The sequence below is a fragment of the Thermobia domestica genome, chromosome 13 (assembly GCF_964235325.1).
Source record: "Thermobia domestica chromosome 13, izTheDome1.hap1.1, whole genome shotgun sequence".
Classification (NCBI taxonomy): domain Eukaryota; kingdom Metazoa; phylum Arthropoda; class Insecta; order Zygentoma; family Lepismatidae; genus Thermobia; species Thermobia domestica.
The window spans coordinates 159,631,882-159,753,777 of record NC_137466.1 but is presented as its reverse complement, the minus strand read 5'-3'; the positions used below and the strand labels follow the sequence as shown (position 1 = coordinate 159,753,777).

Sequence of the window (121,896 nt, the reverse complement as noted above, 5' to 3'; positions counted from 1 at the left end):
TTTGTTTGAGTTTAACGTCCCGTTCTGCAGCGAGGCTATATGAGACGTGGACCTACTGATTAACGTGGAATCCGAACCACATGTGCTCACGCCGGGAATTGAACCCGGGTCTCCTACGCCACAGGCGAGTACGCTAACCGCTTAGTCACGGATGAGCTCAAAGAGGGGTCCAAAGTATTTTTGAGGCGATATAATACGTCTGTATAATATTGAACCTGTCTTGTACTGCACCGGAAAAGACGATAAGTAATTGTTAATTACTACCATCTACAGTATATTTTTTTAAATGACAGAACTACTTTATTTTTATAAGAAAAAAGTACAAATGAGTCGTAAAATCAAATCTTTACCCTACATTAATCATTTCTCTGTTAAACCTGTATAGTTCTGTTAAGATAGTCTACAAATGTTAGTCGATTTCGAAATTTCGAGAGTCCGTACCGGTGAACCCCCTGTTTGCGTCCCTGGTCCCGAGCAATGTTTCTTCCAGACATGTTTTTTTTTTTGGGAGGGGGGCACTATTCCCCGGAGCTCTGAGAGTGCCCTTCCGGAGGAGACCAAAACAATACGTTTATAATACGTATAAACAGGGCCGGCGAGAGCGGTCGCGTTCTCCGGGGCTGAGCAATCCCGGGCCCCTTACACGTTCCTTTATAACCTTTTACGTACTTACCACTTTGGACGGAGGTAAACTAAAATGAACATTAAGTCTTATTTTGAACTCTTTATTAGACCATGAATGCGTTTAATTTACATGGTAAACAGTATTGCTATATCTCCAAATAAGTGAATAATAAGACCTCTGAACCTAGCCTATGTTCACTGTTCGCTGAAAACAGAACAAAACAACAACAACAACAAAAAACTCATTAATTTACTATTTATGATTTTGTTTAGACCCTATAGTTGTTGGTTCTAAGATTTTTAAAGGCTTCAAAACTAAAATGAATAAAAAAAATAATATACTTAATACAACGGTATCAAAATACAGAAAAAAGTAACTTATCTATTTGTAATAGCAAAAGTTCTCCCCCAGTGCTCAATCAAATGCTCAAAACAAATTTGTGAAGGAAATAGAAAAAGCACGTATTAAATAGTTAATAGAAGCTGAGAAAGTAAATGTTCTCAACCATCCAATCTACCCTGTACTATGAATGTCTTTGCACAAATTGTTGCTAGAAATAATTATATAGAAGTAAGCTATGCAGTTAGTCTTCCTTAATTAGAGACATGAGGCATTAGGCCTAATTTAGTTATTTCAATGAAATATTGCTCAAATTAACTATAGTGTGATTAATAATGTGATATTAGTAGTAATTGTCTGTAGGAGAAATTTATTATATGTGTTAATACTAGACAACTGTTACAGTTACAACGTACCCTTTTCTACGTGTAGTTACAACAAAATTCCCTTTCTGGCCTTTTTCAGGGCGAATTCATCAATAACAGCATCCAGGTTGGTACACTTGACAAGTTCTGGCTCCATTGCCAACACACTTAAGCTTAATAACCTGTCTTGACATACTGTAGAGTGTAAAACATTTTTTACTCTATTTAACAGAGAGAAAGAGCGCTCTGCACTAGCAACGCAACGGTAGCAGGGATTGTGGGGAATATACAAAGGACCACTGTCAGATTTGGAAATAAAGTTTCTAGATTCAAAGTTTTGATGTTATTTAGGAGATCCCATGGTGAAAGCGTTTTCTCACCAAAATTGGCCGAATATATCAATTTCTGGCTATGCAGTTCATCAGAAAGATCATCTCCTAAATCTTTTGGGCATCGCTGGACTAGTGCAGCTGCTTGTTCTTGCATCTGGTCACCTGTCATTTCTTTGCAAGACCACAGTACACAAAAAATTGTTACACATAGCGCACTGATTGGAAGCGAACTGAGCAAGAATATACAACATTTAGTAATTCTTTATCCTCGGCCGCCGGGCCCCCTTTTGGGCCCTGGGCCCCAGGGCTCTGGCCCCTCCTGCCCTCCTCTCTCGCCGGCCCTGCGTATAAAAATAAATAGAATAGTACCAGCAGTGTCCAACAGAATACTAACTGTTCCCCTCCCCCCCGGAACATTTTTTCTGAAAGAACGACTGGTCCCGAGTAGATGCGTTTACTTGCCTAGATTACATACTGTTCAACATCTCGGGGACAAATTTTAAACTTAAGGTTTTTATGATTCTTGAGAGGTGTTCTTCGAATTTTCTTCTTACTTCCCAAAATAAAGGTAATTTACTGAGAGATGAAAATTAAAATTTGAGATTTTCTCGTAACTGGCTCTAACGACTTTTTTTTTTTTTTAATATATATATTTCATAAATCAATGTTTTCTTCAACAACCTTGTAATATGATACAAGTCGTTTTTCTAGGAAAATCCAGAAGGAGTATTTTATTTTTGGTGGTTGGTTCTTTCTGGACGATTTTCTCAAAAACGAGTCATTTGATTTTGTTCATATTTCATAAATATATACGTAGATCCTATTTCATTAATAATAATACACTGTAGTATAAGTAATTTATCTTGTTAAAATCCACAAGGGATAATCTACTCTTGGGGGTGAGTCTTTTCTCTAGATTTTCTCAAAAGTGATTCATGCATTTTTTTCATAGTTCACAAATAAATGTTTAATTAATAATAACCTGATAAGATGGCTTGATATAAATAATTTGTTTTGAAAAAAATCCACAAGGTGCTGCTCACTCTTGGGAATGAAATTTTTCGGACGATTGTTTATATTTCATTAATGGACTCATAATATTTAATAAATTGCTTCTCAAGCAAATAGCCACAAGGAGTAGTTTATTTATTTATTATTTTGACAATTTTCTCAAATAGAACTCCCACGATTTTATTCATAATTCGTAAACATATATTCTATTACAAATAGTAATAAACTAATACAAAGAGTAATGAATAAATCCATAAATGATGGTTTACATTTGAGGCTAAGTTGTCTTTGAACTAAGATTTCCGAAAAATATAATTATCATCGTATTTCGTAAATAACTGTTTCAGTAGCAACTACAGCATAACATAATTTTGTTTAAGAAATTTGAGCAAAAAAAAAAAAAAAAAAAAAGTGTAGGGTAGTGGTTTAGTTTTCACTTGTAACATTAATCGATGTATAGCAAAAACGGTCATAGATAGCGGTAAATGTTTTTTTTTTGTGTGTGTGTGTGTGTGATCGATTAAACGTCTCAGAAATAGATTATATTTTCACACTGACCTCTTAATTAAACCCGGAAGTGGTAGAAATCTAATACAACTTCCGGTTTTAAGATTAATTTTTATAAATGCAGAAACAATAAGAGATAACGAGAAATGGCTTTGACAACAACGAGTGGCAAGGAGGAGGACGTGATGTATGTAGGGTTTACGAATGGGGGAACCAGAATTAAAGATTAGGTGCTCTAAAATATCAAACACACACTTTCTGTTTGGATTCTCTTCTTATAAACATTTCAGCCTGGGGAATCTACAGGTTCAGTTCATCACAAGAGCATGTAAGTAAATTGTACTGCAGTGTATTCTCTGGGTCCATGAAGGCCCAAAGACTATCTATAGATGTAAAGATTCTATACTTTCTTGAACTTACAGCAAGTACACATGGAAGAGATGCTGTCAACATTGCTCTCGAGCTCCTTTACTTTCCCAAATCGCTCCGTTGTTTGGGTGACACTTAGAAATGGGGCTACTACGAGAAGAAATTTCCGCTTCAGCGGGGTTCGAATAAAGGCCGCAATGTTTGCATTTAGGTGCTTTACTGGCTACACTATCGCGACTCTACTTCGCTCTATCAGATATAACTTTATACTATTCTTCAATCTTAATCCCTTGCCTGTCCAAAGAGCCTTTTTCAATATTGACAGTTTTTCAGAGAAATAATATCTGTAAAAAGGGAAGAAAAAATCATTTTAACTGTAGAAACTAAGTGAATTAGTGAACATCTTAGTTGCTACAACCTGTGTACAAGAATTGGTACACATTTTAAGTCTCTTCCCCTTTATTTGGTATCAACAAATGTTAATTTTTACCGATGTGACACCTCTCAGCAGCCACTACTGCAGTATATTCATTCAAGGAGACAAAGCTATTTTTTTTATTTTACTTTTAAAAGCAAAGGAGGATACTCTCTGATGTACATGATCCTCCAATCTTTACTTGATTCAACTTTTTTTGTCCTGTATTTAAGAGTCTAAGTTCCTGTCATGAAATGGAAAGGAAAGGAATCCATGTTTATATATTGAACAACAATCCATTCTATGGCATGACTATTTTTGCGAACATATGTTCAACTTTCATTTGGTCTATTAAAAGGTATATATATATATAACAGCCTGAAGTTAATAGGAAGAGAGACCCCCTTCGTACGTAGAAAGATGGCACTCCCAGAGTGCGTAATCATGGCGTGTTTTGTCCGTCAATATGATTGAGGAGGTTGTTTTATGTTGCAGGACAATCAGGTAGTTTGGTTTCGGCCTTCCTTGTTTTCCCCACTCTCTGTATACGGCGAACGAATAGCAAACGAGGTAGTCAATCATATGATGGAAAGAAAAACATGTTTTGGCATTCGCGATTGCAATCGGGACAACTCAAAAATGACTGCGAAACGAACAGACTGAGAAGTAGAAAGAATGAAGAGCGAATTTCTCTTGAAAGGGTGGAGAAGTTACTTTAATTTGATTGGAAAATAGCCCTCTGATTGCTTCGCTTTTTCCTACATCGTTTGCAATACAACTATAGATGCTTACCAAATATTAACGTAAATCATTTTCAGGAATTACCACCAAATGCTGCAAAATGAAGATTAAAGTACTTGTCACATCATAAAACGGTAATTTCACTCCTGAAAGTATACTACGAAATTCGGCAGGATTACGAAAGTACTTTAAAAAAAAAATATTCTCCTTTAGAAATAACTGAATTGCTTATTTAAAAACCCCTAGTCTTTCCTGCTATTCTAGCTCTTAATTTCTAATTTGGGGGAAAGGAATTTGCCACCATGTCTCTGCTATGGTCACCAAGTACTGTTGCTAGCAGCTTATCAACTTTTGCCCACCCTCATTTCCTGCCTCCAAACCTTACTAAATTACTACCTGTCCTTCTCCGACTACGACATTAATATCACACATTAAAATATAGATACGATCATTTTCTATCAATCTATGTTTTTCTACTTCCTCCTAGAATTCGTCTACTCCTCAAACTAGTGTACGAAGTATTTGCTGCACATGATTATATCAACACTAGATTTTTCATGTATTTAGTCTTACTACTATTTTCATATCATCTACAAATTTTACATAACCGCCTAAGTGAAACATTATTCTCCCTCTGTAATTTCCCATTTCCTTCCAACCTAACTCCAGAAGCCCCTACCAATTCTAGATTATATTGTTTTATTCATTCTCTCAGATTTTTATAATTTTCATGTCTGTAACATGCCAGTACTACCCTATCCTAATTATTTTACTTTGATTACTTTTCACTCTCTCGCTGTATATATTTTCATCCAATAACCTTTCCTAGGGCATATCAAAAATCCATTAAGGGGGAGGGGAATCTGAAAATCTTAAGAGAAGACACATGGGTGAAAATTACAATTTTACCACTACAAGCTAAAATTCTTGTATAGAAAGTTTACTTTCTATAGCTTCTTCCAAGAATATTTGTAAACACCAACTTGTATTTCTTATTTATAAACAAAACCACGTACTCTTTTACTACAACTACTACAAGAAGCATAAGACTAGAATCTTCGTCATCATTAGGTTATGTAATAGAGGAGCAACACTAGCCTCACCGCTGTCCAGAAGAGGGTATAAAACACTATGTAACGTCTCAATGGACAATAGTTTCTTCTGGTCAAACCCCCTTTCTTAGCTTGCCTGGAGCTCTGAGGTCTACCCACCAAGCTTGCCTGGAGCTCTGCAGGACACTAACCTCTCTTTGCTTGCCTGAAATACTGAGAGTCTCTAATTCACCTCCTCTTAGCTTGCCTGGAGCTCTGTGAGAATCCTTCCCTTGGCTGCTTGGGCCTAGGAACACCTTTTATCCAAACTACCTCTAGAGAATTTTATGTTGGTCTTAGGACCACATTTATAGTGACTTTGTGTTATATTGTATATAAGGAATTTTATAGTAAAAAGGTTGTAGGAGAAAACCTAATCCCGTGTGATAAATTGCTCTACTTACTACTTTTTCAATATAATTTTACAATAACTTTAGTGATGTCAACCGGCTCGGCTCGGCTCAGCTTGAGCTCCGGCTCGATTGGAATGAGCCATTGGCTCGGTTCGGCTCTGCATAAGTGAGCCATCGGCTCGAGCCGGCTAAGTTGGGGTGAGCTATCGGCTCGGCTCGGTTCGGCTCAACTGAGCCGAGGGCTCGAGCCGGCTTGGTTGGGTCGAGCTGCTGGCTCAGCTCACTTCTCGGTTCGGCTCGATAGTAATTAAGCCGTGAGCCGAGTCGCTCGAGCTATTAACAACACTAAATAACTTCCGACAGGATGTTATTGCTGTTCCTCCTTTACAAAAATGATCTTGAGTCAAACACAGAAAATGTTCAAACGTACTGTATTCATACGATACAAGCCTGTTGGTTACAGGAGAAAATGTAAAGGAACTAAAACATAACATGATAAATGTTCAAGAAAATATGAAGCAGTGGTTTGAAGTGAACGGCTTGATATTGAGTCAAAAAATACAATGTGAATTCTTCCAAATAGAACAATAAAGCCAAAGTAGTCTTAACACAACATAACACACTTCAAAATTTCATGTCAAAAGCTATTTGAAATTCGTGGGTTTGAAAATGAACGAAAACATAGATTGGTTGAACCATAACAACGCAAAAGATAAACGGTAAATTATATGCGCATAGAATTTTAAAAAGAAAGTTTAAAAATTACAGTCTAATTCAATCACTGTTAAGGTATGGGAAAGTGTACTGGGGTGATGATAATAACAGCATAATCATTTTCAGAAAACAGAAAGATGCCTTGGGTAATAATTACTGACACACACATATAAACAATTATTTAAAAAAAAAATACGGAATCCTCACTGTTCCATCACTGTACCAATACTACATAACACAACCACGACACAAGAAATTAAAAAAAATATATATATACTAAAACATAGCTTTAGCCGGCACACTTTAGTACACAAAGGTAAACAAAACATGGAAATCACTATTTATCACCTGTTTGGAGGTCACAAAGCTTCTATTAAATAAAGTGTATTGCATTGTTAAAAATATATGGACAATAAAATTATAAAAGTTTTTTTTCATGTATTAACAATTCTTCTTTACATTTAATGTGCTAATGACTAATTAATATATGCAACCTAATGTAATACATATGAACAACTAAGATATACTAAATAAGGAAAATTATTCTATGATCTATTGTAAAGGATTGCAAACACGTGGCCTCACTATGAATTCTGAACTGAACCTACGAACGCCAAGTAAACATCTTGGTTATGAGGAGTAAATAAATGAAATAAACATTTTTTTCCCCTCCGGAAGTGTATTTTGAGCAGAGAGATACCTGGTATCTTTCGTTTGTTTGCCTTCGTGTGGTTTTAGCAATGGAATACTCCAACCGTTAAAGTCATTTTATCTACACCTGAGATTAATATCAAAGTTGCGCTTTGATTTCTGGATTACTAGAATAATACCTTTTTTCAAGACGTTTTCATAAAGCTCTCTCATGGTTAGCGTACGGGCATTTGGCACATGGGTTCGATTCGCAGTAGAAGCTCAACGTAGTTCAAAACCCATGTTAAGGTAAAAGTTCATGTCTCACATAGTCTGGGTGCTGAAAGTGAAGCTAAACTACACTCCACCAAAACAAAGATGTTTTCGTTGTTCTGTTCCATAACAAACTCAGTACTTGGCGATCCTTGAAGTTGAATTCTACTGCCTATATAGCTCGAAACTTCACTGTAATATACCCACTCAACAAATGAAAGTGTCTTCGTAAAGGTAATGTCCATCACGAAGAAGAATGATATACGTATAATCATCATAATATCCGTACGTGTACTATGTTTCATTTTCTAAACATCTCAGTAAGCTTGGAGCAAATTCCATTCAGTAAAGTTTCAACAAGAAAATTTTTAGCATTTGATAATACAAAGAAGACTACATTCTGAATTGCTTGCTACAGGTAAGGCTAGTCATGTGCCAATCCCTTATAGCAACAAACATAAAAAGACAGATGATGAGCCGTCACTTTTCAATTGTTCTTTAGTGGCTGTGCAATAAGGATGGGCATTTCCTTATTGCCATAAGCAAAATGTATAACATTCATAAATGGCTTGGGCGCGCCACCAAGCAAGGTATAGCCAATTTCACAATGGTTAACCGAAGTTTACCAGAATACGCACGCTTCGCTTGACATTTTATATTATTACATATGTCAAGTTTGTGTATGTGTGTATTATGTATGATGCAACCGCTAGAAGGTAATTCCTAAAGTACTCAGCCACTCCTGGTTGGCGTCTAATAGTGGGGGACACATGAACTTAACTATATAGAAAGAAACAAGATATTTTTCAGAAAAAAAGGAAGGCTTTGTCACGAAGTGCATGGATGTTATCAGATGTGGAAGCTAATAATGGAGGCTAGTATTTCCAGTAAAAAGTAGCATCACTGGATCACGTGACGAATCCATTAGTTCCTGCATTAAATCGGTTTCAACAAGCAAAAGGTTAAAAGATGAGAGATTCGACAAGAAGTATAATACATTATTTTGGTGTTATACCATTGTTAAGAAGACTTCAGAAAAAAAATCAAGCCATTCTTAAAAGTGAGCAATTGCGTTTCAGTTTGAAATTAGGAATGAAGGATTTCTGCTTATGTCAATTGTAAAAGTGGCCACACTTAGTTAAATTTGTAATTGCGCTTTTTATACCAAGCTGAGGACGCGTAATGCAATGGAACTACATATTTTTAAAATATACGTTCATGTGGTCACGAGAAAAATGGCCTCAAGGTTGAGATATATCATCATCACCATCACCATCATCATCATAGGTATTCTGTCATTATTGGCAGGCTATTTGAAGCAACTGAGAAGCTTCAATGGTCGACGGTCTTCAGCTAACCTCATGGTCTTCGCGTAAGATTTTTCTGTTTTGATATCGTCCATTAATTGTAGCCTCTTTCGGGCTCTCCCTCTTTTTTTTTCCCACCAGAATACCCTTAGCACGTCTGACATAATACAATTCCTTCTCAGCCAGTGTCCCGATCAATTTCTCTTCCTCTTTTGAATTACATCTAAAATTGTTATTTCTTCCCATCTTTCGTTTTCCGCTCAACCCAGCTATTCCTCTCTATTCTTTTTCACACTCATATTTCGAAAGATTACAGTCTTAAAAAAAAATACTTTTGCGTAATGTCCATGTTTCTGTTCTATACAGTATAATGTTCGACACGGAGTATTTTATGCATCTTTCTCTCAACTTTTTATTCAAGGACCCGCAAAACCATCTTTTGTTTCTCCTAAATGCTTTCTTCGCCATCCTATTCTTGCTTCTATTTCACGTTCGCATTTCACATAATCATTAATAATGCTAACCAGATATTGAAAGCTAGCCACTTGTTCTATTTTCTCCCCTCTTACTTCTATATTTGACACCGACCGTTTTCATTATCTCGGCTTTTTTTTTTCACTACTTCTTCTAAATAGATATTAAATAAGGAACAATATCCATATAGAACTCCCATTCCAATCGCACTCTCTTTTGCCATTTCTTCTTCTATTCTAACACTTAGTTGTTGGTTCATAAATAAGATTCTTATGAGTTTTTGACCTTCTTCTTTGGAACTTCCAACAACAATTTCCTGCTCACGCGTACAGAATCCTTCACACACACACACACACACACACACACACATATATATATATATATATATATATATATATATATATATATATATATATATATATATATCAATAAATACAACTTAAACCTCTTTCCCTTTTTCTATGAATATTTCATTGCTTCCCTTAACAAGTCAATTGCATCTCCTATGCCTTTACCTCTACTAAAACTAAACTGTTCCTTCTAATTTCTTTATTTGTTCTTCCATACAATTTCCTGTTCAGTATTCAAAGCATAATTGGCGAGGTGGGTGTGTAAAGTGCGTTAAAGTCAAAAGTTAGTGTTTTAGACAAGTTGCATTTGAAAGTTCAAATATAAATCCAAAAACTCGGTTTTGGGTTTCAGACATAAATCCAAAGAAACAGATTTATTAACATGAAGAGCTACAACACCTAATCATTTTCCCAAAATCAGATTTTGGATTTATGCCTGAATTTGACATGCGCTTTGACTAGATTTAACTTAACTTCCAATCCTGTATGGAAGTTTCCAATCCTATACGGAAGTAGCCACTTTTGAAATGTACTTTGTACTATGTTTTAATATATATATTTTGATTTGCCTGGGTCGCCACCACGCGTTCTGACGTGGAAAAGTCTTCACAGAAGATTCAGGTAAGTGTGGAGATACTAAGTGTAACAGCAACCTGGAAACAATCACATCGCGCGGGCACTGAACACCGCGACTTCGCTATTTTCTGTGGATTATATATGTATTGATTTAATTAAACGTTTTTTTTTTTAAACATGGAATCAAATTTATGTTCTAATGGAATTACAATAGCTTCTTGTAGGTGAAACAATACACATAGAACTGAATAAGTTGAAGCAGCATAGACAAAATTACACATAACTGAATTTATATATATATCACATCATCCTGAACGCTATGATAATCCAACGTAGTAATTAGGTTAATTTTACAGAATCAATATTTATCTTCGGAAGGAATGGACTATGTGTAACGAAGTTAGCTTAATGACTCCTGGACATGACAGTTTACTTGTAGAATGTCGGCCATATAATGGATTTGTTCCTTATCTCTGGATTAGGCTACAACTTCATGCACAAGCACTAACTGATATGTATTTAGTGTTAAAGTTATTCTTCCTCAGCTTTAGATTCGCTTTCATACTAACCACATTGTAAGAATCCGACAGTCCGGCAGAAGACAACTGTATATATATTCCCTATATTAAACTTCATATTAAATACATTATTTCAATTACTCTTAACACATTTAATTGTATCATTCAATATCCTTATTATAATTATGTATTTTTATCTTAATAAACCTTCGCCTATGTCGTAATTACTCTTACTTTGCCGTAAATTATACAATGCATAACTTCATAACTTCGTAATGCTGCATTAACTGGCTAATCTTGAGTTACTCAACTCCTATAAATCATATTAGGTGCTGTGCTACTGAATACCATTATCGACATTTTTCATAAAATATTTGGCCATTAACATATTAGCTTCACTAACAATGAAGGTCACACCAATAGCATATATCATATCAGATTGTATATCCTTCCGAAGACATTCAATTTTAGAGAAATTGTCATTGCGAAATACTAAAATTTTGTTTGCTTTGTATTTGTTAAACCATATTTTAACTAAATCATATTTATCTGGTGCCACGGCGATACAGAAGAATAAGGGCCTAAGCCCCCAGAAGAGATTATTTAGCTACTCATGTTGGTTATTTTCAGGTCCACCATTATAAAATATCTTCAATATTCTAATAATTTATCTAATTTTCTGTTATTTCAAACATTAATAATTCTTCTTTTCTACATCATATATTTTTCTTCTTTTTTTAAACATTTTAAAGTACAAAATCTTTTTTTTCTTCTTCTTCTCGCAATATATACTTCACATTCACTAATTAGTGTATTAAATAGGTAAATAGTAATTTTGGTGCAGGTAAATAATAAAGTAGCCAATTAAATACAGTAGGAAATTATGACCTTAGAAAAATTAAACAAACGACAACTATTACGAATTGCATAACATAAACACATTAACTTATAAACTAAGTCTGTGAATAAAATAAACTAAGTTACAAGTAACAAATAAAAACAGAACTGTTAATGCCAGTAGTGGGGCATAACAGTTTTCCCCCCTGCCGACAAAAAAAAAAAAAAAAAAAAAAATTGGTCAATTTTTTTTTTTTTTTTTTTTTTTTACACTTCACATTCATTATTTTCCTATGATTCATGTGGATGTATCCTGTAAAACGACGAGGAACACCATTACTCCACAACTTTATAACTAAATAGGAACCAACTAAGTGTGAACATCTATATGTAATTTCAAACAAAATCAACTTCTTTATATTTTCATAGTCTTTTCTTCCTGATAGCAACTTTCTTCTTGTTCTTTTCAAACTATTAAAAGTTATTTAAATTTCACAATTAGATATCATAACAATTTAAATTAAATTTTGAAATAGCTTTTTTTTTAGAATTTTGTTCTTATATTGGAATGTGAGTATGTAGTTGACAATTTATTAAAAATAACAAACAATGGAACAATAATAACGAAAATGGAACAATAGTAACAAAGCAACAAGAAAACAAATATGAAACGTCATCTATATCTCACCGTTTTTTTCGCCTCTTTCTACGCCAACTGAATCTTACTTTGTATGTCTTCTGTCTTTCTTTCCTTCTCTTTCGATTTCTTCCAATTATGCCTTTCTTCACCTTTTGTTCTTTCCTCCTATGATGTTTCCACATCTTATTGTATTGTGCATTCTTTACTTTACTTTTTCGACTTTTCCACAGTTTTCTTCCTTCGGGACCTTTCCTTGTTTTCGTTTTGTTTGCACCGATCAAAATTGTCATAAATTTCAATTTTCTTCTCTTCCAATGCATTAACTTGCTCTTTCGGTTTCCTCGTTCCTTTCGTTTTATTTTTTTCTTTCTCCAAATCATATTCTTCTGATGATTAGTACTGCTATCTGTTTCTAGCGCATAAACCCCTTTCACATTCATTGCTCTCAATTTCATGCAAAATTTTAATTTTTTACTTCTCTTATATTTCTTCTTTCTTTTCCTCCAACTCCTATCTTTCCAAATTGTCATACCTCTTTTGTTGCACAACTGTCGAGATTTCGCTAAAGTCTTAAGGAATCTTTCAGGTTGCCCATTCGGAGTTCTCGCTCTTTTACATGCTAAAACTTCATCCTGTATTCTTTCATCAAATTTATCCGTATCTTTGATATCATTGGTTGTCCTCTCAGTAGTGTTCTTCATACTTTCTTCTTTCCGCTTGTGTATTCCTTTAATCTCTTTACTCACATCTTCAACGGCAGAATTTAAATCTTTCTTTATTTCTTCCTTTAATTCTTTTTTGAAATTTTCCATGCGATTAGATAGCGTGTTAATACTATTAATTATCTCAGACTTACATTCCGACAGTTGCTGGATTATCATTATTAACATTTGGTGATTCCTCAATTCGGTTGTTGTATTAGTTGATTCTTCGGAGTCACAAATTGCTACGGATTCCATTAACACACAAATACCCTTTTCCGTCTCCTTATCGGGACAGTCTTCTCTTAACGGTGAATCGTCTTCATGTATTTCAATTGTTTCTTCTTTTTTATCCTTTTCTTTCTTTTTATTTGCTTTTTTGGTTATCGTAATTAATTTATTCACCGTTTCCTTATTAGCCATTGCTATATCATTTCTCCAGGGACTAAGCACCTTTCCTCTTATCGCAGCACACCAAGTTCATAGCACTTCGATAAACAACTTACTGAAACACAATTATTCACAATTACTTAAAACAGTTTACATCCACAGACTAACTGATATTGGGTGCAATTATATCTTATTATCTCCAACATTAAAATCCTGGCTTGGTTACGCCAAATTTGACATGCGCTTTGACTAGATTTAACTTAACTTCCAATCCTGTATGGAAGTTTCCAATCCTATACGGAAGTAGCCACTTTTGAAATGTACTTTGTACTATGTTTTAATATATATATTTTGATTTGCCTGGGTCGCCACCACGCGTTCTGACGTGGAAAAGTCTTCACAGAAGATTCAGGTAAGTGTGGAGATACTAAGTGTAACAGCAACCTGGAAACAATCACATCGCGCAGGCACTGAACACCGCGACTTCGCTATTTTCTGTGGATTATATATGTATTGATTTAATTAAACGTTTTTTTTTTTTTTTTAAACATGGAATCAAATTTATGTTCTAATGGAATTACAATAGCTTCTTGTAGGTGAAACAATACACATAGAACTGAATAAGTTGAAGCAGCATAGACAAAATTACACATAACTGAATTTATATATATATCACATCATCCTGAACGCTATGATAATCCAACGTAGTAATTAGGTTAATTTTACAGAATCAATATTTATCTTCGGAAGGAATGGACTATGTGTAACGAAGTTAGCTTAATGACTCCTGGACATGACAGTTTACTTGTAGAATGTCGGCCATATAATGGATTTGTTCCTTATCTCTGGATTAGGCTACAACTTCATGCACAAGCACTAACTGATATGTATTTAGTGTTAAAGTTATTCTTCCTCAGCTTTAGATTCGCTTTCATACTAACCACATTGTAAGAATCCGACAGTCCGGCAGAAGACAACTGTATATATATTCCCTATATTAAACTTCATATTAAATACATTATTTCAATTACTCTTAACACATTTAATTGTATCATTCAATATCCTTATTATAATTATGTATTTTTATCTTAATAAACCTTCGCCTATGTCGTAATTACTCTTACTTTGCCGTAAATTATACAATGCATAACTTCATAACTTCGTAATGCTGCATTAACTGGCTAATCTTGAGTTACTCAACTCCTATAAATCATATTAGGTGCTGTGCTACTGAATACCATTATCGACATTTTTCATAAAATATTTGGCCATTAACATATTAGCTTCACTAACAATGAAGGTCACACCAATAGCATATATCATATCAGATTGTATATCCTTCCGAAGACATTCAATTTTAGAGAAATTGTCATTGCGAAATACTAAAATTTTGTTTGCTTTGTATTTGTTAAACCATATTTTAACTAAATCATATTTATCTGGTGCCACGGCGATACAGAAGAATAAGGGCCTAAGCCCCCAGAAGAGATTATTTAGCTACTCATGTTGGTTATTTTCAGGTCCACCATTATAAAATATCTTCAATATTCTAATAATTTATCTAATTTTCTGTTATTTCAAACATTAATAATTCTTCTTTTCTACATCATAGATTTCCAGATAGAATCAAGATGGCGGACGTTAAGTAGTTGCGTGCGTGAAGCTCCCAGTTAATATCAGTTTATGAAGCGCTCTTAGGAAAACTGACTGATTTTTTTAAACAAATAATAATCTTAAAGTAGTGAAGTGCTGTGTACTAAGTTTTTTTTGTTCTTGTTGTTATTAATACCTATTATTACGTACAAAATGCCACCTAAAGGCTCAACAACTCCACGCGATACAAAGGCGTCAAGTCCATCGAAAGAAGACTTTATGAAACAAATTTGTAGTGAAGTGAAGGCAGCAGTACAAACACCTGAAGTAACAAATGTGATTGTAGAAGCTATTATTGAGACAGTAACGAAAGTTGTGGTGCAGAAACTAAAAGACACTATCGATTTTAATACAGAAGTAGTAGAAGAAATGAAGGCCTCAGTGTCAGAGCTGAAATCCAAGTTGAAGGAAAAAGAAAATAGAATCGCTTCTCTGGAAGAAAGTGTAGTTGAACTTGAACAATACCAAAGGAGAAACAGTATAAGAATTTTCGGAGTGCCTGAAAAAGAACAAGAAAATACAGATAACGTTTCCTTGTCAGTTTTCGAGACTAAATTAGGAATTAAACTTGAGCCTACGGATATCTGCAGATCTCATAGAATTGGTCCTAAAGTTCGTGGCAAAACAAGGCCTATTATTGTTAAGTTCACGAGCTACAGAAGCAGAGCTTTGGTCTTCAGAAACAAAAGGAAACTAAAATCCAGCGGAATCACCATAAGAGAAGACCTGTGCCAGTCAAGATTACAACTCCTTAAGATGGCGACAACGAAATTCGGTACAAGGGACGTATATACACAGGATGGGAAAATCGTCATCATAAAAGACAAGGTAAAGCATTTCATAACCACAGCTAAGGAACTTCAGTCGGTGTAATTACACAGAAGAACAAAACTGGGAAGTGCTTTTATGTTTCTTTCTATTATTATTATATTTTTATTTCTTTTTTTTACCAATGGTTAGTGTCGTACTTCTTATAAAGTGCAAGGCAGCAGTACTACCTCTCTGTGTAAAAACTGACTCCCCCTTTGTACATTATCTCGTTTCGACTGCTTTTATTACCAGCAACTTTCTGTGCAAAATAACTTACTCTTTAATATTCATTATGTGTAGACAATCATGCTTAAAACATTATTACGATGATGTGTGCTCAAAAATGGACAATAAAGTGGAGCGTGTTTTATATATAGTGAATATCTTATACGTTGTGTGCTTATATTCTTTATTTAGTGAGTGTGTTGCATTGTATCTAAAATGCTATAGTGTTGTTGCTTGTGGTTTCCATGATCTGTGCCCCTTTTCTCAATCTAAGCCACCGATGGAAGCCCTTGTTTATTTGCAGCCTAACTGCAACTGTACTGTAGATACTCACAAAATGTCTCATTACTGCTTTTCACGTTCTTACTATGTAATATCGTTTTATTGTGTCTTAAGCTTACTAAGTATGAAATCTCGGGAAATTGTAAGGATTTCAAAATATCCTACAAATTTGTGTCTAATATCTGAGGTAAGTGCCAGGAGGATAATCACTGGGTTAGATATTATAATATACATAATACGTACCGTATGTCATAAATGTAACTATGAGTACGACTATGGGTAACTCTACTGGACATTCTCATATTCTTGACCTCTCTGTTATTAACAGAAACCGTGCTGTGGTATGCACAATACCTGCAGATGTCAAAAGAAAATTTACCGTTATGCATGCTAATGTTCGCTCACTTCTTCCGAAAATTGATGAAGTAAGATCTCTTATCGGTACGAATGAATGTGCTATATTTATTGTAACTGAATCATGGTTAGATAAATCTGTTAATACTGAACAAATTGATGTGCAAGGGTATTCCGTTTTACGACAAGACACGGGCAGGGGTGGGGGGATAGTAGTATATTATCTTAAAAACCTAGAACTTAGGACTTTTGCATCCAGCTCTGGTGACGGATTAGAGAGACCAAACATAGAATTTCTTAACTTTACTGTAAAAATAAACTCTTATTCAATAGGTTTTGCTGCATTATACAGATCACCCAATATATCGTATACTTCACTATCAATCATTGAAGATATTGTCATCGAGCTCTATCCACAGGTCGATTCTCTGTATTTAATTGGCGACCTGAACTGTGACCAAACTTGCATAAACAAACCTGAAACGGTATATTTAAACTCAATATTAAATAGATTAAATCTTATTCAAATAATTAATGAGCCTACTAGGATAACTGAAACAAGTGAATCTTTGTTAGATGTTATTGTTACTGATAACAGAGAGAGACTGGCGTTGCATGGTGTTAGCCCCCCTATTGGAAATTCTGATCACTGTGTTATATACATGGTTCTTGATATTAATAAACCACCTAGCCCGGAACCTGAAATTCTTAGCCGTCGAGATTATGGTAGTTTTGATGAAAATCTTTTCTTTAGCGATGCTCAATACATACACTGGGAAAACATTGAGTCATTTGAAACAATAGACGGTAAGGTTTCCTTTGTACAGGACGCATTAACACATATATTCGATGTGCATGCTCCTATTAAAAAGATCAAGCTTTCTAAAACTAAACTCCCATATCTCTCAAGTAATACCAAGCTATTAATGAAATTGCGTGATCGAGCACATCTCAAGTTCAAGCGTACCAAAACCCAACAAGATTGGGAAGAGTTTAAAAGGCTTAGGAACTTTACAACGTCAGTGGTTCGACAAGAAAAAATTGCTTACTTCTCTTATCGTATTAAAAACTGCACTGCAGTTAAAGACAAATGGAAAGTAATACAAGAGCTGGGTCTTTGTAACAGGAACAATGATGTAGCACTTTCCAGTGGAATCAATGATCCAGATATTATTAATGATCATTTCGTCAATCTTCCTGGTTTGCCTCCTATTAATTCTGAGAGAGTTGACAATCAAACTAAGAAATTTCTGTCTAAAAAACATCCACAGCTACAGACAACTTTTCTATTCAACCCAATAAATGAATCCGATGTGAGAAAGGCGGTACACAGCATAAAATCTAACTCAACTGGCCTTGATGCAATAAGCACTAAAATGATCAAATTAGCGTTGCCATTCATACTATCACCTCTAACAAAAATAATTAATTATTCACTAGTTAACGGCTGCTTTCCTACTGCCTGGAAAACAGCAAAAGTGGTACCGCTACCAAAGAAACCCCGAGTAACTTCCTTAAACGAGCTACGTCCAATTAGTATCTTACCAATAATGTCAAAGGTTGTAGAAAAATTAGTAAACCAGCAATTATATGACTATGTAAATCATAATAATATTATCCCTATTATTCAATCCGGTTTTCGTAAGCATCATAGTACTGTCAGTGCGATGCTCGAGGTAACAGATGGGATATTAAACGCAGTTGATAACTCTCAAGTTGCAATCATAGTCCTCTTAGACCTAACCAAGGCCTTCGATCTAGTTAATCATAACCTATTGTTGGCTAAACTAAAGTATTATAAATTTTCTGATACCGTCATAAACTGGATTGAAAGCTACTTACTAGGCAGGAAGCAACAAGTATATCTTAGGACAGCTCAAAATCCCTTATCTTCGTCACTCGTTATAAACAAAGGAGTACCTCAAGGATCAATCTTGGGTCCCCTTTTATTTTCTATTTACATTGCTGACCTCATAGATTCCATTAAATACTCTACTATGCATTGCTACGCGGATGACACACAACTGTGCATCATGTCATCACCACAAAATATTGAACAAACTGTAGAACTTGTTAATAGAGATTTGACCTCTGTATCTGAATGGTGTACCGATAACGGTCTTGTCATCAACCCAAGTAAGTGTACATTTACGATTATAGGAACCCCACAACAGTTGAGTAAAATCAAGGCAGCGGATCTAAAAATAAAAATTAATGACACTTATATCTCTTACTCTACCCATGTGAAAAGCTTAGGACTCATATTGGATAAGGAACTAAACTATAATAATCATATATCTACTCAGTGTAATAAAGCTATTACTTTATTACGTCGACTTTACAAAGCCAAAGACTTTCTATCTCAGTCTATGAAATTATATCTCATACAAGTTCTTGTTTTACCGTTATTAGACTACTGTGACGCTGTATATGGACCATCTCTCTCCGTTTACAATTCTAAAACTATACAGAAAATACAGAACTCGTGCATTAGGTTTGCCTTTAACTTAAAGAAATCGGAACATATCCTACCAGTGCTAAATAGAAACGACATTTTAACAATGTCGAGAAGAAGATACCTACGCTATAGTTGTCTGATATATAAAATCCTTAAAACTCAATCCCCACAATATTTATATTGTAAATTTACAAAGCGGTCGCAAATTCACTCTCACGTTACGCGTAACAGAGAGAAATTCAATGTACAAAGACTTAAACTGAAGATAGTGCAAGGATCATTTTCTAGAGCAGGTCCGAGAGTATGGAATGCGATACCAAAAGCTCTCACGGAAATAAAGTCATTTAATTCATTTCGAAATTCATTAAAATCACATTTGATGAAATCCCAGCGACTGGCCTCTGGCACTTACGACGTGTACACTTTTATGTAAGAACTTAGCTAAATCCAACAATATCGATACTTTTTATTGCATATGTCACTTGTTTATTTCCTGATTTATTCTTTTACTTGTATTTTTTTAAGTTTCTTTTTACTGTTCCTTTTGATGTGTAATGTTTTGTATTGTATTCTTTTGACAAGGGTTAGGTGGTAGAGCAGCCATGGCTGAACCTCGCCCGCTTCAATAAAGACATTTTCATTTCATTTCATTTCATATATTTTTCTTCTTTTTTTAAACATTTTAAAGTACAAAATCTTTTTTTCTTCTTCTTCTCGCAATATATACTTCACATTCACTAATTAGTGTATTAAATAGGTAAATAGTAATTTTGGTGCAGGTAAATAATAAAGTAGCCAATTAAATACAGTAGGAAATTATGACCTTAGAAAAATTAAACAAACGACAACTATTACGAATTGCATAACATAAACACATTAACTTATAAACTAAGTCTGTGAATAAAATAAACTAAGTTACAAGTAACAAATAAAAACAGAACTGTTAATGCCAGTAGTGGGGCATAACAAACTTTCAAATGCGATTTCTCTAAAACACTATTTTTTTTTTACTTAACGCACTTTACGCACCCACCCGCCAATTTTCGTGACTGTTAATTCTATTCTCCTTACATATCTCTGGGTTCGATTTTTTTTTTTTTTTTTTTAGCCAATGGTATTACAATATGATCATCTTCAGGAAACCTTTTGGCCACTCTGTTGTTTTCATATATTATTGCAGAGTCAGAACAATTCTTTCTTTCTGTTATCTCCTATATTCTTAATGAATTCGATTGGTATATTATCTATCCCAGTTGCTCTTCCTTCCTAAGAATATTCAAATCTTTATCATCCTCGCGTACTTCATTTTCTACTTCAGTTGCATGTAAGTCTTCAAATGACTTGCAAACTTAGAATTTTTGAAAATGTTTATTCAATAGATTTTTTTTTTTAAAGTTTTAAATAACAGTCGTGAACTACAATATGTGTTCCTTTGTGGAACAAGAATGCTGATATTTGAGATTGTAGAATACTTGTATCCGAAGATCACAGTAAAATCTTGATTTTCCTTCGAAAGGTTGTTATGTATTCTGAGGAAAAGAGATGAAGTGTTTGGGAGAAGATAGAATGGTTCAAATGAAGAATCGAAACATCTTAGTGAGATTTAGCAGGGGCGTAGCGTCTAATGAAACTGTGAAAAGTTTCCTTCCCCTGGGTAAACAGGATAAAGGATTAAAATAAGTAAGGCAATGATGATTAAAGAATGATACATTCTAGCTGTAAGTACTCGTCGTTACCATGTTTTAATTCAAAACATGGATAAAAGGAAAGGAAGTCCATTGATAGGTTATTTATCCTTTATTGTTATGCAAACCAGCACAACCAAAACGTAATTTGGGTTGCATCAGGCAAGACGTTCTTAAAAACCACGAGAAACATGCATACATTTTCTCATAATTACACTTTCCTCGATCCGACTCCCGACATCTGACGAAGATCTTTCTGTATACAAAATTCCATGGTTCTAGGTGGCTCGTCCTTACTATGCGAAAAGTTTATGAAGTTTATGACACACACACACACACACACACACACATAATTTTATTACTGTATTATTAAAGATTTAGAACAATGCGTTTAGATTACTGCATTAAAAGTAAGAACTTTTCCCAATAGAAAACCACTTGTGCTATGGAAAAAAAAAGAGAAATTTTCGAAAATAAGATGAAAGTTAAGACAAGAAGTACCTCTTTACTTTAAGATAAGACTAGAAACATGACAATTCTCGTCTCGAACACGAGACGATAATTGAGACGAGACGATAAACTTTTCTAGCATCGTGGACAACAGTAGTTTACCCAAGTCTTAGATCCCAAACTCGAACCAGAATTTTTCGGATTAAGCCCAATTCAGCCCAAATGTATCTTGATCAAGCCCGGCACTATAAGCAAACCTCCACTAAGCAACACGAACTTTGCAATAACTTGCAGTCCTCGTGCGTGCACACAGACTTCAACGTTTGCCTTTATTCCAATTATCGTTTAATGAAAGTAAATAATTATTGAAGAATTGAAGTTAATCGGGCCGAGCCCGGCTTAACCTGAAGAGAAAACAGTGTCTACTCGTCCAAGTTCGGCCCGTGCAGATTGCTAATTCATAGCATAAAAACTATAAATTGATAAGGTAATTCTACAAACATAACGAATAATATTTATCAATGTTTAAAGATACGCAAATCATTACACATTATACTGCAATAATAAATATAATATGAATAGTGTTATAACACACTCTTCGCGGACCTCCTGTGATGCGAAAGGATTCTGTATGAAATTAATAAAAACAGTTTATAAAATGATATGTGTGTGTTTATATAGAGTCAAAAATTTTCGAAAATCGAGACGAAAAAAACCTTATCTCTCATCTTGTCTCGTGTCATAGGCATCAGTAAAACCAAGCTACATCGCTAGATTCTACATACTACGTAAAATCTAAGCATTTGCTCCTGCAAAATGAAAAATTATATTGTTCCATCCTCTGCTTCCGGTTCCACCTCACTCTTTAGTGGTGGTAGGTAGCTTATAAGGAAGAGCAAACCTAGAAAAGTACTACAATTTAGATACTGTGTAGCTGGTACTTTCTAAAATCCAACAATCATATCTGTACTAATGCATTTATTTATGAATCACGCGTTTGTGTGTATATATGTATGCAAGACAAGAACATCTTTTCTGAAGAAGAATGAATCACATTAAATACCGAAAGAACTTTTCCCTGCAGCAATAAAAAGTGCAATACTCCCCCCCTTATTATTATTTATGTATGTATGAGTCATATTGGCCAAGCTGTAAATTGTTATAGCTGGTAAGCTTGCGAGAAACAATGTTTTAAGTGGCGGCATTTTTCCTAATATTTTACGTTGGAAGTTCTTATTTTCTGTTATTTAGGCTGTGATCTTGTAAGCACTTGTACTGCAATTAACCTCTGATCCCGTTTTGACTTTTTTTTTTTAAATCTTCTTCTTTTCCTCCTTTCTACTGTTAGATTATGCGCATCATTCTTCTTCTTTACATTCGTTGGCGTTGTAATCGGTTCTAAGTGACAGCTGAAGTGTGTTTTGCTCTCGGCATAATTAAAAATATAATCTTCTCTCTGTTTTTTAACCTTCCGTCTAAAATGTTCTGCTTTTTAAAAACGCGATTGTTGGTTGTTTTTTTTTAAAAAAACTTTTTACATAGCATAAGCTGGTAGTTAGCGCTCTTGCTTCTCAACCGAGAGGTTCTATGTTTAATTCCGGTAACTGGCCAATCAAACTGATGCTTTTAGTTTTCTTTTTCAGTTTCAGTAGGTAAATATCGGATATAACCTTTAAGTATAGCTCCTTAAAAAAAATCTTTCAGTTTCTTTCAGATTGGGCTGGTAGCTCCGTCTGGAAGCTTATTAAATATATGAAGTGCTTCTTCTTTGACAGACTGCAACGATACGTAGCATCATCACCTTTTCCCTTGGATATAAAAAATTCGATTTCCTTAACAATTTTTTTTTTTAATTTTCGGATTTACGAGGAGATAAGTATTTCAAACTAAATGTAAGCATTCGTCTTTGTAGTATCTTAATTTCACCTGGATAAAAAGAGTAAGCATCTGTCTCGTTGACGACTCTTAATTGAGAACATTAATCAAAAGAGGGGGAAAATGTTTTTACTTCTTTCCTCGGTATTTATCCTCCCTGTTGTGCAAGCCTGCACAAACTTAACGTAATGCGGGCTGCATGGACGCAAGGCGTTCTTAGAAATTGAGAGAAATGTGCGTACCTTTTTGTATATATTTTCATCGAAATCCGACCGTTCCGAAGAAAAAAAAAAAAAAACATTGCACAGAATTAGATCTGGTGGTTCTAAGTTACTCCTTTCTACACGAAAATCTGATGATACATGCACACACACACAAACAAACTTACACACATATTATGCATATATAAGTATTGATTATGTCGATTTGAAGACTGGAACAAAAGTATATACAATTAAAAGGTAATAATATTGATGTATACATTTTCAAAGTTCTACATCTAATAGTTTCGGAGATCTTGATGCATCAGTGGATTCGTAACAGGAAGGGCAACAGAGTTATCTTCTAAGCATAGAAGGAAATTCATGAGATCTAGGAACCGAAGTTGATAAATCAGGAAATGAAAACTGACATGCTTTCCATATTCATTGGCGCATGAATGGAATCTAGGCTCAAAATAATCAATATCTTCTTTGCTCGACCTTGCTCTGACATTTCATTCTCGAGTTATGGCTCTTTTTACATTGTTTCCGACCAATTTTCGCCCTACTGTAGCTCCGAAATGCCCTCCCATGAATATCACCATATTTTTTTTTTCATGTTTTTGTGTGATGATACATTTCCCTAAGTTGTTTTTGTGTTGTTTCCAAACACCCTGCAGTACTAGGATTCTCGTTAATCCCTTGTTTGAGAGAGAAATGGAAAATGAGAATCTACGAGGAAACTATTAAAGGCGCTAAATTTTAAGGAATTACGTACTAACTTGTTGAAAGAGTTAAACCTCTCTACAAATAGATAGCTATCCAAATATCTATTGTCAACACAATAAGTTTTATTAATATTACAGGATTTTCTTCAATCTTTTACCTCAATCTAAACCTCTTGGTACAGAAACTGGAAATTTTTAAGCTGTTCATCTTGTAGTAATTGTTTTCAAGTTGAGGAAAGTGTGGTCCAACATTGTTGCTGGTCTCGTTGAGAAAAGTCTGCTTTTCTTGCATTCAAGTAGCTCCTGGATTATTCTCACAAGTCTAGGTGAACAATGAATTGCTAACACTATCTGGTTTCTCCATCTACGGCCAGACCAAACGCTTACATGAGCAATTGAATTAGAAATAGGGGATTTGCTTTGGCCCGATGAATGTAATAGAAGGGCTTTGCAGCGAGGACGTCTGACCTCGTAAGGGCTGTATGAATAATAGTGACTACGAAATGGTCAGACACGAGACCTCAGCGCATTTGATCGCGACTAGATTGTCGGGGCCAGGTGTATGGGCTACTCTATCTCTGAAGGCTTGTAGGCACTGGACTTTCCAATGTCCACCATAGCAAGGCTATATCGTAAATACATGGATTCGGGCAAAATCGCAGATGCCAGGATCAATTGTCTTTGATGACAGGTCGCGGTTGGCTAGCTCGGGTGATAACAGTGGATAAACGGAACACAGCGCAGCAAATCACTCGTCAATTTAATGCTGTACAACGGAATATAAGCATCCATTCCATCCACAATCATCTCCGCCATGAGAAAGAGAAACAAGTGTCCCACTAAATTGCCTCTACTTAACATCTATCACAAGGCAGAACGAGTCATATGGATAAAGGAATACCGGCATTGGACGCTCAAAGCATGGAAAAGGTCACCTGGCAAGGTGAGTTGAGGTACCAGTTGGTACACGCCGATGGAAGGGTACGAATGCGTCGTCAACCACATGAAACAATGGATCCTTCTTGGCAGCAGAATACCTTTTAGGGCGGTAGTAGTGATGTCGTCGTATGGGAGCTGTTCGTGTGGGATGAAATGGAACCCCTGGTACATCTGACATCGTTCCTCACCAGCGAACATTACATGAACCTGCTGACAGATCATTGATCACTTTATTAGCCTCCAGCACACTGCAGATAAACTGTGCTTATGCCAAAACAATGCTCCAGCTCATCATTCTCAAATTGTGGCTAACTGGTTCGATGAACACTCGCTGGTTGTGAAAATAGTTGCCTGGCCCCCAAGAAATCCTGATCTCAATCCCATTAGGCACATCTGGGATGCTGTCGAGAGGGGTGAACCTGCCCTAGACTCTTCTGTTCCCACCAATCTTCGTGTAGGCCTATATGTATTAATGTATGCATTGTAAGATGAAAAAACGCTACAATGATAATTACCTTCCAATTTCCTACCCTGATTTTTCTTGTGCGGTATTTGATTCATTGCCGCCAAACCATTAACCGGCAGGTGCTATTCAAATTGAAGAGGCGTTGTCTTGCATACGAAAAAGAAAAGAGATACACCGTTCCTGATAGAAAAAAAAAAGATTCGGCTTCAAGATGATGATAATGATGGTGATGATGATGAATATGAAGTGTAAGGGGAGTGGAGGAAAAATCAAAGTAAGAGAATAAAGATAGAATTGTAACAAACGACTACGCCTCAGTATTTTCAGATTCATCCACCTTCTTTGTGGACCGAAGAGTCTCTGATAACACAATGCCTCATTACCAATTACAGATGCCAACACATGCTGGTTCTTTTTGTTCACTTCTGGGAGTGGTGAACGAGGTGATGACACGAAACAATGTCCAGAACAGAAACAAAACAACCGCCAGAAATATAGCAAAATAATAATAATAAAAAAAGATGTTGATGTAAAACAATAACCAATTGTATAATAGATACCTTGGATGGTTGTATTGGGTTGCGTTATGTTACCATTGTGCGTATTCAAAAACTGTTAAAAAATTCACAATACATAGTCACAGCATTTTTATATACGTTGAAGCTAAATATTTGTTTGAATTGACCTGTTAGCATTCTCGTTATTCGTGCAGAATTGTGTACGATTTCCATTCGACGAGCTCCCTCTTGGCTAAGCGGTTAGCGTGAGCGTTTTTGGCGTGGGAGTATCAGATTCGATTCCCGGCGGAAACTCATGTGGTTCGGATCGCACGTTATGCTGTAGGTCCACGTCTCATATAGCCCCGCTGCTGAAAGGGATACTAAACTCAAAATCACATTAAATCAAATCAGATCGGATCTGATATTAAAATTTAATGGTCTCAGTGTTCAAAAGGGGCATGCAATCTCATAGACATTTTTTGTTGAAGAGTGCAAAATTGAAAGATTGAAGGTGGTCCGTATCGTGTGGATCCCCTGTAAATGCGCCACTGGTGCAGACAAACAAAATTGTTACGAAGTTGAGAGGAGGTATCCGGAATCGGTGGACTTCCTCTGGGTGTTCCTTTGGGCAGTTATACACCAAAGATACAAGCAAAAATTGAATTAATGATGCTAATTTTTTTGCAGGTTAGTAGCAGTGTAAAATAGATCATCTATGATCTATGACCCCAGATGATTTTTTTTAGAAGAGTGGCTGATTCATGTTTGTTCTAATCCTATCTAGGCGAACACAATAAAACACATTTATGAGCAAAATATGCACACGTTAATCTAACACTTAATTTTCGCCTTAAAAATCAATCGTTATACAACCAAATAAATGACAAAAATCACAAGATAGTACGACCATACACGATCGATGAAGTTATCGGGTCTTGACCAAATTTGGCTTTGTGGTACACTTCCGTAATTTTTATATGTGAATGAATTACTGTGGTATGTACACCTTTGGTTTCCAAGTTACTATCTATCAAATTTGCGGTTAGAACTTATTTGAGTAAATATTCTAATACTCAAGTTTATTAGCTAATAACTCAAGAAATAACGGTTTTCATACCATAGTATTCCATATTCAAAGTAAGCTTACTAAGGTCTATAACCATGACGAATTTGGTCAGTACGAAATTACTTGGTTCTTGAGCTATTGGAAGACTTACTATAATTTCAGAATACCGATCCCGGAATATTTTAGAAAGGACTGGAGATTGGATTTGGATAAGTAAAAAAAAAAAAAAAAAAAACTAAATTTAAAATTCCCAAAAGGTTTTTACTCATTTTCTTTACATAAAATACATTCTTTACAATTACCTTAATTATTTTCTGATTAACAATTTATTTTTAAGATGAACGTATTTTTTCGAGGAATATCTTGCCACTCTTGATATTTTCATTAAAATCCACACAAGTCAGCTTTGCAAGCCAACCTTTTGACCAAACAGAGCGAGATTTCCCTGTCTTCCATTGACTGTCCGGGCTATCACGGAAAATCACGTACTGTCCGGGCTTATCTCGGATGTATGGTGATCCCAGTTATTGCGCATCAAACATGGGGATTGAATTTATTTTAAACTAAGTTTAAATCCAAACTTTGATGGCTAATAACTTGGAAACAAAGAGTAGGCCCTATGCACTCAATATTATTTCATAGAAAAAAATATACCTACCACCATTCCAGATTTGATTGCGATCGAGTGAGTTTCATTGATTGTGTAAAATCAATAACGAACGAAATTGTAGGGAAATAAGTCTAGCCTAAAGTCTACTGAAGATTGATCCGTCTATATCTGTCCGATTTTGACGTCTCACCTATTAAAAAAAAAAAAAAAATACCGCCAACGGTTCCCCTCGATGTGAGCACTATATGTCTTGGCAATAGCATCTCTGTCACGCATTGACAACGAGTGTACGCATTTTAAAACGAACAGCATGTTTCTATCTGTTACCAGTCCTAAGAAATAACTTGGAGGCGTTATACGTAACATGAATACACCTCGTTAATGAGTAAATAATCAATTTGAACAGAATAACAATTAACTGCATCAGGTTGGAACCGCTGTGACTCAGTGGTAGAGCTTTCATCTCTGGTGCATGGGGTCCCGGGTTCAAATCCTGCTTCCACCAAGTGAACTTTGTGGTGGACAAATACCATGGGTTTCCTCGGGATTCTCGCACTTTCTTTATTCCAGAGCTTTTTCATCAACATCACATAGCTCATTAAGTATAATATTAGGAGTAAAACCCATGAATATTGTAGCTCTGCAGAGGGCAGCGAACTATTGGTTAAGAAAAGGAAATCTAGACAAAATCAGGAATACATTTGATAAAGAACTAAATACCGAAAAAGAAATTGAAGATCATATGATAGCAATTTGGAATGAAGATTGGCAACGGTATGAAGGAGCTCACAGAGTACATCAGATATTTCCAAACATAAAAGATAGACTACAAATAAAACATTTAAATCCCACTTACGGAATAATTCATTTCCTAACAGGACATGGACCGTATGAAGATTACTTGTATAAAATAAAATCCAAACGAACACCAAGCTGTGAATGTGGAGAGATTGGCACACCAGAACACCACATTATGTGGTGCCCAACAATGGAAGATGACGTGATACTAAGAAGGGATATTCGAAACAAGACTTTACAAGAAATATTAACTAGTAAGGAAGATTGTGAGAAATTGAAAAAAATAACTAATGAATACTCAGATATAAGAAGAAATATGTACAGAAGAAATTTAAACAATGGAGAGAATTAAAGTGATGAGTGAAAGAAAATGAACGAATGTGAGACTTGTTCCTGGACCGGAGAAAAGACTCCAGGAGAGGAAACACAGGAAATCCGTGTCTCCCACCGGGAACAAATTGAATGAATGTATGCACCTCCAGCCAAGGGACTGGAAGAGGAATTCCGGTGCAAGAGTGTGTGAAGAAGAGTGCGTGAAGTGGAGAGTGGTGGTGGGTTCACGGGAGGGAATAGGGTAATGGCAAGAAAGGACAAAATGGAAAACACCACATTTACCGTTTCGGGCGCCAGGTGAAGTTGGTGAGGATAGCACTGGGATACAACGGACCGGGGTCCACACTAAGTGCTCCGAGTGGACCCCGGACCCAGTCTATAAGAACCAGCCAAGATACCAAGGAACGCAAAATGAGCGGTTAAAAGAAATAAATAAATAATGAATACAGTATTAGAGTTAAATGAAAAGATAAATTTTTAGTATGTGGAAGAGAGAAAGTAGACAATAAATGGAAAAACATACAGGCTGAAAAACTAAAAGCTTAAGTTAAGCCAGAAATTTGTGTGGTGCAAGGTGAAGTTAAATATATATATATATATATATATATATATATATATATATATATATATATATATATACGAGTATATATAAATAGAAAGTCATATAGGTGAAAAATAAGTGTCAGTGATTATTAGTGTTAGTGACAGCAAAAGCATACAGTGTAGTGTAGTGTTAAGAATATTAGTTTTGGTGCACAAGTGTTAGTGTGGAAACACAGGTGAAAACCGTTAGTGCAGTGAAAGAAATAGGTGAATACCAAAGAAATATATATATATATATATATATATATATATATATATATATATATATATATATATATATATATATATATATATATATATATATATATAACATATGGGTGAAAAAACCTAATCATACAGGGAAAACCTGCAAGAAACAAGAAGAAGCCTAAGGTAAAAACAAGAAGACCAATAGGTAAAAACATAAATACGCAGAGAACACAGATACCAAACACACACACAGAAATACACAAAAAACAAGCAATCTAGATTCAAACTTATTTGTTAAATTCTTAGTTTTTTTTTTGTTTGTTTTTTGTTTGTTTTTCGCTTTTGTAAATTTTCCCTTTTTTTGGTCTCTTTTCCTTCCCTATCCTTTCCCTCCCAAATTTTCCTATTTTTTTTCTTTTTTCACTTATGGAAATAAAGAAAAAAACAAAACTACTATAGAAATCATTCGCAATGATGATAACTCGTCGGTTTTCGAATGCTCTAGGTAACCGACTAAGAGTAACGCGACTGAGCGAATGTAAAAAAAAAAAATCCACCATTTCATTCATTTCTTATCATCACCGTCTCCTTTAGCATAACTGTGGGACGTAAAACTAAAAAAACTACATCAGGTTGGCAACATAAAACACACTCTCTCTTTAATGGCATAAAAGTTAGTTTTTTTTTTCAGTTTTCGGAAACTACGCATAAGAGTTTGTAGTCAAGCATATCATTTTGTCCAGGTCGATGTGGTCTATCAACTGATACATACCTTACCTTTAAACAATATTTTGTTTTGACAGAACTTAAAAGTTAATGATAATTTTGGGCTTTATTTCATTGACCACCCACGCTTCCTACTGTTGTCTTGCTTAATGTCATAGTGATGAGGGTGATGAAGTTATAATGATGAAGGCGGTGGCTCAGTGGTAGAGCATTCACCTCTGGTGCTTGGGGTCCCTGGTTCGATCCCAGCTCGCACCGTGTGGACTTTGTAGTGGACAAACAACATGCTCTTGGGTTTTCTCGGGGTTGTCCCGTTTCCTCCCACTTTCTTCATTTCACCATTTCACTCATCTCTCATCATCATCATCTCTTTTAGCCTAACCGGCATAAGCGTGGGACGTAAAACTTAAAGATTTCATTTCATTTTCCCATAGCGTAAAGAGCAAAATCGTGGGACGGTAAACTGAAAATATTTTACATTGTAGTCACAAAGGATTAGGAAAGTCATCCCTTAACATTTTACCTCCATTTTACTGACAATGGCAAGCAATCACGAATACTTTCTTAATAATCTATGCTGCCGACTTTTTAACAATCTAAAATTCCAAAAATTTCCAAGTATGAAAGTTTTACTTTTAGTAAATAAACAACTAGCTCATATATAACGGCCTTAATAATTTGGTCATCTGTTATATTGTCATTAGAAGCTGCTAATTCTAACACACACTAGATGATGCTATAAATCTAATAATGACTCCTCTGCAGTCAACCTTAAAAAGATGACAAAATAATTTGAAATGGAATGGAAAAATATTATTAAACTTACTTTTAGTGCCCGTTTTTTTTATATAAATTCATTTTGCAATTAAGATTAATTTAAATATATTATTTTCTCCTCAATTCTTACAAGCAAATTATATTTCTGTAGGAATCAAATATTAAGTCTGCTTGTTTCTTATACACAAAAAATAAACTTATCAATCACAATGTGGAGCATTGAGATTGTACTAGTATGAAGCAAGATTTCTCACCCATTCGAAATTTTACCAGAGTTGCCAGATCTACTGATTTTGCAGGAGATCTCCTGCTTTTTCTGCGTTCTACTGATCTACTGCGAAAGAAAACGAAAAGTGAACAATCTCCTGCTTTTCCGTTACTTCGAGAAGCTGAAGATTATTAATATTGAATTTTCAATGTTTCCTCACATAAAAAGATGAAATTTCTCTGTTATAATACACAAAGCTCTGAAGAGCATATAGTTATAGAGCTGTACTGTATATAATATGAATGCAAAGAATTCAACTGTACGTCATCTTCTATGATTCGTCTATATTCTGACTTTCTGTAAGATTTACAAGTAAGTGTTGTTTAGATTGGGACTTGGGTTGCAAGAGTGGCTTAGATCATTTCTCCACGATCGTCAGCAAGAAATCGTCTTACGCTACGATCACGTGTGACTGTACCATATAGCTACGTTATCGCTACTTGGATAAAAAGACATTTTCCCACTCCATTTTGCTCTTTCACTACGTTTTACTTCACACACGTGTGTAGCAAATAATGTTAATATAAATCGGGACTTTCCCTTTTATTTGCTCAACGTAGTTCATCGGTAATTAATTCTGAACTGCTTGTTTTGACTACTGCCCCCTTAATAATGGCAAATTTTATTCCCCACCCCCGCGGATTTACATTCAAACGCCACCACTGTATGTCTCTACTGCTTTCTCCTGTTTTTTAACTTCGAATCTCCTGCTTTTCCAACTGATTCATCTGGCAACACTGAATTTTACTTTTATAGTAGAATCATATTATTATAAAATATCATGTTACTATAAAACTGCAGGTATATGCGCCAGTGCAGCTAAATACGCCAAATGTTCAGTATTGGAACGTTTCCGACGAAATCTGCTAGAATGCGCCTTCAATATATGCCACGGGCTTCGACAAGTCCGATTTGACTAATACTCTGGGACACAGCGCTGAGATCTGCCGCCGTGCAGTGTTGATTGCTTCGGGAAGGTTCCGTAGTAGGACGTTATTATTTCAATAGGAGTAAGAATACGTTATTAATACCATACTAATTCAGAACATTGACGATTGTTTATAGCAATGTACGCTTTATCTCATGTCCATCTAGAATCATTTTATTTTGTAAGTGTAACTTCAGTATTTGTGATTCCATGCCTACTAAATCAATACCAAGCATGATTCAGCGTAATACGCCAGGACTTGTGCAGAACTGACTGCAGGAGACAATTTCATTTGTCCCACATGTTCCATGTAATATCGGTGCAGGTTTTTTTTTTTTTTTTTTTTTTTACAGGTCACAGTACAGTGACACTATTTGTTTATCTTCGTATTGACTAAAACTTTTCAGTGTGGGACTTCATTTCAACTTTGGAAATTGGCGTTTTTACATTTTATCTTTTTACCTTCATCTTGCACTTTGGGTATTCTATTTTTTTTTCTTCAACCATGCTGTGTAGTAATATTTGAGTTCATATAATACAGTCAATGTAAGGAGTTGCAAGATTTATTAGGGGTTCTTAATATCCTAGACTTGGCGTAATTACCTGCACGTATTCGTAAATACGCCAGTTTGTAACACTTTTTTTTTTTTTACTTTATCTTGGGTACAAAACAAAAGTAGATGGCATCATGCCATATTTTTGTTATACGCGGAAAAGGCTACTCTCCACACGCACATGTGTTGTTCTTTGTGTTTCATGAAAATTAAGGCCTTAAAAGATCCAACATTCTTAACATGGCGTATTTACCTGCATCTACCTTATAATTGATTAAAACAAAGTATTTCTCAGCCTCGGGAGGAGGGAATTGTCTCTTCAGCCATCCCTAAATGACGTATCTGGCTATTGATGGGTGGCGATGTCTCAATTACTGTGCCGTTCAAGACGGAATCCGGGGAATATTAGTGCACAAACCATCACACACACACACACAATGTGAACAGTGGCCTTTCTCCAAGCTAGAGGAAAGTGCGGCACTGCTGATGAAGAAAAGAACCTGAAAGTGTACAATCTGCTGCTTGAAGAACAAGGCTTGCCTAGGGAATATTAATACACTTGATTAACCCCGCCATGGCCGGTCCCAAGCCCGTGCTGAGAAAGGGGGAAGAACCCCCAATGACCCTATGCCTGTGGCATGCATCGTGGCCACAGTGTGCCATGGGGGAGATTGGTTCGGGTGGGAGCTTGGAGACAAACTTCCATTCGAGTGTCCTGTGCAGACTTACACTTCTCCTTGTGAAGCTGTATGTAAAGCAGGCAACAACCTACCGGTGGAGGGGAACCTTCGGGTATCCACCGAAATGGGCGACTAACTCGTGCCATTGGATCTGCGAGAGTACGTGTGGCCCCATCACGTTTGCAGTGAGGTAGGCAGCTTCGGCTGCTGTACCTACCGGCGGGGGTGAGCCCTCGGGCATCCTCCGAAATGGGCAATTAGGCCGTGCCCTTGGGTCCGGGAGATAAGGCTGCGTGGTACCCCAACACGCTAAAAAGAGTGGGTAGCTGGTGTATCCAAGAGTGTGGGCGGTACGGTGTACCTCTACCGTAATTAGAGGTAGTTCCGTATTGCTTGAACGGCCCTACCGAGGAAGGGTGTGGGTGTCCCTTCTAATGGTGGCCTACACGTACCGTTGGGTTTCTGACAAGTAGCTTTGCTACAACGTGTACGTGGTCCTAAACACGTTAAAGATAGGTAGCCCCGTATTCTTTGAGCGCGCCTACCAAGGAAGATACGGCTCCCTGGGGCTTGGGGAGACACGGCTCCCAAATGACAATGTCTGCCTTGAGCAGACGGTCTACATCAGTTATTGGCTCTGGTAATGTACGGTGTACTTCTACCGTAACTAGAGGAAGTCCCGTATTGTTCGGACGACCCTACCGGGGAAGAGTGTCGGATTCCAGCCTGTGGTGAGACCAAACGGAGGTGGGGGAGGGACCAATCCCAGGAATCTGGGCAACGGTTCTGAACCTGCTAAAGGGAGGAAACTCTGTGGGATATGGGCCGGCACCAAACTCAAATGGTGACTTAACACGTACCATTGGGTCCTGGATGAGATACGGGAGTACCTCGACGTGTGCGTGGTACCTCTACACGACAAGGCGGTTGCCAGTTGAACGATAGAGGTAGGCAGGGCCGGGAATGAACAAGCCCACTCGGGCATCGCCTGGGGCCCCGGATTTCGGTTGGACTCTGCCGGACTGTGGTCATACCGTGGGATTCGGTATCATTCGGGAGCTAATATCAGGAATCTGGGCAACGATGAGCGTATGGGGGAGGTGAGCTTGCCTTGAAACGCTCGGGCGCCATGCCTGCAGAGCATGGTAGGACTGACTCGCTAGCAGTCTGCCTCAACCAGTAGGTTAACTGGTAGGCACTCAGGATTTGGGTATGGCCGCGCAGTGAGCGTATCCCACTTCCTCAGAGAATGGGGGTTACATCGCTTCGGCGAGTCAGAATTAGGGGACAAATTCTGATGGTGCACTTCGTGCACGAGCAATCAATAGCGTATATTGAGGAACTACGGGTGGGGTGCATTACATTCTTGCGGAACCCGTCCATTAAATAGACCGAACGGTCGCGGCCATGCTCTCCATGCATGCAATTAAGCGTGGCGTAGTAGACCACTAGCGAACAATGTACATGTATACTAACAAGAACTTACCTGTCAACCCTAAATAACAGATAAATAATTCGTAACCAGCAAGCATTGACTATAACCCGTTTCCAGTGCTTGGGAAACAATTCTACTTCCTATAATATAGTAGACCCAAGTCCGATTAATCTGAAATTACCAGCAATATTTGAATTTCTGCCCTTCGCTGTTCGGTCTTCAGCTAGTAATCGAAGTTTTAGCAGAAATTAGAATGTAGACGTGGGATGGTTTTCTCAAGCTTGCTAAATTTTATCCATTCACAACTTTCCAACTTTACTAATGTTATTAGTAATCATTTCTTCGTCTTTTTCTTCCAGAACTTTGTTAGATAACCTCATGCGAATGATAAGAACTAGGAACTAACATTCCATGATCTTGCATATTCCTAGTAGATTAAGTGCATGTGGAACTTTGGAGCTACATATAGGTGAGGTCTGTACCTACAGCTGAGTGCCGTGGGGTAGTGCCCAAAAATACCTTCTGTTTCTGTTTCTGCTGAGAAGAAGAAACTTACACTGTAAACCTATTAATGCTCTTTTAAAATATTCTTTAATGTTTAAATATAATCTATATATATAAAAGAGAACGTACAAATCCTTTGTTCCCTCATCACGCTAATACGGCTGAACCAATTTCTTTCATTTTTGGGGGGTTATTAGGATTTGGACCCTAGATGGTTTTTATCATATCACTTTAATTTTTAATTACCAGTGTCTTGAGATAATTGACCATTCAAGTGTCCATAACGTACAAATCCTTTGTTAGTTCATCATAGGTAAAAATAAACGTATTTATATGCAACCCGCATGACCGTGTCACTCGGCGGGTTAACATAAATGACAGGCGATATAATGTTAACATTTACTGCAATCTACTATGGTTTTTATCATATCACTTGAAAGCGAAAAAGTAAAAATTATCTAAGTAACAACGTTTATTGCGTTCCGGGGTGACCGCAGCGAAGCGGGGCGGGTTAACATAAATGACAGGCGATATAATGTTAACATTTACTGCAATCTTCTATGGTTTTTATCATATCACTTGAAAGCGAAAAAGTAAAAATTATCTAAGTAACAAAGTTTATTGCGTTCCGGGGTGACCGCAGCGAAGCGGGGTGAACGCTGCTAGTCTTATATATAAAAGAGAACGCACAAATCCTTTGTTCCCTCATCACGCTAATACGGCTGAACCAATTTCTTTCATTTTTGGGGGGTTATTAGGATTTGGACCCTAGATGGTTTTTATCATATCACTTTAATTTTTAATTACCAGTGTCTTGAGATAATTGACCATTCAAGTGTCCATAACGTACAAATCCTTTGTTAGTTCATCATAGGTAAAAATAAACGTATTTATATGCAACCCGCATGACCGTGTCACTCGGCGGGTTAACATAAATGACAGGCGATATAATGTTAACATTTACTGCAATCTTCTATGGTTTTTATCATATCACTTGAAAGCGAAAAAGTAAAAATTATCTAAGTAACAAAGTTTATTGCGTTCCGGGGTGACCGCAGCGAAGCGGGGTGAACGCTGCTAGTATTTCATATAACAAAGTTAAGTTAGCAGCCTTTTAGGTGCTTACATCCTAAATGTTTACATATGCTGGTCAATACAACATAAAATTTGTAACCGATTGCTCACATACAAATGTGCATCGTTATCTTTAAAAAAAATACTTATCCATATGCCAGATATCATGCGTAAAAGAGTACATGTGACAACTCAAAGAAATTGTTAGCAAAGAAATTGGTTCATAATCTTGCAGTTGGTACACATATATAAGAGGCGAATGCACCCATTCGTTCATAGGGCCGTTTTAAAGCTATTGAGAGCGAAGTCTTGTGCGATGGGGACAAAGAAATTCTCTAAGAAACAAACATCTAACAAAAAGGAATGGATAGGAACGTGAAGAACAACATCACTACCCGAAATCTGCCTTGAATGGACACAACAGGATCATTTTCAAGCCTAGAAGAATTAAAACATACATATAAAAAAGAATATAGTGGCCATCTTCACCCATGTCATTTCCGGAGTTCCTCAACATACATCAATTGAAGATATCTGGAAGAATCTCCAAAATTACAATTTAACATCAAGGATAGTTTCTTCTAAGGGCCTCTCTAAACAAACGAGGCAGCAAGAAATCCACAGCAAGCAATTTACCTCATTCTACAAGACGTCACCATCAACGAAAAGCATACCAAGGCACACAAAACCAGAAACTCACCGCCTCGTTCTGCTGGAACTATCCCTACTAGGTGTGATTCGCCAATGGTAGTTGGAATAGCTATCGATGTGGGAAAACACTTTATGTTCTCTGTCAGAAACGGAAACAAGAAGGTTTGATCGGGCATTACCTTTCAAATCTCACAGCACTCGATCCTGCTAAAAGACTTCAGTCTGGTTTGCAGAGTCCACATACAGTTATTCTACAAGGGAACACGTAAAGTTATTCGATAAGTTAGTTCCCGGATCCTAATAATCGCGAGAGGCTATCTACCAGGGTTCTGGAAGCAATTATAAAGAACCAGTGACTAATAGTATTAGAAAGAGAGAGGGGGGAAGACTGTAAATTAGTAAAACTCAACAAACTGAGGAAACCACCCCCGTCTAGATTTTAATACTTGGGTAAAACTGCGATGCTCAAGGCCAGACATCAAACAGCACAATACCACATGTCCTACTGCTTGTAATCAGGTTGCTCTGAGTTGAGTCCACTATAGGAGAGAAAACCAGACCAGTAGAAGTGGGTTAGAGTCTAAATTGTGTCCTTCTAAAAGGTCATGGTTAGAAGGGTGAAACTAAGTTAGAGGGATCTACATTATGTGAATGCATATTTAATTATTATTCAGGCAACCTTTATCGTTGTAACAGCAGAATGTTCACTTTCAAGGTGATCTGTCCGTCAACACGGCCACCACTGGCTTCAAGCGTTAGGGTGAAAGCCACGGCCTAACAGAGTGTATGCTCTTATGTCGACTAACATCTTTTAGGTTCCCACCCGCAAATAATTGGCTCCTTGCAAATCCTCCGTCAGCATATTTTTGCACATCAGACCGCATCCCATCTCATCCTCGTCCCCATCCTGTCACTGATCGGTTAGTGTCCACCAAATAATCAGCTGAAGATCACAGCGTTCCTCCCATCTTCTGTTTCTTCTGGTCTTCAGAGAAGGAGAATGGGGTGAGGAAAAACACTGTTGTAGGCTTATATTCTCGAGTAGTCAGCACAAAACCTATCATGAACCACCGTCATCATTACTTCAATTCGCAGCTTTTATTTTCGTTGCTGCTGACTGACTCGTTTTGAAGTCTGTGAGTCGTGGCTGTCCAACTAATTAACAAGTTTGTTGCGAACCACAAATAATTTACAGTGATCCTTGTTAAATGTTAGATCGCTTCTATAGCGCCCTTACAATTTGCTATAGGGCTTTCTCGCTGCAGACTTTAGTTACAAAAATCAATGTCTACAACACTCTGTTAGTGAGTGGAGCAAATTTTGTACAAAACAGTCTCTTTCCAGAGACTCAAGACGGGTTTGGCCTGGCTATGGCGGTGTTTGTATTCCTTCTCAACAGACTGTATAGCAACAATTTCTGCGCGACCTGCAGAACCACTGGTCATTCTACAGACGTGACCAACTCTTCCCTGCGACTGCTTCGATATACAGTAGAGTTCCTGTTAACCGATCACCATAGGACTTGGATCTGGTCGGATAACAAAAATGGTCGGTTAAAACGAAAATAACCGTTTCATAGCTCCTAAATTATAACGTTTCTGTAATGGTTAAAAATAGGTTTACAGTGTTATAATTCAATAATAAATTTATCATATCAAAATCAGGAGATTCGACAAGAAGTTGCTCCAGTAAAATTCAGTTGAACAACGAAATATGGTACATTGAATAAAGCACACTAAGTTATTATACAAACCACACGCTTAGTTGCGGTGTATGTGTATTGATTGAACAAAAACATAGAAATGAAAAAAAATACGATTGAGACTATAATAATGAATGAAGTACAGTTTTGTATTTTATAAACAAATTTACTAATCAAAGAAAACTGAAGATGTAATCTTTTAGTTTAATGTTCCACGTTTATACCATTTAGGCTAAATGAAACGAATGATTAAGGCAAGTGAATGATGATGAAAGCATTGGTGGAATGAAAATGTGGGAGGGAACGGAAGTACCTCGAAAAAGCTACAATGTTGTCTACCGCAAATTTACTTACTATAGATATGCTACATTGACTTGATCCCTAGTCTTCCGTTGCAAGCGCTGCTATCGTCTGAAGGAATTCTACCCACTTTCTCTCGCTTAGCAACAGCTGAATCCTTATTGGCTCAACGCGTGGGTGTGTGAGGGTGTGAGCTTTAGTTCGCATTTTTGCCACGGCTCAAGACATTTTGGCAGCACAATAAACAAAGAAAAAAATTTATTGTTATGGAGCATCGAGGGCACCTAATAACGAAAAATTACTTTTTTCTTGGCAGATGAGTCGCTAAGCTGACAGTTAGCTAAATAGAGGGCGATAAAGACCTCTGTAACAATTCACGGAATTATACATATTCACTAAAGAAGATGTTGAAGCAAATCTCCTGACTCGAGGTGGTCCTACAGAGTATCATGGATTTTAAATTGTGAATAAATTAACCAAAGAACATCAATGAAACATTGGACAAAAAGCTATGCTAGAATAGCTGCACAACAAGATAGCCAAAAATGAACAACTGTCTATAAATAATCAAGAAATATCGCAAGGAACATACAAATATCTCAGTGAAAAAGTCGCCAAATAACCCCAAAACATCGTCAAAATATCCAAAGAGATCAAACATGGACAATAGCTGTGTTAACTTCATAACTCCAAAACTAGATAACTATGATTTTGCAGAGCTATCTCATGTAATCGGAATAGATTCTGCTAACTCAAATTCCATATTCTTAATACTACAAATGTTGACATATTCGTTACATAGAACAAAACAAGCAATTCGACAATCTGAAAGAGAGAGAAGGTAAATCATCAGAAGTAGTTAAGAAATCCATCATCGTTGAGAGTCTCTGGACACAGGAGATATAAAATATAGCACCATTTTCCCATTTTTTGTCTGGAATACAAAGATTTCTTCTCAGCCTACGATAGAATTAACTTAATACTGCATGTACGAAGGAGTGAGCATTGCTAAACGTCCTCCCTCTGGTTAGGAGAGTAAATTTAATAATTTTATTTATGTATGTATGTACGCTGTTAACAGATTCATCATTGGAACGTCAGAAGGTGCGAAAGTAATAGAGAGATGGAAAGAAAGAAATGATCTAAGAGTAGGTGCGAAGGCTATAGAGAGAGAAGGTTTTAAAAGAAAACTAACCAGAGGAACACATCAATTTATACTCAGTGCAACTTAACAAGGAATGCACCTTACATTGTTCAATTTAAGATGTTTGCAATTCACAGATAACATTGCTATACTTACTGTTAGTTAGTACAACGTCGTACTTCGACGAGGAACTGAAACTATAAGATTGCAAGTGACAACTAAAGATACAATAAAATAATAGTGTCAGTGTAGTTAAACGTGGTGAAGGTGGAAACAAATGAAAAGAATATGTTTATTGAGGTAGCTGTTAATGTATGATTAGAAGAAGCCAAAAGTAATAGTTTACAACTTTTATTTAAGGATAGTAGCTAACAAGGATAACATTAATAGAAAGAACAAAGACAACGGAAATTTGATAAAATATTCAAACTTTTTATTTATTTTTTTTTAGGGGGGAACAAATATTCCGGCAGGGATGCTTCAATAAGATTCCTTGGGGTGGATCAAAATGTGATGGAGCAGAAATATCACCCGCATACCTATAGTAATTCATACATTGCTTCCCTCCTCAGTTTCCAGAAACACACAAATTTGATTGTACTTGACCTTTATGTTCGGTAGTGCGCATCAAATGTGAAGAAATTTTCTCAACATTCCAACATATGTCCAACGAGATCCAAGTAAACAAATATTCATCTAACCTCTGTTCTGAGAATTGCTAATGCTAGTAGTATGCCTTCAGACATCTGAAAGCTTGCTGCAGAAAAGAAGTGCCAAGTGTAGGGAATGAAGCAATAAGTATCCATGTACTAGTCTGATTTCCTTATATTCCTTCTAGCTTTTAAAAAGAACTAGAGTATTGGATAAGATATTATGTTATTTACTCGCTTTTTAAATCATTAAGAATGAAATTATTATTATTATTATTATTATTATTATTATTATTATTATTATTATTATTATTATTATTATTATTATTATTATTATTATTATTATTATTATTATTAACTAACTCTATGGTCTACGGAACCCGGAGGTTCAATGACGCGTTCACGAAAGCTCTCTACTGACTTCTATCCTTAGCCAATTGGATCTAGTTTCTACTTTGTATCCCTATCTCTGCGAGATCCATCTTAATATTGTCCTCCCATCTGCGCCTAGGTCTTCCTACTGGTCGTTTTCCAATTGGTCTTCCAGTCTAGACTTTAAAAGCGTTTCTACTTTCTTCCATTCTAGCTACATGACCCGCCCACCTAAGCCTCCTAGACTTGACGACCCTAACAATGTTTGGTAAATAGTATAAATTATGTAGTTCCTCGTTATGAAGTTTCCGCCATTCCCCATTCCCGTTCCTCTTGGGTCCGAATATTCGTCTCAGGATCTTGTTCTCAAATACTTTCAGTCTATGTTCTTCCCTCAGTGTAAGTGACCATGTTTCGCAGCCATACAGAACAACAGGCATGATTATCGTTTTATATATTTTAAGCTTCAAATTCCTCGACAGAATTCGCGACGACAAGAGATTTTGAACCGAATAGTAACACGAATTCCCTGCTCTTAGTCGACATTTAATTTCTTCATGAATATGATTTTCGTCTGTTAATATTGATCCTATATATTTGAAAGTATTCACTTTATCAAAAGTATTATTTAATATTTTAATGCATCCTCAATTTGCTGTATTCCGGTCCCGACGCACTTCCATGTATTATTATTATTATTATTATTATTATTATTATTATTATTATTATTATTATTATTATTATTATTATTATTGTGGCCTTATCATTGTAGATTGATGACTATATATCCCACTTAAGATATTGAGTTTGGCATGGCTGGATTAGAGTATAATTGCATAGCTAGCACTGAGACTATATAAGATAAAAATCTATTGCTTAAAATTGGATCTGAATCATTATTCGGGTTTTTATCCAATGCTACCTACACCCACTGAGGACTGAATCTGTGAACACACGCTCAGAAACTACTAATCTTATCCATTTAGCTATGAAAGGGGTACGCGGCCTACATTAATTCTACAGTAAGAATAAAGTAAAGAAATAACAAGAGCAAACGACAGGCTATAAAATGATATTACTTATATATTTTTAGTATCACATAATCTGTTTCGAGACTCTCGAGGCAAGACCGGGACGAAATCGAGACTTGGCCTTCAAGATCGAGATCGAGACAACAATTTTCGATACGAGACGGCAATTTTCGACTCGAGAAGGCGATTTTTGACTCGAGATAGATCGAGACAACGTTTTTTTTTTATTCGAAACTGAGATTTTCGACACGAGATGAGCTCGAGACGGCAATATTCGACTCCAGACGAGATCGGGGCGGCAATTTTTGATCCGAGACGAGACCAAGTACGCTTCATATCAACCAAGACGAGGCTTAGATTGTATGAAGTCCTCTCTCGTCCCATCTCGATATTCCTAATTGTAACCAAATAATGCATTTATCTACAGGATACTCCTTCCGACTTAGAAAAAAAAATAAATAAAAACCTTATATTGACTTATAAATAGGACAACAAAATGTTGAAATAAAAGTCAATAACTTCCCTCATTATATCTCCGGAAGAAAGGTGATTTTTATCTTCATCATCTGATTTCGCTACAACCGCCGCTGTGTGAAAAAATGGAGAAGTTTGTTCTTTAAGTTCCTTCCTTATGGTCCTCTGCGTGTGAGCTGCGTAGCAAGAATAATAAAAAAGATACATATATACGCACACTACACACAGAAACATATGTTCTATATGTCAGTCGTCTGACAGTGGGACAATATTACTTCCGTAAAGCCGAGACCGAACTGACGATTTTTTTTTCAACAGGCGCTCTGCAAACTGCCTCATAAATCATCATCAACATTATCAAGGTATGTTCACGCTAACTGCTTATTTTACGAGGTCATTATAAACCGAGGAAATAAAAAAAACTAAGTGACACATGGCAACTCGTTGAATATGATAGCTAACCGGAATTAAACCTGAATAGTTATATCCGATTAAATACAGTATCATAATTTAGATAAGTGGAAAGAGCAATGCGTCAGATAAGGTAAGTGTGCATTAATGTGTATAAACCATGAAATTAGATCCGATTTGGGGAGCATTTCGGGATATGAATATTACTTTTGGCCAATTAACCGCATATCACGGTTGAAGTGATCATCATTTAATGTTAGATACTGTTAATGATCAATGAGAAAATGGATTGCATCTCTAAAAATCTCAAGAAGGGAGGACATTTGGAGAATTCGTTCTAGATAGTGAAAGGCATTGTATGTAAAAAGATGAATCTCGTGTTTATTGTTAATTTTCATTGTATCTTGTTTACATAAAACAACCTTACGGGGCAGACTACTAAAAATGATGCAAACACTAACCATTTTTCTTTTGCCGGTTTTTCGTGAATGAAAAGAGATAATGAAATGTAGCTTACCACAATAATAGATCATGTTATTCTACACCCGAAAATAAGAATCGGAAGAATTTTTAGAGTTGCCATCCATAGAAATTACAGTGTGACCAGAATATGAATTACCCGAAAATCTAGATTAAAACAGCCACTAGAAAAATGAACTCAACGGTAATTGATGACTCATTTTGTCTTTGCTCCTTAACTACTTTTTAAATAATATTTGTATTTATTTTGTAATAAATCCGTGTAATGTGGGTTCCAGTCACCACGGCATGGCGCGTCCCTAGGTTGCGGATCAAGGACAAGGCTTCTAAATATAGAGGTTAGCTCCGAATATACTGAATAAGCAGTCGCGGACAGACGACAAGGAGTGGTCCTCCAGCATGGGGGTTTAGGTGATGTTAACAACCTCATCCTGAAAAAAAAAAAAAAAAAAAAAAACTTGTTCAGAAACATTCACAGAAGCCTCAAACTAGGACTGATAACTTGGCACGATCTCAGCAAAAGAAAATGGACATGAGATTTGGAACATGGAATATTAGAAGTCTTTATAGGACAGGCGCGTTAAAATCCGTAACGAATGAGTTAGAGAAATATAGGATGGAACCTAGTAGGATTTCAGGAAGTTAGGAAGGAAGGAAATGGAACTGTGAATTCCGGAAAGCTTACGTTCTTTTAAGGAAAAGGAAATAAAAAAATCACCAATTAGGAACAGGTTTTTTCGTTCACAAACGAATAGAATCAGCAATTAAGCGGGTTGAATTTGTTAATGATGGACTTTCTTTTATTACTCTTAAGGGTCGGTGGTGTGACATTATTGTTTTAAATGTACATGTCCCAACTGAAGATAAGGATGACGATATAAAAGACGGTTTTTACGAAGAAGTGGAACGGATATTTGACCAACTCCCGCGATACCATATGAAAATTCTATTAGGGGATTTCAATGGGAAGGTAGGACGAGAGGATATTTTCAAACCGATTATAGGGAACGAAAGTCTGCATGGGAAAAGTAATGATAAGGGTGTTAGACTCGTGAACTTCGCAACATTCAAAAACCTTATCGTGAAGAGTACAAAATTTCCACATCGCATTCATAAATATACTTGGACCTCACCAGACGAAAAAAAAGAAAAAAAAAAGAGAACATAATCAAATCGATCACGTTTTACTAGATAGAAGAAGGCAATCTAGCATAATTGATGTCCGGTCGTTTAGAGGGGTTGATTGTGACACTGATCACTACCTGGTAGTAGCGATAATACGAGAGAGATTATAGTTGAATGAAGGAAATATTCAATGTCTGAAAACGAATAATTTAAAGAATTTGAGAGATTTAATTTAAAGAAATTAAAAGAGAGCCAGGTAATAGAGGAATTCCAAATTGAAGTTTCGAATAGATTCTCGGTTTTAGAAGATTAAGAATGCACTAGTGTTGACGATAGCATGAGAGATAGCATTAAAATTTCAGCAAAAGAAAAATTAGGATACGCGGAAATACGTAGGAGCAAACCATGGTTCGACCAGGAATGCATTCAACTAGAGAAAACACGCAAAATTGCGTTGGCTACAAATTCCAAATGAAGTAACTACACAAAATTTCGTAGAAATCAGGCGGGAAACTTACAAAACATTTAGAACAAAGACACGCGATTTTTTGAAAGCTAAAATTAAGGAACTTGAAGATAATAGTAAAAATAAAAACATTCGGGACAAATATAAGGAGATCAACGAATTTAAGAAAGCCTATCAACCTCATGGTTTATATTAAAGAAAGCTGACGAAACAGCTATCACTGACACGGATAGCATCTTAATTAGAAGGAAAGATTTCTTTGACGAGTTGCACCCAAAAACTAATGTGCGTGCAGAAAAGGATATACACACCGCAGAACCGTATATTCCAGAACCTAACCGAATAGAAGTAGAAATCACTATAAAGAAATTAAAGAAACACAAATCTCCGGGTGTGGACGAAATTCCGGCTGAGTTAATTTTAGCTGGAGGCGAAAAATTGTGGAACAAGATACACGAACTCATTCTCCTTATCTGGAACAAGGAAGAATGCCAAAGAGTGGAAAGAATCAATCATTGCTCCAATTCACAAGAAAAGGCGACAAAACTTACTAATAATTATCGAGGCATTTCTCTTCTGTCAACGTCCTATAAAATCCTCTCAAACATTCTATTAGCAAGATTGATCCCATACGCAGATGAAATTATTGGAGATTATCAGTGCGGATTCAGACGAAATCGATCAACTACCGACCAAATATTACTATTCGACAGACACTCTAAAAGAAGTGGGAATACTATACCCCGGTACATCAACTATTTATTGATTTTAGAAAGGCTTAGACTTGGTTAGGAGAGAAGCATTTTACAACATTCTTACAGAATTTGGAATACCGAAAAAGCTAATTAGATTAAAATATGTTTAAATAAATCCCAAAGTAAAGTCCGGGTAATACAATTTTTGTCCAAGAGTTTTCACGTCGAGAGTGGCCTGGAACAAGGAGAGGCTTTATCGCCATTATTATTCAACTTTGTTCCGGAATACGCTATAAGGAAAATCAAAGATAGCAACCAGGGCCTAGAGTTGAATGGGGTTCACAAGGTTGTGGCATATGCTGATGATGTAAATTTAATACGGGATGATAGGAGAACAATAGAAATGCAGAGGTCTCATTAAACGCTTGCAGGAACATGTGTTTAGAAGTAAATGCAAAGAAAACTAAATACATGGAAGTTTATCGGAATCATAATACGGCAAATTATGGATGCGTTAAAATATTAAATAATACTTTTGATAAAGTGGATAGTTTCAAATATCTAGGATCAATATAAACAGAGGAAAATCATATTCACGGAGAAATTAAATGTCGACTAAAAGCAGGAAATTCGTGTTACTATTCGGTTCAAAATCTCTTGTCGTCTCGTATTCTGTCAAGGAATTTGAAGCTTAAAATATATAAAACGATAATCATGCCTGTTGTTCTGTATGGTTGCGAAACATGGTCGCTTACTCTGAGAGAAGAACATAGACTGAAAGTATTTGAGAACAAGATCCTGAGACGAATATTCGGACCCAAGAGGAATAGGAATAGGGAATAGCGGAAACTTCATAACGAGGAACTACATAATTTATACTATTTACCAAACATTGTTAGGGTCCTCAAGTCTAGGTGGTTCAGGTGGGCAGGTCATGGAGCCAGAATGGGAGAAAGTAGGAACTCTTTCATATTCTTAACTGGAAGACCAATCGGAAAACGACCATTAAGAAGATCTAGGCGCACATGGGAGGACAATATAAAGATGGATTTCGCAGAAATAGGAATACAAAATAGAAACTGGATCCAGTTGGCTACGGATAGAAGTCAGTGGAGAGCTTTTGTGAACGCGGCATTGAACCTCCGGGTTCCATAGACCATAGAGTGAGTTAGTTTGTTTGTTTGTAATAAACAGAAAGTTATTACAATTATACTTAAAATCTTTAATAGACGCCAGAACAACACAAATCCAATATAATACATAGGACTAAATATTTTGTCTTAAAATTATGTAGGAATCACTCATATTTTCCAGTCTGTATGGTGACCGGGCTTTTGACATTCACCGTGCTGCCCCCTCCCCAAATAAACCTTCAGGATCCGCTAGTGGCTAGGGATGTTCGGATTCCAGATCTTCGGAACTGCGTAATTTCGGAATTTCGAGATTTAATGATTCCGAAATTTACGGCTAGAGTTCGAAGATTTTTAAATTATGAGATTCCAGGGTCCCGAAACTCCAAAATTTCTTTCCAATTCTAGAATGAAGATATTCCCTTCTGAATTATTCCAAAATGCGTATTCTGAATTAATTATTTTTCATAAGCAGTTTCCACTGTTAAGTATGCATCAAATTTTATGTTGCCAAATAAACTAATAGCACAATAACGTCATGTCTAAATAAAGAATACAAAAAGATAGAAAAAAATATATCTACCTATAACGCCTTCCTTATTTCGTGATTATAGCGATAATTGAAATTCAGGAAGTGATTATGTCACTCCCAGCTAAGAAATCTGTAACAGTGGCATCTTCCACGCAAATTGGTAGTTTGGTTAGGTGGGTTAGGAGTGTGAAGGCGTAGTGGGAGGCTCTGTGTATGATGGGAAGAGAATTACACAAGAGGAAGGGAGATGGAGGAGGATATTTGGAGCACTTATTTTGTAACCGGAAGGAACAGATGAAGAAAAATCCAAGAGTCCGCTCCGCACGCGCCAAGCCGCTACCATTTCTCCACCTACAGCTATAGCACTGTAGTAGCTGAAGCCGATTGTCGCTTTCACCAGTCCAACACCTTTGGTCTGCTGTGAAGCAGCGTTGCCATCTGGTCTGAAAGAAATTTTATGAAATCTCCTATTAACGAGACAATCTGTAACATGTCTTTTAATGTTTTCGTTTTTAAGAGATCGTTGTGGTTTTCTGGTACGGTGCTCATTTCTGTGGTGTAAACGGTTGCGGGTTCGACCTCAAGCCTCTTGTAGTTGTGGTGGTACACAATATGCTCGTGGTTCATCATGGGTTTCTCTTCTTTTCTCTTCTATTTTATTACAATTTCCACAAGTGTATTCATCCCAATTTATTCATCGAGTGTTTCCTTTAATTTGCAAGGCTTAACCGCTAAATAATTAAACTAAATATTTCTTTTATTTATTTAACAAATTTCAAATACATTAAAAAAGAAGGAAAGAATATTAGAATTAACAACAAGCAGTGTTGAAAGGAAATATAAGAAAGGTGACCAACAGTGGCGTATTTAAGGGGCTATCGGGTACAAGTTCCCCCCCCCCCCGAAATAAATTTGTTATATGCACAACTTCATTAAAATTTGTCATCACACAAAAGGAAAAAATATAAATGCTTATTCACGTGTTGTGCTTAGCGCCCCTTGAAACGAAATCCTAAATACGCCATTGTCGACTAGGATCTATATAGTTAAAGATGCCATCTCGGTATTTGCCTGGTGAGACTGAAGAAAAATTCCTGATAGATAAACTCCAGTCAAGATGATGGCCAGCTAGTGAATTCGAACCTGTGAAAACTCCCGAATCTTGGATTAAGAACACTTAGGTATTGCAAGTCTTATGTTGGTATCTTTGATTTTACTTCAATGCAAACACTATTGATCTTACAATAATAGGAATATTTTTTATCACTTATTTCAACTTAAGCTCTTTTACAGAAAATTCATAAAATCGATAGGCTTGAATATGACTATATTCTTCTGTTACAATCATCATGTGGCACTGCTAGAGTGATTTGCTGGAGAGAACAGATTGTCAAATAGTAGGCCTAACTCTAATCCCACTTTGTATAGTTATTGCTGTCTCATATAGCTTAACTGCTGAAAAGGAACTTTAAACTTCCAATTAATTCGTCAATTTTTTTCTTTTAATCCCTATCTATATTTTAGAAGCTATATTCTTGTAACCATACGTAGTAAATTATAATACTTATGATTTATAATAAAGATCACAGTTGACCAATGACGGTACATATTTGTATGCTGTACTTCAATTTAAAGATACGGATATAACATTTCTCAAAGAAAAATGTGTAGCTAGTTTTCTATCTTTCTTTGGAACAGCAATAAACACCTAAATATAGTTTAACTATAGCAAAGCTTTTGTAAAATTAAGCCAGTAGAATACTAAAACGGAGAACTCAGATGTTAATAATAAAAGGTTAGCTGAGGATCGTTAGACATAGAAATTTCCCAATTTGCAGCATGTGACCTGCCCTAGTAATAGCTGAATACTTACTTACGATGAATATGATAATGATGATGATTAGGTATCGATGCTGCAACGAGTTGTAAGGGTTACGTGCTAGTATAAAATTCCATCCACGTGTACTCCTTCAAGGGAGTCGATATTGTTCTTTTGCATAAACGGCGAAGATAATAATCATTCAAGTATTTGAGAGTATTATCTTCTCTATTTTCAATTTGGGGGGTATAGTGGCTCAGTGGCAGGGCGCTTACCTCTGGTGCGTAGAATCCGTGGTTCAAACCCTGGCGAAGTAAGTTTGTGGTGGACAACATAGTGCACGCGAGTTTTCTCGGAATACTCCCGTTTCCTCCGACAATCTCATTTCACTAATTGTTCCATCACCATTCACTTAACTTAATTACCTATTTACCTTAGTCTAAAAAGCATAAACGTGGGACGTTCTTTTTCAATTCCATTTCGTTTTTTTATGGATGCATATGGAATGCACATACTCGTGTGAATAGGAATAAAGGGGACAATCTCCCCCTAATGCTTAGGCATACTGTGAAAATTCGTTTAAAAATATATAATTTTAAATCGTTAGAACACGTTTTCCTATATAGTAAGATGGCTCTATTATAAGAGTTTTTATTTCTTCCTCCGTTATTCGAAGACATCCAAAATATACAGTGACTTCCCTTGGACGCTCAAGGAACGCTAATGTGGAGATAACATGATCACAGTAATGATTTCAGAACGCTTCGTCCGAGGGGAGGAGAATTTCAATATACTGAGGGTGAAAGTAGCATTGCGAATTCACATTAAGTACGATAGGAAACATTGCTCCAGATAATCCTGCGGATTTACATATCTTTAAACTTTCTGTTACGAACCTGAATGTCCCGGGACATGTATGAGACCTCCGGGGTTATCCAAAGAACATTCTGTGGACATGTACTAGGTGGGTTATGGGAATTTTTCCTTATCATGTAACTGGAGATATTCTTCCAGTATCATATCTTCTAATATCACAATATCATAATAGTACTTGTAATCCTTAAATGTGTCTACTATAATTTAGATTAAACTCTATTAATGCTACGCTATATTCCAACATTTGTCCATAGAAAAGCAAAATAGATTAATTAGTTTGTTGAAATAAGACGTTAGACTGCAAAACCAACCAATTTATTTTGTTTGTCTCTTGCCAATAATTTACTAAAAAGAAAACCCAGGATTTTTTTTCTATGCATTGCTGCAACTCACCTTAATTACTTATTCTGTGGGTTAGCTAAGAACTCAGGATAAAAAAAATGTGAATGAATGCTACATGAATAGCCACCATTACCCGTGAAACTGTTAAGAAATTGAGTCTATCAACGAACTCGGTCAATACAGAGTGCTCCAAAAGTATTGTGGAGCCCTGAGCAGCCCTGTATTGATCAAGTATGACATTTTAGGTTACTAAGATGAGTTTATTTTCTTCAACCTATTCCAAGTTCAATTTATGAGTTAAAAGAAATTAAAAACAAATAATAAACTAAACTTGTATGGATAGCAATAAGTAAATTATATAAAACGCCATGAGCCGATCAATATGGGACTGTATACCAACTTTGTATAATCGCTTCAGCTGTCAATTCAATAAAAGATCACTTTCGTTTAAGAGTTATCGTGGGGATTAACTGGGCCTAATCACTGCGAAATTAAAATACCTCTAATTTTACAGTAATTATGTGATATCTTCAAATAGATAAGAGATAATCAAAATATGGAACAAAAGCGCGCTAGACAATATTATTTTGCATGATTCGTCGTTCTCACGAGTTACCTAGTAGCTTTCCGTTTGCAGCCATTTAAAAGCGCGAAAATAAATGCCGATTTTCTAAATGGCTAGAAATCGAATTCAGATAAGTGAGTCGTGATAACCGTATCACATGTAAAATAATGTTGTCTAGTGAGCTCTTGTTCCACTTTTCGATTATCTTTTATCTATTTAAAGATATCACATACTTATTGTAAAATTAGCGGTATTTTAATTTCGCCGTGATGGGGTCTCTTAAACGACAGACGGAAATACTAACATTATAATATTATAAGATCCATTAGTATGATCCTAAAGAAGCACTATGGTTTAGTGGAATAGCGTTTATCTGTGGTGCGTATGGTCCCTAGTTCTATCCCCGGACAAGCAAGTTTGTTCTGGAGAACATCGTGTCCGTGGGTTTTCTCAGGGTACTCCCGTTTCCTCCAACACTCTCATTCCACCGATTATTCCATCATCATTCACTTGTCTTCATCATCTGTCTCCAGTATAATTGCAGGACGTTAAACTGATAGATCTCATTTCATTTCCATTTTAGTGTTATTCTATTATAATAAACGAAAAGAAAAGAAGAACGTGATGAAGAAGAAAGAAAATAAATAAATTACTCTTTTGTTTTAAACGAAGCAAAAGATACAATATTCTTGTAAGTGTTGGCAACCCTGTTTACCGAACAGGATTGGATGTTTTCCTTGGATGTTACTTTTGCGAAACCGTACATTACGCACGGACTCACTTGCCCTAAATCTGTCTCTTTTTTGAAGCAGTTTTTTTCCCTCTCCCCTTCGCCCCCCCCCCCCCTGAATCTGTTACATAGAGACCTGCCCTGAAGATTTTTATCGTAGCAGCTTTCATTACAAAGAACTTTCTCATCTGCTTCTCCATTGAAGTATAAAAAGAATTAGGGAGTGGCAGAGAAGAAGCTATTATGTATTGTGTATATGTAACACAACACATTTTTAGGCATGGAAAAAAAAAACTTGCCTATTCGTGGAACTAGTAATCATATAGTTTCTCTCGTTACAACGCTATTATTCTACACGTGTTTCATTCATTTTCGAAAAGAAAATAAACAGATAATTAAAATCCTACACAAATATTAGTTTGGATTGAGATATGTACATACATTATGTGGCAATTTTCTTACAAAGATGAACAATTATTGGGATTTAAATCTGTGAATCACTATGGCAGTTTATGTACTGGCTGTTTTTACATACCAATGATTCAATGATAGTGGGTTCACTTCATGAAAATTTTCTGCTTTACAAACTTTAGATTTCAGGGCAGCTAGATGCTCTTTCCTTATTTGTATTGTTCCTGTAATACACCTGATTTTATTTGTCCACCTCAAATTTTATCGTTCCTTATTTCTGGAAGGCCAATGCAGCGTCTTTGTCGTTCATCTTTCATTTGTTAGTCTAGCAATGTAATACAATCATCTTCGCCTTTTCTCTTCTTATTTTTTTCTAAACCTTGATTACATGTAAGTGAAAATGAAACGAAATATGTAGTTTCACGTCCCACGATTATACCCTGTTGACTAAAGGGGCCGAGTGATTAATGAAAACGAATGATTACATAATAATTGGTAGAATTAAATTGATCGAGAAATTAAGAGACTCCTAGAAAAAGCCGGCATTGTCCACCACATACTTATATGGTCTGGGATCGAAATAGGGATCCCTTACATCAGAGGTGAGCCCTTTACCTCTGAGCCACTGTTTCCCCTTAACCTTGATTGCATCTTCTACTTCATTTAGTTGGGAACGAATCCAATTGTATTTTTATTATTTCTTCCAGTAATTGTTCGCTCGCACCTTTCCAATGCCCCTTGTAACTTCCCTTATCTTCGAGTCGTCTGCGTATTAAAAGTTCACTTTTCACATTCACGCAGTAGCACTGGTAGAATTCAATTATCGCATACATTACTTTCAAGGTGTGTTCGTAACTTGCTTGTAAAGATATAACAATTCTATATTTCAAACTAACTCCATGCAATTTTACACTGCCTATTTAGCTACTTCCTACAGAAATAGCTAAATAGGTAGTAGGTTTGTTTCGTCTTTGAGCACGTTGACTAGCAGACTTCTGGTGCCTTACTTTAATCTACACGTAAGGTCCTGTTGTGGCAAATTCTACCCAGCCACAAGCCACTTACAACATTGCACGACTTCTCGCTTATTGTGTTCTGAGTGGTGCTTCAGCACAGTATATGTGTTTTCTCGTACTATAAAATGTTTAAAATAAAGGCAAATGCCTTAAATACATCTATTTTCTGTATTTAAGAAGACGTACTAAAGGAAGCTAATAAAGGACTACAGATCATGAACATAATAGAACAAGAAGAAACAGCATGCTTGGTCATCTTATGCGGAACTCCGATTGGATCATCCTGTTGATAAAGAAAGAGGCAGCTGGCGGAAGGAAAACCAGGAAGATGAAGACTATGGATAGAAAATCTAGATACAGTTACGAAGAAGAGACTTTATTAAAGTATAAAGCAGCTCTCCCAAAGGACATAAACGTAATAAAATTTCCATGTTGCCCTCCAACCTATAGTTGAGGAGGAAAAAAAGTAGATTTATTTCCTCATTTGTCTTGTTGAGATATTTATTAATTAATTTATCTTTGTATGTCTTTACGTCTTCCTTCACCTCATGCTAGTTGCAAATTAATTTTGTTCTTCTATTTTTTACTCCATATTTTCATACTTTCATCTCGTTTGTAGTTCTTCTGGACTACAAAGGCTCGTCTCGTCAATAAGCCCTGCTTGTCGTATAACTTCTACTTTTTTAATTGTTTCTAATAATTTTTACGTATATATTAGCCATAAATACTACAGTAAAAATTATGTTGATTTTTCTTGCAGTAATTGAGCTGTATGACTAGTTAAAGAGAACTTAATTTTAAATACTGGGCTTTCGGCATTTGTGGTTATGTTAAGCCGTCACGTATGAGGGGTGACAAACCTCGGTGATTACACCATCGACTAAGAAAGGAGTAGGAAAGAAAGGAAGCTGCCTGGGACCATTATGTTAGGTACCATCCCGGCATTTACTTGGTGCAAATAAGGAAAACTCAGGATGGCTGGACTGAAAAAAACTTTTACACTTTTTCGACCAAGTGTCCCCTATTTTAAATATACTGTTATGTTTATTTGTCTTTCTATTTTGAAAAATAATACAGTCGTTTTTGAACACAGACTGAACACAAAGATTTAACAAAATACTATTCGAGCCCAGTTGCATCTTTTCTATTCTATGACAAGTTTTATTAGTTCGCCTCATTAGACTTCGACAATCCTTCATAATAAAAACGTGTACCTTTCCTCTATGATTTTTAGACGTTTGTATTCTGATAAACCTTGTAGTTATCTTTCACTGTAATGCTGTGACACACGCAAACAACCAACGAGAAAGAAAATGATATATTTAGTGAGACGACAGAAAGAGAGAAGAGTTAGGATTACACTAGCAGCCTTACACATACTTCCTACGTATATTACGATGTTTCCTCGTCTTCGAGTCATACCGAGTCTGTCCGGGTCACTCCGGGTCATAGGTCTGCTCGAGTCACCGGGTCTTGGTATTTCATGGGTCTGACTGCCTCTGGATCCTGTGACAATGGTAACGGATCCGAACTTAGAGAGAGAGAGCTTCTACGTGGCTAAGCGGTTAGAGTACGCGGGAGACCCGGGTTCGATTCCAGGCGGGAGCTCATGTGGTTCGGATTCCACGTTAATCAGTAGGTCCACGTCTCATATAGAATCGCTGCTGAAAGGGTCGTTAACTCAAAATCAATTCAACCGAACTTAGAGAGGTTGAATGAATTGATTTGAAAATTAAATCTTTGAGTTTTACGTCCCATGATTATGCCGGTTAGGCTAAAGGAGACGGCGATGATGAGAAATGAATGAAATAGTGGAATGAATATAGTAGGAGGAAACGGGAGAACCCAGAGAAGAGAGAAAACCCACGAGCACGGTGTTTGTCCACCACAAAGTCTACATGGCGCGAGCTGGGATCGAATCAGGGACCGGAGGTGAACGCTCTACCACTGAGCAACCCCCCCTTATGAATTGATTTGAAAAGAGAGCGCTCTCTCTACATATACCATAATGGAAGCCTTACATTGATTCAAAGGTTAGTGCACGTAAGATAATACATTCCCTTTGTTACAGAAAGATATGGGCCAAATGAACTCTCAAGCAATTTAGAAAGAATATAATGGTTTCAAAAATTTCAGAACTTTCTAGAGATATTGTGAATTACAAAGATGACTCCTTTAATGGTGTTGTTACAGTAAACAAAGAAAAGTATTGTAAAACAGTACACAAACTAAACAAAGTGGTGAAAAATACAGAAAGGTTCCAACACACCACGGTAATGTCAGACTTCACATTGATCATCTCATACAGATCAAAATTGTGAACTCGGGTTGACAATTATACCTCACCCACCATATAGTCCGAATGTAGCCCCGTCTATTTTTTTAAAGCCTTAATAGGTATCTTCGGGGAAAGCAATTCAGATCAGCTCCTGAACTCAAAATAACAGTAAAAAATTGACTTTACTTCCAAGGTGACGATTCTTGTTTTAGGGTGCATTTCTGATCTATGGAAAAGGTGGAAAAGTGTCTTCAAAACTAAGGTAGATACATCGAGTAATCACGGCCTAGAGACAAATCTCTGAACTACCTATATGTGTAAGAAAAAAATCCTAGATACCACTAGTATTACGCGTTTTATTTCACAACAAGCATTCCTTATTGACTGACCTTTGTATCGACAGCCAATTTAAGATGATTAAGGTATTCATATATATATATATATATATATATATATATATATATATATATATATATATATATATATATATATATATATATATATATAACCGATGATTCCCAGTTCAAATTCTTAAAATTTCTTCCAGCACTGAAGATAATATTATTTGAGAAATTGCGAATCTTTATCTTACTCATTATCCAAAATTGGATCTTTCACTTCTTTGGTGCGCTCAAATTACGAATGTAATATTCGAAGATATAGGATGGTTCAAAAGTGCGTAAACACCAAAATAAAATTACGGTGTATATTGGAATGATGTAAAAAATGTTAAATCAAAGTCTGTATTTTTAAGAGGAAGGGGAAGAAGACGATCACTACAGGGTACGTGAGCAGAGACATACGCATGGGGTTGGTCTTGGGTGGTCTAAACACCTCCCGATACTCCATTTTTTTTTTGAAAATTTAGTCTAATTTTGTGTACATTGGTATAACTAGAATCTTTTGCTAGAGGAGGCACAGCCCATTTCTTCTAAGAATTGAAAGAACGTTAACTGTGGTCCAACGGTATTTTAGGGGGTCAACACCGTCTCGTCTCTAGTTACGTCTACGTTTCTGAACTATGTCTTTTATGGGTACAATGGATTTAATCTTGGTGTTCTATCTACTACATACTAAAATCTAAATCCAATGTTCATTTTTATCTTATATTTCTATTCCTTATTGTTGCTAATTTCATCAATTAGATTAGCTTTTCCTTTGATAAGAATTTTCTTTACCAATTTTGTGTTTGGTATAAGTTTGCACCTTGTCATTCTGTAGTTGCACAGGGTTTGGAAATGGTTCAGAACTAAATTTTGAATGATAAATTTACTGTTTTGTTTCAGGGAAATATTCACTACACTTTGATTATTTAAAATGTCAACTTTAATTGATTATTTTTCTTTCTAAGTTATAGAATCCTGTACTTAAACAGTTGAATGAGTTTGAGATGGCGGGCCAATTTATATTTAATAGACAAATATCCAAGGTTCACTAGTTAGAACATACATTATTTTGTGCTACCTATTTTTTAAATTTATTGAACACTATAAGTTTCCCAATCATAGAGTTCAGAATGTATTTTGCTATATCTATTTCACATTATTAAAGTATTCTATCCTGTTAGAATTTTGAGTATCTATTATTAAAGTAATTTATCCCGTTACAGTTTACTTTAGAATATAAATTATACTATATTGTTAGAGTACTATTTGTAACCAGTATTATAGACTTTGTCCAGAGACATACTTCAAGTAATGTTAGTGTATTTAGATTGAATATTGGTTCTAAAAGGAGTTAGAGATTTTCGTAAATCTGTAAAGATGAACTTTGGAGCTGAATATCTCCAAAAAAGCTCCAGTCTTAGAGCTCAGACTTGATATTCCTGTTTGAAACCTCCCCAGCCAAGTCTATCCAAAAATGAGCTCTGTGGTGGCTATATGTTTAGTCGTACATGCCTTTGACATCACGAGAGTCCCAGGTTCGATTCCCAGGGTGAGCTCATGTGGTTTGGATTTCACACTAAGCTGTAGGTCCATGTCTCATATAGCGTTGTTGTTTAATAGGATACTGAACTCAAATCTAACCAATTTTTCAAAAATGATTCTCGAGTCATTCAATGGCAGCCGCGTAAATATTTTTTTTAAAAAAAAAAAGAGATTTCTGGTGAATTTTGAGAAGTAAATGTGAATGAAAGTGAGCGTGGATGAATCGAGTAGGTATCAAGAAATGAGTTGTGGTAAGTTGTGGTTTGTGATAAGTTGTTACTTCAAATATTTTAGTGATAGTGGAGTATTTATGGACGAGTAAAAGTTTGTGTGGTTACACAATTCCAAAGAGAACTGCATTAAATTGCAAGAAGCAATTGAAGAAAAACCATTCCTCAATTAAATTATGATTAATTGTGAAATCTAAGCGTTTTTACAGTGAAAATTACGCCAGTAAAAGCCGAAATGCAATACATGAACTTGCAGAGGAAAACAGGGGAGCTATGAGATTCAGTGATCATTTTTGATGTGTAAAACTCCAAAAACGTAAAATGCTAGATCGTTCTATGTAAATATTGTGCAGAAAAACACCGCATGGGAGAGTTTGATTGCAGCTCTCCTTTTTCCTTTCCCATTATGTTACTACCATTCATTTTCTTTCATTCACCATCGCCTAAGAGTATACAGGGTGCTACAAAAATTTTGTCACAATATTTTGGGATTAGATTTCTCACATCAAAATAATAAGAAAAAAGTTCATATGGACCTGTGGTCGGAAGTGCATAGTTTCGTAGTTATAAAGTGCCAAAAACGTGAAAAAAAAATTAACTTTAAGGGTCCATAGTTCCACTACTATAGGACCGATCGTACTTAGGTCAAGACAGCACTAAGAAACTAGTATGTGAACTATCCAAATATCCATCTTTCAGAACCTTCGGTACTTGCACTATCATTTTTAGAGAGGCTGTTTGGGAGTACTTGATCACTATCCACCTACCTCTCTAAAAATTGGTGTGCAAGTATTGGAGCATTTCTAAACATGGATATTTGGATAGTTCACATACCAGTTCCTCAGTAATGTCTTGACCCGAGTACGATAGGTCTCATAGTAATGGAGCTATGAACTTCTAAAGTTCACTTGTTATAGGGTGTTTTTTGCACCCTATAACTCCGAAACTCTCCACTTTTGAGCACAGGTTCATATGAACATTTTTTCTTATTTTGCTGCGAGAAATCTGTTCCCAAAATATTGACACATTTTTGAAACCCTGTATGCGTGAAACGTTAAATAAGTGTTTTCTGCAAATACTGTGTTGGGAGTGAAGCGATACTTCCCCAAAGTATAATGAACCCTCTCAAATTTTTATTTTACTATTGGATCTGAAATATCTGAATTTTCTTTTAGATTTGTAGCTCACGACTGTAAAAGAGAATTCACTTCGAAAAAGATTAATTTCTTGCATTACCTTTCAACTTTACACATGATTTACCTAAAAGGTAGGAATAAAAATAATCATCAGGTTCTCAAATTACAGTTATAAACAATTAACAGACTAGGGTTTTCACTAGGCACTTTCTGGTGTGCATTAAACTATGGTAATAGCAAGAAGGACTCTCTGACCTGAAGTGGGCCTTGTAATTAATTTATTTTAAAATTTAAGTTGGTTAGGTTGGTTAGCTACAACATCAATCATCAGTATTTCGACTGGGAAATTATTCATTTTCTTGCTTGCCGAACATTGAAAATCACAGAGGGGCGGCTCGTGTAGTGTTTGCCGAACACGCCAGTGGAAACGCGACACTCCCTAGGTGGGAAGAGGAATAGTTTATAATGATGAATCGTAAGTTATTAAAGGCGGTGCTCCTTTGGAAAAAGTGGAGAAAGCAAAAGCTAAGATCACTTTATATTCCAGTGTTTTTTTGTTTTTTTTATGTCCTCCAGCTCCAGCAAGACGATGCTCCATGCAGAGCTATTGAAGAACCCCACCTCAGGATCCAAGTCAAATAAGGTATACTACACAAAACGCACTCACAGCACAACAAAACCAATGTTATCCATTATAAACTCTCCGGATTTCCGTCCTGGTTACGTCACAGACTGGAGAGAAAAACGAAGAAAAAAGAAGAAACAGCAAACTACATTAATGGTTCAAATCAAAAAGAAAAGAAAAAGAGCCACATTTGTGGTAGTTGACCCAAATAACTTCATCGCCCTTATGTACACCACGCCAATGCAATGGTGTGTGTTCTTTTAGAATTAGCAACGACGACAATGCAGTGTATATAGTCCGTCGAAAGTACAGCAAGAAGTGTGAGAATGCGTTGCTTTGCTTTTTTGGTGGTCACACCTGATCGGCTTTGCCTCCAATCTCCGTAGAAAAGAAGAAGAATGACAGAGAAAAGAAGAAATAAAGGAAGAAAAAAACTTCTTTTTACGTCTTCTAAACATCCGTCCAAAAGATCTAGCACGTACTCCTATGTATGTATCTTTGTTACATAACCCCCAAGTGGGTAAAAATCAGTGAAGTGTCATGAGGAGATATCGGGAATAACATACCGTACAATTGACTCATTCTACTACGTTCGTATACTTATTTTTTTTTTCTTTTTCATTTTCAGTCTTCTTTGGTTAATCTTGTTATTGCTCTGTCCTTCTCAAACACCTTTCCGTCTTCTCCTTTGACAGCTTCCTCCTAGTTGGAGAAAGTTCTTCAATACGAAGAGTGAAAGGAAAAATGTGTCCATGGGCATCGCCCTTAGATGGAATCTTCTATCATTTTTTTTACTTCTCAAAGTAAGTATGTCCTTTCTTTTTTTTTAACTCTTAAGGGTAAAAAAAAAAAAAAAACTATTTATGTTGTTTATTACTTTGACCATAAGGAAAAAATAGGCTTCAAAGTGTTCTTGTGAACTAGTAACTAATTCAGTCTTGAAAATAAAATACAAGTATCTAGCTTAACGTCCCACCTTTAGGTTAAGAGAGAGACGAATGATTAAAGTAAATTATTATGAAAGCATTATTAAAATGAGAATGTAGGAGGAAACAGGCACGTAGCCAGCCTAAAAATGTAGGGGGGCCGGTAGAAGTTAGGGGAGCCCGATCCAACCATATTATAGTTCATTTGTAAGCCTACAGTGAAAATTTTACGGGGGCAGTAAAAATTTTGGAAGGCCCGGCCTCCTAGCTCCCTGTGGATACAGGCCTGGGAGCAAACGGGAGAACCCTGGGAAAACCAACGGACACGCATCATTTTAGTTTTTGCCAAGAGGAAAGGTGAGAGGCAACATCTTCCACCGACATAAGAGTTTCAGTTGTTTATTAGCATATTAGTTGAGCTGATTTTTAAGTTTAACGCCCCTTTCAGCAGCTAGGCTATATTAGACGGGACCTACTGATTGACGTGGAATCCGAACCACATGAGATCTCACCGGAAATCGAACCCAGGTCTTCTACGCCAAAGGCGCGTGCGCTAACCTCTTAACCACAAAGGAGCTCTATTAGCATATTAGTATACATATTATTAAAAAGTTCTTGTGTCTCAAATTCAGGGGGCAAACACGCTCTGCCTTCTCTAAGTGACTTCTCTGATAACGCTCTTAACCAAGAAAATCTCTTTAATGGGATGAGACCATGGATTTCTTACAACAGAGGTGAGGGCTGTAATGGCAGAGGAGAAGTCACACTGGTCCTGTAACCTCAATCTTCAAGTTCGTAGGTAGAAACTGATTCCTGGTAGGGTCTTAAACCTGTATAACATATAATAGCTTGATTTACTAGTAGATATCAGCAACGAAGCTATATAAATAAATGCTTTTTTCTTCTTTTTTTTAAAAAAGATAAACATACAGAAAAGTTAACTTTCTCCCTGAGTACATTTATTCGGAAATAAACTTCACACACAATATACAAACTATAACAAGTTGCAATGGTAAGAATTTTGCACTCTCATACTCAGAGATCTTGTGTCTATAATATCAGTCAGTGGCGTCTCTTGAGGGAAATTACGTTGTTTAAAAAAAATCAAATATTATCGCTAAAGCTATAGAAAGGAAGCATATCAAACGTAGTGATTCTTGTAAACAGATTTCTGAAGCTGTATAAAGCTTTGTTCCTTAGCATGTAACTATAAAGGTAACCAAGTTCTATCACTTTCCCAACCACCACCTTCGAACATCGATTCATCTACGACATACCTGGGAGATAAAAAATAGTCCTCATCAGCATCGACGACCTTCTGCCAACATTCTGGAAGGACATGCATTCAATCGCAGTAGAACTTGGTGGGCAGTGAAGCGAAGAAGGTATCAAGTGCATTTTGCACCTCAATTAGGGATTTGAACTGACGTGCTCTAAGGTGATTGTCCAAGAAATGGAACAAGTGATAATGTCCGGGAGTATGGCGGATGCAATAATGTTTCCCATCCAAGGCGCAGAATGGTGTCCCGACTCATCCTAGCCACGTGGGGCTATGTGTTGTCCGGTAACAGGACCCCTTTGCGATTCAGAAATGCTGGCTCCAGAGTTCTGAGTTTTTCTTGAACACGGCTCAACTACTGACAGTACACAGTTACATTGATTCTCTGATCAGCTGGTAGCAGTTCGATGTCACAAGCAGTCCACCAAACACACAGAAGAACCTTCTTCTGGTGCAGTACTGGTTTCGGGTGTTTTGGAACCGGTTCACGGGATGCTAACCAATGATGGCGGTACTGTCGAGCTTCGTACAGGACCCACTTTTCATCACATGTTAACACCCTGTCCAGAAACGGATTCTTCCTCAGACGAGACAGCAAAGAAACACAGGTTTCTGCTCGCGTTGCCTTCTGACCCTGAATCAAATCATATGGGACTCATCGACCCAACTTGTAGTGCTTCCCAAGTAGATGGATGTGCTGCCGAGTGGTTTCTCCACTCATACTAAATTGTAGTCCCAGTTCCTTACATGTCAGCTTTGTGGTGGACAAACACCGTGCTCGTGGGTTTTCTCGGGGTTCTCCCGTTTCCTCCCACTTTCTTCATTCCACAATTTCATTCATTTCTTATCATCACCGTATCCTTTAGCCTAATCGGCATAATCGTAGGACGTAAAACTAAAAGATTTCATTTTATTTTTTTCTCACATGTATGGCCACTGTTCGCCTCAATTGCTGCCTGAAGATCTTCATTTTGTACACGTGTTGATCTTCCGGGAAAAAAAGCAGAGATGGTATCACAGTGGCGGATGTAGGTGAACACTGGGGAGGGGGGACAGCCAGAACCCAGACTATGACAGATATATCATGAATTTACTATAAACTTTCAAAAATCTATAAATAATATCTTAAATTAATTTTGTTACTTAAATAACTGGGGGGCATAGGTCCCCCGGCCCCGGACTAGATCCACCTCTGTCAAATAGACCGTTTTGCGCTGATGCTCCTTTAAACTTTTCACACCTGACTGCCACGCAGTTTGCCAGACCTTGCTGAAGCCCTGTCTTAGTGGTCGGTAATTTCAGTTTCATAACAAAGTTTTATTGCGTTACATTGTCCTTCTTTGGCACTACATCTGAAATACTTAAATTTTGATGCAGTCGTAAGAAACAGGTTGTTCAATTCAAAGTATTCTCGCTACTGAATAGTACTCATGCTACTGATCACCTTCATCGAGGATTTCTGCAATGTATGCAATGCAGCGTTATAGATGGTAGAATTGAGAGCATATTAAACAATTACATATTCCATCATTCAGCGCCCGGATTTCTCTCCCTTCTCACCCAACATTTATTTACTAACAAATCAGAGTATAAGTCTTTTCTGAAAATTGTTGAATTAATAGTAACTATCCACATCTTATAAACAACATTCACATTATAATTTAATGAAACTTCTTGGAAATGGACAACAATTATCTCCTCTGCTCTATCTATCTTTCCTTTTCCAAATTGTTATTATTGTTTTCCTGCGCCTGGCATTTATGCAGTAACATTAATTTTGTAATTATTTCATGTTTCCAATTAGCTACATGCATACCATATATCACCTTTTTGATATTATTATCTTTGCTAAATCCTATATCTCGCTTGTTTTCAGTTTACTTCTTTTGTGTGTGTATTACTTACTTTAAAAATAATAAATTAAAACAGAAAAATCCCTTAGACCAATTACAAAAAATGAAATCTTTGAGTTTTACGTCCCACGGTTATGACGGTTAGGCTAAAGGAGACGGTGATGATGAGTAATGAATGAAATGGTAGAATGAAGAAAATGGGAGGAAACGGGAGAACAACGAGGAAACCCACGCACACGGTGTTTGTCCACCACGAAGTTCACTTGGCGGGATCGATTCCCGCGTTTCATTCACATTCTTTGTGGCCCCTGGCGCCGCCACTGTTTCCCCATCACTTATGCATAATTGAATTCTTCGGGTGGGGTTTCCTTTGATATCTTTTGACCCGACATTGCTATTTCTCTCCGTTACAATGATACTATATCCCTACATTCCGCCTAACATAGTGTTTCTACAGAGTAGCCAAATAATTCTCCGAAGAGAGACAACCCTTTAAACGGCTAGACAAGATAAAAAAAATCTACTTTATGCATTGATATGTTGCCACTGTGATTCTTTACTCCAATATTGAAGATATATATCATATGGCCGAAAAGTCTGAAGGCAGTGATATCCTCATGAATTGTAATTAGTAAGTTGCCTATGTAGTTGTATATAAGATAGGAAAACCAACATGATTCCGATCTTACAGGACCTAGGTACGACATTGATTAAATACCTCGCTTTTATATAAGCTCACATTTTACACACATTTTATAACTAATTTAAATATTTAAATTATTTGTTATCGAATCCTCTTCTAAAATTATAAAATGCACTTCGTATCAAGAACTTTCTCCGTATGTCATGTTTACTGAAGTTCTTATGCTTAATATTCATTTGAATAATTCAACCTACTGTAGATATGTGTTCATAGGCCAATAGATACAAAAGGGGGAGGGGCGAGGGAGTTAGGACTTTTCTGAAATTTTTTTGAGCCTACGTATCTGTATTAAACTTCTTATTGATGTCTTGTTAGATGAAATCGACAAACCTGAATGGGAAGCCCCAAAAATTATACATAAATTGGCGCCATTGCATAGGCTATTACGATTTAAATAGGGGAAATTGCTGATTAACGATAAAAACCATGCTTTGAAAAGTTAAACAATTGTAGTGTCAGTAATACGTCTGCAAATGAAGTGACATTCATTCATTTAAATCAAGAAGTTTCCTCAGAGTGGAATATATTCTCCTAATTCTGTGTTTGATTAAAAATCCTCAGAAGTCTATATTTAAACTGCCACAATGTTTAGAGACTAGAAAAAAACAAAAATTGAGATCAGCACTTTCAGAGTTTCCAATCATGTGCTTTTTGGCGTCGTCGACAATCTACTATGAAGGTTTTGACTGTATTTCGAAGACAAACAAACACAAACAAAGTTATTGAAAAACGAACTTAAGAGCGAACATCCACGAAGTTACCAGTGTTATGACCTATCTGTTTTTGGTATCGCAAAGAATCTATTGTGTGCATTTAGAGAATAAACAAAGTTATCGAAAAATGGAATACACATTTTCGAAGTTCTTAATTGGCATGATCTATCTGTTTCTGGTGTCGCCAAGATTCTATTATGAGGAGGCTTTGACTGTATTTCGAGTTAAAAAAAAAAAAAGATACCGGAAAACGAACTTCAATACGTTCGATTTAGTTGGCCGTTTTCAATGTCATTAACTATCTCAGTGGCAATGGCTGGGATCTATTTTGGAGGCTTTGACTAGAGACGTCCTGTCTTAGACGATTGCCAGGAAGGAAGTGTACATCTCAATCGAAATTACGCCTTCTGACTCGTAAGCAGACTTATGTAACTTTACCTACAATAAATAATAATAATAACATTTAAACATATATATATATATATATATATTGAGTTGAGTTGATTTTAGTTTAGCGTCCCTTTCAGCAGCGAGGCTATATGAGACGTGGACCTACTGATTAACGTGGAATCCGAACCACATGAGCTCCCGCCGGGAATATATATATATATATATATATATATATAGGCACGTACACGGTAATTTATTTCGGCAGGGGTCCAAATTCAATATGATGATAAATTACATTAAAATTTGAAAATCATCCCCAAAATTAGATCAAATTTTCAGAAAAATCGGGATTTCAGGGGTGAGCAGATCTCCAGGTAACACCTTCTGAATGTATATACGTCTGTATATATATATATATATATATATATATATATATATATATAGGGTGTTTCAAAACAACAACGGAAACGTTTGGGAGGTGATTCCTGATACCAAGATAAGACAAAAAGTATAGACCAATCTGGGTGCACAAGTGCTTTCTGTTGGAGTTATTAGCTGCCGAAAACATGAAAAAAATAAACTTTAAAAGTTCATAGCTCCAAAACTATGGAACCTACTGCAGTTGGGTCAAGACTTCACTTAGAAACCAATAAGTGCCTTATCCAAATATCCTTGTTTCAGAATCCTCCAATACTTACGCAACAATTTTTACAGAGGTAGTTGGTGAGCACTTCAAGTTATTTGTCCGTAGTCAAATTCCCTCTATAAACAAATTGTTGCGGGAGTACCTTAGGATTCTGAGACATGGATTTTTGGGTAAGGCACATATTAGTTCCTAAGTGAAATCTTGATCCGACTACGGTAGGTCCCATAGTTTTTGAGCTATGAACCTTTAAAGTTCATTTTTTCATGTTTTCGGCAGCTTATAACTCTAAAAGGAAGCATTTGTGCCCTCACGTTGGTCTATACTTTTCGCCTTATCTTGGTGTCAGGAATCACCTCCCAAACGGTGTTGTTTTGAAACACCCTATATATATATATATATATATATATATATATATATATATATATATATATATATAATTTTATAAATGAATGGTGCGATTTTAATAATTAATAATAAATGTATACAATAAGCAGCAATTGCAACTGTCCAATCTCTAATGCATTAACCATAATCCTTCAATATGTGCGCCTTTGGTCACCGCACACATTTACACGGTTATAAAATATTTCCCATACTCGGTGTAGATTGTCCGCCGTGATGGGCTGCAGTGTATGCGTTATCTGATCGCAAACTTTCTCAAGGGACACGGGCATTGGCACTACATAACTCTGTCTTTAACGAATAAAAAAGAAAGAAATCATATTGTGTATCTGGCGAACGGGGTGGCCAGGGCAGAAGATTGATGTCTTCTGTTGCAGCACGTACAATCCAGCGGTGGAGAAGAACACGATTAAGGAGCTCTCGTATATCCCTGTGAAAATGGGGCCGAATACCGTACAGTTGCAAAATGTAATAATCATAATTGGTGTTTAGCTGGGGTAATAACTAGGTTTTTAGCATGTCTAGAAATGAGTCACCCGACACAATTTGTTGTTCGAAGAAAAAATGGGCTGTACACTTTCTCGCACAGAAAACGTTCACTTTTGGAGAGTCACGTTGATTGTCTATATATGTAGTTCGTCGCTTCCCCAAATACAGACATTGTGTTTGTTTACCTTGCCACTTACATGAAAAGTGTCTGCATTGCAGAAGATGGGTCTTTCTACAAAACCATCTTTCTTCGTTTTCCTCCATCCTCCTGTTGCGACGCCATCTTGGAAACTGACGCCGCGGCCTCGCTGTAAACATGACAAAATAAGCAGCATGACAAGCAAACATCAGGTAGCGCATCAAAAACTTTGACAGTTGTCACTGCTTATGGTATTAGGTTTTACCCGTGTAAGGTAATAATCCAACCCAAGTTTCGAGAAGCTTCATTTATTATAAAAGAAATGTGAGTTGCAAATTTGAAATGTCGAATATAACACAAGATCTTTAACCATTGCTAACAATAAGTAAAGCATACTACTTGACATATACTATACTCTCTTCTTATCTCCATATATAAGGTGGATCACTAGGTGTTCTCGGTGCTATGCTAAACGCTGCTTGAATAGTGCGGCGTTGCCAGGTCGTGTCGAGTGTTTACTGGTGTCAGATAATAAAGGAAGTAATCATGGAATTCTGCGTGGATATTTACTGGAGAAACTAGTTTTTGACCCTTACTGCAATTCACAGCTAACTTCTGCTTCTCGAACTGCAACGCTAGAATCCAGGAATTAAACGTACAAATTTGGCAACAACGCATTATGGAGTTCTGCGCAAGTTTCTTCTCAAAAGCTATTTCCTTAAATATGAATTAATATTTAAATAAAACGTTAAACATAACACGAAAAACGGTCAAACAATATATCTATTTCGTAATAAGATCGTTACTTTTAAAGTACTTTACATATTCAAATAAACATTTTATAAAATTGATCACTTCTAGTAAGATCTAACATCAAGTGCCATCTTGTGTGCTCATTGTAAAACGAATAAAATATTTTCTTCTATTTGTTACCTTTTTCAAATATCAGAAGACACAACCAAATGAATCAGTATCTTGTGTTGTAGCTGAAACATAACTTTATCTTATAATACAATATTTATAATATACAATGCTTCACTGCGCAGTAGTTAAGGGAATAAGCTAAAATATGTACTGACTTCCGGGTGGTGATCCACCTTAACATAATTAATGTTTGAATTTTCGATTATAATCTGGATAACGCGCAGTTCTAGCTAATGTTTGTCATTCATTGCTGCAACCAGTCTCTAAATTTGGACATGAGATGGTCCATGATGGCAGAAACGCCCGTGTGTAAGACATTGTTTAAACGAATGAGAAGTGATAAATAAAAATGATGCGAGTACTGTCTGTCAGCATAATACGTTCATTGATAAATGTAAACTAAATTCCAATCTTCAGCATTGTGTTCTAGGTGTGAACACACATCATCGCAATTAAGTTTTTGAAACACATCCAAATGCAAGAAAGATAGAAAGAAAGAGAAAAATAAGGCTCTATGCCTAACCCACACATTGAGGCTTAAGTATAGCTCTTCATGTTACACTTTCTATTGTCTTCTAATTCACAGACTCGCCCACAGGTGGCGTTGTCGGTTGAAGCAGATTAGCGAAAGAAAAAGAATATACCCAGTTGCTTGCTAAATGGGAAGTGAAAGTGTTTTTTTTTCGGGTTCACTGGCGAAGAGAGCAGATGCGTGTGGGTGATCTTGTTCCAGGCATCGTCACCAGGTGGTGTGCTTCGACGTTGATTTTGATGTTTGGAGAATATTGGGTGTGGATCTGGAGCAGGTTCTCACCCACAGCGTTGCCAGGTTATACTAACTACCAGTTTCGATTTTTTTTTCTAGTTCGTCAGATCAGCGTAGTTTTTATGAGAATGCAGGCCATAGAATTGTAGACTTCAAGCCTCTTCGTGAAATTAAATGAAATCTTTCAGTTTTATGTCCCACGATTATGTCCAGTAGGCTAAGTAAACGATTATGAAAGGGATTGATGGACTGGAAACGTGGGAATTCACCATAAAAACTCACATGACTGTGATCGATCTTAGGATTTAGGATTTAGATTTCTGGGCTTTTGGCATCTATGGCCATGTTATACCCGTTACGTTGGAGAGAAGACGTCCCTCGGCGAGCACACTATCCGGGGAAAGGGAAAGAAGAAAGAATTGGGAAAGGAAGGAAGCGGTCTGGGGCCTATGTTAGGCACCATCCCGGCATTTGCCTGGTGTAAATGAGAAAACCCAGGAAAACATAATTCAGGATGACTGGCCTGAAAAAAACTTTTTACACTTTTTGGACTAAGCGCCCCCACCGAGAATCGAACCCGGAACCGCTCATACTGAAGGCGAGAGCGTTAGCGAATGACTGTGATCGTACTAAGGGTCCCTCGCACTAGAGGTGAACGCTCTACTACTGTGACGCCAAGCTTTTTTGTGTCTGTGCAACAACGAAAAGAAAAAAAAAGTTACTTTTTGAGGGCTTGGTCGTGAGTTCGACTCCTTCTGGCACATGTTCAGAGTTCGATGACAAGATCAAATCTAACCAATTAAACAAAGAGATAGAATCAGTAATTGTCATAATCAAGATATCAGCTCTAGTCAAATAATATTTTATAACGTCCAAACAAGTCGCTTTTAGGAAGCAATAGTACTCGAAAAAAAAATTACATTTATAAAGAGATATTGAGCTCGTTCGTGGCTAAGCGGTTAGCGTACGCGCCTTTGGTGTGATTTGATTCTCGGCAGGAGCTCATGTGGTTCGTATTCCATGTTAATCAGTAGGTCCACGTCTCATATAGCCTTGCTGCTAAACGGAACGTTAAAGTAAAAATCACCTCACTTTATAAGGGGTTATTTGGGATCCAAACTCAGCGCTTAAGAGACTATATTCCCTTGAACAGTTTAGAAAGAAAAATTAAAACTCTCGAGTAGAACGGCGGGTAATAAGATTGCTACTAGATCATTTAAAATGCAAAAGCAAACCCTCCTCTAACACAGAGTTGTTCACAAAGAGTGATCCGATTTCTGAGTCTATATTTCATTAAGGAAAAGTACTTCAAACTTTCAACCAAGTCATAATATTCTACTGGCAAATCAAGCTTTATCTCCTGTTCTTTGCAAGTATTGAATGTGGGCAGTGGGCACCACTTGTAGCACGAACAAAATCAAGACAATATCAGAGTTTACAGTAGTTACAGAATATCACGATCCACCGAGTTGGTCGCTTCGCTGTTATCAGAGATGAAATGGGTCAGTGAGTCGGTGGGTCAGTAGATCAAATGGGTCAAGTTTTCTGAGTGGGTCAGTGGGTCGTGAGTGAATAGCATGTGACCCACCGCCCACCGTGACCTACCGACTCATTCTGCTCACTGCATTGTAGAGAGTATCTTCTGAACACTCAGGGGCGTAAATAAGGGCCCCGCAGATCCCGCATTGCGGGGGAGCCTCCAGCCATCAGAGGCCCCCAAATCGTGAAGTTGGACATGGATAAGGGGCCCCACTCCACGCTATCTGCGAGGAGGCCCCCAAACCTTTAGTTATGCCACTGTGAACACTGGTAAATTTGTCTGCGTTTTACTTTCAAGGCCTCCATTTTCCTTCCTTTTCCATTTGTTTCTGTCTACTTACCTGAGATGAGTATACATAAGTGAAAAAAAACTTCAGGCACTTTTGGATATTGATATTTGTAATTGTAATGATAGCAATAGGACTTATACTACTACTTGGTTTTCGAGGCTCACAGCCTATAATTTTTTAGAGGAGCTAACTACTGAAAAAAATACATTTTTGAATCACTATAATATATAAATTGTTATATAAAAAATGAATGTAACTATGTGTGCCTGATTATCCCGGCCAAACTGCGAAGTCAAATGAAATGACTTTTGGTATATACAGTAATTAGGCCTTAATCCAAACTGGGATGTTATCGTATCGCTTTTATTATAATACGGTACATATCCTAAAGGGGTAGTGGGGATCCGAATTTTTGCAAAAAAAAAAAAAAAAAAAAAAAAGAGTATCTAGCAAGCCGTTAAACTTACGGAGCTGAAATTCAGTATATTAACTATTTATTGAAAATAAATAGAATGTGTCCTATCATTTTTAAAATTCTCCTTTATTGGAAGGGGGGGGGGAGGGAACTTTCTATATATGGAAAATTGGTAGTGGATTGGTTTGAAAAAAATGATCGAAAGCGATCGATATTAGTTGAGAAAAAATTCAGAAACGATTATTAATACAGAAACAAAAAATACAGTGCTTCGCTTTATATACCCATTGCTTTCTACTATAATAATTGCTGAAGCTTTTGTTTATTATATGGAGCGCTTAGAGCACAGGGCAATCAACCCACAAAGTTGTGAGAAAAATAGACATAAAGTTTGTATTGCAAGCTTAATTAAACGGAAATTTTAAGTTTGGACTGTAGGAATAATTATATGGAAAATTTTACACTTTTTTTTTCCTGTACGTTGGTCTACTTACCTTGATTTGGGAGTTTCAAATTTCATCCTTTTGTCACTGAAAAGTATCGATAATTCAACAAGGAAATAATTATACTATGATAATTTAATTGAAATTCATCGTAATTTGGCCCATGACAAACACTTTACCATCTTATATCGTAAAGGTCAGATCCACCGTTATTGTAAGAGTGGTAGTTGAGCGATTAAGCGTAGAAATTGAAACTCCGATTAGTGATAATTTCACAGCCTTGTTTTATTACAAGTGTAAACTGTACTTAGTGGAGAGGAGGCCGTGGATCATTTGTCCGAGTTGATGATGAATTTTGGTGGGTGAGAGTGGTTCATGGTGTATAGTGGGTCAGAGTGGGTCACGGTGGTCGTGGGTCAAGTTTTCATTGACCTACGCCAACTCTGGGTGAAACTGTCAAAACCACCATCGAATGGTCTTGGAAGAAGTGAAGAGTATTGTTGAATTGCTTTCGCAAAGCACACTGCACCGTGATAACCGAACCGTTTTTTCTCGAACTCGAGAACGAAGAACGTCTTTTGCTGATAGCGTAATCAAGCAACTGAGTGTTTAGGAGTAACGATGTATTCAGAGCGTGACAGAACGCCCTTCTGGCAACTATTTTAAAATTAGAATCCTACTCTTTCAAATGTCATTTTTAAGATGTTGAGGACTACGAAATAGGGTTTCGAAATCAGTTCATTATTTTCAAATAACCCTGTATATATTATTTTTATATTACTGTATCAATGTGATTGAAATATCTGTTTCCGCATATAACAGAATAAAACCCTTCAGACCAGAGTAAAATGAAATCTTTCAGTTTAACGTCCCACGTAAATGTCCTTTAGGCTAAGGAAGACGATGATTAAGGCAAGTAAATGATGATGGATAAATTGGTGGAAGAGAATGTAAAAGGAAACGAGAGTGCTCAAGAAAACACCACAAACTACCAGGAACTTACTTGGCCGGGGTTCGAACTAAAGACTACGTACCAGAGAGGCAAGCGCTCTACTGTGGCAGAAAGTGCGAAACTGTGGCAGAGAGATGGCATGAGTAATGTATAACTTTAGAGGAGAAACTACTTTGGGAACCCAGCACTATTCCTAAACGGCACAAGACCTAAAAATCATTTCGCGGCACGAGTCCTAAACGGCACTAGTCCTAAACAGCATAATACCTAAACGGCACAAGACCTAAAAATCATTTCGCGGCACAAGTCCTAAACGTCACTGGACCTAAAAATCTCTTGTGGCGCTACCATCGCGTTCGTGCCAAGAATACAGATAATGTTTTAGTCAAAGTTTTAGATAGGCCCTATACTGTTCATATTACAGAACCAGATTCTAGCTTAGTTCTTACACGTAATTTGTATAAATACATATTCTATCGTTCTGAAATAAAAAAAATAAATAAAGCCTATTTTCTTTTTCTTGCTGTTTGCATGATAGCATTTATGTGATGACATAATATTAACTACCTATTAAATGTGATTCCCAGATCTTTCATAATGTCCATTTTCTATTCTTACACCATTGAACTCGTATTAGTAACATAATGTTGTGTTTTAGTTATATACGTCATAAACTTTGCTTTCTTTGTGCTAATTTGAAGTAAATCATTTTTACACATATATTTAGTATACTCAACTCTTTCCGTAGAAATAACACCGTGTGCGTGCGTTTTCTCGGGGTTCTCCCGTTTCCTCCCACTTTCTTCATTCCACCATTTCATTCATTACTCATCATCACCGTCTCCTTTAGCCTAACCGGCATAACCGTGGGACGTAAAACTTAAAGATTTCATTTTCTTTCCGTAGCAAATAGTTGTCATACTCGTAACTAACTACTCTTTAATCGTTACCATTATTAACAATAGTTTTCATATTACTAAAATTGCTGTTACAGTTGGAATTTATATTATTATTATTATTATTAATAATAATAATAATAATAATAATAATAATAATAATAATAATAATAATAATAATAATAATAATAATAAATTTCAGATATGCTGCATTTTGAGACTTGAGCCTTGATTGTACGTGAAGTTAAAATCAAAGGTTATGTCAAGGACGGCAAATGATGGCTTAACACCCAAAACATACTCTTGGCTCCTCAAGTGGGGTTTACTCTGTGTTTAATAATTACAGCAAATTAATAATGTTTATAATAGAATGTGAAGCACTTTTTAAAAAATTAAACTAAGTCAACATGTTGAAATAATTAAAAGAACCTAATTAATCATCCACTTTGTACTCAAATTTGCTTAACTGGACGAACCCAGACCTAAAAGGAAAAGAGTTTTCTGCCCAAATCTCATAAGCAGTGGCAAATTTTAATGCTATAGAAATTGACCCTCTTCCCTCTCAGAAATGTAATTTTCAATACGCTGAAGCATATATTTTTATTACTTTTAGTTAAAAGTTGAAATACCGAATTTCACGCATCCAGCTTAAGCAAATCCTTCTTTACTTTATAAATATTTTCTGAATAAGTAATGGGGAACATTAAAGAAAGTGCACCCTTTGTTCTTTCCCTTTTAGGAGTTGAATTTTTAGTTAGTTAGTTTGTTTGTTTGTTTGTTTTACAATGGAAAGTTTATATGAAAAGTTTCATTTTACTAGCTTCAGAGATTTACGAGATACACTACGTACTCTTAAAAAAAAAAAAAAAAAAATCTTACCCCAGCCTTTTACGATACGTATTTCCAAAAAAATTTTCTTATATCTTGCTTTCATGAGAAAATGATATTTTAAAATTAACATTTAACGACTCTACCTGTAGTAGTATGCCTAGAAAGTCACTTATCTGAACTCTTTTATATAAGAGTACAGAAGATAAACACAGTCAAACTCATGGACTTTCATGAACAATTTCTGATTTCTTTTTACTTAACTGACACGTGCATTCCTCACAAGCTGTAGTTTTAAATTCTCGCACTGTCAAGGCCCAGGTTTCAGAAAGGTAACAAACTGAAAGTATAATAATAATAATATATGTATTTATATACGTGTGTAATATGTATATATTTATTGTCTTATTGAAGGTTTCGTAATTTGGAAATATACTTTTGGTTTGCTTTTAATATGAAAAAAGCCTGCTCCCCTGGAAAAGTTTGCAGGCTACACCACTAAATAACTATGTATTGGTTTCTTCAAACGCATTATGTTGCGTATTACATTAGTAATTTAGCGTTATTTGTTGATTTTTTTTTTCTTATACATATCAACTCTATCAAAACACACTGTGAAATATAGTATCACTTGTGAAATATCTAGTGGGCTTTTGTCCTAATTAAGCAAACTTTGGTGGGTTTTTATCCTACCTTTGGAAAGTTAGAGTTTGGTTTTGTCTTACTCTGAATAAAATACACTCCACAGAGTATACATATTGCAATTCTGAATACTTGCTTGGTTTCAGAAAAGTCTGGTAAAATATGCTGTTTAAACATTTTTATTGAATATTTTTTTTAGAAATTTGTTATGGGATTCTTGTATCTCCATTTGAAAGAAATGAATTTCTTAACCAATTATATAATTAATTCTTAGAATGAAATAGGTTATATAATGTAATTCATGTATAACTGCAGAACAGATAATGATAATAATAATTTTAGTAGCACAAATATAGCTGTTACCGTTGGAATTAGCTACGTTCGTAGCATTATTGCCAACTAGTTACTGCATCGTCGCAATTTCGTGTGGTGGTGACGAATTTCAGAACTAAAGCAGTTGAATGAAAAAGGCACAAGACCTAAACTTCACAAGTCCTAAACGGCATAAGACTTAAACGGCACAAGACCTAAAAATCATTTCGCGGTACTAGTCCTAAACTTCAGAAGACCTAAAGTCTATTGCCTATATTTTTAGATCTTATGCCGTTTGTCTTGTGCCGTTTAAGACTTATGAATGTTACCCACTATTTTGACTTTATAGAAACATTTATCGTTATAAATGACATGGAAAGAACGAGAACATAACTCGAACAATTTTTTAAAAAAAATCATTAAATGTATGTGTTCAGATAAAGAAAAAAAAAGACAAACTAATTTTAATATATATATATATATATATATATATATATATATATATATATATATATATATATATATATATATATATATATATATATATATTAGAATTTATTGATTATATTTTCATAATTTACACTTAACAACTGTGAGTGAGATTTTAAGAGGTACATATAATTTAAATTTATTTCGTTGATCAGTGGTGGCAATAGCAAGGTATACATAACAGATACAAAAAATGTTCCGAAAGTTGAGAGAATTTTGTTTCAAATTTTAAATTGCATTAACTTTCGTCTATATTATACACTAGCTTTCAAAAATAATTTCTATTCAATTGTATACACTTCTCCCAAAACGAAATTAAAACTTTCACGAAATCATCAAACTTTATTTATTTACTGTTTGGAGTCACTTTTATCCACTGGTCTCAGCGTATTTTATGTCACTTAGGTCTTGAAATTACACACAACGCAGATTTCTTCATAGTTACTGGAAAGACTTGATAGCTAGATCAGACGAATACGATGAATGTGAAAGTAATTCTAAATACGGTACTTTTTAAACTTCCTACGTAGGACCAGCATTCTGTAGTCTTACATAATCATGCTGCAGCAATGGTCGGTTGTGGAGTTTTACAGTCCGGTATTTCATTAACCCATGTCGCAGTGGATTGCACAAAATGTTAGAATACGATAATACGCATTATGCTTTAATTGTGACTCCCTTTGGTAGGTATCTAAGTTCATCCCACCATAGTCCGAAAACACTGTAATCACCACATATTTAGTTGTAAGATTTAAATAAAATAATTTAGCACTATGTTAAAACGTGATCCTTTTTCTACTGGAAATCTTCAAACAGTTTTAATGGCTATTAATGACTAAATATTAAAATAAAAGTAAGATGCAGTAATTAAGCTTGCAGACACCATAAAAGTAGGCTATTCCTTGTAAATAATAGGGTTTCTATGTTTGAATGAGTTATACAAGTAATCTGTGTTTCATATTGTGAATCTACTGTAAACTTGCAAACTTTAGGGTTTTAATATTCTAATCTGGTTTATCCGGTTTCAGTAGGCAGATAAGGGCCAGTGGCGGTTGTTGAGGGAAGTAACATTGATAAAATGTTATCGTTGCAAGCTAAGAGAAAATAGCATCGAATACCTTTGTAAATATGATTACAAGAATTAGTAACTTAGATAAGCTTCTTTCCTTTAGAATGTAGCCATAAAATTTATATTTTTACTCATGTAAATACTATCAAAATCCACCACTAATAAGGGGGAAGGCGGAACCTACTATGGAACGCTGAAACTCCTTTAAAAAAAACTCTGTATCTGACCGTTTTTGTTCTATGAGAAAACAGCCGTAAAAATCGGAAGCGACACAGTTCTGCAACTTGTTTTGTTAAAGTAGAAGAGAAGAATATGGATCAAATTTTTGGAACGCTGAATCGATTTTTTAAAAAGTTTCTTCCTATCTCTTACTATTTTTTCTCTGATACCTGTCAACAGACAGACAGACGAACGGACAGACGGACGGATATAACTGTTCCACAAGACGTCCCATGCTTATGCATGCATACATAGAATAGTTTAAGAGTTTAAAAAGGAAGAAGAGAAAATTGAATCCATATTGAAATTTCTCATATACTAATATGAAAAGTAATTTCAGTTAAAGACTAATAGCGTTTTTTTTTAAAACTACTTAATTGTGTTTTGATTCACAAGACTCATTGAAACTAATGGACACATATAATGCAATTAATAATTAGTCCTGAAATGTTAAGGGATTATGTGCATATCTACAACACCAACCAAATACCACATATATGATGCAACCATTTAAACACTTCTTCGTACACGGAATTTGCTAATACGAGCATTCCATGCGAGTCATCTAAAGCTTCCTAACTTTCTCTCGGGGCATTTCTTCTTTATTTAGGTTACCTCTCAATATCTGAAGTGTACATTCCAAATATAGTTAACACTTCTTTTTTTGTTCTCTGTGTGTTTTAACTCACACCCACCGAAATTATTATGTTCGTATGTTGTACTTTGGTTGTAGAGTACAATAACTTAGTAAGTAGAGCATGTTCTCTGTCTTTCATTACAAATCAAACTTATTTTCTCCTTCGAACATTTATGCATTCGATGTGAGATCAAATTTGTAAATGAGTGACAAAAGGGGTTCAAATTCAATTTTGCAATCTTTTGATCAAAAACAAACAATAAAATTAAGAAAACCAAAAATGGGTCAAAAGATTGCGTTCTGGCCAATAATTAGTTTATGGATCAGGGGCTACAAAATTTTAAACGGCCCCTAAATCAAGTTTTCGTATTTTCTACGGAATAAGTACATCATACTGAGTTAACTGATAGTTTGAGTTTGGCTACACTATATATACACAGAGTGATTCTTTTAAAACTCACAGATTTCATTTGGGTCTAGAATTTCTAACTGAGGTCCGATTTTCATGCGGTTTGTGGCAAATTGTCAAGTAAGGAAAACTGGCGCTGAAAATGCAATCTGTGAATTTTATACCTCTTACTTCCCCTTCCGCTGCTATTCATGTGTCCCGTTTTTGCAAGTAAACACTGAAACCAAAAATGACAGATCAATTACATTCAGTTTCAATTGATCCTCCTCCTAGGTTCGGAGAGGGAAGTTGTTCTTGAAACGCAGTATCCGTATCATAAAGTGTTTTTAGCTATCCCTTACAAATTTCGCTCTATGGAAACCGATGCTGAAACTGGAACTTGGGGTTGATTTTTAGTAATTCAAGTTTCCACTAGAAGAATAAGAGTCCTAACATACACACTCACTGCTCTTCATCCTAGGTTCAAGACAGCAACACCGATAACATTATTATTATTATTATTATTATTATTATTATTATTATTATTATTATTATTATTATTATTATTATTATTATTATTATTATTATTATTATTGCGTTCTTCAGGTCCTGGGACTAATGAGGACTTTTTTTTAAATTTGGGCCTGGAAATGTTTCTTCCACTTTCCTCGATCTTTAGCTTCCTCTTTTAATTCCCAATATTTTCTCCTATCTTTCAAATCATCCAGCTGTGTTCTTCTTCTTCCTATTCCTCGCTTCCCTTCCATCTTTCCTTCTATGGTGGTATGAAGAAAACAATTTCTTCGCAAGAAGTGTCCAATCCAATTGGCCTTTCTACAAAGGATGGTAGCTAGAAGTGTCCTCTTCTCCCCTATCCGTTTTAAAACATCTTCGTTTGTTGCTCTCTCTGTCCATTTGATCTTCCCCATCTTCTTCCAGCACCACATTTCGAAGCTCTCCAAATATTTCTTGCCTAACCGTAATGCCCAAGTCTCTGAACCATACAGTCCAACGCTCCATACATAGCACTTGACCAACTTCTTCTTAAGCTCAATATTGAGCCTGCTAGTTAAAAGTGATTTTTTTCTTGTTGAATGCTTCTTTAGCTATGGCAATTCTTGACCTGATCTCTTTGGTGCAGTAAGCGTCTTTCGTCAAAATACTTCCCAGATACTTGAAATTATCGACCTCTTCAAGTTCTCTTTGTTCTACTCTGATCCGTAAGGGCGTGTTTCCACGGGATATCTAATGATTTTCGACTTTTCGATGCAAATTTCCATTCCATACAGTTTGCAGTGTCAACTTTTTTGTCAATCATCTTCTGTAGTCGTCCTTCGGTTTTAGCTATTATAACCTTATCATCTGCATACCTGATCTTGTTAATGATCTGTCCTCCAATCTTGAAGTCTCCAGTTCCCATTAATGCTTCCTTCATTAAACATTCGCTGTAAATGTTGAATAATTGGGGCGACAAACTACATCCTTGTCTAACTCCTCTTCCAATCTCCACACTATTGGTTTCTCCTTCTTTCAAGAGTAACTTCACTCGTTGTCCTAAGTACAGGTTTTGAATGAGTCGTCGATCGCTACAGTTAACTCTGATTTCTTCGAATATTTTCAAAAGTTTTATGCAATTGACTCGGTCGAAAGCTTTTCGCCAGTCGATGAAGCACAAACACAACTCTTCCTTTACACCAAGAATTCTTTCTGATAATATTCTCATCAATCCAATAGCATCTCTGGTGCCTTTTCCTTTCCGGAATCCAAATTGATCTTCTTCTAACCTCTCATCTATCTTACTTTCCAGCCGCCTGTTAAGTACGCGTGCAATGATCTTTCCAGTGTGAGAAATCAGGCTAATGGTTCTGTGATCGCTGCACTTCTTTGCTTGCTTTTTCTTGGCCAATGCAATCATTGTAACATCAAGAAAATCCTTTGGCCATTCTCCACTCAGGTAGATCTTGTTAATAAGTGAAGTCAATACTTTCATTGCTTTGTCTCCTAATCCCTTGTGCAAATCTACTGGTATGTCGTCTTCTCCAGTGGCCTTTCTCCTTCGAATGTCTTTGATTGCTTGTACTACTTCACTTTTCAATATACTGGGTCCTTTTTCATCATCATCCACCTCTTCATCTCTTTCGATCGCAATATCTGTGAGGCAGTTCTTCTGATCATACATATGTTTTATGTATTCCTCCCAAATTCTAAAGATTCTTTGATGGTCAGTGGTTACATTACCTTGTTGATCTTTGATGTCAAATGTTCGTATACTTTTGTTGGCTTTCCCCTCTTAATTATTGTGCTTTCTGGTACATCAGATCATATTTGCAACGCCGTTGAAGTTCCATCATTTCTTCACATATTTGCTCCATGTATTTTTTCTTTGGCTTTGTCCGTTTCTCTTTTCTTCTCAAGCACACAATCTTTGAAGTTTAAAGTGCGGAATAACAAAATATATCAAATAGGATTGGTACACAAATTTATCATAATCGAAAATGTTTTGGGTTCATCTACAGCATTGTTCGTTTACTCACATCGTCAGTGAAAACTTCACATTTGGAATAAATTCAGTGGCTACAGGAACAAAATTCCGGAAAGAAGTCTTAGATTCATTTCACCTCTACACCTTTTACTACAATCAGAACAACGAAAACCACACAATTTCAGGATGTTCAACACTTGTGCCATCTGGACTTGTTATTCTGTTGATTTATATGTGGATATATTTTTTTCCTTTTCTCTTTGAAATCAATGGTGGATTTCTTAGATTTCCTTTCTTCAAATCTATTTAAATGTCTCTTGGTTTGTGAAAATTAAATTCCGTTATGTATAATTTTAATATTTATTTATTCATTTAACAATCATCAGATACAGCTCAGAGGCCATTTTATACTGGATATCTAACAACAACAACAATAACAGTGGAAAGGATTTGGGAAGGTATCGGCCAGGGCGTGTTTAGTAGGTACCATACTGGCATTTGCGTGGTAGGACTGAGGAAAACCCTGGAAAACCCCAGTAAGGATGGTCGGCAGTGTGCATTGAACCCTCGATCTTCCGAATGTGAAGCCAACGCTCTACCACTTGAGTTACTTCGCTCAAGTTTAGATTTATCAATATTGAATTTATCACTAATTCAAATCAACATCTTTGCAAGAGAGTGACATTTAAATAGATTTAAGGTTTTAAAACTAAATCATTTCTTTTCCTTGTTCAGTACACTGAAAGAGGAAGAATCAGGGGTATAAGTGGATCAGAAAAGGTATGGGTATGGTTTCTAGAAGTCGGGAATAGCATCCGTCGACGTTCCCCTCACTTTTATCTTTGGGAAGAATACTACACCATATCATCAAATAAGTTTAAAAACCAGGGTGGTGTAAATACTTAAGAGCCTGCCTTACTAAAAATAATGGAAAATTTACCATTTTTCTTTTGTTTGTTTATTCATGAGTGAAAGGAGATAATGATATGCAACTTACCACAATCATAGATTATGTTGTTCTACAACAGAAAATATGAACCTGAAGAATTTTCAGTGTTGCCATCCATAGAAATTATAGTATTGCCAGAATAACAATTTCCGTGAAATCTAAGTTAAGACAGCGTCTAGAGGAACGATTTCAACTGCACTTGGTTACGTATTGTGTTGTTTTGGTTTGCTTTGTACTACTTTTTAAATAGCATTATTATTTAGTTTTAATAACTGTATGTTAAAACTATTTTGTTTATTACAAACTAAATACAACTATTATTTAAAAAGTAGTTCACAGGAAACCAAAACAACATGATACGTAATCAAGTGCAGTTGAGTTCGTTCCTCTAGTCGCTGCCTTAACTTAGATTTTAGGGAAATTGTTGTTCGGGCAACACTATAATTTCTATGAATGGCAACACTGAAACTTCTTCAGGTTCATATTTTCTGTTGTAGTACATTATCTATGATTGTGATAAGTTGCATTTAATTATGTCCTTTCACTTATGAAAAACAAGCAAAAGAAAAATGGGAAATTTTGTGTTATTTTTAGTAAGGCAGGATCTTTACGTCCAATATCACACACCTATTACATAAAAATAAAAATAATCTTTCTAATGGCACCACAGAAAAATTGCTGAAGCATTTGAAGTGAATGTATAGATATCTTTACATGATCTGGTTTTTACCATGTTACTTGGATTTTTTTTTTATTGCTAGCCGAAGGCTAGCTCCCTTGCGAGGGTTACGCCCTCTATCCGGGGTGAGGAGTGCAGAGACTGGGGAAGGAAGGATATTGAAGGTGGTCTATGGGAAGTAAGAGTAAGCGGAAAGAATCATTTATTTTATTTAGATCATAATTTCAGTTTATTGCTTTTATTGCATTTTATTCAATTTCATTGGACATTATGAACTTTGTTCATAATCATGAGGACTGGGGAAAAAAATGACAATGAAGTGCATATGACAGGACAACACAAGGATATGTTAGTGAGACGAATGCAGATTATCTTCTTGTCCAGGGGCTGCTCTGGACAGTAATGTAGACAAGTGGAGCCCTGTTAGCACAATAGGTTACGGTGCAGCATATGTAGGTGATATATGAAATGGAAGGTGATCAGAAGAATAAGCTGAAGCGACAAAATGATCTGGATGGTCTGGTGGAATGGTTTTGAGATATAAAGAGAAGAGTAGGGATAGAGGGCAAGTAGAAAATTGATATCCTAAATCATAGTGGCGGTCGGCATCCATAGTATCGAGAAGTAGTGGATGACGTTGCTGAAACCGGTTTGTGATGAACTTTAGTCGCAACTGTTCAAGATGACGGAGAATGGTAGGAAAAGAGATACGGTCGTAAAGCTCCTGTGTCGGACTGGGAAGCTTGATCCTATAAGCCAGACGAAATGCGTGCCTTTCAAGAACTTGTAATTTCTGATAGAAAAAAGGTAGTGCAGCAACCCAAGCGGGATGACCATAAGTTAGAACTGGACGTAAGAATACTTTATACGTATTAAGGATTGTAGTGGGTTGCAATCCCCATGTGGTACCAACTAGACGTTTTAGTAAATTGGGCCGAGCATACTCTTTACGAATGATTGCTTGAAGATGGGGCCGCCAAGTTAAGTGATGATCGATTATGATACCAAGATAGGTAACCTGTTTAGTAGGTGATATTCGTGTGCCGTGAACCTCTAGATTAAGTAGATTGGGGTTTTTCTGAACTCGAGAACGTTTTCGAGGTGGTATGAAGACGATAGCTTGAGTCTTAGTCGAGTTAATATGAAGGCGCCACTTAGCACACCATCGGAGAAAAGAGTCTATTGCTAGGTGGAGTGCAGAATTGATTTGTTGAATAGTTCTGGCTGTGCAAAGAAAGGCAGTGTCATCTGCATATTGAAAAGTATGAACATTGGGAGGAAGGGTTGGCATATCGGCTACAAACAGAAGGTATAGAAGAGGCGAGAGAGCGGAGCCTTGAGGTACACCAGAATGGATAAAGATCGGATGTGATGAAGAACTATTGATGGTAACATAAGATAGGCGGTTAGAAAGAAAATGGAAAATGAAACGGAGGTAGCAGAGTGGAAGCCTAAAACGGTGAAGTTTGAACATGAGGGCTAAATGCCACACTTTATCAAAAGCCTTCTCTAGGTCAAAAAGAATGAGGCATGAAGGCCGAGCAGTGTTATAATGATTTGTGATTAGGTTGAGAAGTCTGAGCAATTGATCATTAATGCTGAAATTAGGTCGGAAACCAGCTTGGTGTACAGGCAAGAGATTATATTGAGAAAGATGGTGTTCTAGTCTGATGACAATGATGCGCTCAAGAATTTTGCTAAAAACGGAGGTTAATTGTATTGGACGGTAAGAAGCAACAGAATCTGGAGGTTTGTTGGGCTTAAGAAACATGAGAGTGGAAGAAGTCTTCCAGTCACAGGGGATGTAGCCGGTCCGGAGAATAAAAGAATATATATATGAAAGAAGCAGAAGAAGACAATAAGGAGCCTCTTTGATATGACGATAAGTTATGTGGTCGATACCAGGAGCTGTGTTGCGCTTGCGGTTTACGACGGTGGCGATATCAGATGTAGAAATTGGAGCTGTGAGAGGATTGTCGTCTGGAAGAATGTGTGCTGCGCTGGGTTGTAGATATGAAGATGATAAGTTCAAGCGATCAGTAGGATGTCTTTGAACAAAATCAGATGGGAATGGGGTGAAGGTAATCTGCAGGTGGTCTGCAAAGGCGTTCGCTTTATCTTCGTCTGTGTGTAATGGTTGGTTATTTACTAACAGCGGATATGGTGTGCGAGTAAGCTTCCCAGTCAACATATGAAATCGCTTCCAATACTTAGTAGGGTGTGAAGTTTCAGCTAAGTTGTTACACGTCTTCACCCATTTGCGAAGCTTATGTGCCTTGACGTAGTTACGTACAGTGCGCTGAAGTTGGCGATGATGACGAAGAGCTTCTAGGTTACCAGTGCGCTGATATTCGCGAAAGAATTCGCGAGAACGATGTATGAGAGGTAGGTAGTTTGGCGGTAAACGTGGTTGGTACCTGGATATTTCAGTTGTGGGTATATGAAGGTCAGAAGCGTGATGAATGGAATGAGTGATTTCAGAGACCCGTGCGTAGAGATCATCTTCGGTAGTAGGAGGCTCGATGGTAACCAAATCTTCAGCAATAGTAGTGCGATAGTCATCCCACTTGGCTTGATCAAATCGTGGAACACGACGAGGTTCAGGGAGCAAACGAAGAGTAGGAGCCTGCGGTTGATCGATATGAAGTTTGATAGGAAGGTGATCACTACCTATGGAATCGAGCACTTCAAGTGTGCAACGCTGGAAGAGATTGCCAGAAGAAATAACTACGTCAGGTGTGGTATTCGTGATGGGTCTGGTTGCTTTAGGTATATCAAAAACATGGCCGGTGGTATGAGTAGTAATGAAGTCAAGGAAGCTTTGTTTCTGATTAGCTGGACGGCTGTGAATATTGATGTCGGCCATTATGATATAATATTTAAAGTTATTGGAGATGTAAAGAAAGAATGAGCGTGGGATGGGATGTCCAGGGCGTACATATATGGTAGCTATGGTAACGTAAAGGGAGTGGAAGTACAACGTAGTAATGAGATACTCTGGAACATTAATCAATGCAGGATGATATTGGCGGTGACTAATCGAAGGATGGAAGCCAATGGCCACTCCTCCGTTTGCTCGGCGTGCTGCAATGGTAGAATCTGAACGGAGTAGGGTATAGCGAGGTATCCTGAACGTCATAGATGGAGTAAGGAGAGTTTCGTTCAGAAGGAAAGCCTGAATAGTTTCTTCTAGAAGTAGCTGTTCGAAGAGAGTGTACTGGGAAGTAAGTGACCGAATATTAAGAAACAGTAATGAAATACCCATGATTAAGGTGCAGGAGTAGTGTTGGAAGTGTCGGAGGAGACATGTAATTCGTCAAGAGGGGTGGCATGAAAATAGACATGAGGTCCAGAGTAAGTAGCTTGGAAAGAATATTTAAAGATGATGCGGGCTGCGTGATTGACCACCTGGAGAATATGTTGACGTAGAAAAGGATGAATATTTTGCAATGCGATGGTAAAGAACGAAAGGAGTTGATGGATGGAAATTGCTTCGCCAAGAGGTTGGGGTGGTACATTGTGTTGAATGTCAGGCAGGACGGGTCGCAGCGGAACAGTGAGCTCCGGATTTAAAGGTTCGGCCGTTGGCCGTGCTTTGCAGCGATAGCTATATGTGGGGTGTTGTTCCGGGCACGTAGAGCATTGAGGTGGCTTTGTTAGGTTATTGCAAGCTTTCGTTTCGTGGTTTCCACTGCAGTACCCACACTTGCTTGGCTGCGTGCATTTCGATGTTGGATGTGAATTGTATGCTTGGCAGCGCTCACATATTAATGGTAAAGGTGGCGGCGATTTCGATGGCTCTACGCGATGTTTCTTTTTATAGATGAGGGCGCCATGAGTAAGAAGATCATCAATAGTGGTTTGAGAATTGGTTAATATTCGTACCATATAGGTAGCTCCTTGATCGTTTTTAATACGAAGGCATTTTACAATGGAGTGTCCCTGAAGAGTAAGTTCTTCCATGACCTCGTCGTCGGTTAGAGAAGGGTCAACCCCTCTAATGACAACCGAAAGAGCCGGTGTTTTACGTGGTGGCGGTGCTTGACGAAATGTCTTATGTTCGAGGCGCTTCATATTGGCGTGCTTACCAAAAATTTCAAAGCTGCACTTATTTCGCACAGTAGTTAAGAAAGTAGAATCGTAAGATTTGAAAATGATTCCGTTTCGAGTGCGAACTATCTGTGCTACAGAAGCGCGTGGCAGATATTTTACAAGTTGTTGGAAGGCTAGCTTTGTATTGTCAAACTTGGTGTCAAAATTGGTGAGCAGAAATGAATACAGACACGGTTTGGAGGTATCCTGAATAGATGGGAATTCTTTGTCGTCGTCTAGATTCATTGAACTGACAGATTGTTCAGAATCACTTACAGTATGATGGCGTTTAGTCGGTGGTTGATGAGAAGTGCTGTTGGCTTTATCCGGTGTACGAGAGCGGGATCTACCAGTATTCTTGCCTTGAGATGTAGTTTGCTGTCTGCGGTCGGCCTTCTTACCCACCGAGGTAGGTTCGATAGACGGACCCGGAGGTAACGGCGGTAGTCCCGGATGGCCACCTGATGCCATCCCTTGAGATGTTAGACGACTCTGACAATGAAGATGACAGGAAATGCAATGAGATGACGTGCTAGGGGAAGCCCACTGTGGCTCTCACTTGAGGCAGCAATACGTCCTCGCGGAGATGTCGGTCAGTGCGAACACTGGCCCTCCACAAAATAAATGATGAAGAGAATGGATGATGATGGCCACGGGCTCCCACTTGAGTCAACAATACGGACTTCAAGGGGATGTCGATTGTCAGTAGCAGAGCAATCCTCCCTGAGTGAACAAAAATAATATTAGTAGCTCTCAGAGCGTTATAATTCTTCTCAGACCTATGAATCGAAGATCGATTCTGACTTCTGAGTTATGTTACTTGGATTAAAATGCGTATCTTAAGAGGGGAGCGGGTGAGTAACACTCGCAACACCTAGGCATTTTTTGTACCGAGGACTACCAAGGAGACTCATTTTGTACCCACCTAGTAAGATTAAATATATATCTCGCAAGAGAAAGAAATTAGAAACTCTGACAAAAATGTAGAGTGATTGAAGTGAACAATACACAGAATGACTAACAACTATTTATTATACTGCCATCTAGGAATGACACTTCTAAACGTCAGCCACATCTCATATCAACGGAAGGGGGGTACTTTGTGCCCACCAACTTAAAATAGCAAATTTATGAGACGCACTAACGTTCAATTTGCACCATCATAAGTAATGCTTTATCTAAACATGTTGAGGAATAACGTTTTTTTGTTCAATTTTAAAGAAACGATTAATAGAGTAATTACAAAAAAAGTAATACTGTGATGGGCTCAAAGTACCCTCCGGCCAGGCCTGTATTCATGAAGGGTCTAGGGGGCGGCCCCCTAAATTTTCGCTGCCCCCCATAAAATTTTCATGGTAGGCTTGCAAATTAACTTATAATATGGTGATGAGCCATAAGATGGTTGGATCGGACCCCTCCTAACTTCTATCGCCCCCCTAACTTCTACTGCCCCCCTGGATACCGGCCTGCCTCCGGCCCCGTTCGTAGTGCGAGGGTTTGAGTTTCTCGCCATCCTTTCAAGTTAGAGAGACAAAATCTTTAAGTTTAACGTCCCATTGTTATGCCGGTTAGGCTAAAGGAGACGGTGATAATGAGAGATGAGTGAAATGGTGGAATGAAGAAAGTGGGAGGATCGGGATAACCCCGAGAAAACCCACGAGCACGGTGTTTGTCCACCACGAAGTCCACACGGCGCGAGCTGGGATCGAACCAGGGACCCCAAGCACCGGAGGTGAACACTCTACCACTGAGCCACTACGCCCCCCTTAGAAAGACGAAATTTGATACATAAAACACTCACTAAAAATAGTCGGATAGTTTCAGCATTATTGAGAAGGGCGCATTTTCTATATATTTAAAAAAAAATCACATTAAAAACGGTGTTGCTTGTTGTTTGAGATCTCATCACAGTCAAATGGTTGTTAATATCTTCCTTGATCTGTTTTTTTTTTTTATCATGTTACTTTGATTCAAGGGAGGGCGCATCCTAAGCGAGGTTATGTAAAAAGTATTGTATTTCACGAACCCGTCAAGTTCGAAAGATGATCTCAGTATAAATTTCTCGTTAAAAATAAGTGGACCCATGTCCCAGCTTGTTTGAAAATTCCTGTTTTAAGGGGGAAGCAGGGACGAGCATTTTCTATAATTTCTTTCTTCACATTCTAAGTGTTGTTTTCTGTTGTTCACATCACGATGAAACGGTTAAACAGTTTGTCATGAATTTTGGAACATAGTACATAAGTTGAACTAAATTTTTATTACACTACTTTGCTTAGGGCAGCGCCGTAACTTAGATTTTTTCTGGGGGGAAAGCATTAATACGCGTATTTGGGCCCCTAAAAAAAGTTTTTCCTATAGGGATGCGCACGAGACAAGATTTGAGACTGTCTCGTATCGAAAATATGCTGTGAAATTGATGTCTAGACTCGAAAATTGTATATTTCTCTATTGAAAGAGCTGTCTCGACTCGAATTTTGAGCTGTCTCGTGCGCATCCCTATTTTCCTAATTCTTGGGCCTCCTCTTTCCATCTTTCTCTTACTCTATTTGGGCCCCCGGAGTCCGTGGGCCCTTCCGCACTGCAAGGTCTGCGGGGCCATTAGTTACGCCCCTGGTCCCATTCCCTTTGGCCCTAGTTACCATTCCATACATAACAAATTAATTAAGGGAACAATACTGAAAACTCTCAAAGCCATACGAATAAATATTATTTCAAGGCCCCTAATATATATCGAAATGGGTCCACGATTCATTTTTGTCTTATTTAATTTTTGTGTGCTGTTTTCTTTATGTAATACACGTGTATAGTGAACCTGTTTGATGATTCATTAATGATTTCGTGTTCGTATCGTATATGGAGTAAGAAAATTTTGTCTTAAAATGGGCCCCCCTTGAACGGCGGGAAGCTTTCCTGTGGGGGCAGTTGCCCCTTGCCTCCACAAGTTACGGTTTCTTCAAGATTTCAGCCAAAAATATAATATACTCGTATCACTAGCCTGTCAAGTTAGAAAGATCGAACTCTGTACAGACTCATTAAAAATAAAGGGACACGTCTCCCCCGTTTTCGAAGATTTCCGTTTTAAGGATGGGAGGAGGACACTTTCTACATAATTTACATATTAACATTGAAATCGATGTTGCCTGAAGTTTGTGGTTGCGTCGCAGGAGTCAGTTCAACAGTTGAAATGAATTTTTGAACATTGCACAGACTTCTAGCTGGGATTTTATTTTTGTAACTTTGATTAAAGGGGGTAAAGGGTTGAAAATGTATTCCAAAAATAGAAAAAGTTATGGGGTTTTTGTTGTTACACTTTCATTGATACGCACATCCTAAGGGGGAAAGGAGGTTCAAATATTTTCTGTAAGTCTATTATTCCCGTGCGAAGAACGGGCATTTTTTTTAGTTAGTCTATTATGAAGATGAAAACAGTATATTAATGTACTATTTATTAAAAAGAATATGTTTATCAAACTCAGTGAAGGCAGTTGTCCTCCCCTGACGTCTCCAAATGACACCTTTGAATGAGAAGAATCTTTCTTGTTTGTGATCGAACCAAGAAAAACGCCTGAACTGTTTCAAATGAATTTTTGGACTTAGTTATTACCTACTTAGAACTGGATTTTTTTATCATTTTACTTCTATCAAAATTCATATCCTAAGGAGGGAGCGGGGTCAGATCTAAAGCGAAAAATTGGTCACGAACCCCTTGGACAAGCAACTTCTTATGAGAAAAAAGTGTACATGTGTTCCAACACATTTGAAAATTTTGGTTTTGAGGCGGGATAAGGGGACCCTCCCTATAATCCGTCTCGAATTAGAGACCCTTTTACTTTTTTACTTGTCTAAAAGATACTTGTCTAAATAATACTTTAGATAAGTAAGTTTAATATTCCCTCATTGAGGACATCTGAAAGTTATTGTCACAGATAATACATCTCTATCACACAACTTGAAACTACAAATAAATAAACGCAATGTCAAGTTTTACTCATTAACGGTACCGCAGACTATACCTAATTGTATAGGAGACATGGATTATCTGAATGCACACGGATTGCAAAGCAGTCTTCCACGGCATCTATCACAAGATGACAATAAACGTTTAATATAAAAGATTTGTACTGTTTAAATTGCAGATTTATTTTTCAATTAAATGTAGCATCTCTCAAATTGAAGAAACCTTAATAAAACTATCCTTCTCTCACTGATTACAGCGCCATCTATCACGAATCGAGAAAAAAATATTTGCAATATAATTTGCTTATTTCTTTCAGTAGAATCCGAATCTGCAACAAAAAGTGGATGTCTCCATTTAAGTTTTCAAGTGCCCCTATCCCGCCCCCAGGGATGTCAATTTTATCACAGGTTAATTCCCCCTTTTCAAAATATTAACATTATTTTCGTCCGACGTTTATTAAATGTTTCATATAACAAAATTTAATTTTTATGACGTAAGAGATATTTAATTTGAAAAACAAATATGAGTAAAATGTTTAAAATCAATATTAAAATCCCAGTTTATTTAACAAAAACAGAACAATAATTTCCCATATGACTCAGTGGGCTGAAAAGATAAACAGCAGAGGTAATGCAGATATTCAACACTCTTTTTTTTAAAAAAATCATTCTAGAAACAAAACCACAAATAAACATAATATCTGAAGCTTTTTAAAATTCTTTGCTCCGATGATCGGAAGTTTTTGACAATTCTCTGGCAACACTGTCTCCTTATAATCACCCTAAGTGTATGAAAAACTGCTAACATGTCAATGACCACCAATTGGCCTGTTGCTGCTTTCCCCTGTCAATCCACACAAACGTCTATAATAATTCATTTTCAGAGCAGATATGGTATCATATGAAGACCCTTTTCAAGAGATAAAAGTTTGGCATTTCCAACTATAACTTCTATTGTGTTTTTGCTTTTCTACATATAAGTTGAAAGCTTTGGCCAATGAGGAAGGAAAATGTGTCTGCAGTCTTTTGTCTATGACGAAAAAACAAACAAGAGGATTGGATGGGATGAGCGCTTGTTAGTGTATAATTTTTCCAGGGCGGCAACGGATGGAATTTCTTCAGTGAATGATGACTTGGGAGATTTGAGTATGTTTGATCGTGTGAGCAAGTGCCACTTGTTGTGTGGTCTTGCATTACCATGAAGAGAGAAAAAGGGAAAAAAATGTAATATTTCTCAACACAGGCACTTATGCTAAGGTGGTCTTTTCAACTTATGTCCGTCCATCTGTGTATCTCAGTTTCTCTATAGACTACAAGTATAAGCGTCCTTATACGATTTAGGAAAGAGAGAGATAAACGAAAGTTTGAAACCTGATTATATTACTAGAATCTTTCTAGAAAGATCGTTTGTTATGTGTAAGAAAAATAATGACTCAGTACCAGTATATAAATCAAAGCCAAAAACACACATACGTTGAAGTTTAGAAAGTTATAAGGATGCTGCTGTCATAGTTTAACATATGTAGGATCAACTGCACTCATTTCCAACTGTCCAATGTATTACGCAGGAGTACGCTTTTACGATCACAGAAAATGCAGATAGAAAATAGGTAGAGAAAAGGAGTCGAGAGAAAGGGGTAGGGGACTTGGGTGGCAAGTGTGGGCTGTGTTCGAGTACCTGTGGATCCACGAGTAGTGTATTTGCTAAACCGTTAACTACGATGTCCATGTCTTGGTACGCTTGTTATCCCTGCTCTTTCAATGATTTACTTTCTGATCCTTGCTCTCTCCGTGTGACTAACTGAGAAGGGAATCAGGAAACTGTGACGTCACAGGCCGTTCAGCTGTAAATAGCTGGTCCATGGTGATATATTTTACTTTTGCTCTAGAAGAGATACTGTAAGCTAACAAGTAGAGATTCCTCAAACGCCGAATTTTAGTACAAAAAAACAGGAAATTTTCGTATTTTTGACTGTTTCTTGAATTACATATCCAAGCTTTACATTTGTATGCCTACAGTGGATTCTCTAATTTAGAAAGTGTCTTTACAAGATTCACTACTTATGAGCCCTTCCGAGGCTGCCTAATTTTATTAAGTTTTCGAACTGACATTTCATAGGTGTCCATTAAGTGAGAGGTATGCAACACAACATATGACAGTGATCATATTGGTTGCCTAACTACCCAATTAACTTCCTGAAAGCTATACATTTTGCCAGATGTGTCGTACAAGTTGCCTAAATTCATACTGACAGACAAGAAAAAAGTATTAGAAAGCAATAAACAGTTACTAACTGGTTCATATTAGCTTTGCTGTCTTATAAAACTTGAACTAGAAAAACAAATCACTGAACAAAGCAACATTTATCGCGTCACGCACCGAGAACGTCTCTTTATACAGGCATTAGTATATTGTGTATAGTCTTACAAGAAAGGATTTAACTAGCTAACAGTCTGAGTCTAAGGTAAAGTGACGCTATAGGCTAGTGGTTAGCACAATTAACTGCAATTTGGGAGACTCTCGTTCGATTTAACAACGTCCAATTTTTTCAAATGTTTCCAATTTCAATTTCAATTTCAATACTTACTCAGTGACGAGCAAGATCTCACCAGAAAGAACATGATGTTGGAATAAGAATTGGAGAAGGTCTGTCAATGGAGGCAATGATTTACAAACCTATTTCCTGCAGTTGTTCTAAATTTGATATTTTCATCTACTTTCAAGCCTTTTCTGATTCACGTGAGGTCAGTGTTTTTATTTTTCTGAACACACAACATATAATGAAATAATACATTACATTCACAGCAATATTGAGATTAATACATGGTGTTTATTGGAAAACACGCTCGGAGCCATAGAGATTCATCTCAGAATGGAGAACTTCATCTACTCACAATTTTCCTTGCATAAAGACCTCACTCAGTGCTACCAACTGCTGTCAGTGCCGAGAAAAGTTACTTTTAAGTTGGGTTGCATCTGTCCAGTCGTTTTCACATTATCTGGACACCAAGTAATGGAATTAGAGCACTCAGAGGGGGAGGGGGAGATAGTCTTCTGGTGACTGTACAATGGTTGAATGTAAACGTCAGAAAGAGTAATATGCAACTGTATCGAAGGAAGGTTCATGGGATATATTAAAGTTGTACTTTATAGTATTAGTAATCGTAAACTCCATAAAGAAATTATTACTACTGTATAATGAATTACAACTTTAATATACCATATGAAGTTTCTATTCATACATCTGTATTAACATAATACTGAACCACTGACAAATGCTACCACATGTTTCTGTGGACAATATTTTGTGTTCCTTTTTCTGGGTCGTTGATATAGAATTTGTCTGAACTGGAAGTCTTGCATGAAATTCGAATATGCGGTATGGACATTTTATTAAATCACTCCAGTCTTCCTATTTTTGATAGGTAAGTATCAAAACAAGCTGAAATACTAAGTTACATGTTTCTAGTCTTAAAGAATTCCGTCATAATGAAGATCTTATTATAAAAAAAAATGCAATTTCCAATCCCTCCACTTCCACGTTAAATTTTACAAAATTCTTCCTTAGTGGTACCTTTTGACAAATTCTATGAACTATCCAACTTTGAATTTTCTAGGTTAATTAGTTTGGCGTAAGCGTAATGTTGCCCACGACGACACAAGATATATATATCTTTTTTAAATTTTAGACGAGACCAGAAATTTCAACAGTCTCATGGGTAGCACAAGTTCACTCAATTCTTAGGTCTCAAACATTGTTTGACTGTTATGCAGGAGCGTACTCACAGGGAGGTCCACCGAGTCTGGACCCCACCCAAACTTCGGGTTCGATTCCCGGCGGGAGCTCATATGGTTCGAATTCTACGTTAATCAGTAGGTCCACGTCTCATATAGCCTCGCTGCTGAAAAGGGACGTTAAGCTCAAAATCAACTCAACTCAAACTTACCCAAACTTCCTAACTCAACATACATTTATCCACTTTCTCAATAAAACTATTCGTGTTTAACAAGGAAATGATTGATGTAGCATAAAAAAATTTGATCTTACGTTTCGTCTGTACTCTTTCTCTTACAAAAAACAATCTAATTCTATCACTTATTTCTGAAAATATAGGTGGAAGTATTTTACAATAACTTATAGGTCTATTCTTTTCGGGTGCAGAATAATACGCACTCAATACTACATAAACGCAGTGACTTGTAGCATTGTACCCCAAAGCTTGGACCTCTCGCAACAAAAATTTCTGGGTGTGCGCCTGCTGTTATGTGACACACAATATATAAACTATACATTGATAAAATGATTATATGCTTTGAATAATTAGTGTTTATCAACATTTAAAAGATATGCAAGGCATTACAGAATATACTTCAATAATAAATATACTCTAAATGTTGTTATATAACATCCTTCGTGGGCATATCGTAACGCGAAATGATTCTGCCAATTTCCTGACTAAATTAAGAAAAAATCAGACCATATATTTTTATATATATCTAAATTTTCAATACGAAACAGAGGAAAAGTACTTTTTGAGAATAGATACAAGATGTGACTTATGTTAAAAAAAAAATGACGAGACGAGACTTATACAAACAATTGCGAGACAAGACGAGAAAATATTATTTATCGGCTCGTCTCGTCTCTTGGGTAATATTACCTAGTTAATGATTAGTCTGATTAGTCAGTCAGTCAAAACTTCTTTTATGTATGGGGATTTCGGCATTTTTTCCAATCAGAAAACTTCATAAACCCGAAATATATGATGGAAGGTGTTTATAGCCCATATTTAATTGAAGGTCTAGTACTGTACTGGCTGTATCCATTCTCCTGCTCCTTCTTGACAATTGCACTTCATTTACTTTCCGTATGACCTTAGGATTACCTCTATAATCATTTTAAATAGAAGAAAAGCAAAGAAAAAAAGAAAACAATATTTTTCAACTTCAACGTAATTGAAATACGTCTGTCGTAAATTCGCAAATGTCTAACCTGTACTGGTACCTACAGCGGGGATAACCCTTAAAGAGTTATAAGGTCGTTTCGTGTTAGGTCATAAAGAAAAGTAGTACACATGCAGAAAAAAAAAAACTAAAAGGAACGTCAAATAGTCGACATAATTTTACGTCTAGCATATAATGAAGCACTCTCGAGAAGATAGACAACGAATTAGCATATAATACGACAGCCGCCAAGCACCAAAAAAAAAAAAAAAAAAAAAAAAAAATTCTCTAAGGACTCTGATCTTCCCGACCACATTGGACGACCTAAGGAGCCTGATTGAAGAAGAAGAAGAAAAAAGAAGGGCGGTGCATATGTAATTTACCAATCTGTGTACTCTTTGTACCTCGTGTGTGCTCTTCATGTATATGTGCAAAATATGCATTTCTTCTTCACTTCTGTCAGTATGAATATGCTTTGTGTATGTGTGTGTATGTGTTTGTGTGAACATAACGTATAATCACTAAAATCACTTCTCATCCATAATTTTACTCGACAAGCGTTTTTGGTCTTTTGCAATACTAGTGATTGCAGCTATCTCTTTGCAGGAAAGAAAGAAAGAGAGAGGAGTATCCTCATAAATTCATGATGGTAAAAATTCATATATATACAAAATAACACACATATGCGTTTATACTGGACAACAGCTAACATGCACATCAAGTAGCAAATGCTTACTAAATGGCCAAACCTTCATCTACGAAATGGATTTATTGGAATTTCTTACAGATTAATTCTTGAGGCAATCTTCACTTATATATATATACAGTGGCGGATCCAAGGGAGGGGCTATAGGGGCTATAGCCCCCCCCTTGACGCTCAGGTATACACTGGATAAAATGGGCTTCAATCCTACTTTACACTGGATAAAACGGCAAAATATGGTTTAGCCCCTCCCTTGATCATATCCTGGATCCGCCCCTGTATATATATATATATATATATATATATATATATATTTTAACGTAGGATGAAACTGACATCATATATATGCTCAGTTTTCTAGGACGTACATAATCATCAACATTATCATAAGGATTACACATAGCTGACAAGTCACACCTTTCGCAAACCGAGAAGCTTCCATACACAAGGTCCTCAGACTCAATTATGTTCTTCTTACGCTAGGATTATGTGAGTGGGCCTTATAAGACTGTAATGTTAGCTGGTCCGATACTCCCTATGATAACTCTGCTGAATCCAAAAATGCATGTAGTTTTGCCGTATCACGTCTGAATTTGAGGAAATTCATAAATTTGGGGAGAAAATGGGGCAAAAATGAAAAAAAAAAAACTTTAAAGATCTCGAAACTTTGAAAAAAGGAAATGAAATCTTTGAGTTTTACGTCCCACGGTTATGCCGGTTAGGCTAAAGGAGACGGTGATGATGAGTAATGAATGAAATGGTGGAATGAAGAAAGTGGGAGGAAACGGGAGAACCCCGAGAAAACCCACGCACACGGTGTTTGTCCACCACAAAGTTCACTTGGCGGGGGCTGGGATCGAACCCTGGACCCCAAGCACCAGAGGTGAACTCTCTACCACTGAGCCACCGTGGCCCCCCTCGAAACTTTGATTTTCAAGTCATTTACTGTAATAGTAATATGTTTTTGTTTTTAATCTTGTGCTTATAATAATTGTAGTAAACTTGAACATCTTATATGTGTTTGTAATTGTTACCAGTAGTTTGCGTCTTTTGAGCGAGAATGTTAAGTTCGTGACACTTATTTGTTCCAGGGCCTGCCAACAGGAAGAATGTTTAATAATAATAATAATCCTTCACTCATGTCTCCATGAGTTTCTTTTTGTATCTTTGTATCTGTATTCGATTTATTGTGCATACGTCTCTCCATGTTTAGTTGTATAATCTGCAGTTCGCTTTAACGTCTCTTTCAGCAGCGAGGCTATATGAGACGGACCTACAGATTAACATGGAATTCGAACACCTAAGCCGCGCCGGGAATCGAACCCGGGTCTCCCACGTCAAAGTTGCGTAATGCTAACAGCTTAGGCACGAGGAGGTTTGCGTCGATTATGTTAGTGTCCATCTATATTTTAAAACCGGCAGAATATGCTCTACGGAAACAAACACTTAATAATAAGTGAAATACACGCACGAAGTTTCCATAACACTTTCTGGATGAGTGATGCGCTGTGCTATTTGTAGATCTATTGTTCAGTAGAAGGAACGATGGGTATACTCCCCCCCTATGTTTTACATTATTGTATGTGTGTGGGCTATATTCACATTGTGTCTTTAGCGTACACTTATTGACACCATTTTGTTCAAATCATTCGACTGCTGGAAAAAACAAACATCTGTTAGCAGAAGATTTAACCAAATTCAAAAAACGAAGTTCAGAATCACCACTTTTTTTTTCACATGTCTTTCATTCCCATCCGGGGATGGGCGGGCCGCAGAAGGTTATGCCTTCTCTATGGCCAGAGATATATAACGACTGTTGATGATGAGAAAGTTAGAAAGTTGCAGGCTGTTATGAAATGGTGTGAAATAGAAAGGGTCATCTAAATGTGAGTTGAAGTTGAAAGTCAGCTATTGATCAGTAAGGAGTGAGATATTAAGCGATGTAGGAGGCCAGGTGGTGATCACGGACGATGGATATGTGCATTTTGGGTGTAGATACGACGATGCGGGTTGTATTGCGCAGGTGAATGGTCCTGTTCATATATGGCTAACAGATGGTCTATTGGTGGATAGGCATATTTGGGTACCGCAGGCGTTTGTTGCAGCAGTTCGTCAATAATAGGATCAGTGTTGAATTCAGACATTTTCACCCGGGGGGGGAATGTCAACTCCTCGGGGGGGGAGGGTTGTTTTTCTGTATTTTTGCAAGAAAGCAGCATATTTAACAATTCCATTCACATACACATCTTAGCTAATATTGAGACTAATTACTGATAAATATTCAATGTGAAATTATAATTAAAAAAAAAAACAATCGTTTGATTTTATCTAAAGCATTAAATAAGACTGGCAAAAATGTTTTACACTAAACTTTAACTGCTATTTACAGTAGCTATTTTTATTATTTCCTATATTCAGTAGTTACTGTAGAAGTTTTTAAAACGATTTAAATTAAATCAAATATTTTTTGTCCTAAAACAAACACACACAGAAATATCTTAACAAAAAGTTATCATTCTTTCTCACACTTCTGATTCTAAATCAAGCATATTAGCCTTGGTTTCTTCACTGCATATACATCAATAGTTTAGTTTACGAAATCTTCAGTAGGATTAGTGCCGTGTCGTGGAAAATCAGCGCTTGGCGCGAGAGAGAGAAAATTTTAAAAAGTAAACCATGCTAACCATGCTTTTCCTTGATTTTGAGCACTTTTCATTACTTTTTTCCTTTCATTTTATATAATATGTGCACATGTGTTTTATTCCTCTGTTTTTCTTTCTTTCTTTTCTTTTCTTTTTCCCTCCCGAATTTTGCATCCCTTGCTTCGGCGCCCGGGGCCGTCGCCCCGCTTGCCCCTCCCCCATGGAACGGCTCTGAGCAGGATCTTCATCACCTTCAATAGCAATCTTTCACTTATACACTACTATCATATTGATAAATTCTATATAAGTCTCTAATCCAGGAGGGATAACTGTTCCTCCCTGATCCCTCTAAATGACGCCCTCTGAATCTCTCCCTTTAACTGAATTATTTTTAATTAAAGAAAGATGTGTTTACTTTAACAATCGTAAAACACATTTACTTCTGTTACTTCCGATGCGAGAAATGGGATTTAGGTGCCCTATTTCAAATAATGCAAGAACTGTACATTTTCAAGAACTGAAGTCTGTTGACATCAGAGATCATATGGAATGATCGAAAGATCTTCCCTATCTTTCCTTTTCTATCTCAACCTGTGCTAGTGATACCTACTAATATACAATATAGGGCGAGAGTAGAGTACCTACTAAAATACAAACCTTTCTTCAACAGTTGACAATTTCATGTTCTTCCAAACTCGGTCATAGCGTTAAGAAATACAAGTTTTATTGGCTATTTGGTATTCTATCTTAGATGTTACATGTTTAATATTTATATAGAATGGGCCTGCGTCATTGATATGTATATTGAGAGATTGGATTTCGTCTGCACGTGTACGGAAAGAAAGCAAATAATTATGTGAAGTAATTTCTACATTTTGTGACTGAAATTTTTTGAGTTTCTCCGGGGGGGAATGAATTTTCTTCGGGGGGGAGATTCCCCCCCGGGCTACCCCCTGAATTCAACCCTGAATAGGATGTGCATGGGCAATACGAGTAAAGATATAGCGGGTGCGTAAGCGGCGAAGATGTGGGAGGATAGTGGGCATGGTGGTTCGGCGGTATAACTCCCTTGTTGGCGTCTGTTGAGGGAGAGAATACGCAATTCGTAATGCTCGCCGTTCGAGTTTGATGCGGTCGGATCACCACTTAGGTTAATTTTATTTAAACTATATTATAAATGAACTTCTTCCAACATCATACAGAAAGTAGGTAAATCTGTTCACATACTTCTTTCTCCATTGAAAATATTTATGAAACTAGAGAAAAAAGAAATGTTTTTATTGATTTCCTTTTTTATATGGTTGAAAGCACACCCTACAACAAACCGAAATCGAAGCTTCCATAGTATATACCTCCCATCTGTAGGACTACGTAGGAAAATGATCATAATTTTTACAGAATGCCGCAGAGCAAGGGAGCGACACGCCTATTATTATCTGGCTTTATATACACAAGAACAACATGAAAATACAAGAAATTATAGGAACTCATTTTTACTATCGGAAAGCAATTAATGGCGCCCCTCCAAGAACGCGCCTTGCCTACTCGTCCCTAGTTGCAGCCCTAGTTTTATGATTAACCATGACATCTATACTTTAAATCTTTTCCAATCTCATATAATTTCATTTCAGAAATGATGTGAAAGTGTGGTTTCATTTTCCAAAATCATTACAAAACATTGTTGAAAATGACAATAAAATATGAACAGAATGTACATACGAAGAGTCTATATTGCAATAACTTGTGTGGGTAGAGACAATGACAGTCCGGGATTCTAGCCCTTCACCTATTTATTTTACAAAAATACAAAATAGTCTTTCTGTCTACAAAGTTAATAACTTAAATATTCCTTATGGCCAGAGGTGAAGGAAGGAATGTTTCATACGGGAACCCCTTCGCTTATGGCAGTCACCGGGGTGGGTTTGGGTACAAAACCTCGCGGCGACAACCTCGAGGACCAAATCCTCGCCGCCCAAAACCTCACTGCCCAAAATCTCAACGGGCCGATACCTCGCCTGGCCCCAACCTCGCGGGCCAAAATCTCTCCGGGCCAAAACCTCGCTTTGCTAAAACTTCGAGTCCCAAAATCTCGTTATACCCAAAATCTTGCCTGGCCAAAATCTCGCGTTCCTGATGTCGGGACACAGAATCTCGCCTGGACTCAACTACGAGGGTCGTAATCTCGCCTGGGAAGAAATGTCGTCAGTATAAAACGTCGTCACTACGATTTCTTTGATGTAGAATGATGTATATATTGCTATATGTATATATTTGGTAATAACACATAATTGCATTAAAATAATGAGAAGAAAAATTCTAACGCGTGCTTTGAAATTCTATCCTATATAAAAATGAAAATGTCTATGTTTGTGACATCATACTTCTGGAACCACACGACCGATCTCGACGAATTTTCAACATAGATGTGGTTCGAGCCTCCGATGTATCTTATAATTTCATGTTGACGGCACACCGAAGGGGAGGGGGAGATATTTAAAAATAAATGAAACTTAATAACTCTTGAACCACTCGACTGGTCTCGATCAAATTTTCAACATATATGGGGTTTGAGTCTGGGATGGTTTTATTTCACTTTGACGGTGACCTTAGGAAATTCTAACAAAATCTAATAATATTTATGAAAGTATGAAATAATATCTGAGTTTTCACGTCCCTCGATTATGTCTTGTAGGTTAAAGGAGACGTAGATGATCAGGATGAAGGAAATGATGAAATTAAGAAAGTGGGAGGAAACGGGAATACCCCGAGAAAACCCACGCTCAAAATATTTTGTATATTCTTCTATTATTATTATTATTATTATTATTATTATTATTATTATTATTATTATTATTATTATTATTATTATTATTATTAATATTATTATTATTATTTGTAATATGGAATTGCATATTAAGAAACTCATTGGATAAATTTTAAGGAATGGTTTCATTCCGCAAGGTTTTGGCCAAGCGAGATTTTGGTCCGCGAGGTTTTTGGACGGCGCACATGGGGCGAAAACGCAAAAAGCTGGCCAAAATATGATAACTATATTCAAATTGAATGAAATTTAGTATTAAGGGGTTATTGAGGTTGCTAATTACGATTCTGCAACTAAAGTTGAAAAAACAAAATGGCGGATCCAAAATGGCGGAATAAAATTTGCAAAAGTGGAAAAAATCGTAGAAATGTTCTCAAAAGTGGCGATAAAGGGGTTATTGAGGTTGCTGATTACGATTCTGCATCTAAAGTTGAAAAAAACAAATGGCGGATCCAAAATGGCGGAATAAAAAGAATGTCAACATACTTCGTAATTTTCACAATGTATCTTTAACAACATTCACTTTTTTCACATATTTTGATGAACAATTACTTGTTACTTACGTTCTTATTTATTAGAAATGTATTATTACTTAAATGACACAAATTATTGGTATTTGATTTGGTTATGACAACTGCAACGGCTTGTCACTGCAACATTAAATGAACAATAATTAACATCAACACGCTTCATAATTGGCACGTTTTGGCAGCTAGGTTTTTGTCGATAGCATTAATTAATATTCAGACTACCATTCTACAAAATATGAACGTGGTGCACGAGGGTGCACATAATGTTTTCAACGCTTTAAGTTAATAAAATATATAAACAATGTGAAAATTTTGCCTGACTTGCGATTCAAATTATAAATTATTACATCATTATTATTAATTTTTCGCTTCATACACTTATTCTACTTACCAGTACGATATAGGAAAACTTTACATATTTAAAAACTATGAACGCGTTCGAAAGTTACAACCGTTTCAACGGACGCGTCACAATTCTTCTATTGTTCTCTACTCGTTTGACCTGCTGAAGGGTCTACTTAAGAGTGGCTCAGGTACTCGGAATAAAGTAAAAATCCTATTCTATTTATGGATTTGGGCTCTTCTAACATCACTCTAGCCAACTACATAAAAAAAAATTCTATATTACTAACTTTCCTCTTTTTACTTTTGGCCAGCTTTTAGCGTTTTCGCCCCACTGTGCGGCGAGGTTTTGGCCACGCGAGATTTTGGGCGGCGAGGTTTCGGCCGCGAGATTTTGTCCGTATCCCACCGGGGTGTTTTGTAGCGACTTCAGGTTATGGTCTTTAGGTATCCTCCTCGGCTCATGGCAGCCTCGTGAGGTATGGTTTGTGATTAGGAATCCCCTTTGGTCCAAGGCAACCTCCAGGGATTTTAGGTAAGGTAGAGCCCCTTCGTCGAATGTGACCTTCAGAGCTGTTATGGGTTAGCGATCAGTGTCAACTGATGCCTTCGTCTTCTTTGGCTCCACTTTTATAGGTCCTCTTCAGGTGGCTCGGTGGTTCATTCTTTTTCGGTTCCCATCGTGTTGTTCTTCGTGTCTTCCTAGGTTTGTATATCGTCTGCTGCTTATAAAAAAATAGCACATGTCGCTTGTAACCATGTGCTCACGCTGTAATGTGGGGATCCTTACAATATTATCTTACATAAAACTTCTCCAAGAGAGAGAGAGAATACTTCGCCATGGGAAACTATTTTAAAAATATTTCAGTGCTAGAGCGCTCACTTCTGGTTTGACGGGTTCCTGGTTCGATTCCTGGCATACTAGTTTGTGGTGTGGTCAGTCTTTGATGTTTCGCCAAGTTTTTCCGTCTCTTCGATCATTCTCATTCCACAAATTCTTTCATAACCATTCACTTTCACCGTCTTCTTTGTCCTAAACGGCTTAAGCGACGGAAATAGAAATTCCATTTTAATTTTTATGTGGAATTTGAGTCAGAGCTGCAAGGATTATTTTTAAAAAGTCAAAATTTAATTTCAAACTACGTTAAATCTATCAGATGTCCCAATTGAGCCGAGATTTTTCTTTCTTTTTGGTTCAAGTCCCGATTTTTTTTTAACTGGAATCGGGACATAAGAATGTCCTTATTTTTTCTCAAACAGTTATTTTTATCTTAAACAGTCATTACATGAAACAAGTAAGAAAAACTGCTAAACTAAATTTGTTCGATTACTTTGAGTTCTTCAGAAATGTGAGAAAGTTTCCATCTAAAACAAAAACAGAAAAAATTGAATTTTAAAATGACACTGGGATATACACTGCAGTGTAACATTGTATTTGAAACGGTGCTCATGGACACATTGGGATTATTTACGGTAGCAACTTCATCATCATCATAGGTATTCTGCCTTTATTGGCAGGTCACTTGCCGCAGCTGAGAAGCTTCCATGCTCCACGGTCCTCCGCTAACCTTTTCGTCTTCGCGTATGATCTTTCTGTTTTAATATCGTCCATTAATTGTAGTCTCCTTCGCCCCCTCCCTCTCTTTCCCGCCACCATACCCTCTAGGACGTCCCTCATGATACAATCTCTTCTCAGGCAATGTCCCAACCAGTTTCTCTTCCTCTTCCTAATAATATCTAGAAGTGTTCTTTTCTCACCCACCATTTCTAACACTCTCTCATTCGTTTTCCGCTCTACCCAACTAATTCTTTCCATTCTTCTCCACACCCACATTTCGAAGGCTTCCAGTCGATTTTCGTCACCTTTACGTAATGTCCACGCTTCCGCCCCATACAGTACAACACTCCACACGAAGCATTTTATGAGTCTTTTTCTCAACTCTTTATTCAACTTCCACAAAACAGACTTTTCTTCCTCCTAAAGACTTCTTTCGCCATTCCTATCCTTGCTTTTATTTCACTTTTGCATTTCATGTCATTACTAAGAATACTACCCAGGTATCGAAAACTATTCACTTGTTCTATTTTCTCCCCTTCTACTTTTATATTTGACACAGGCCCCTTCGTTCCAATCACCATGACTTTTGTCTTTCTAACATTTATTTTCATCCCATATTCTTCAAAGCCCTTTCTCATTTTTCTAACATTTTATTGATTTTCTTTTCAGATTCTGCAAGAAGCGCCATATCGTCTGCAAATCTTATGCATCTAATCATTCTACCTCCTACCGAAATGCCATCATCATCATGTAGGCTCTTTTTCACTATCTCTTCTAGATAGACATTAAATAGTGTTGGCGAGAGGCAGCATCCTTGTCGAACTCCCCTTCCAATTGCACTCTCTTCCGTCAGTTCTTCCCCTATCCTAACACTTACTTGTTGGTTCATGTATAAGTTTCTTATGAGTCTTCTATCTTTCCATTCCAACCCTATCTTCGTTAGAACTCCCAACAACAATTCCCAATTCACGCGGTCAAAAGCCTTTTCTAGATCAATAAATACAACATAGTAGTAGTGGCCCCCGTATATCTAGTCGAGTCAGCAAAAATTTTCTCGATTCTGATTGGCTGAGAGAGGTCATGTGACATTAGGCCCCGCCCACGCGGGAAATTCAAATTTTCAGGTCACGTGGTATGACGTCATGAGTCACCCCGCGGGGAAATCCCTCATTCTCTTTTATGACTGGGATTTTTGAAATTCGTTCCCTTTTACGGGTAAGATGTGTGTTTCTGATTGGTTGACAGAAGTCACGTGATCTTAGACCCAGGGATATTTGAAATTCGTTCCCTTTTATGGGTAACATGAATGCTTAGGTACCACGAAGCTGATTGGCTGACAGAGGTCACGCGATCTTAGGTTGTGTGATATTTGAAATTTGTTCCCTTTTATGGGTAAGATGAGTGCTTTGGTACCTCGATTCTGATTGGCCGACAGAGGTCACATGATCTTAGATCCTGGGATTTTGAAATTTGGGTATCCTCTTTGATGAGTACTTTGGTACTATGATACTGATTGGCTGATAGAGGTTACATGATCTTAGACCCGCTACACGGTGAACAGGTCACATGGTATGACGTCATGTTTTACCCTTGCGGGGAAATCCATCACTAATTCATTTCCTTTTACGGGTAAGATAAGTGCTTTGGTACCTGAGGTCACGTGATTTTAGGTCCTAGGATTTTTGAAATTAGGGTGTCCTTTCTGATGTATACTTTGGTATCTCGATTCTGATTGGTTGATAGAGGTCACATGATCTTAGACCCGCCACACGGTGAACAGGTTACATGGGAAAACCCCTCACTCATTTCTTTTATTTTATGTGTAAGATGAGTGTTTTGGTACCTCAATTTTGATTGGTTGATAGAAATCGCATAATCTTACACCCCACCCCAATGCTAGACATTCAGAGTGCTATGACGACGATCCACCCTAGACCTGGATTTTAGAATTTTGTTCCCTTTTTATGGTTATGCGTAAAGTTCCCATGAAGGGTTCAACCTCCTCCTTAAATAACCCTTTTTGGTATCATGATATTGTACTGAAGTTTACCTTAAATATTATCGTTTTCTTTGGCAGATAAGATGATTACCAGCTTTTTTACCTTGATGGAGATCCTGTCCTTGAATTAGTAGCCTATGTCTCTGGAAGTAACAATGGTGAAAGAGGGGTGTCGCTTGTAGATTTCTTATAACACATTGTTGTGAGTTTAAGCGATTTTTTAAACGCTCAGTAAACGCTTCATTAATGGAAACAGTGTTGCCAGATTTTTCTTACCTAAACTGCTCCGATTCTTTTCGAAACGGTTCCGCAGAGTACAAGAAATTTTAAACTAAAATTTTTTCGAACTAAAAAAATTTAAACAAAAAAATTTTAAACAAAAATTTTCGAACTAAAAATTTTGAAACAAAAAATTTTCGAACTAAAAATTTTGAAACAAAAAATTTTCGAACTAAAAATTTAAACAATTTTTTTTTGAACAAAAAATTTTAAACTAAAAACTTTCGAACTAAAAAATTGAAACAAAATTTTGTCGAACTAAAACATTTTTTAAAAACAAAAGTTTCGTACTAAAGATGTAAACCACATTTGAAAATTTTCAAATCAATTTTTGAACTAAATTAAAAACCAAATTTTGGACACTAAAAAATTCTTTAATTATTTTTCGAACAAAATCATGTAAACCAAATCTTGAATATATTTTCCACCTTAAATTTTCAAGATTACCATGATTTGAAAACAAGTGTTCAGGGTTTCAAGAAATAATAAAACATATTTTTTTTCAACTTGTTGTATTTTAACGAAAGGTATGTGCTCTTCTCATACAAGTTTATTAAAATAATAAATACAGGATCTAGTTTAATGAATATGTTGGACGCGTCATCATCTTCGAATCTTCTAGACGTATCCTGTAAAGAAAAAGAAGAAACGACGGATTACTTTATGAATTCTCTTTTTTCTGAAACAATAAAAATGAGTCAATATTGATAAGAGAGAAATAAAACTTACTCGTAAATGATGGATCTGTTTAGGCTCATCTTCCTCCTCGGGTACAGGATCACTGCATTTTTTTTCACCGATGGATGTTTATGAACTCTTCTGGGTATTGCATTTTTCTAGGTGTTGCTCCTTTATGGTCAAGGTTCCCCCCTTGGGTACGAGATTCTGCATTTCTTCCACTGATGGTGGTGTTGATGGTTTATGAACTCTTGTGGGTACTTCATTTTCTTCTTGGTGTTACTGCTTTGTGGTTAAGGAAGGGAAAAAGAAAAGGAAAAGGAAAAAAGAAATGGCGGCCTTATTGGGTGTTTACAGTTTTTTCTTCTTCATCTTCTTTTTCCAGTTCCATCTTCTGTTTTTTAACGTACCCGTACGGAACCGTATCATAAGAATTGAATTCTTTAAATCGACGTTTTGTGTATCGGATACTGTACATTTTTTCTTCTTTGCGTGTGACGATGGTATGGTCTTTGGTCCTGCATATTTTATGTGGGATAGTGATGGTGACTTGTCCACGGCATTGATTTGTAATCATTTCTTTTAGCGTGTTGAAATTTAATTGTTGTCCTGCATTGTAATTTAATGTAAATCCTCTAATTTTACATATGTAGCTGGTGATGTTGGTATCTGGATTGTATATTTCTAGGCTGTAATTTTTTGGTCCTCCACTGACAAATGTCTTGATGTACGCTCGTTGGCCGTAAGACTCCATCTCATCCGATAAGCATCCCAAGTACGTTGAAGGTTCAATGGTTGGCTCTCCGGGCTTCTCTGTAAATATCACAGAATCCGTGTCGAAATATAAAACACGTTCCTGCAACATTTCCAGGTACTTGTACAGTTCCAGACGTGCCTGACATGTTGTAAATGCACCTAACACGACATTGGTGTTTCGGTTTTGAACAGGCACATGTTCATTGTACTCCCAGAACGCATACAACATCGTATCATTGATGGGTACAATTTGATGGAGTTTAATGTCGGGGGAAGTGAGTTTTTCATAAAATTCTTCCGGCCGATCAATAATTGTGGTCTGGCTAAAGTTTGAACGCTGGCAAAGCTTTCCCCATAGAGCGTTCAAACAAAGCTTAGATAAACTTCTTCGTGCAGGATTATTTTCAATTTTGGACGGATCCAATGCAATACCTTCACGCTCCAGGACGGTTTGTATGAATTTTGATTTGTCTTCTTCGGTCACACAGGAACTAGGCCAGCCAGACGCTTCCATTTTTGATTTTAAAAATGTATTGATATATTCCGTGAACAAGCCACCTGTTTTCGTGATGGGATCATATTGTTCAATGTCATAATCCCAAATTTCAAAAATTTCCACCGGTTGATATCCTAATTCTATTGCTTTCTGTATTTCATATGATACCCATGTTCCAGTGAGGCACCGCTCCTGGTCATTGTGCGTACACGTTGCTGTAGGGTCTGGGTTCATTTCTTCGGCACACGCAGCACACAGTGGAAAGAGTAGTTTCTTGTTACATCGGTAAGGCAGGAGACCATGATAAAGATGGCGACTTGGTAATATCGTCATTTTGATCAGACCATTGACTTTATTTATTGGTGGTATATTTTCATCACCCTGTAGATAAATTCTAGGATGGCCTACAGGGTATTTAGCACACTTATTTATGTAAGGATAAAGTGAGACAATATCGTAATATTTTATTACTTCTCCTGCTTTTTCATCGACTTGGTGGTACAATTTCACGCAATTGGTCCTTCCTCCAAAAAAGCTATCTCTTGGATTTAATGGTCTGCGGTTCATGTACGGGTGATTCTTCAGATACGTCGCCATTGCAGGATTTTGTTTTAAGAACTGACTAAATTCGCACTCCCACATTTCATGTACAATGTAACCCAATTCACGCAGTCTTGCATTTTTTCTTTGCGTTCGTTCATAACGGAATTCCATGGTGTCTTCTGGATTGCCATAGATGGGCTGATTACGGCCTGTAGTAATACATACTTTACACCCGTGATAAAAGCACCCGGCATGCTCGTAGACGTGCTCCTCTAACGTCTCAGGATCTTGGTAGTAGCCATCAACATGGAATCCCGCAATAAACACTTCTTTTTGTCGGGCCGCATGTAAGATTTGTTTTTCTTCGGTTTTTTCAATGTAGGCCAGCCATTGCATTGCAGCGATCGATTGGGTACTTCTCCATCGATATCCATGTGCCGGTAGAATTCCAATGGTGTTGGGTTTGAGGAAATTCCGGCGGAATACTAGATTGGAAGCACTTGCAATCGTGATCGTCTCCAAGAAGGGATTCACTTTGGTTTCTGTTTCAAATGACGTCATAAACGAAACGCATGCTTGTCGCAGTACATTGACATCTTGAATACAATAGTTGATAATTTCTTTCTGAAAATCAAACGTGTCATTACGATGATCGTTGTACCACTGCATGAACTTGTTTCTGTCTTCGACGGCCATTTCATCTGCACCATAATACTTCGTTTCTGGAAGTGGTCCAATATACGATTGATTCTCCTTGGTGTTGAAGAAATGCGGGAAGTAGCCTTTGGTTGCGGGTAAATTGAACGCTTTTGACAATTTACTTAATGCCATAGGTAGGAAGTTCAACGAGTCAATGAACGTCAGATTATTCAAGGTTAAACTCAGTATCTTGGTCCCATTTAATATGACGTCAGGTCTCCATTGGCATTGTTCTACCATGGTCTTTAGGATAAAATGCCCATCGTATCCCTTTGTGTTGTGAGCGACACAGAAAATCCTATTTATATTGGGACGTCGTTCCCGCAAGTACTGGAGAAAATCATAAACTGGATCCTCTCCTTGGAAAATATGCTGGCGCTGACCACACGTACTGCAAGACTGCTCGATATTATTGTTTTCAACACATGCATAACATACTTGTTGTGCAACCAATAAATTTGGAATGTGTACATACGTATTATCGCCAATATTCGTGTCCTGCATAGATTCTATATCATAGAATATCAACAAGGCTTTCTTTGCGTGCATGAGTGAAGGAACACCAGGTTTCAAGCATTGTCGATCAGGAAGCATAAAACATTGATGGGATCCTGGAACAATCTTCTTACAAACATTGCAAAAGATCTCATTGCAATCATGCATGCGTTGTCCTGTATGCACAAAAGAATAAACTCTGTAACATTTAGTACATTGCTTCACCATTCTGCATATAGGTTCCCCACGATGATATACAATATTACGATGATTATTAAAACATTCTTCGCCATAAAATTGACGATTGCAGTCTTTGCATAATATCGGCGTTTGGTTCTTGTCGCATAGTGGTCTCTGTAAACATTTGGAGCACGTTACAGGACAATTTTTCACATGTCTGTTACGATGATCATATTTTTTATGGCACGCCTCACAGTAGAACTTGGTTGCAAAACAAGCAGTTAAAGATTGGATGATGTCAAAATGGCCAGCCAAACAAATCAAATTTATGGGAGTGCGATTTTCATCATTGGGCCCCTCGTACATGATGTCATGGCCTGTGAAACTAGTATACACTGTAATTTTATATTCTTTGAGGTATGCCTGGAATTGTCGAATTTCATTTACACTGGCACCATGATCCAAATTCACTCCTGCATTTGCACATAGCGCATCCACTTCATGGTCCACAACACATTTTGTTTGATATTGATACTGCTTATGTCGTTTCATATCTACATTCTTGTATTTTTTCAGGCCAATAGCAATAACAAGGGCGTACGCCAGGCACCTTGAATCTTGATTTTTTACACGCACAATCCCTCGTTTGCTACGTAACAATTCTTCGTTTTGAAGTACTCCTTGCCGCAAACCACCATAGCCACGTGGTATATCCACACGATGAAAATGAACAGTGAATGGCTCGTGCAGGAGAAATGCATTGTTACTTTGTAACACTCTTTCGAACGAGGCCCACATCGTTTCCAGTGTCAAGTTTCGCGCTTGGCGAAAACTCACCCAAAATGGCTTATTCGTGTTGCGTGGTGATATTACGGATAAACCAACCATCGCCTCATCGTCGACATTAGCTAACAAATGGTCCAGCATTGCTTGGAAACTATTATGTACATACTGTATGATATCGGTTCCTACGGGCGGTGCATTGAATTGAACTTCGAGCATTCTGCCTTCAATGTTAAATCGTCTATAATGACGAGTGATTTCATTGCGAACAGTAAAACCCGATTCGGCCATGTTAATAAAAGGAGAAAACAAACAAACAGGTACGGTAAAACAAATATGTAATGTGGGGAAAAAAGGAATTGAGCAGCGTGAATTTACTACAAAAGAAAAGAAGAAAGAAAAAATCTTAATCACCTGATAAACAGGAAATCATAACATTCATGATAAATTCTTAACTAAGCAATTCATGTAAAGGTCCTGAGTTTGATTCCTGGCGGTGACGTTCAGAATCTCATTATGAAAGCATATGTACTAGAAATCAGTTTTTTTTAAATAATTATGTTACTGAAATGAGTGTTTTATTGCTGTCAAACTCGAGACCATTACATCAGCATGTAACTGACCTATCATTCTATAGTGATAAAAAGAATGCATGAATGAATGTTTCATCAGTACTGAGATGTGACAAAGCACGCGTAAGCATTTTTTTTCCCCACTCACAACGACCTTTAAATGATGCGTTTGCAAGTTGAAGAGATTCATCAAACATTAACGATACACATACGTAATTGTCGAAACAAAATCTGTATAGCGTATTTTTTTTATTATTATTGTGACTAAGCGGTTAGCGTACATGGTTCGGACGTGGAAGGCCCTGGTTCAAGCCTCGGGGGGGGGGGTTTGCTTTCCACGTCGGGGCATGTCAAGCCTTTTCTGTAATTTAATATTCTCACACGTTATCATACATTCTTTTCAAAACTAAGCTAAATGGTTGACGTACACCTCATAATACATAAACGTACATAAATCGTCTATAATGACGAGTGATTTCATTGCGAACAGTAAAACCCGATTCGACCATGATTAAAAAATGAAAACAACAAACAGGTACGGTAAAACAAATATGTAATGGGAAAAAAGGAATTGAGCAGCGTGAATTTGAGTTGATTTTTTAGTTTAGCGTCCCTTTCAGCAGCGAGGCTATATGAGACGTGGACCTACTGATTAACGTGGAATCCGAACCACATGAGCTCCCCGCCGGGAATCGAACCCTGGTCTCCCACGCCAAAGGCACGTATGCTAACCGCTTAGCCCAGGAAATCATAACATTCATGATAAATTCTTAACTAAGCAATTCAAGTAAAGGTCCTGAGTTTGATTCCTGGCGGTGACGTTCAGAATCTCATTATGAAAACACATGTACTAGAAATCAAAGTTTTTTTTTAAATAATTATGTTACTGAAATGTGTGTTTTATTGCTGTCAAACTCGAGACCATTACATCAGCATGTAACTGACCTACCATTCTATAGTGATAAAAAAAGAATGCATGAAATGAATGAATGTTTCAACACTACTGAGATGTGATAAAGCACGCGTAAGCATTTTTTCCCACTCACAACGACCTTTAAATGATGCGTTTGCAAGTTGAAGAGATTTACCAACCATTAACGTTACACATACGTAATTGTCAAAACAAAATCTGTATAGCGTAAATCCTTTAACCAAATATTCATGCACTCTTTTTTATTTAAGCGGTTAGCGTACATGCTTTCTAACGTGGAAGGCTCTGGTTCAATCCTCGGTGGGGTTTGCTTTTCCACGTCGGAGCGTTGTCAAGCCTTTTCTGAAATTTAATATTCTCATGCGTTATCATACATTCTTTTCAAAACTAAGCTAAATGGTTGCCGTACACACCTCTGGCCTTGGTTCAATCCCAGGTGATTGCTCGAATATCACGTTAAGCTGAAGGGGACGCTAATGCTTTCAAAGGGTATCGAACCATATTATTCTCAGGCATAGTTTCTGAAATTTTGTAATGCATTCTTTTCAAAACTAAGCGCACACATTTTCTGGCCATGGTTCAATTCCCGACGGGAGTTCACATTCAACATTAAGCTGAAGGGACGCTAAACCATATCATTTTCTCGTGCTTACTTTTAATGTGTGGGGGTTCCTGATTCGTACTCCCACTTTCCCATTCCACTAATTCCTTCATAGCGTAAATATTTCGTACTAAAAGTAAAACAGTGTATTCGTGATCCGCCCACAAATATGATATAAAAATGATTTTCGAATCTTGTGTGAAAAATAAAATCTCACTGAACTTACCTCAAATTCAATGAACAAAAAGTTGGTGCAATGAAGCTTAAATGAAGACACTTTTAAAAGGAGATCTTCTTCACTCGATAGTTGAGAGCGATGTAGGATTTGAAAAATGAAATTTAGATTTTTATTTAGGTCGCTGTGAAAACGATGTCACCGTCAACCAATCAGAAACGAGGAAATTTATAAAATGACATCACAACGAACCAATCAAAACGCTCGCTGCTTTTGTCATGAATCACGAACGAAAACGATGTGTAACAATCGATCGTGACGTCATTCAAGTTTCTCAATAGTTACAACATCTAGTATCACAGTTCTGATCCCAAATGCTTTCTGTCAGGATCATGTCACTACTTGTCGTAACTGTGACGACATTTCATTTTCCTCATATTCCATACGAGAATGTCAATGTTTGCTTTTTTCATGAATCATGCTGACACGTTCGTAGTAAAACAAAAAGTAATGCGATCCGCTGACGTTTGCATTTTTCAATCATATGTACTTCTATGTCGTCACACAAAGAAGTCTATCAGCATTTTATTTTAATCCACGAACGGAAGCGTTACACTGTCAGATTTATTTTCTTAAAGTATAAGTGTATCCTTTTCAAGGACCATGGTTCGAAACCCACCAAGCACTATTAAAACCGAATTCATTCATAGCTAAGCGGTTAGGATACACATCTTTGGTTTGAAAGACCTGAGTTCGATTCCTGGAGAAACATTTCATAGGATTTTTCTAAAACTTGGTTTAAATTTCTAGTTCGAAAATTTTAAAAGTTTAGTTCGATAAAAAGTTTGATTTGAAAATTTTTAGATGTGATTTACATCTTTAGTTCGAAACTTTTGTTTTTAAAAAATGTTTTAGTTCGACAAAATTTTGTTTCAATTTTTTTAGTTCGAAATTTTTTTGGGTTCGAAAAGTTTTTGTTTGAAACTTTTTTTTGTTTCAAAATTTTTAGTTCGAAAATTTTTTGTTTGAAAATTTTTGTTTAAAATTTTTTTAGTTTTGAAATTTTTTTTTAGTTCGAAAAAATTTTTAGTTTAAAATTTCTTATACTCTGCGGAACCGTTTCGAAAAGAATCGGAGCAGTTTAGGTAAGAAAAATCTGGCAACACTGTTTCCATTAATGAAGCGCTTACTGAGCGTTTAAAAAAAATCGCTTAAACTCACAACAATGTGTTATAAGAAATCTACAAGCGACACCCCTCTTTCACCATTGTTACTTCCAGAGACATAGGCTACTAATTCAAGGACAGGATCTCCATCAAGGTAAAAAAGCTGGTAATCATCTTATCTGCCAAAGAAAACGATAATATTTAAGGTAAACTTCAGTACAATATCATGATACCAAAAAGGGTTATTTAAGGAGGAGGTTGAACCCTTCATGGGAACTTTACGCATAACCATAAAAAGGGGACTAAATTCTAAAATCCAGGTCTAGGGTGGATCGTCGTCATAGCACTCTGAATGTCTAGCATTGGGGTTGGTGTGTAAGATTATGCGATTTCTATCAACCAATCAAAATCGAGGTACCAAAACACGCATCTTACCCGTAAAATGGAAACAAATGAGTGAGGGGTTTTCCCATGTATTCTGTTCACCGTGTGATGGGTCTAAAATCATGTGACCTCTATCAACCAATCAGAATCGAGATACCAAAGTATACATCAGAAAGGACACCCTAATTTCAAAAATCCTAGGACCTAAAATCACGTGATCTCTATCATCCAATCAGAATCAAGGTACCAAAGCACTCATCTTACCCGTAAAAGGGAACGAATTTTTTTTAAATCCCAGAGCCTAAGATCACGTGACCTCTGTCAGCCAATCATCAGCGTGGTATCAAAGGATTCATGTTACCCATAAAAGGGAACGAATTTCAAATATCCCTGGGTCTAAGATCACGTGACTTCTGTCAACCAATCAGAAACACACATCTTACCCGTAAAAGGGAACGAATTTCAAAAATCCCAGTCATAAAAGAGAATGAGGGATTTCCCCGCGGGGTGACTCATGACGTCATACCACGTGACCTGGAAATTTGAATTTCCCGCGTGGGCGGGGCCTAATGTCACATGACCTCTCTCAGCCAATCAGAATCGAGAAATTTTTGCTGACTCGACTAGATATACGGGGGCCACTACTACTAACATACACCTCTTTCCCTTTTTCTATAAATCTTTCACCGATCGCCCTTAATAATCCAATAGCATCTCTTGTGCCCTCCTCTTCTGAACCCGAACTGCTCCTCCTCAACATCTTTATTTGTTCTTCCATATAACCTTCTATTCAGTATTCGGAGCAGAATTTTAGCTGCATGAGATATGAGACTAATAGTTCCATAATCCTCACATCTCTTTGGGTTCAATTTCTTAGCCATCGGTATCATGATCGTTTTCAGAAAGTCTTTTGGCCATTCTCCTGTTTCATATATTTCATTGCATAGCCGCAACAATTCTTTCTTTCCCATGTCTCCTATATTTTTAATGAATTCGATTGGTATATTATCTATTCCGGTTGCCTTTCCATTCCTAATCTCGGATATAGCCATTTCAAACTCATCCCGAAGAATACTAAATCCTTTATCATCCTCGCCTACTTCATTTTCTACTTCAACATTTAGGCTACACGGTCTATCCCTACTCTCATATAAGTCTTCAACGTATTCTTTCCACCTTCCTATGACCTCATTTCTCTCGCTGACTACCTTCCCATTCTTATTTTCTACTGCCATCATAATACCCCCTTGTTTCTTCCAAAATTCCATAGATTTCACCTCCTTGTACATTTCCTCATATTTCCCAACTCTTTCTAATTCTTCTATGTCCTCGCATTTTCTTTTGTAAAACTCTTCCCTCGCTCTGTCTGTTTCTCTTCGTAATTCATTATTTAACTTTCTGTACATCTTTCTGCCCTCTTCTGTATCAACCTGATTCCACATCTTCCTCTCCCTCATTTTCTGCAACATGTGCTCTGTAACCCATGGATTTTAGCAGTTTTGTGTTCGCGGTAACCTACTGCTTCTTCTGCAGCTTGCTGTAAGCAACGTTTAATATGTCCCCACCGTGCGTTACTACCTGCTCCTATCCTTTCCTCGTTTGAACATTTTTCTTCGAATTTTTCAACGAAAAGATTTCTTATTTCCTTGTTTTTCAACTTTTCAGTATTCAACACTTTGTTACCTACTTTTCTTCTGCCTACATTTTTCAGTTGAACATCTACTTCGGCCAGCACAAGATTATGATCAGAGAAAATATCAGCCCTGGGAAGGGTCTTCGCGTTCTTTAAGCTATTCCGATACCTGTCCTGAATCATAACATAGTCTATCTGATATCTTCCGCCGTCTATTGGTGATTTCCATGTATATCTTCTTCTCTTGTGCTGATTGAACCAAGTGTTCCCAATTACTAGTGAATTCTGTCTACAGAAATTCACCAGTCCCTCTCCCCTTTCATTTCTTTCGCCTAAATCATATTTGCCTACGATACTACCTTCCTGTTTTTCTCCCACAACTGCATTGAAATCTCCCATTAGAATTATGCATGCACCCTTCTTCTCCCTATCTATAATTTCTTCTATTTTCTCATAATTTTCCTCTACTTCTTCATTTGCATGCGAAGTCGTCGTCGGTGCATATGTCTGTATCACCACGAGATCGTTCGTTTTCCCTTTAAGTCTTAACATCATAATTCTATCATCAATAAGGAGAGAAAATAATTACAATGCTTTGTTGCTTCTTCTTCTTCTTTTTTTTCATTCCGCCCTTATATTGTTTTTATCGTAATATTAGGATACGGACAGGTAGAAAGCTTAATTCCAGCGCTGATGAGCTAGCATGAACCCTACATTGCAGGATGGAAAACGTTAGTTGAAAATTATATGAAATGAGAGTTTTAGTTCAACGACCCACGTTTATACTCCGAGGCTAAGGGAGACGGTGATAATCATAATGAATTAAATGGTGAAAGTTAGAGATAACGGGAGAACCCCGAGAAAACCCACACACACGGTGTTTGCCAACCACAACGTACACTTGTCAAGAGGTAGGATCGAACCAAAGAATCCCGAAAAAACCCACGCACACGGTGTTTGCCCACCACAACGTACACTTGGCAAGAGTTGAGATCCAACCAGAGATCCCACACACCAGAAATAAACTCTAATTATAGCAGATACTACAAAGATCAATGTCATGGCATGGTAGCAATCATTTCAAATTCTAGCAGCCTGACAAGGTTTTCTGTCTTGTACAGTGATTTCAGTCAACAGTTGAAACCCTTGCCTCGCTAACCTGCTGGAATGCAGTCAATGATGTGAGTCAATAAAGAGCAAAAGTTTCGGTTTTATTTCAATGTCGCATATTAATAGTGATTTGATTAATAAACCCAAAATATAATGATTGAATTACCTGGCTACATGACCTGCCCAACTGAGCCACCTGGATTTGATGATCCTAACAACATTTGGTAAACGGTATAAATTATGTAGTTCCTTGTTATGAAGTTTCCGCTATTCCCTATTTCTATTCCTCTTGGGTCCGAATATTCGTCTCAGGTTCTTGTTCTCAAATACTTTCAGTCTATGTTCTTCCCTCAGAGTAAGTGGCCATGTTTCGCAATCATACAGAACGAATGATTATCGTTTTGTATATTTTAAGCTTCAAATTTCTCGATAGAATTCGCGACAAGAAATTTTGAATTGAATAATAACACGAATTCCCTGCTTTTAGTAGACATAAAATATAATAATAATAATAATAATAATAATAATAATAATAATAATAATAATAATAATAATAATAATAATAATAAAGAAATGTCCAAATGTTGTTGAGAGACAAATGAGGCACAGGAACTCAGTTCCCACACAACTCTGATTTGCTGGAAGGAAGTTCCGATGCGTCCAAGTTCACTTTAAGCGTTTTTCTTGTAGCCCAAGTTTCATGCTAAAGTAAATTGCCAATAATTGCCACATATTCTCCCTGTAACTTCCTAACATTCAGCTGGAAAATTTCGGGAAATGTCCTGATTTCACACTCCAAAAATATGGTAACCTTAAAGTACGTTTGTTGTTTGTTCACTGTAGCTATATGGCGATTTTTCTCACAATCTGTTTTTGTCCAATAAACCACCTAATATTGCATAAACTGGTTCTATTAAATCTTGAACAGGTTAAGTAGATTTCATCTAGCTTCTTGAAAAATAAATACCATAGCATACCGGTCTTGTTTCTCGTAAAATCCTCCCTTTCGTTAGATGTTCTAATACTACTGTAAGAATTAATAAAAATCTCTATTGTTTTAACATGTCTGAAAAAGATTGAGAATTAATTGTCTTACATTTTCTCTGCCACGCAAGAACAAATTACCATTTTATTCGTCTATTATTTCTCTGTTGTCTGGAGTAATAAATTACACTAACATTTTATTTTTACTTATATTTCAAATGCTTTGCAAGCAAATGAAGATGGTACCTCTTCGTTCTGTACCAAAGCCGTATAATTTCTTTTTTTTCTTCGACAAATACATTTGTAAAAACATACCGCATATGCTATATAACAAAGGACCGCGCCTATCACAATGGAAAGTCTTTGTAACATCATGACATAAGGAATAAATAGAACGCATTTTTTTTTTTTAAGTCACATTGCAGGCATACCGTGTAGATGACCTTTTCGAGAGCGCGGTGAGACTCAACAAGAAGATGCTTGCTTGAATGCAGAAAGGTAATCAACTAGTTTATAATTGAATCTGCTAATTCTTCATATGCAATCTTTCCCACCCTGGCAGAAGAGAGAAAAAGGCAGTCAGAAGAAAGAAGAAAAAATATAAGAATGATTGGTTGATGACGTCATTGTTCTGGTTTGTATTACGCACATAACAATTTCGTTTACTTTCTGAAGGCCGTTCAGTGCGAACTTCTTTTCTATCTCATCTGCTACCTTGCTAACGGTCCTCTGTAGCTGCAGGGGATATTTTTTTTTTTAAACCAATCGGTTCAAGGACCAATCGAGGATACGCCCAAATAACATTACGTTCATTCCCTTCCAATTATTATTTTTTAATTATTCGTATTGTCAATATGAGAGAATGTACTGTACGCATTTTCACATCATACGTACAGTAGGAGTCTATAGACGTATATTTATTATATATAACAAGAAATTTAGGAAAACTAAACATGGATCAAAAGATTGCCATCTTGGTCAATAATTAGTTTTTGAATCAAGATTTTTGAACGGCCCTTAAATCGAGTTTTCGTATTTTCTAAGGAACAAGCACATCATACTGAGTTAACTGATAGTTTGGGTTTGGTTACACTATATGTAGTTCTCCAGATATAAGGCCTAGAAGAAAATTTTTGTTGAAATACTCGTATACCCAAAAATTCTTCATAAGGAAGGAAACAAAAATTGTCTGTGAAAGATTATTTGTTTCACTTTGCTTTTATATGGGTGGGTTACAACGATATTGTATATCTATGCAATAAATTACTTCCATTTTCTTGTAGTTATTTTGGACAACGGTGCTTAAAAGTACACAATCTGTTGAGTAGAAGAAGAAGAAGAAAATAATATAATATGTTGTTGATTTTATATTGATAATCAGGTAATGTGAGTTGTTAAAAAGAAGATAGCTATTTTGTTTGGTTGCTATGACAACAGAATAATAATTTTCATCAAGGTTTTGAGAATAAAAGGTAATAGTGATACAAGTGACGTGTCTGATTTAATATAACTTAATTTGATCGTGTTGACGTATTTTAAAAATTACACGAACTGTGGGCTAAATGTAACGTGTAAAATATAAGAAATTAATCGTTACAGGGTACAGATGATAAAAAGAAATTCTTAGATAAAGTAGATCAAACTCAGACATTGTTATGTAACAATATAATAGTACAGTAACTGTGTACATCCAGTTAAAGAAAATTAGAGTAAAAAAATGAGTTACTAATTTTAGTTGTTTTAATTATTTAAGCGTGTTGATAAAGTTTATTTTATTTACTTATTTTGTTTAGAAAAATGTTTTCTATTCATTTTCTATGCTAACAATCCTTCATTTACTATAAGTATTAAACAAATTTAATAAATACCAGAGGTGGCTCCTGAGTAGGATGACCAAATCGTAAACTAGAAAAAACGGGACACATTTTATTTCTGGATAGGTTGCTCCCCTAAATACATGTTTTAGCCTCTCCACTCTCTCTCTCTTTGTATCTCACAAAAAAAGGGAAAATTTACTTTTTCCTTCCTTTTAAAACCTATTGAAAAGGTTGTGGAATTAATTAGATAATAAGTAACTATCAGCAGCTAACAAAAAATGAAATATTTGAAAACATTACTAAAAATATATGAGCGCTCAAAGCTATCACCGACAGGATTTATAATTACTCTCAGCATCGGATTCCAACTCCTTTAATTTGCATTCTCTTACTTTTAGACATTATTTCATTTACAACTATTTTTTTTTTTTTTTTTTTTTACTTTCATTTATATAGTTCTATACTTCTGTTCACCTTTCATTAATGGAAACATGTTACATCTTAGTCAAATCACGGAAACAATGCACTGTACTGAGACAGCGCCTCAATTTTCCACTGCCCGAAACAGAGAGTAAAAACAGGTTACATTTATTCTCCATAAGACTTTCAGTCCCTTGCACTGCCATCTGCGGAGTGGGGAGGCCTAGGAGTGAAAACAGTGCAGCCACCACATCCAATATTGCAAAACGTCGTAATGACGTTGCTCAGTAATTAGACATATTCCAATATAATCACATGGCTTAGAAAATAATATAAATTAGGAAACTTTAGTGATTCGAAAGGTTTTTTGTACCCAATGTACGTAAATACGGGACATTTTTGCGTCCCGGGAGAAGTTTTCGGGACACCGGGAATGGTAGTGAAACGGTAGCTGTTTTATCTGTTAGAACGTCTCTTCTTATAATATGGTAAAGATTCTTTGTTCGTGGTCTATGATGTCGTCTCATTCTCCAACCATTATTCCCACTCCCAGTAGGACGTTAGTTTATTCGAGGTTGTGATTTAAGATCTTTTAAGAACAGAAAATTGTTCATATTTTAACATGGAGCTGAACTTTCTTATGTTAATACGATAATAAAGAACATTTTAAAAATAAATTGTTTTAACAGACACACTCATATTGAATATGTCTATTACATAATGACATAATCACACAACAATCTATAAAAAGAGCTAGACTTGACGAACGCTGTTCGTTGTTTGGAATTTAACATCTCTTTGAACGCTGAGGCTGCATAAGACGTGGGATCTACAGCTTAAAACTACCGCTAATTTTAGAGTTTTTCTGTAATATCTTCAAAACAAATAAAAATATTCGAAAAGTATAAACGTAGTGAACTAGCCAGTACGATTTTGCATTGATACCTTTACCACAATTCACCTACTTGCTTTTGATATGCCGCTATTTACAGAACCTGCAAAAAATGCTAAATCTATCGTAAGTTGCAAATCGAAAGCAGATAGATGAGTTGTAATAACGGTATCACATGCTAAATAATATTGTCAAGTTTACTACGTTTTGAAGATATTACAGAAAAACTCTGAAATTTGCGATAGTTTAATTTCGCTGTAGTGAAGACCCTTAATTTCAAACAATGAAACGTCTTTCCCCGGTGTGACTTCCCACACGAGCCGCCCTTGATAAACTGGTAACAAAAAATGAAATCCATTTCGGGAACCAGAATATCGTTTGGAGATACCTCCGGACTGGAGACCGTG

The 121,896-nt window shown here is 36.7% G+C and overlaps 2 protein-coding genes across 2 annotated transcripts; one reads left to right on the top strand and one right to left on the bottom strand.

Moving 5' to 3' along the window:
- The first annotated feature begins 16,803 nt into the window (after positions 1–16,803).
- Positions 16,804–60,489, top strand: LOC145667834 (uncharacterized). Its single transcript, XM_081735266.1, has 3 exons — positions 16,804–19,018; positions 28,498–28,923; positions 60,476–60,489. The coding sequence occupies exons 1-3, from the start codon at positions 16,804–16,806 to the stop codon at positions 60,487–60,489; spliced, it is 2,655 nt and encodes an 884-aa protein (XP_081591392.1).
- Positions 60,490–74,661: 14,172 nt separating this feature from the next.
- Positions 74,662–85,571, bottom strand: LOC145667833 (uncharacterized). Its single transcript, XM_081735264.1, has 2 exons — positions 84,209–85,571; positions 74,662–74,780 (listed from the first exon to the last, which is right to left on the bottom strand). The coding sequence occupies exons 1-2, from the start codon at positions 85,569–85,571 to the stop codon at positions 74,662–74,664; spliced, it is 1,482 nt and encodes a 493-aa protein (XP_081591390.1).
- Between the last annotated feature and the right edge of the window lie 36,325 nt (positions 85,572–121,896).

Bases quoted from the DNA above. Each gene is read 5' to 3' on its own strand.
- LOC145667834 (XM_081735266.1), top strand. From the start codon at position 16,804: ATGGGTAACTCTACTGGACATTCTCATATTCTTGACCTCTCTGTTATT. The intron at 19,019-28,497 runs GTAAGTGTACAT...TGAATATTGTAG, and splicing joins CGGTCTTGTCATCAACCCAA to CTCTGCAGAGGGCAGCGAAC.
- LOC145667833 (XM_081735264.1), bottom strand. From the start codon at position 85,571: ATGGGTATTTCATTACTGTTTCTTAATATTCGGTCACTTACTTCCCAG. The intron at 74,781-84,208 runs GTATCGACCACA...TTATACTTTCAG, and splicing joins CAAGCGCAACACAGCTCCTG to TTTGTTACCTTTCTGAAACC.